Here is a 112,690-nt window from a genome sequence, read left to right on the forward strand (position 1 = left end):
ATTTTTAGGAATGTATTTATTAATTAATCATAACCAACCTTTTCTGCAATTATTCAAAAGGGAATATTGATATGAATGTAGTTTAATTGCATTATTATCTTTTTGTCTGGCACTTGCTAAAAGAAATGAAGATGTCGTTATTAGACATCTATAAGTATTGCACAGAGTGGTAAGCTAAAGCTATGCAAAATGCATGCAAAAAAAAAAAGAATGGCGGGTAGAACTGGGTAGTAATACAGCTGGATCCATGCATGTTCGCATTATATTCTAGCATTTGGTTTAAAATATCTGATGTAACATCAAACTTCTATAGTTCTTTGGTGAACGGAAACAAAATAGGCCAAATGATGGTATCTGCAAGATGTTGCAAATCTTTGGATTGATCATTGTAAATGAGATCCTATCTTTACTAGAGCATGGCATTTTTGCATCTTTGTAGTTACAAAATGTCTCTATCACTACATCAAGATGTGGCACATAAACAGCATGGGAAATAGATGAGTAAATTTGTTTTGCAATGACTGCATGCTTTGAGGAGGGTTTTGAAAGTTAGGTTGCTGTAACTGTCTTAAATTCACCTCCCATCCATGTGCATATATGCACACTGTTTGTTTTATCTAGGTATCTTTTACAAAGTAGAAGCTCAAAGTGTGTGCTCAAAGAGCTAAAATCATCCTTATTGTTCAATGTTCTCAGTACAGGCAAACATGGTAAATAAAAGAAAGAAAAACACGTATTTGAATGATTGTAGGACCTGTGAAAGGGGTTATCCATATGTAGCTTTTTTGGGACTTTTTGGGACTTGGATTTCAGTCATCATTCCCATCTGACACCATCAAACTGACGCCAAAGGGTTCTAGCAAAGTAGCTGCATGTGACAACATGGAAACAAGCTGTAAAGGCTACTGAATGTACGTTACTGTTTTATGTATTGATCAAATCAGAGCTTTGGGAATGAGTCAAATGAAAAGAGAGAGTGAAGAAAAGCCCAATTATTCGATTACTCTGTTGTACCAGCTGAACAGAAATCCTCTATCCATCCATCAATTAATCCAATAACTTCTGCTTATCCGGGTTTAGGCCACAGGGACAGCAGGCTAAGCAGAGAGTGCCAGACCTGGGGCCTCATCTATAAAACTTGCTTGCGCACAAAAAGGGCTTGAAAGATGCGGAAGCCACCTTCTGCGCAAAGGCTAGGATCTAAAAAGAAAAAACTAACCGAAAAATCTGCTTATCTTTACGGCAACCCTGACCCTCCCGTAAGAATTTACCGTACTTAAGACACGGGGAACTGGCGACGCAGGCTGTGAGGTGGTGAAATGAAGCCAGATTCATGTCATACTCTTAATCGTCTTCAGGGTGTGTCAATGAGTTGCAATTAATGGCTGATCCTACCGTTAGTTTTTAAACTGTAAAAAGTGGGGGGGACAAAAACATGATTTTGAAAAGACGGGGGGACATGCCCCCCCCTGTTGCGCCGGGGCACTCACGGCGTTCCGCGCAGCAACGGCGTGCTGCCACTCACTCGCTTTATTTTATAGCCTACTATTTATTTTTCTACTTTTACTGTGACCACAAAATAATGTAGTTTTACTGTCCTCCACCTCATCCTCAACATCTCGATCTCAGATCTCAGTGAAATTCAGTACGGTGGCTGGATACTTCTCATTCATCCTGAAGCCAAACAGGCTGCAGGAAGCCACTGCGCATGCTCAGCAGGCTCATTCATATGCAAAAACATACCATTTTTGGTATGAAGTGGTCGTGTAGAGGGCGGGATATGAGGCGGATTCAGCTGCGCAACCTTCCAGCTGGACTGAGATTTATGAAGCAAACATTGCGCGCAAGATTGCGTGCACATGGTTTTATTGATCCGTATTTTTTTTTGCTCCCGGCATTTTCGGCTTTTGGGTGTACGTGCACTTTTAGTATGAATCCTACGCAGTCCATTTTAAATGAGGCCCCTGGCCTGGGTCTGATTTGGGACCGTCTCCCAGTTGGACATGCCCAAAACCCCTCCGTAGAAACCAGGAGGTATCCTAACCAGAAGCCCAGACCGTCTAAATTGGCTCTTCTCTATGTGGAGGAGCAGCAGCTCTATTTTGAGCCCCATTCAGCTGACCGAACTTCTCACCTATCTGAGAGAGAGTCCAGCAACGCTGAGGAAACTAATTTATGCTACTTGCATTTGCAATCTTAATATATTTATCACTACACACACCACAGGTGAGGGTAGGGACATAGGCTGCACTGTAATGTTTATACCACCACCGACTGTTGATTGCATTATTTGTTAAATAATTGCATTATTACAGATACCTGTTCAGAAGGTTTCCTGCTTGGACAGGCACCCATTTACAGACAGATCCCTCTGCTATGGCTTCCATGTACTCCAATAATCCATGAAACATCTAAAGAGTAATTCATCAAGTATTGTGACGGGGGTCGGAGCTGGGGGACAACCCTAGTCTCAACTTTGGTTTCATTGTCTATCAAACGGCCCTTTGTAGAGGTGAGCTTTGCTCTGAAAAATCCCAGCATGCATTGTAAATAGATTATAATCACAAAGATTGATCGGCTCTCCAGTTCACTGTTATTTTAGTAATGTTTTAGATATCCTTCAGTCATTAAACAATCCTCCTTGATGGAAATTAGGGGGAAAAGTCAAATCTACTGAGACTAAAATGTAATTGAGGCTCAGATGTGTGTAAAAGGAGTCAGTTGATCTCTTGCAACTTTGAAAGCAATTAATCTCTCACAAGCTGACAGCTTGGATTTGCTTTTACTTTTTTCACCTGTATGGACTGTTTTACAATACCTCTGTCATAACAAAGTTTTTGTTTACATTGTCAAAAAGCCACTGGTCTCCATTATCTTACCTTTTCAGACTGTAATATTCCCTCATATAATGTCTCAGTTATTTTGAAGGGCCAGGTAACGCAGCAGGTCCATATAAGATTGCTGTTATGAGGCACATGCAGGTCAGTGAGGCTTGAAGTATCCTAGAGGAAAACTAAGTCTTCGTTTGGGCTGTGACTGACTGCATCAGCAGCCCCAGTGTAAGATGTCTCCATGGGCCACTTTGAAATTCAAAGTTTCAACAATGGTGTCTCTCTTTTCTTCTCTTCTCTGAAGCCTCTCTCAAGATTTCTCCATCTGTTCTTGTGTTTTTGACATAGCTGAATCCTACAGTTGGGTTCTTTTTCAGTGAATATACTTGACTTGACTGGGTTCATATCCTCTGAACTCAACGGCAAGAGCAGATCAAACTGATAAACAGCCATGTGGCTTATCAGCCGTGACAAATTACAAGTTGTTAGCTTTAATGGAGCAAACGCTAAATGTGCCTGCTCCTGTGTGCCCCGTAGCTGTTTATCAGTAATAAGCTGATGTGAGAAGGGCTGATGTAGTTCAGAGGGCCTGGAGAAAGTGGTGTAAACATCTGTATACTGAAAAGAGGGTCAGGAGACTAGAGGTCCACGAGGGGAACACCGTGTGCTGTAGAGTGTCTGCTTACTGTGGTGAGTCAGGTTTTTATTTTTAAGTGTCATACCCGTATTTTATAACTTTGTCAAACATCAGCGTGTGTGCGGCTGGTTTTTCACTATTGTCTGTTTCTATGGAGGTGTGAGATGATCTATGGGCACATGCATGTCTCACTGCAAGCTTCTGTACACTCATTGCATCGGTTTCCTGTACATTTGGCTTTGTAAGTCATATTACCTGGTTTCTCAGCCATGCTAAAAGCAATTGATGGTACATTATCTAGAGTATTATTGTTTAGTTTTGTTTTGTTTGGCTTTTTCATCTGCAGGATAAGACAATGAAAATAACATGTTGGGTAAATGTTGGGTAATTTTATGTTTTTGTTTCTTTAGTAGTCTAGACAGCACAGGGGATGGTCGGGAGTCCTCTCCCACATCTGGACCCAATATACGACCGTCGTGTCCAAGGGTCGCATAGCCACATACCCCACCCACCCAGGACGCAAACTGTTTGTGCCTCTTCCCTCTGGAAAGAGGTACAGGAACATCAAAACCCACACAAACAGACTGAGACACAGCTTCTTCCCCAGAACTGTAAAATCCATCACATCATACCGCCAAACATCTACCACCCCCACCCATAGACTGATCTGAACTTCATTTACTTTTACTATTTTTTATTCTTATATTTATTTAGATGTAGATATGTGTACTGTGTACCTATGTGTCTTTTTGTGCATACCAAGCCAAGAGATCCTGAACAAAATTTAATTATGCCTGCAGAGTGACAATAAAAATTCTTCATTCTTGATTTTTTTATTATGATTATGGGTGGTGCAGAGGTCTCAGGAATATACATACATATATGCATATAATATACATATATGTATGTATATATGTATAATATACATACATAAATATACATACATCTGCAATTATAAGGTTAAACAGCAGTCTAAACACCAAATTCTTAGCTCGGACCTCGAAGGTAAAAGTGTTAAAGTATTTTATATTGTACAGTTATTTTAAAGAGGAAGTACCCTCTTCAACTATATGTGTTTAGGACTAAATTTATAAACAAAAATAGATCATTTGGGCCTCATGATGTCTTAATATGAAGTAGCTCATATGAACAACTCCTGACACATGACACCATCAATATTAAACATCAATATTAAAGGGGACCTATTATGGCATCTAATACCTATTTTAAACAGTTCTTAAAAACAAGCTTTTAATTGTTTTTGCTAAATAAATTAGAAGTTCAGCCTCTGAGCCATGTCTTTATCTTCCCATTCTCTAACCTCATTATCTATGCGGGATTCTGAGTGGGCGGGGCTATGATAATGAGGCCCTGTGCTGATTGGCTGCCTGACGCGATGAATGCGATGACGCGAATGACGCGATACACCGCTATGAAAAAATGGCGGCAGCTCCGCCGGCGGAGTTGTTGTTGTTATTCCAGCCAGAGTTAGTTGTGGACGTGGTTTCACGCATCGCTCCCGTCGTTACGTAACGACGGGAGCAGAATCTGAACGGCTCGTATAAGCCACATCACACTGGATGGCTCATCCGGGCGGCTGTACAGACCATGGATGTATTATATTAACCTGGATACCAGACCGGAAAATGGCCGCCATTCATTTCAATGGAAGTTGCTTGCCTGTCGCATACGCCGAAAAAGTTCCTGACTTCCGGGTTTACTTCCGCGTTATGGGGCCCATAGAGCATGCGCAGTTGAGTCACCTCCCATGATGCTCTGGGGCCTCCCATCATGCCCCGGGGCAATGACGCGAATATTAATATAATATGTATTAATATAATATATTAATTAATGTATATTATTACATATATTATTAATGTATTAATATAATATAATTATATAATATGTATTAATATAATACATCCATGGAGTGCACGGACACGGCTGTGACGTCACGCCCAGAAAGCGACTTTTCTTTGACTTTTCTGGCCGTTAGAAAACATTTTTGATGGATGTAAAGTCCATGACTTAAAAATATAGAATACAAAGATTAGTAATTGTCGGTGATTACAGCTGGAGGTGTCCTGTGAACAGTTTTAGAGGCTTCTCTTTTACTATTGCGGTCTATGGGAAAAAAGCTTTTTGGGCCCCATGGGATTTTTTGTTGCAGTACCGCGGCTGGCCACTGGGAAAAATCGGCGTGCCTGCTGAGTGCGAGACCGGGGGCCTGGTACAGACACTGCAGAATTTGGTTGCTTTCCTCCTTCTCTGTGTTGGCAGGCTGAGGGGAGACCACTTTATATATGTTAAAGCAAGAAAAAACGTGCTTTTCATAATGGGTCCCCTTTAATTAAGCAAAAATGTAGCCAAAGTGGAGAACCATGTGCTTATAGAGCTGCTTGAAGCAGCTCATAACTTAAAGTAATAATTTTCTGTAGGACATTAACAGTATCATATCACATTGTGGTAGAATTCCGGCCAATTTTTCGTTACAACTTCAGTTAGTTGACGATTGTGCACATTTGTTTAGGTACAGTTCCCTCTTGCGGAGGGCTGGAGGCCAGCTGTCTTGAGGTGGAAGCCGGCTGTACACCCCGAACAGGTCCCCTGAGCTTTGCAGGACCACACATAGATGAACAATCATACACACATACTCACGCAACCCTCGGCAAGTTACAGTTTGGAGTCACAAATTAGTCTAACACACATGTTTTGGGATTGTGGGAGGAAATTGGAGTACACGGAGAAAACCCACATAGGCACAAGGAGAACATGCAAGTTCCACACAAAACATCTGCAGCTAAGATTTTAACAAATTTTCTAGCTGTGACTACCAATACCCATATAGGGCAATTTATTTTAAATTGTTTTACAAATATTTGGTTCCAGGGATGGAAGAGGGCCCCATCTTATATATCCTATAAACCTCCATGGGATTGACATTTGTTTAGTTTATTAAATTATATTGTTAAACTGCATTGCATGTTTTCTACTGTTTTGTATCCCACTTCATGATTTGTTCTTTTGTTTTCTCTGTTCTTGCATCATCATAGATCGCTACAACCACCCTTACCCCTTTTACACCAAGCTGGTTCCAGGGCTGGTTCTGGGCTAGAGCCAGAGTTAGCACCAGTTCTTTGGTTTTACACAGCCCAAGCACCGGCTCCTGGCTCTCAAAACGGGTGCTACGCCAGCCCCTTTGAGCTGCTGGTCCAGCTCAAAGAACCAGTTACGCTGGGGGCTGGGGGCGGGGCTGGGGACGGTGTTACTGAACAACCAGAGCAGAGTAAACCCGGAAGAGCGCCGTTTTTAAACAACGTAGCGTTGAAGACGGTGGTTAAGTTAGTAGACTCTTTTATTATTACATCCATTTATTTAATAATGGATGTAAAACAGAAGCAGCAGTGGTCTACGGTACAATCCACCAACTCGGGCTCCGTGCCGCCGATGCAGCGGCGCAGCCTCGCGTCCAAGCCCGCGGGGGAGCGTTCCAGCCCCGGGACGCTTGGACGCGAGGCTGCGGAGCCCGCCGATGCAGCGCAGCTCCATCCATTTATTTCATAAAAAATCCCGGCCCGCGGGGACGCCTCCCACCCCGCCGCTGGTTCCGCCGCGTTACACCAACGCAGAGCCTACGGCGGAGCTCCTGAGGAGAGGAGAGGCTGTCCCCCGGGGCTGCTGGCTTTCGAGTCAAATTTGTTAACAGGCCTTATTTGGATAAACTGAGCCCAGGTTGGGGATCTTAAAGGGTTACTTTACCTGAAAAAATATTAAAACTTAATAAAGTGCCATATTAACAGTGCTACAGCTGAAATTAAAACAGCTTTTGGCTCTCAGCTTCCTGATCAGGGTGGGGATGAAAACGAGGGGGCGTGGTTACGTGATGACGTGGCTCTCTGGCCAGCTGCAGGCTAGCACCAGCTGTGTAAAAGCCAACGGTTCTTACTTAGAACCAACCGCGAACCGGCTCTAGCACCAGCACTAGCACCAGCCCTGGAACCAGCTTGGTGTAAAAGGGGTACCTGAGACCTGACTTGGTTCTCTGGTCCCCTTCACTAAAAAAGGTGTACATCATTGAACTAACTGTACCCTGGGAGGTCGCAGTGGATGAGGCTTATGAGCGAGAACACTTACGCTATGCTGATCTCGCTGCTGAAGCACAACATCGTGGCTGGAACACTGAAGTCCGCCCAGTGGAGGTGGGGTGCAGAGGGTTTGTGGCAAAATTTACCACCAGACTGTTTGCAGACATGGGAATAAGAGGTCAAAACCTGCGTTCAGCCATCAAAGCTGCATCGGAAGCAGCCGAAAGAAGCAGCCAGTGGCTCTTTATGAGGAGGAAAGATCCCAGCTGGGCCCCAAAGTAGCCAACCAGAAGGTATGCGGTCAGCCTAGGCCTGACTCAGGGAAAAGGACGCCCCTAGCATGCAGAGTCCCTTGAGAGGTCAGTCACTCTCATGACGAATTAGGATTGACGCAAGTTTAGGGCTGATCACCCTGAGCTGGCCACCTCTGGAGAGGGTGTATAGTGTGGCCGAAACACCCCATGACCTGGAGGAACACTACTGATGATGCGTCCTAAATTAAAACCTCACCCCAACCCCCACCCCTTGCAACAATCACTCACCATCAACACGACACACACACTCTCACGTATGTGCCTGCACAAAGGAAATTAACATCTTATCCTGTGTTTCATAAAACCAAACATCTAAGGTACCGGTATTAGACATCCATTGTCTCATTCAATACATCCTTCGGTGCTGCAACATACTGTATTAGACAAAAAAGCACCAACCAAGATGTTGCCCAGCGACATTTTAGTGGTACATCAGTGACCAACATATATGTGAAATTATTTTTAGTATGAGGGTTTTAAACTCTGATAACACCACATAACTGTACTTTTTTTTGTTCACACCTAAAACAACTTGTGGGTTCAAAGAAACATGCCAATAAGAAATTGAGTAACAATAAAACACTGGAAGTCTGGAGGATACACTTCTAGTAGTCCATAGCGTTTATTTTTAACCTTAACTTTATGAATTATCTTAATATCTGTGGTGCTGGCGGATAAATGGTAATAACTCCTGATGAATGATTTCCGTTTTGGCATGTTGAATCCTAAGAGGAACCAAGAACTGCTGCAACTCTTGAAGGGTGTTAAGAAAAAACTACTCAGTATTAAAGGGGTTTTTTGAGGGGTACAGTACAACAGTACATTGCATTTTTTTCAATCAACATAATATATCAAGACACACCAAAATGGACCATGTTGTGCACCGTAAATAGTCATCATAGCAGCTTGTCATGACAACTACATGTCAACATTTTTAGATGGTGAGCTCCTGCCTTTTTACTTTCAGACATTACCTCCCCAAGAAGTCCATCTGCTAAGCTGGGAACCTTGAAGAACAAGATGTATTATGTCTGGATATAATCAGGGCTGAGGACAACATGGAAAGAATTTAGCAGTCCGATCTTTCCTGCAGATATTTGTGCCATGGAGGTGAAGGTGAGTTGGGGTGTCGACTCTACAGACAGTGACTCAGCAACTTGATGTCACACACTTGCTGTCTCACGAGTCTCTTTAATTGTATACTTCCCCTAAAAACTGCTTGTCAAAGAACGTTCCTGAATTTAAGATGTTTTTAAGTCAAACTACTATTCCATTTGGATGTGGGTCAGAACATTTCCATGTCATACTGTCTGCCTGTTTCTTAGCAGTAAACTCAGAAAATACAACACATTAGCTTCCAAGATTAGATCATATTTATCCTGTGAGATTACTTCTTTGCAAGAACAGCATGCTCCTCGGTCATCTATTCAAGAAAAATAGTAGGTTTGCCGAGAGCTGAATAGTGAAAAGATCAACATTTATAACGTTTTTTACTTTATTTCTATTTAATTTTCAACCACAGAAGTATTTTAATACCAACTTGCAGCAAGAGGTCTGCTTTTTTCCCTGTTTTGTTCAAGTTTCCATAATTTAGACAAAACGTTCATGAGATGAGTAATCGTGCCTTTCACCCTTTGTTTCACTCAGGCAACATTATGTCTGGAAAAATCCAAAGGATACCTTCAGTCCTAATTGGCTCCTGCAAGGGGTTACATATTTTTTTAAGGTGCGAGCAGCCGTCTTGTGACATTAGATCTGATTATTGCTCCTCATGGTCATATAACAGCCAAGGAATTAAACTATTTTGCAGATGTAGATGGTACAAACATTGTTTCCGAACCATGGTTCTGTATTCCAGGACCCTGATGCACCTATAAACACAAATCAAAGACTTGTCTCATGAACATTATTAAGAACAAGAGTTTGGCCTCCACACTAACCAGATTTAAACATCATCAAATCTTTATGAGTTCTGCAGCAGAGACAGTGGAGTCAGAGGAGTTGATAAATGATCCAATATCCTAGCTGTAGTTATTTCAGGTTTTTTGTGGTTTGTTTTATATAAAAACAAAAAAGGAAAGTCTGTTTCTGTGTTATTTTTACCCCCTTTGCTTGACTCCCAGCAGGAGACTTCCGGTGTGGAGTTTCCAAGTTCTCTCTGTGCTTGCTAAGGTTTTTTCTCTGGGTTCTTCATCTTCCTTCCACAGGCCTACAAGATGTATGTCAACGTATTGGTGATTCTAAATTGCCCATGGGATTGAGTGTGTTGTTGTTTGTTTACAGCTGGCTCTGCGATGGACTGATGGCCTATCTATGGTGTAACTGTGCCTTTTCCCAAAAGAGAGCTAGGACAGACTCCAGCAGACCCCAATTCCCTGAATAAGCAGGTACATATAGCTCATGAATGGATACACCAGTTAGACTTAAGACTTGCTAAGAATAGTTTTAACAAGTACATATTTTGTCTCTTGGGAATTGTTTGTGGGGAATGGTATTCCTGCATCCAGGTTTTTGGAGTCAAACTCACTGCAGAAGCTATCTCAATTGATGCAATAAATTGTTCAAATTCACATCGTAACAAAGGCAGTATTCATAGCTTTATTTCACCTCAATGATAGCTGTACTGGGGTTGATTTTTTATATACATTATCTGGTAAAAATTATATAAGTGCATAATAAGAGACATGGTTCTTTGACTGACCCACGTCAATTTAGCTGTTTAGCAATGTGAGTCAAGACCTGATATAGCATGACAATTCTTATTCTAAAGATAGTATGGCTTTTTTGTGCAGTCCACTGTACTAAAATACAACTGTGACCAATTTTTGCATGAACTGGAAGACTTTGTGGATAAACTTTGCAAATGGATGTTTAGAAATTAATCGTGTTTGAATCACACGAACAATCATCTTTATTGGAGGGGTTGTGGTGGAACCACATGAATAAAGAGCAAACCAACTATTGTATTACTTGTGTGTATTGTCAATAGTATGTGCATTTTTAGAAAATGGGACAAGGTGGTTGTGAAGCTCTGTTGGTTAAGGAGCATTTGAGATAAGCAAACACAGCAGTACTACATTAAGCCCCATAGAGGGCGCAAAGCACAGACCGCCGCCGGCGATCCCATTCATTGCGTATGTGCTACCGTGGCCCAAGAGTGGTCCGCTCTGCCGCCGAGCTCGGCGACGCATGCGATGGCGCCTGCCGCAGTGTTTACGCCTGCCTTCGCCCGAATTGAACATTTTTTTAATTTCACCGTGCCGCCCTGTGACGACATCTCGGCGCGTCCAATAGGAGAGAAGGTGGTGGAGGGTGAAAACAAACTTGCGGGTTGTAGATCAGAGACGATCAAAATGGAGGAAAAAATAATTTTGGCTGTGAGTATGTGCTCTCTGTTCAGCCTGAAGTAGACTTGGAAGCAGCCATCATGGAACTGTAGCTCCCCAACGAGCCTGTATTCCCCCAAATCCTGTCTTGCCATGAGGTTATCATGGACCCATACCCTCCTTGCTGCTGTTGCTCGTCTCCTCCTCCTCAGAAGAAGAACTAAAGCCAGGGCTTTTCTTTGAAGCAGGGAAAGATGCATTTTGCAAACCGAGCTGTAGCTACTGTATGTCCAAACGAGTGGGAAAAGGCGCCAGACCGGAAAGACATTTTTCGGTCACCTAGCAACTTGCAACAAATATGTATGCGATGCGCGTGTGTGCACCTTGATCTGCGCCCACCCAGCGAACCGCGCTCTAGGTGAAAGCAGCTTAACCGTTCAATGGGTAGTGCTTCTGAGGTAACTTTGTCATACAGACGAACTGGAGAAAACAATGGAGGAAGCATTAGATCATGTGACCCGTTGGCCGACTCAAAGACCCACTTTGAAGTCCATTTTTCTTTGTATGGGTCGCAGCCATGTTACTGTCGTAAGACGTTTAGCAGAATATACCTTTTAACATGTTGACTCAACAGCGAAATCAAAAGTGACCATCGCACTTAGCTGACAAATGGGTGGTTGCTTTGCTAAGCGCAGTAGAATAATGATCACGAATGAGTAAGTGATAAAGGCTAGCCATTGGCTGAGCTAACTGTCAATCAATCATCAAACTAAATTCCTTGCTTTATAGAAACGTTCCTAATCTGGTACAAAAAATTCATCCTCCTCAGAGTTGTCATGGGTGTGAAATCAAACTACAGAGACCAACACCGTTTTATGAACCAGGTTGTAAATACGTCTATTTCTGCTCTAAAGTTGGCCATTTTAACATGAGATTCAATGGAGATTGATTTGCTTTTGGAGCCAGCCTCCATCAGTCAGTGTAGGAACTGCAATGAATCTTAGTTCCGCATGAGTGTCAATCCGGAAGTTGGCACTTTGCAGTGACTTCAGCAACCAAACAAATGTTTCCTTTTCGCTCTACAATTGAGCCACATAATTTGAAAATGTCCCACCCCTAGGTACAATTTCATTGGCCAGCACTTGTTAAGCATCCAGTTTGTTTGGCTGATGTATTGAAGCGTTGAAAGTTGAACATTTCTCAACTTTTAATAGAGGCAACGCTCCTGCTGCAATGGACGGAACCGACACTCGGCGTGGCTACACAATGACATCGCTCCTTTCAAAGTAAATTTAAATTGATACGCAGGACGCTTCCAACAGTGCTTTGTGAACGTTACATAAAATTCTATGTATCTGCAAAGTTTGCAGAGAATACGCTATATACCCCAGCAAAATCATCATCCAACAGAATTGATTTTGTGATCCAGCCAGACTAGTTCACGTTGCAGTTTTTGTGCTATACCAAGCTTACTCTATGATTGTAGCTTCATGGTTAGCATACAGTTGCAAGAATTGTATTGGATTTTTTAGAGAGAAAGCAAAGAAGATGCATGGGCTCACAATACTGTATCTCAGGATATAAGGGTGAATAAATTCCAAGAAAGGCAGAATTGTTAGTATCTGAAGACAGAAACTCGTAATGCATCAAGACTGGATTTGTTTTTTTTTGTGGTGACAAAGTATCACTGACTTGTCATGTTCTACGATTATCAAGTGCCAAAACAACAATTAACTGCACTGTTGTAATACAAGCCCCTTCTGGGTACTACAAATCACATTGTCCTTCGCTCTGTACATGACAAGAAGAAGCAGTTCAATGGATGACAAGGATTAATAAAACAAGGACCAAAGCAAGCAGGGACTGGTGGTTTGAGTTTGGCCTGAACATTTGCTTAGCTAATGAAAACCACATTGGCTGGAGAACTGCTCTTCCAGATGAGTAAGGAGACTTTTGAGAGTGGTTGTGGACAACATGAAGCTAATGATGGATGGGGTTTGGCTCCAGTCTTGGTCTAAAACCTCATCTGTGCCGGATTTTCTCCACACCAAATTTTGTCCCATGCAAACAGTTACACTGTCCAGTGGTCGGACCTCTGGAATGAGAAGTCAAAAAAATTTATAGAGAGTACAATTCTCCAGTCATCATTTTGGCATCTTTTTTCACTGTCTTCAGTTTTGTTTCACTCCAGCATTTCCAAACTTTCCAAAATGCATCATTGTAGCTTTGGTAATTATTATATTTTTCTTTCCAAAAGCACAAATCACTTAAAGCTCATTAATTGGATCCCTGCACACTATGTTTTGTTGCCTTGCAGTTTACAGAAGTAGATGGGTTGGCATGCTTGCTGTATGTGAGGAGGGATGCTGCATGAATTAGGTCTACCTGTAATCATTGTGGCAAAATATTCCCAGCTGTGTTTCAGTTTTTTTCAGGTATTACTCTGCCCAGGGCATTTCCATCTATCACCACTGTCTGGCGAACAATGCCTGGCACCTTTTCAAAAATGTACTAGATGTTGTTTCTCAGAATATGTGACGCAGACTACAACAAAAAGAAATCCTAAAAGATCATCTCAGGACGACTAATGCTTCACAAGTTCCCATGCAAACTAAGAATTTTGCCCTTTAACGCGAATTTTAGTACATTGGCATTGGATTGTTGTTTTTCTTCAATAATTATTATTCTTATTTGCTTTTTCCGAGATCCAACTTCTGACATGACACAGAAGTGTTCTTTCTTCCTGCCTGTGTTACATTCTTACAGCCGTGTTGCTTTCCTTTGCACACATGCTGCCCTCTTACATGACTCAGTTTCTCGAAGTCACGGATTAGAACAGGCAGCGTCTGTTATGGCTCACTCCAGTCTAGACATGAATTTGCATCACTTACAGGCTAAACTTCCAGCTGCATTATTTCTGGCTCAATAAAGCAATGTAGACAATAAGAAAAAAGTAGCTGAAGAAACACAGACCATCATTTTAGACTTTGTCATTTTTACAATTTGCCTAGTAGGCGTCATAAAAACAAAACTTTAATGATGCTGAAAGTTTTATTCTTTGGAGATAATTATGAGCCATCAATCTTCATTTTAGACAAAGGGTGGATTTCCACAGAAACATGAATTCAGGTCAAACTAGATGAAAAAATGATTTTATCTGTTGACTTCAATCTGTACTTTATTTGATAGGCTACTGCTGAGTAAAATAGAGTTTGGTTGCTCTGAAGGGTAATACTAAACAGGCAACAGATGTTTACATGAAACACATGCAGGAACACAAGCTTATTAAACTATTTGTAAGAGAGCTAAGGAACTGGGGAGAAAAAGAGAAGAAGAAAAAAACTCAGTCTGGGAAAATAAGCCAAATACCTGTCTGCAACTCGGAACAGTTTGGAGTCTCGCTGCCCTGAAAGAACAATAACAGGCTTTGTAACTAATAATTGAGAATATTTAGAACTATTTATACTCTGCATAAAAAAGTTATGTTCCACATTCACATTTTTTTGGAATAAGGCCAATAAATGTTTCTCCATTAAGTAGACAGGCCACCAAGGAAGCAGGCCAGCAGACTGCTGCAGGTTTGCCTTGTTTGACACAAAACTAAGAATTCAGGAGACGACCCTAATCAGAACATGAGAGGTCTGTCTGGGTCCATTCATGGTGCACATGTATTTAAAGTGTAGCTACTATAGAAATGTGTAACTGCTGTTGTTAGTCCATTCACTCGTCAGTACCACTCAAGGTGACAAAACTTGCTTATGATTTTTTTAAATATCTACTGTATGTCTGTAGATGATATTTTGGTATGATAACCCTTCCTGAGTGGCAGCTGTATCATAGTTTGAGTGACATTGTGTGATGATTCTGTACTTGGTTAACCTTCTTAACACTATCTTAAGTACACACAGAACTTGATAACCCAACTATAATCAGATCTTGACATATTCCCATTAATAACGTTGTTAATTTTGTTTAAAATATTGTTATGTATGTTGTTTATAAAACTAAGCTGGTTCCTTATCTCATTGTGGTGTCCTTTATGTCCTGTATTTGCATGATAGAGACCAGTTTGTGACATTAGCCTAGTGGCTGTTATAGTTTCATAGGAGCCTTATGATGCTCTTCTAGTTTAAGGCTCACAATGACCTGCAACAATGATATATTAGGGGTATATTATACATTTACTGAATCCTTATGGTCCTGTGAGTATTCCAGTTTTTGTATTTTGTGTCTCCGTTGTTCTTATATGGCACAGGGCTAAAAGATAGTATATCATTTAGGTGAAAAGTGTGTAAAAATGTGTGTTGTTTAGAGTTTAAAGAGCTGCAGTGACCTCTATGTTGGTCAGAAAGATTCACATCTTAGCTTGAATGAATGCTTAAAATGATACCAAAAGACAATATTGTGAAACAGATATCCTGTACTTGAGTCTAAACCATATGCACCAGCATCTAAAATGTAATTTTCTGAAGGGGCTTGGTAACTTCATGAGCTGATAACTATGATATACAGCTGCCACTCAGGAAGGGGTTATACCAAAATATCATCTACAGACTAGGAATGGGCGATATTTTACCGTTCACGATATACCGTCAAAAAAATTCCTCACGATAAGAATTTGTCATCTCGCGGTAAAAACGATAAATTCCCATTGATGCCGTTTTTGTGTAAAGCTGATTTATGGTTCTGTGTTAAATCCACGCACAACGTACAGGAAGGAAGGAAGGAAGGAAGGAAGGAAGGAAGGAAGGAAGGAAGGAAGGAAGGAAGGAAGGAAGGAAGGAAGGAAGGAAGGAAGGAAGGAAGGAAGGAAGGAAGGAAGGAAGGAAGGAAGGAAAAAAAGAAGGAAGGAAGGAAGGAAGGAAGGAAGGAAGGAAGGAAGGAAGGAAGGAAGGAAGGAAGGAAGGAAGGAAGGAAGGAAGGAAGGAAGGAAGGAAGGAAAGAGCAGGAGGAAAGAAAGAAGGAAGGAAAGAAGGAAGGAAGGGAAAAAAGAAGGAAGGAAGGAAGGAGAGAGCAGGAGGAAAGAAGGAAGGAAGGGAAAAAAGAAGGAAGGAAGGAAGGAGAGAGCAGGAGGAAAGAAGGAAGGAAGGGAAAAAAGAAGGAAGGAAGGAAGGAGAGAGCAGGAGGAAAGAAGGAAGGAAGGGAAAAAAGAAGGAAGGAAGGAAGGAGAGAGCAGGAGGAAAGAAGGAAGGAAGGGAAAAAGAACGATAAATTCCCATTGATGACGTTTAGTAGTATTTAGTATCTTTTAGAGCAGTGTTTTGGGGGCTCCAAAGACTGAATGTGGTGATAGATTTATAGTTAAAAAGATGGAGTTGAATTGGTATTTTTTTTATCGTCATTTTTATTGTTATCGGGATAAATACCAGAAATTATCGTGATACATTTTTTAGTCCATACCGCCCATCCCTACTACAGACATAGATATGTTCAAAAATGATAAGCACGTTTTGTCACCTTGAGTGGTACTGATATCTGGTCTGGCCCATGGACTATTGTTTGTTGGGTTGTTTTTAGATGAGATTTACCGCGTTCATTTGCAGCATTTTCAAACTTCTAATACTCTTTCGCCCGCGTGGGTCTGTGCCTAATACTGTATGTGCGCTGCGGGTTCATGATGATGGTTAAGGGGAGATGCGGGGCTGCGGGGAGGACGAGCGGTGCTGCAGCCTGCAGCTCAGCGGCTCAGCGGTGTCGCTGCTCGGCCTGGGGATTACGTTTGCGCACAGCGAACAGCACAATCCGACTGAATTTAAAAAGAGAAAAAAAAAAACAAGGGGGGCCCTGGAACTGCGCAAATTAGAAAAAAAAAACATCATCCCGACGGAGTTTATGGCTTCTGTGTCCGGAGAGGAAGAGGCGTCGTGGAGACTCATCGGTCCGGCCTCGGAGCTCTCCAAGCAGCGCTGCCGCCTCATACACTCCTCCCTCGGCCGGGAGGGTGATGTCTGCCTCTTCTTTGTGAAGGGGGACTTTTATGCCATGGATGCCCGCTGTGCACACTCCGGTAAAACCAAATCTCACTCTCTCCTTTGTTAACCATTAAAAAAAAAAAAAACAAGTGAAAGTCGGCCACATTTCTATAGCTAAAAGTAAACGATAAAGCCTGGATTATGGTTCCGCGTTAAATCGACGCAGAGCCTACGGCGTAGGGTACGCGGGGACGCGCACCGTTGCGTACCCTACGCCGTAGAGTCTGCGTTTGTGTAACGCGGAACCATAAATCAGCCTTAAGCGTATCCTCCTGTAAACATCTGCGTGAATTGAATTACCACGTTTACTGCCACTGGAGCCGTGATAGGCTTTCATTAGAAAAAACAACAGCAACCTGCCCCCTGCTGTCTCGATTTCAATAACCGCGGTTGAATTGGTTTGATATTGGATATTATGAATTCAACACCCATAAAACTTGTGATACATACCACTGATTTTGGTCAATCCACTTGTGATGTGTTCATGGTCATCTAGACTATATATCACAAAACAGTAATTATTAAAAAATCATATATATGGGCTGATTTAATGTGGTTTAATGAATTCAACACCCATAAAACTTGTGATACATACCACTGATTTTGGTCATATTGCTTGTGATGTGTTCATGGTCATCTAGACTATATATCACAAGAGAGTAATTATTATAAAATCATATTATGGGCTGATTTAATGAGGTTTAATGAAAACAATCGGTGTTATGTATCACAAGTTGTATGGGTGTTGAATTCATTAAACCTCATTAAATCAGCCCATAATATGATTTTATAATAATTACTGTCTTGTGATATATAGTCTAGATGACCATGAACACATCACAAGTGGTTTGACCAAAATCAGTGTTATGTATCACAAGTTTTATGGGTGTTGAATTCATAATATCCAATATCCAATATCAAACCAATTCAACCGCGGTATTTCAATAATGTTTAAAAAAATAAATAAATAAACAGCACCATTAAGTTTTTGCCAGCAGAGCTGTTGTGTTCTGATAAGAGGGTGTGATTAACAGGGGGTCCTCTGTGTGAGGGGGACATCGAGGAGGCTGACGGAGTGCTGCGGGTCTTCTGCCCCTGGCACGACTATGACTTTGATCTCAGAACTGGGCAATCTGGGACATCACTACAGGCAAGTATGCAGAACTAAGTCCTCGTTTGTTCACAATGCCCTTTTAGCCTCTCTATAATGAGGGCTGCAACAGAAATTAAATAATGAGAGTAAAGGTGATCTGTCAAAAGCGATTCAATTTAATCAGCAGCAATATGATAAAAACAGAGCCATGTTTTATCATTTCCCCCTGGCTTTTAATCATCAGTCCTCACAGCGCAGCGTTGCCATGTTTCATTTCAAGATACAGGCCTCAAGGGTGAAAGTAATAAAAACATTCTTGAAAAAAACATGGAAGTGATGGAAATACTTGTGAATTGAAATCTAGAATATTAAATTGTCAATTGATTTTATGAACCTCACTGACATTTTATCCTAAATTGTGTACACTTTATATTATTGTTTTCAACAATCCAACAATATAATTTTATGTTATTAACATGTCATTTTTTAAAACTTTACACAAAGAAACACACTCAGTAGAACTTGGGCACTGGAGTTTATGGTAGCTGCCAGTGGCGTCAATTCAGTGGAAGCTAAGGTATGGCAAGGTTACGAGTCACAGAACTTAACTAGAGTATCAATCAACACGTCCAGCAAATACTCATCACAGAAGTCTGCTATGTAGCTTATCTGTGTGGTCAAGAAAACTGGAACTTTTTCAAATGCAGTCTCGATCACTGCAAAAACTCAAAATCTTACCAGGAATATTTGTCTTATTTCTAGTTAAAATGTCTCATTTTTAGTCAAAAAATCTCATTACACTTAAAACAAGAGTCATTACCAGAAAAATAACTTGTTATTTGACCATTTTCACCTGTTTCAAGTAAATTTTCACTTGAAATAAGTACAAAAATCTGCCAGTGGAACAAGATTTATCTTCTCATTACAAGCAAAACAATCTTGTTCCACTGGCAGATTTTTCCACTTATTTTAAGTGAAAATCTACTTGAAACAGGTGAAAATGGTTGTTTTTGAGTCTTGTCTTAAATGTAATGAGATTTTTTTTGACTAAAAATTAGACATTTTAACTAGAAATAAGACAAATATTCTTGTTAAGATTTTGAGTTTTTGCAGTGTATAATAACTAGTGAAATCGATCATGTTGTTCTGATTTGCATTTGTACTTACGGTATTCTATATGTATTAAGTAATAGAATAATCAATACAAAGAGACACAGAGTAATTCCATAAATGTATTTGAAAAAACAAACATTTACATTTAACCCTTGAAGCCAAGGTGTGGCGGCTGCCGTACCTTGCCATACTGAATTGACGCCCCTGGTAGCGGCTGTGTCCACTTTGCAGCTGAGCACAACTGGGAGGCAATAATGGTCCACTATAGATAAAAAACAAAACAGCAAGGTTTTTCAGTGTGCACTGTTCCACCTTGAGAGATAGTAACAAAGAGGGAAAGAAGTTCTTTGTGCGAGGGGAAGCTGGAATCACCAATCTTAGCAATGATGCTCCTGTAACTCAGATGATTGTACAACACTGACCTTATGTGTAATCAAGCACTAATGGGACACCTCTTTCTGATGTTTTATGTAAAGCACTTTGTGTTGCATTTTATATATGCAGGAAAAGCGCTATATAAATAAAGATTGATTTGATTTGGTCTGTGTGACTTTCCAAAGGAGAGGACTTTTTTTCCCTAACATTGTGTATCCTGTTTATGAAAAGGGTTAAATAAGTTCAATTCAAATTCAGAAATACTTTATTAATCCTCAAAGGGAAATCAATTTAAAAAATAATGAAATAAAGTAGTAGTAAAGTCAAGAATCAAGCTTCGTTTAGTGGATGTGATTTTCTGCTCTGCTCTTCAGGCCATAAGTAACAAAAAAAACATGTTGTAAATGATAAAATAACAAGCAGTAAGTGTAGTTATGTAGTAAATGCTGTTATGAACTGAGTGGTGATTATCAGATTCACTCTTAATGTCAGAATGTCAAATAGTTATCTTTCTAGTTTAATGTTCTCTTCCATTTTTGAATTAGCATGCTTTTTATCAATTCTATATTTAATCATGTCATTTATTTTGCTTCCATCCCTCATGACCAGCCAATTTGTATGTGGTACCATTTGAGAAATATAGGATTTAAAAATGAGTCTCATGTGGAATTGGTTCCATATTGACATAATTTGCGTTTCCCACTTGGGTTTGCTTGTGTGGCTAGCTCAAGGGTTACCCAGATAAGACTCCCACTGTAGCTCCATTCCCATTCATCCACCTCTGTACCTGAGCGTAATTCTTGTAAGCAGGTCACAAGGGTTAAGCTCACATGGAAACCTGGAAAATCCCATACTGGGCCCCATTTTTCAGGCCATTTTCCTGTATATCTCAGATGGGCCCCACATGCAACATGTGGCTGGGTCTCTATGTAAACACATGACACAATGTATACAAGACTAAAATGAAACATCAGACTGTATAAAGTCACTTTCTGAATCGGTCAAACTCTCTCATGTGGCTATTGGGAATGTAAATATGTGTAAAATCCTCCAAATGTATATTTGGAGATGGAAGTATATTTGGAAACTCCATCTGGAAGATGATGTGAATGCTAACACTGTTTTGTTGTCAAATAATTTATTTCTGCCAGATGCAGGAGTTTTCCCAGATTGACCTTCTGTGAGAAAATCATAAATTTAAAGTTAATGTTCTCATTTGTCTCTGCCAGGCATCTGTTATTACCCTAACTTTATGTTTGGACGAAAAAAAACATCTATAAAGACTAATAGCAGTCTGTAATTTTAGTCAGAGTTTTTCACAGAAAGATTTGGCACCTTTTTAACCAAGAGCAAACAACTGCATGACCCTTAAGCTATTATGTAACTAAGATATTAAGCTGTAGCTGCTTTCTTCCAGTACTAACTTCCAATTTGTGTGTTGACTTTTACAGCAAAAAGTACATAAAGTCAAGCTGGAGGATGGCAACGTGTACGTGAAACATGAAAGTTGTCTCTCCTTGAATCCTTTTCCAGGGAATAGAAAACACTGAAGAACCTCAGTGCAGCTGCCTCGTCCTATTTTTAAAGACTTTCCACAAACACAAGCCATCCGAAAACATTCCTGAGCCTTATCTATCGTGTTCTCAGAACTGCTTCTGCTTTGACTGCAGTGAACTTAAGACTGTATGGAAAAGATCCTGTGAAGAGGACATGACATCATGAAACTGTTTTTCTTAGTGGCGTTCCAGGTGGAGCATCGGCTCAAGCACGGAGCATGGAGGCTCGTTGGCTTACTTCTGATCTTGATCAAACTCTTAGACGGTAAAGTAAGAGGAATGTAGAAGAGGAAAATTTGATGTTACAAAACAAAACTTTTCTAATGACTATCTCTTACAATTTTTCATGTCTTTATTGATATAAATGATGTGTAATGTTTTCAATTCAGAGAATCTGGTCATTATTTATCTGCTCTCATGAATTTTGGCTGTTCGTTTTTGTCCATATTTGAACGCACCACCAAGCAGTTATTTATTTTGGATGTTTGTTAAAGTGCTGCTCCCTAAAATATCAAATGAAAATTTGAAAAACTTAGTTAAGAAATGTTATTGAAGCAGCCATGCAGAGTTGAAGTAGTAACAGCAGATTGTAACGGGAGTCCTTTCAGTATTATACTACATGGAGCAGTGGTGATCAACATATAATTATTACCGTATTTTCGCGACCATAAGGCGCAACTTTTTTTTTTTTTTTTTTTTTTTTAAATGTGCCGGGCGCCTTAAGAAACGGTGCGCCGTGTCTATTACCTGAATTACGGTAATGTAAGGCCGGCCACCATGTGAATGGTAAAAAGAGAAGGGGGCGGGTGAAGCCATCGGCGTCGCCAGACAGATTTTACTGGGGCACTTGCCCCAGTATTGATCTGCAGTGCCCCAGTAAAAATTTCACCAGTAAAAAATAAATTTCGGAGTTTTAACTTCACATAGCATACACCAGTGTTGTGCATGAACGCGTTCAATAATCCTTCTTATTTCACCAGCGGGCGGCGCACATATTTAAAATGCTCGACGAGCCCGGTGCAGTCTTTACGAATGAAGGCTGATTTATGGTTCCGCGTCACACCAACGCGGAAGCTACGGCGTAAGTTACGCGGCGTGCGGACCGTATGGTTCGCGTCGGCACATACCTTACGCCGTAGTCGTCGCCGTCGATTTAACGCGGAACCATAAATCAGCCTTGACAGGTGAAGAGAGACGTTGCAGACGCAGCGTCAGCGAGCCGTCAGATGATGATCAGTTTATCATTATCTGCGGGAATTTTACACATCGTCTCCCAAAAAGTCTGACGGTAGGAAACCTTTCTGTGAAGATTATGTCCACCTGCGCCGAAAAAACAAGTCCTAACGTCTGCCTCGTCAACTTCAAATTGTAAACGTCATGTGGAGTTAAAGCATCCGTCCAGTGTGAGAAAATATCTGCGAGTCCTTAACAATCAAAAAAGTTCCCAGAAAGACCAAGAGGTCTGATTTCCCAGTAACAGGTAGACAAATTAATAATGCACCACAATGTTGGAGATTTACAGCCTCTGAATAAAGTTGAAACGCCACTCGGACAATACATGATTGTATTCAGCAGGGATCTCCAACCCTGTCCTGCATGTTCTACATGTTTCCTTGCATCATCACACCTGATTCTAATTAATGGTCCTATTTAGCTTGTCATCAAGGTCTTGACACTTCTGTTGATGACACAGCCACTTGTATCACGGTGTGCTGAAGCAGGGAAACATCTAAAACATGCAGGACAGGGGTGCCTCTAGGACCAGGGTTGGGAAACACTGATTTAAAGCACCATTTCAGCTTTTTTATTATGAATAAGTGCTAAAAAATTTTTTGCTTGTGCGCTTCGCGCACTCGCATGAATTCTCTGTGCCCCAGCTGTGCCCCAGTACAGTCTTAAGTCTAGTGACGCCCCTGGGTGAAGCCCCCGTGAGTTGCGACGTGAATGAGACTCCACTGAGCTGATTAATGCGAAACAGATGATGAAAACGTTTAAGGATTTGCTTGATGTGTAAAGTGAAATAAAATACAATCAAACTAAGTTTTGCTTCCGCTCTATTTAAATAAGCACACTTGTTCTGCAGCGCGCGTGTGTTTTGCATGTCGGGAACCGAGGAAGCACCTGCCGTGGGTTTGCGGGTCCGATCGCCGGTTCCCCGGGGCAGATCCGGCTGAAATTCCGGTGCTCTTTCCCCGGGAGCCCTTACAACAGTGCAGGCGGGCTCCTCCGGTCCCGGCTGGTCGGAACCGTCCACGTTCCCCGGTTAAAGCAGCGGCTGGAGCAGCGCGGTGATGGGCGCTGCTGCAGCCGACTTCCTGGTTCCCCAAGCGGGGTCCGATGACCTGGTTCCCGGCCGCTTTGCGAGCAGAGATTTCAGGGGTCTGTCCCAGGTCGGATCAACTTCACCCTGCGAGATTTTCAGGCAAATCTGTCGGTTTGATCTCCGGTAACCAAGATGCAGAGGATGCGCTCAGGAGCCGCCAGGCTCCCGCCGCGGGTTTGCCGGGCCAGGGCGCACCATCCCCGGGGCAGATCCGGCCGAAATGCCGCTGGTCTTTCCCCGGGAGCCCCTGCTCCCATACAGGTGGGTGGCTTCGGTGTCGGCCGGTCCGAACAGGTCACATTCCCGGTTAAAGCCGCTGTGACGCGCGCTGCTGCAACCCGACTTCCAGGTTCCCGAAGCTGGATCAGATCAAATTCTCCTGGTTCCCACCCGCTTTAGGAGCAGGGATTTCAGGGGTCTGTCCCAGGTCGGATCAACTTCACCCTGCGAGATTTTCAGGCAAATCTGTCGGTTTGATCTCCGGTAACCAAGATGCAGAGGATGCGCTCAGGAGCCGCCAGGCTCCCGCCGCGGGTTTGCCGGGCCAGGGCGCACCATCCCCGGGGCAGATCCGGCCGAAATACCGCTGGTCTTTCCCCGGGAGCCCCTGCTCCCATACAGGTGGGTGGCTTCGGTCCCAGCCGGTCCGAACAGGTCACATTCCCGGTTAAAGCCGCTGTGACGCGCGCTGCTCCACCCCGCTGGGGAGAGACGGGCTCTGCGCGGTGGAGGATCCGCACAACGGGGTATGAAAAGTTTATTTACTGTTGTGCAGAAAGTGACTGACACCGAGGAAATTCGGACTGGCGCAGCTGAATTAGCGGAGCTCTTTAATGCAGAAACAGAGGTTTTGCTCCCGCTCTATTTTTTAAATAAGCGCTTGTGTGCTTGTGTGTGCGTTCTGCATGTGTGTGCGTTCTGCAGCGGGTGTGTGTGTTTTCCGGCCGGCGTGTTTTGCGGCACGCGTGTGTGCAGCTCTGCTCTGTAGACTGCGCCTTTTGGGTCGGTGCGCCATATGTATGTTTTAAATCTAAAAATGACACACAAAAATGAGGGTGCGCCTTTCCACACGGTGCGCCGAATGGTCGCGAAAATACGGTATTTAAATGAAATTAAACTGACCGACGAACAATAAATATGAGTTTGAAAAAACTGATGTAGCATCACAGTCTGAAAGACAATGGAGAAGTGCCTTATTAAAGCTGCATGCTATCTAACATTCAGCAGGGGGCGGGAGTGACTGCTGGGATGGCATTGATGTCCACTCAGCTATTGAGAGAAATATACCAAAACAAAAACAGGCTATGTTGTGGGATAGTGCATTGGTTAGCACTATTAGCACCATAAGGTCCCCAATTCAAATCTGAACTGGAGTGTTTCTATGAGAAGTTTGCATGTTCTCCCTGGGGATTTTGCTGGTCCCTTACAGGATCCTCCGCCCTCTAAAAACACGCATACTGGCCATTCTGAATTGACCGCAGGACTAAGTGTGTATTGTTGTTTATATTTGTGTGGCCTGTGAGGGTGACTGGTCCAGGGTAGGAAAGCTGGGATAGGCTCCGACACCCTCGAACATTAATAATTGAAGTAGGTATGGGGAAATGAATAAATGTGATGAGGATACTTTGTCTACTTTCTGAGCTTTTCCATCACATCAGACACATGTCTGAACGCCGTTATCTTCATGTAAAACGAAGATGATTACCATTGTTCTTTTCAAGAGCAATCACTTTTATGTAATAATGAGTTAGACCTTTTTTTGTTTCAACTGCTTGCATATAACTAAACTTAACTGGCGAACCATCATAAATTGATCTCATTGCACCCATGATGGCATACATGTCATCACCAATACGCTTTAGTTTGAGACTGTCAAACACACCTAATGAGTTGTTTGGCTGTGTCTAAACACATATTCCAGTGATGTCACATAGTGCAGACTCCCTTACAGATTTTTTTTCATTAGAGTTGCAAAGTGAACACAAAAAAGGCACTGCTGTTTCCATTGGTGCCAGCTCCAGTGCTGAGGCACCTTTTCTCTCCATTTCTGACTTTGGCATAGACTGGTTTGTCTGCTACTGACGCAGTGGGGTTTGAGGGAAATGGTCAACGAGGCGCCAGAGGAAGGTTCACGGCCTGAACTGCACCACTGACTCAAGAAAAAATTGTAGCCGTATGCATGTTCACACTGATGCCAGTGTGTTTTCTTTATTCCTGAGCTGTGAGACCTGTCACGCACTATATTTTCTCCTCGCCTCTGCACGGAGCCCTGTGTTGAAGGTGTCAATGACGGGGTACCTCAACTAGTTTTCGTGCTTACTGTGCTCCCTTTTGTGCAACTTTATTGCACTAGCTAAAAACAAAAAGGTCTTACTGTTCAGTGTTGTAACTCATCACCTGGAGGGTAATGAGCACCTCTGATGAAGATGTAGCTATTGGGTGTCATTTAGTCACTGTTCAGCAGTTTTTCCATATTGGCTTAGCATACCACGAGTGTTTGACATAATTTATTGTGCAGCTTATATTATTTGTTTCTTTAAATACATTATTTTGTACTGTTGTTTTTGATTTATCAATTTTCAGTTTCTGAAGTATATATGTATCTGGACTATTTGTGACACATATTTTTACCATTTTATAAATATTTTTCATAAAGAAATGGTTCTGTGTTGGTTTCCTGGCAACTAGGAAACATTTTGATTGTGTGCATCGTATTGTAAAGAGTTACCTGATGTAATATATTTAATAATGATTTGTTAATCCATCCATTATCTATACACATGTATTTTCAAATTAGGCTGGCAGGGGTCTGCTGGAGTGCTAATTGCAGGCCATTAACAAAATAATCATGTTAAAATATACTTTCATTAAGTCTTCTTACCATTTACCAGATCATACAGGCACTTTTAACTTCAACAGTGCTGCACACTTGTATTGTTTTATTTATTGTAAGTTATGCCTATTGTAGCATCTGCAAAGTTAGCCATGTTATTTTATAGAGGAATTGAATAATGTTGTTTGCATAGATGGAAAACTCATTATCAAACACTTTTCTTTGTTTTCTGTCATCTGCACAAAACCTTTATGATTTGCTTTTAGAGCTGATCGCCTCGAGTCATTTCAATTGAAGGGTTTACACAAAGTCATTTTATTTACAGTTTCTTGATCATACATTTATAGCAGATTTAATATAATACACCATTTACACATAAAAACTCAATTCTTAAAGAAGCAAAGCTGTCAGCGTTACCATGCAATAACTAGAATAACAGAGTATTGTCAAGCATTCCTTTGTGCGATTCTTTAACTCACTGTTTACACTCTTCACCTGGGTATTTTATGGGACATAGTGAGGGAGAAAAAAGTGGTTGACAAAGTACTGGGTGATTTTTTTTTAACATAATCTTATTAGAGCATTTAGATTATACAGAAAAGAGAAAAAGAAATAAATCTGCTCATACTTAAAACATTTTTTTTTAAAGAAAATCATTAAAGTTTTTGGTGCATTCATGAATTGTTGCCTTGCTGCTTTGAACTCAAACAAGACCACTACTGTAACAAAGGCAAAATCATCTGAATCATTATAAAATTAAATCATTTTCACTCGCACCTTTTCCAGGTTTTAAGTCATCAGAAAGGAGCTTGTTGACAGCTATTTGGTCCTGCATATGCAAACATTTGCTGTTAAAACAGAAGTTACCGGGAGACAGTGTCTCCCTGACAAGCCCACTCCCTTCTGCCTGACCGATGGCCCCAGTAATCACCTGCTACACACAAAGTCTTCCACTGAATGCTAAGTTAGTGTACATCCTTGTCGTCAAAGTGGGTGATTACCTTTTTATAAATTGTTTCCAGAAAATTTCAGTTTCTGAAAAAGTGTGAATGCCTAGATAATTACTCTTTTTGTCTTTTTAGGGTCAGACAATTGGACTGATCGCTTCAATACCATCATCAGTTTCAACCAAAAACTTCAGTACAGATGTACAGCAGTACAGTGCACGTTTTAGAGAATATACACACTTGGGTTTTTTGTAAAAGGCCATCTGTCCTCACAGAAATGAAACAGAATGACCGTCATCACTTAACAAAGCATAAAATAATGATGTCAGACGTTAAAATAAGGTGCTTGCATTAAGCTTTCCTCCGCTGTGTTGGTTCCAGGATGATGAGTTCAATCAGCTTGTTATTCCAACGGTACCACCTTATAAATAGTGGGTAATGTCACCTTAAAATCTATACAGTTGTTTTTTTTGTTGTTTTTTTAACAAAGTAGTTTTGTTTACTAAACCACTCTTACCACATGGTTGTGGTCGCGGTCTTAACCTAAACTTTTTCTTTTTCATAGATGTAGTTTAGTTACCTCAACCTCAGTAAAAACAGACTGAAACCAAAATCTATATTGGCTTAAATATACAATCATGTCTACAAATGTTGCAAATACTAACGTCCTGCATTAGATTTGTGACAGTTTGGATCCATCACTTTAACTTTGCCTGCGGTTTTGAACGTGACTGCGTACTTCACCTGAATTCATGTCTTGCTGTTATTGATGCTGATAGTATTTGAACACATTATGTGTCACCACATAAAATGATCTTGCATCTATAAAGTAAATATGAAGCTAAAAATGGTGGAAGTAAATTTAGGAAAGCTAAGAATACCGAACTTAAGTCTTTCCAAATGTAGCTAAGGTTTTACTTTCAAACCATTTCTATTTTTCTGTGAAAACACAAAGTTGTGAAGAAAGTTTGCAACCTTATAGTCTTATTTCAACAGCAAAAAAATGACATTTTCTGCACCAACTCAGTTAATGGTAAGAAATGATTTAAGTCTCTTTTCCAAAATGTCAAAAGGTTCATTTAAAAAGTGTGGAAGAAAATACACTAAGCTCCAAGAAGCCATATTTATGTGATTAAACACTAGTACCCCTTGTAAAAAGAAAGTGTGGCTACTACAACTATCGCCCTCCTCATGGAAATTTAATGAGATAGACATTTCCATTTTAAATTAACTGCTGCAATGCTTTATCTGTTGACTACAGGCTTAATCACCCTTCATTTGATTTTAAAGACTTTGGAAACTTTCTCAAGCTATTAAACCAAACATTACAGAGGTTCTTTAATCTCCTTTGAAGTTCCCCAAAGACAAAGAAATCATTTGAGGAGCACAGCTTAGTTTCTTAAGCAAAGCCTTACATAATGGTTGACTCAAGCTGTTATTGTTGCTTTGTCATTCAAGCTCCCTTGATAACTTCTTCACATGAATAAGCCAATTCTACCATCAAAAGCATTCTCAATAGAAAATCTGCATTCTTCCATGTGCAACCACTTTCTAAGCGCAAGATTTTGTAGATGACGGACTGTGAGGCCAAGATCACTAATATTTTCCCTTTTTTTTGTTTCCCCCACCCAAAAATACTCCGAAATGATTAAACCCGTCAAAAGATAATCTTTGTTCTCTTTGTCCTGAACTCTTTGGTTTAACATTTCATTTATTTCGTCTGTTCAGTCGCCTCAGCTGACCTCACACACCACTGAATTTTTTTAACGACTTATCGCCTCCTACACCTGGATTCAATCATCATCATCACGGATGCTGCATCTGCAGCAGCACAATGTCGCTTTTTATACATATCAAAAATCTCAAAGCCCAAGAACATATGGTTATGAGGAAACATTGTCACGACTTTTAGTTCCTCTAGATAGTCAAGTTTGACCGGCATATCACAGTGATGGAAAAGGCGCAGTAGATAATTGGTCTGTGGTAAGATCTTTTCTGAGTCTCTGAGTGGTGCCAAGAATTACCATGCGGTTAATTTGTTTCATTTTTATTGAGTTTACTTCAGTATACTTCAAAAATATGTTAATTAATCGATTGTACATTAAAGTAAGAATGTATAGTAAATAAATTAACCAACCTGAGAACATCTGCTGAAAGAGACTGTGCAGTGTGCTTGGTGGAACTGTTGGTGGTGAACATATCTGATTGCAATCATCTTGGGCACAGTATATCACTGATTACCAAGATGAATGTTAAAGCAGCACAATGTAACTTTTCCACCTTAATATAATATTTCCAGAGTCATTGTGATGGTACATCAACTTCCAACAGGTTTAATGAACCTCTGTCATGGTCTGAGGGGTCTGTATCGCCTTCACTGGCACTATGTAACTTTGAGGTGTATGGTAGGAACCCTTCCACACTACTGGTAAAGCACTACCGCTTTTGTCCAAAGGAGCCGCCAAACTCAACAAAAGCTGAAAGTTACATTGTGCTGCTTTAAGTGCCTGGAAATTACCATGTTTGTGCTCTCTGTGAAAGTTGTGGTCCTGAAAAAATGGGTTTTCTAATTAGCAGCAGGCTTATATTTCCTGGTCGTCACTCCTGGTTTCTCTAAGGACCACTGTGCTCCCTTTGAATCGGATTTGGATTAGTTCAGGTTGAGCTGCTTCTCCCAGGAGTCTGCAAGAGCCCATGTAGCAGAAAAACAAGTTCTGAGCTTTTGCTGCTGAGTGAACTTCATGCTTATTACCAGCATAAGGTATTACACATTTGAAATAGCATAAAAGTCAAATAAATCCAGCAATTTCTAGCAATGTAACGATGTATGGTATATGTTTAGGTACATACATTATAAATGATCTGTCATATGAGCATGATTTTCAGAAACCTGACTAGTAAAAGCAGAAGTGCGACTCAGTTTAAACTCTGAATCATGTGTTGTGTTTTACAAAACGAAGGAAAGGGTCTACTGGGAATTTAAAGCCCAACTAACAAAATTGCACTCAGATGCTAAAAAAAATCATTTGAGCCGTACAAATTGTCAAATCAGCTAAGTTATGCAGCAAAGTATGAAAACATGAATTAATTAAAACAGTCAAAGATATACAAAGCAGAGATATTTGATGAAAATTCCATGAAAAAAAGTCCTTGCAAGATATCCTATAGCATAGCCTTACTACTGGCTACTTGAAAGTTTGTGAACCATTAGAAAAAATGAAAAAAGAAACTGAAACTTCATACAGTTTTCACAGATATTCCTCTAATATGGTGCAGGACTGATTGGTTGTTGCTGAACTGTTTATTAAGATATTGGATGTGAGCGTCACATACTCAAAAATGTGTATTATTGGATCATAAATAAATATAATGGATTTTCTTTCTTAAGTTTTGTCTAAATGGTTCACAGACTTCCAAGTACAACTGTATACAGAAGGATTTTTTGATTCCCCAGTAGCGTTTTACATGCACTGTAATCATTTGCCATATGCTGAGTTTTACTAATTCTCAAGTTTAATTAGAATTATTGCACTTCAACATACAAAGGAAGCTCACAAACACATTTCCCGACAACAAAGTTAGTTTAGACCCTGAATGAGTCCTCTTGACGTGAAAAGGAAATACTCTGGAATATATTGTTTGGACAACATTTTGTTTGATTATAAGGAATGTGCAGAGGGAAAGGGAAATTTGTCAAGTCTCACAATCAATTTTCTTCATTTTAGACCTCTTGTAAGTGAGATCCAGGTTTGTCTTGGAAACAGTTGTGGTCATGCACATTTTAAGTAGGTGTGAAAGGATGTTTGGCTAAGTCACAGTTGGCAATATGGCAGTCTAAAGAAAAACATTAAGAAACTTGAAGGTATCCTCTAATTCCTGGTTGGTATGGCTCACTATGCTGTATGTTTTGAGTTTTACTCCCTTTTGGGGAAAAGAGTTTCCCCGTTAGTAGAAAAAAGGGCTCAGTGTCTGCTGCAGACAACAGGGAGTTCATGTTGGTTTCTTTCTGATCATGAAAGCATGAGTTCATTGGAAAGCAATGGCCAATTATAAAGTGTTTGAGGTTTACCATAGTATCTACAGCATTTGAAGGTTTGGGTTCAAAAATAAGCATTGACAGATGTTTGCTAAGGTGGAATGCCACAAATAAGCTAATAAAAGATCCATAGTCAGAGCCAATTTTGTGTACTCATTCATAAAATTAGAACAAAGCCAATCAAATAAATACCAGTCACTGTGTACATGAGCATGTTTGGAGGGAAGGAGGAAATGTTTGTACCAAATCCTTCAAGTCATTATCAGAATAATTAATATCATCAATCATACTTGATGACTTTGTTGATTTGCTCTCCGTGTCAATTTCGTGATGTTCAAAGTCAAGAGAGAAATTGAACTTCTCATCAGATAGAAAACATTTACCCTCTGGACCCAGTGCCCTAATGAGATTCTCCGCTGATTCTCCACTGGCCTAAAAATAAAGAAAGGAAAATAGTTTGATTGTTCCAAAAAGTTTCCAACGTAACATATCTTGTAAACATAAACAAACCTATTTCTCTGGGGCTGCTTCTACTGACGCTGCTGCACTCTCATTGATGATCTCCTCCTGGTTGAAGAACTCACTCTGCGACCCTGGGTCCCATCCTGCTGCTCTGAGGGATAAGCCACCACCTGGGTGGCTGATCTCGGCACCTGCAGGCGGTTTAACTCCCTCATATCCCTTGCCATCTGTGACAATGTCTGGCTGGGGTTGGTCTGAAGACGTTGGAAGAGGCTTTCCCTGTTAATTTTCCTCTCTGGACAGCTGAACGTCATAGCCACTCCAGAATCTGACTTCATCTCTCTGGAGAAACCATCTGAGGTGCCATCAAAGCAGCGCCCAATAGCGATCTCTTTGGCCACTCTGGGGTTCTGGTCTGTGACAGTGTAGATTCCATAGTTGTGTCCCAGAGGATCCACAGGTGCCAACATGGTGAAAGCATGTGAATCATTGCTTTGAGCGACTGGTGGATGTTTAATGAGATACTCATGTAGGAGATTGTTGACACCAACCCTGCGACAATTACCCTGTGGAAGCAATGATATGAGTGATCTATCCACCTCTGCTTGATCATATAACATGCCACTACATTTGAATTCGACACAGGCAGCCGAGGTGTTGGCCTCTCGCATGTCACGGGTACTGCGAATGTCTCTAATACCATAAAGTTTTTCTTTTGTCTGTGGGTGTGTTCCTCCCATATTCCTCGACCTGATCATCACTTCCTTCGTTCCATGAATCTTCACTTTGATGAAGCATGCTCTGAACTCCTGAGGGTTTGGCCACCAGGAGAGGTAGTCTCCTGTCCAGGTTGTCAAATCATTCTCCTCAAAGGGAACAACATTGTACTCATACTTGTCCTTTTCCACTCTAAAAAACCTGAAGTGGTTTGCATCCACAGGGGCATTTTCACAAGCTATTAAATTCTGGTATGGATATATTGGTCCATTGGTCTCATCAAGATTGTTTTGGTTAGGCTTTGCCAAGTTGATTCTGAAGGCTGTTTTCTTCAGAGCTGGATCATCATGGTCTGAACGCTGGTAGTCTATTTTATCTAGATAGGGCTGAGACACTCCAATGATGTTTGGATTCATCTTTGGGGAAGAAGGAGCTGCCTCCAATTCTTCTCCACTTAGCATTGCAGTAACATAAGCTGTGTAAGCGTCAGGCCTCATGGCATCACAGAAAGCTGGCAAGCAGGCTCCACTGGGCCCAGTTATGACGCTGTCAAAGCGACCCCATGCCCTGGGGTTAGACGAATAACCAGGTTTTGGCTCCAGGTTTATCAAACTGATTACAACACCCTCCAGTTGTTCAGTAGGAAGGAATTTGTCACTCATGTATGCACGGACTTTAACATAACAGCGTCTGTTTTCAGGGACATCCAAGTTGAAGAGTCTGCGTTCTCTGATCTCCATGTTGCCTATGAGGAATGTACGCTCCTCACGCTTGCTCCGCCCATGACCTCCAGAAGTTGTTGTGCTGTAGGAGAAGTCACTCTCTTCCTCCCACACACCTGTGTCTGGGTTTAAAGACCACAACTTCATTTTGGGAATGTGTTCCTGCATTTTAACATGCTGTGTGTCGAGGAGGACTTGGACAGCTCCAGCTCCAAGCATTTCCTTATTGGTCTCATCTCTGAAGTCCACAGAGAACATGCCATATGTCCTCAATGGGAGCATGTCACCTTCGTCATCGACAAAGTTGAGGTCTCCAGGTGCTGCAGCTGCTGTTGTGATGTTTCTAGGATCAATGAATGTGACGCTGGCTTTCACAGTCCCCTCATAGACTTCTCCATTGTCCTTATGGAAGGAATTGGGAGGAATGACCAATTGCCCTATTGGGTCCTCCCCTTTAATTTCTCCTAAATCAATAAAATTGGTTTCTGCAGCATTGATGTCAATTGGTATCTGCTTCCTCATCACTTTCACGTCATGATAGATGGAGCCACCTTTCTTGTCAAAGATGAATACTTTTGGAGTGTCAAGAAACTTCTCAGTGGGGTCAACAAAATTCACCACTAATCGTTGGGTATCTGGAGCAATTTGCAAAGTGAAGCCTCCTTGGTATCCTGTGGTGCCTACTCTTTCTTTACCAATATAGATGTGTCCAAAACGCAGAGGCTCGCCATTGTCAGCAGTCGCCACTCTGCCACGTACCAGAACAGTTGGCTGCACACACTTCTGACAGCCGCAGTTTGCCACGGCCTTGATAGGAAGACTGTAGCTACCACAGTCAATGACTCGGCTCTCCATTGTCTGGACCCCACAACAGAATCCAGTTCCATCTCTGCAGCGCATATCAAAGTCTAGGGAGCCAGCACATTTGTTGAAAGGGCATCTACCAGCATTGTAGTACTTGGAGTTGGTTCCAGGTTGAACACAGTCCATTGGTAGTCTGACGAGGTGGGATTCAGGGGTAGAACTGCATGCTGGTGTTCCTTTTGCTGTGAATTAGACAGATCATATCAGTAAGTGGCACCTGAAACCTTGACTAGTCACACATCCTTAACGCAGTGTCATTTCAACCCTCATCTGCTTCTAGAAATGAACCAACTTACTGATTTGAAACAATGCATGTTTTAAGTCTAGCGTGTTGTAGTGTATACTGAAACAGGTATGTACTGGTTGTCAGTGCAGCTGTGGGATAGTTTGGAGATTTATGAAACAATGCCTGTTAGATCATAAATGTGTAATTGTTGGGTACACAATGCTTAAATATATATTTATTTTGTGGAATACAAGACGTGTGTGAGAAAAATTAGTGAACATATCTATTTTTTTCTTTTAAAATGAGCTTAAAAATGTTACAATAATCATATATAATGTGCAAACACTTGTGAAATGGATTGAAATGTTCACACACACACAACACAGTGTCATGTAACTAACCAAGATGAGCAGAGAAGTGTGTATGAAATGGTAATTAGATGTGAGGCCGAAGAGAACATTTATTTACCAACAATTCAACTGGGAGCTGAAAAGAAATAAGAATTGTTCTCCAATGGTAATTAATTATTATCATAGAAGATTAATTATCCCTTATGATAATGAATGTGAATAATATCATGGTTGCTGTGCAGAACACAATCCTACTATATGTTGTTGTCACCTCTGCGGTCTGTCTTTAACATAATGTATTCATCTAAAATAACATAAAATATAAAAAAAACTATTCGAGTGAATGAGAAAACATATTTGTCATGTTTTTCATACAAGTGTCTTCTCTGTAAATGGCTTTTGGATTGCTGGGAATTGTCTGCAGCCTGCCTGCGGTAAATTGTTTTCGAGCTGTTCCATGAAATTTGTTAATTTGTGCCTTAAGTAACAAGTACCTGGAGGATATGAGCTCTTTGCAGCTCTCCACCACAGATGTGGAAGCATATATACCCAACTTAGACAGGGAAAAATCTGTTCATAATTTTAGGTTTTACCTAAGAAGTGGTTTTTACAGTGTCCAGAACCATCTCAGTCTCGATAGAAATGCTGTTTAAGAAGCTGTAGTTTAAACCAATGTAAACACAATAAAATCTTAGTTTCCTAGACACTACAAAATTGTCTTGATATTTTTATTTGATTTTTTTCCCAGTCAGTTGGTGAACTGACTTCTCTCTCGCTCTGTGGTTTTCTTTGATGGTTTTGCATGGACATGGCTCATGGATGACTTGGTTGGTGTTCAGCACTGACATCCTTCTTAAAGAGAGCATTCACTCTCCAGCAGCTGCTCCTTGTACAATATAATGATTTGTGGTTGTTTGCCTTTTTTTCTATTTTCATTGGTTTTACTTGAACCTGTGGATCATATAAATCATCGTCAAAGGCTCCGGGACAGGAGCCACTATAAGCTATAATCCCTGTGAGTGCTTCCTATCAGCAAAGCAAATGATTTTCACTCATGACTGCCGAAGAAAAATTGCAGCTTACTTGAACTTGACTTTTTGACCCTGAAAACAATCTTTCACAAAAAATAAAGCTAGTTTACAGATGTAGTATAAAGAGCATATGCAACTCTGCATGAGATGCCACGCTGTACATACCGATGACGGTAAGGATGGCTGGGGATGACTTTATGCTGCCTGCAGGGCCGCTGGTTTTGCAATAATACTGTCCTGACTGCTCTGGCTTTAGATCACGCAGTACGAGGTCCTCTTCATACTTGTAGAATTTTCTGTCCAGCAGAGTCCCATTGTGGTACCTTGATTAATATTTCAGAAAAAACAAATAAATGAATAAATGAATATATATACTATATATATATATATATATATATATATATATATATATATATATATATATATATATATATATATATATATATATATATATATATATATATATTATATATATATATATATATATATATATATATATGCACACGGAACAATAAAAAAAAATCACTCTAATTACAGCTGTTCCTGGCTATTTATAGTTCTACCATACTTCATATTGTATCCCCACCGGTGTTGATCTCACCAGTAGTATTTGTCAGGTGCCGGTGATCCTGTTGCCGTGCAGCACAACAGCACCCGTCCTCCTTCATAACGTACTTTGTCCTCTGGGTGCTTCACGATGTATGGTTTTTCTGTGGAAAGCAGAAAAGCACGACTCCTAAGGGGCAGACTCTGGTTGTTGTGAATGGTGAGGCAGAGTGCAGACAGCTCATAAAACTCAGTCAGATGTTGTACTTAATTTTCACATTGGTCTCTGAGCTGGAAATAAAAAATGATTGTTGAGGGAATTACCCTCTCAGAAGTAGCGCAGATTGAGCTTTATTTGGTTTCCATGCAACCAATAAGTGGTCAAGAGATGATGCATAGTGTTACAGACTGTTTATGTGCAGCAATGTCAGTTTCCTTTCTTAATCTGAGAACATGATTGGTGGGGTAACAATGATGACAACCATGAAACATGTATTATATTATCCAATTATTTGTTACTTTCCCTTGTATTGACACTTACCTGCGGATCTAAGGACAGCCCGTAACCAGGACAACCCTGTTGTATTGCTGGAGGTCGAGACAGTTATCGGGGCAAACTTCTCCTTCTTGATAGTGACTGAAGTTGAACTGGAGGAGCAGACTCCTGTGAGCCTGAACTGCCCTTTGACATCCGTACGAGCTTGAATGACTTTGGGATGGCTGGCTAGAGCCACACTTGCTCCTGCCACTGGGACTCCAGTCACCGTGTAGATTTCTCCATGCAGGGAATGACCCTTACACACGCAACGGCTGCAGTCCTCACTAGGACGACCTACTGCGCAGACGAGCTGACATTTGACTGTCACGAAAGAGCCGGGGACACAAACGGAAACTGATAAGCACATGGAAATGAAGAAGGTTGCAGTGCTTGTCCTCAAATTGGGAGTTTGCATACCTGGGCATGGATTCTTTCCACACTTTTGTACTTCAACAGGTCGGCCTGAACACTGCACTGTCACTGAGGTCCTCAGACAGGTCCGTCGCCTTGTCCTCCGACCCCCTCCACAGGTCACCGAGCACACCCCCCAACGACCCCATGGACTCCACTTGGCTAATCACATCACACATTACACATAAAAGGCGTATTTCAGTTAGTATTTGTTCAAAAGCAACCATCTTTGCAATTCTACCACTCCAACTTTACAAAGTGCTCCAGCTGCTGATTGCAAACTGGTGCATAGGAGCAATGTGTGGACCAAAAATTGCTTAAGAGATGCAATTATGCTGTATTATGCTGTGCATTAAAATTGAAATATTTCAATCAAAACACTGCTGATTACAAGTGGCTTCGTGGGAAACACTTGAACTAATTGTAGTAAATTATGATTTTTTTTTGTAAATTTGTATGCTCCAGGCTTTCAAGATTCATTACTTCTTCACGGCTGAATATGGTTTTCCACATTCAGCTCTAAGTGGGAGCAGAGAGGGAGCAAAGAAAACTTTCAGGCAATTTCAGGGATTGTTAAACTGAAGCTAAAATTGAAACTCATATTTAACTTTAAATCACTATTTTTTTGTGAGTGTGCTACATCTAAATCACAAAGATAGCTCATTATTAGCCTATTGTGTCCATAAAAATAGTGTTGTATGGAGAGCTTACATTGCTCTTTAATCGGTGAATTACTGTTTGGTTTGAGATCTATAGTACTGAACAAAGTAACAGCACTCTCATGACTTAGCTGCTGACGTTACTTGCAATAATCACCTGTACATGGGGGGGTGGAGCACTCCATCCTCTCTGAGTGGTGCCCCTGACATGCTGGAACAAACAGCAGGGGCATGGGCTGAGCACTCACACACTTCCTTTGACGAACCTGGATTCCCACATCGTTGCAAACCGTGGTTGAACAAGAGCCCCATTCAGTCCAGTCAGTCCAATAGCTCTGCACTACACACACAAATCAGAGAGAAGAGGATGACGTGCCAATGTGTGAACTAAAATAACTAAGTTAGCAGTTAATGTGACAGCATACAGCTAGTATTTATCAAGTGACAGCTTGTGCAGCCCTGTGCTGCTGCCATTGAGACTACCTGGGGGACACTGAAATCGAACATGGTAGTTGGAACAGACACGGCCAAGTGGCTGCTCTTTGTTGATGCACCAGAAGCCCTTCTCTAAACTCGAGTGGACCACTTCGCCGGTATCTACAGCTGCCACCCAGTCTGTTGTGCGAGCCTCCATAGCCGTAGGCCGAGCACAGATTCTCTCCCTGTAGTAGAAACGGATGGCCTCCAGGCGTTCGTAGTCTCCATTTCCCCCGGGATGGTCGATATTGAACCAAGAGGTCCACTCAGTCACGCCTGAAGGAACAGGCAGAGAAGACTTGGATGAAAACCAAAGGTTAGGAAGTTAGAAGACAATTCATGTTCAAGAAATGTGTGGGTAGGACGGTTAGAGCTGGTCTTACAAAGAGGAGAGACAAGGTTCACGACTAAGCATGAAACAGCTGCAGTTGGCCACAGACTTGAAGAGGAAGTCTGCATCTGCCATTTTAGAGTTCTTGCTCTCTAGGGAGCTTTACTCTGTCCATTTTCTTTCCAAGCCGCCTGGCTTGGCTGAGTAGGCATAAAATGTATTTATTTATTCATTTATTTACTTATTTATTTATTATTTTCTTTTTTTATATATATATCCCACAGCCCCATGCTACACCTGAAGAATTAGGTTATGGGAAATAATCCCAAATTCAATTAAAAGGAATTAAGCTGATGATCAACTTCACTCTAAAATATTCTTAGTTAGATCCAACAAGCATCGCGGTAGAATGAAACGGATACAGAAAGGACCCTGGCTAGACAGCTGGCATATCTACAGTTGGAGTGTGGCTGTTTAATCCTAAAGCTTTTCAAATCCAAGACTACAAGGATTTCTTTTCATCAGATCTTTTCATAAGTATGATTTTAACCATCATGAAATGTTAAGCACATGACTGTAAACTCCCCGAGAATGCAACTAAATGGTAAATGGCTTACACTTATATAGCGCTTTACAGCTGTAGTCCTACAGCCCCAAAGCGCTTTACACTGCAAACATTCACCCACACACGCACACATTCACACACCGGTTGTCGGCGGATAAATGATGATGAAGCCAACAGAAAAGTAGCACAACTTTACCAAATTTGAATTTCAAACATTCATAAGTGAAGTAGACACGATACATCTGTTTGAATTGACGGTGTAAGTTCTAGATGCACAAACAGACATTGAATTACTGAATTTAAAAACCTAACCAAGGTAAATTGAGATAAAAATATGAGTTATTTAGTTGGACAAACTTTCATGAATAAGAACAGAAAGCAAATTAACACATGAGTATGTTGGCTGGATTTTTAACAGTCTTTTAAAGCCTTTAGAGGGAGAGTAGCCAACAGTTATTTAGTGCCATTAAGGGAGACCGCGCTTTAGTAACTCATTGTCTTCTTAAAGTTGCATTATCGAGCACTTCCCAAACCACCAGAGCAGTTATTCTTTCCCATGGCCACAATCACAGCTGTGATTGTTTATGGTACCCACATTTGAATAATAGTGTATTACTGAAACAAATGATGCGAAAGAAGAAAAAACAAAACCCCATCATACATTTCTAAGAGACTCTGAGACTGTCACTTTCATTTTATGTTAAATTCTGTAGCCTTATTTCCATTTCCACTCCACCATATCAGGTTGAATTTGGTCTAAAAACTTGTGCATCCATGGTCAAAAAAACACGTGGCAGTGCACATTCTCACACATTCTTCCTTTATAAATGAGCAGTTTGTGAGCAGGGAAAGACATACGTGTGGTTTTCGTGTGTAAGCATCCTTCATGCATCTGCCTTCAGCAGTCATTATGAGGTTTTAAAGAGAGGCTGGATTTGGAAAGGATTTCAGATAAAGACAAGACGCACTGAAGATAAAATTACATATATTGTTTTGCACAGCTGCTGACAGATCTTAAGTGTGTCTTAATGTGTAAAAAAGGGCTCAAATAAAAGTCTAGGTTTCAGTGCAAATTGCTGATCTCGTGCAGAGTTTTTAGCTTTACTGTCATAGCCAACGATGCCACTGCTGCTGCTGTTCATTCTGATGATAAACCCACTAACTCAGCAAATCACTTTTAACAGCTTCCAGCATGCATTTGTCCCTTTCATCTGATGCTGATTGTTTTAAAGACTGCTGTCATCCTGCTGGATTGAGTACCTGTTGTCTGTGAGTCAGTGAATGTGTTGACAGCCAGTCTCCTGTTCCTGTTGTACATGTCTCTGGTCATCCCCGATCCTACATACAGAGAAAAAACAACAAAAACACCTTGGTTTAAAGAGACATCTGTATACTTTGTCATTAAACTTAAAAATATGTGCAGCAGTAAAAATGTATTTTCAGTTGCCACCACCCTTACAGACAGACACACACACAGACACAGCCATTTCATGTATTTTCCTTTCCTTTTAGTTCTAACGATTTATGAATAAACAGATATGAATGCACATGTTTTCCACAAATAATGGATGCTTGTATCACTGAGTCATCCTGACATCACCGTCCTATGCTTCATTATCTGCTGGAAGCAAATGCTGCCCAATAAGAAAGAAAAATATATTAAATGTGACATTCATTGTATTTTTTGCACTTTGATTATTTTTTTTTTAAACAAGCACCATGATATTTTCCCTATTGCTTTGAAGTTCAAGGGTTCATTTTTCTCCTGTACTAATGTTTTATGGTTAAAAAAAAATATGAAGAAAATGCCTGTTGTTTCCTTGATGCTTCATTTCTGAGTTTGAAAATAAATGAGATCATCTTTGACACGAACAAAAAAGTAGATCGTGCTGCCTCTGCGTGTGTACGCGTGTGTACGTGTGGCTGTGCATGTATGCGGCTGCTGTTTATGAGCACAGAATCCCAGAACAGAAACCAGTATTGATCCCAGTTTTCTGCTGGATTTACGGCTCGCCTGAAGTCTTTATTGTTAAGCCAACTTTTTTCACTGGATCTCTTAAAGTTTTTATTTACATTTCTTGATAGATTTACCAAAGAAAGCTAGTAACTCACAAGAAACAAAGTCTAGCCATCCAAAAACCTTTCGGGGTGGCTAAGACGGCCAGTTGACCGTTCGTATTGATTTGTATGCTCCAGGCTTTCAAAGCTTTGTCTCTCTGACACACCGAGACGACTCAGAGAAGCACAATCGAAGCTTTCACTCTGATCTGTTTTGCAGATGTAGCTCGGTCTATGGATTCAGTTCGGTGAACCAATTCAATTAGGCTTCCCATCATCCTCCTTTTTGTAAAATAATCAATCAGTCAATATTCAATTCTAAAAATAGCTACACCTTTTAACATCTGTTCAACTAGTTTTGTGTTTATTTATTAACATTGAAGTCTAAACTTGCAGCCAATTAATGATCATTTCAACATATTCTAAAGCAATTTCTTGCTGCTATTACATCACAATATTTCCCCCGTTCAAACCAAAACAAACTCTTGGCTCCTGATTATCATTTCAAAATTTTTCACAATGAAACCCGAATAGCAAATAAGTCTCAGAGTTTTTTACGAGGTGTTTAACCGTTACAGGAAAGGAAATCCAGATTAGCTACAGCAAAAGACAAATGCTGGAGAAGTGATCTCAGTTATGGCAGGTATGTACTGGCGCAGCTCACGGAGCTTATTATGCCTTTGACTGGCATATTAACACTTAATGAATTTTAAAGGCTGAGGAATTTTATTGTGGCACTGCCTCATGCAGCTGGTATGTGAGTAAATTAACCTCAGCAAGAAGCAAATAGATGTGTTCAAGGCCAAAGGGGCCAGGTTAGAGCTTATGATTTCCTCTTTCGCAGACCCAGGTTCCACCAAAGTGGAATCTGGGTCTGCTAGATCTTGTTTGTCCTGGTTAATGTGTGCTTTGTGGGTTTAGTTCTGAACTCTGTGTACAGACTCTTTCACAGCTAAGGTGTTTTGTCCATACTAACAGTTTACTGGGATTTTATATCTTCTAATCCTACAGCCACGGTAGGACAACGGTACCCTTTTGACTCTTCCAAAATAATAACATGAAATCACTCCTAAAATGTGAGAGCGCTGTATTCTAAGGTTTATTTAGTATTTATTTAGCAGACATGGTTGGGTTTGGGGTTAGGGTTTGGGTTGAAATTAGAGCCTCCTGTCCCAAGAAAAACAGCATTTTGTCATTTCCAACCAGCTTTTGGTTACATTAACTTGACTTCAAGTCCTCACCTGACCTCATTCATGACTTAAGTAAAACATTAAAATGGGTTACAAGATGCATTAAAGGAGCTTGAGGCTCCTTTTAAGAAATGAGACTCTCTAGCGCCACCCTTCACCACGACGGCCGTTGGGGGTACTGCAGCCAACAGTGAAGCCGGCACGGGAGAACGGGGAGAACGCACATGCAGCGTCATGTGACGTCACATCCGCAGGACAGCGCGGGAAATTCGGGACCGAATTGCAGCACATTTTGCAGCACACAGCCTGTTCAAGGCAACGGAGAGATACACTAGAGGGCTCATTCTTTTGGGTTTGGAACGCTTCATCTGACATTATTACTAGAAAACTTAAAACGTATACGAATTTTTTTCATAAATCTTGCCACAATCCGGCCTCAAGCTCCTTTAAAGCAGGACTGATAGAAGAAAGTGACACCCAGTTGGAAAAGGGTGGAGGATCTCATCGTTTTGTTCAGTTGAGCCAAAAGGCAAGGACCTCTATCCCCAGCTGATCTGCATTGCTACTCTCACCATAAGGAATAAGAAGTGGCTGGACTGTCCCTCATGGGTGAGAGCTTCAGCCATTTGGGAGGGACTCACACATTGAGAGGATCCAGTTGATATGGTTCAAGCATTTGCTTAGGATGCTTCCTGGATGCTCCTCTAGGGAGGTGTTTTGGGCACGTCCAGCTGGGCAGAGGCTTCAGTGCAGATCCAGGTAACGCCAGACAAATGACATTTCTTGAATGGCTTTTGAGCACCATGCTACTCCCTCCGCAGGGCTCGGGGTGTGTCTAGGCCTCTTTGCTCAGGCTGCTGACTCCCAAAGACCCAAACTCAGATACCTGCTTCCACAGCCACACTAACGCATGGAAAGTTTGACAGCCACCTCATCCCACAGGAGTCTGTGGACGACTGCATGTCTTATTTAGGTTTGGATTTAATGATCTACATCTTAGTATTTCAATCCAGAGCGCAGACATTTTTTTAACAGCCTGTGCTGCGCAAAAAGGCAGAGCTTCTATTACTAATCGTCACTGCCATTGTAAAGGACAACCTTGCACTCATTCACTCTCTGTGTGGTGGTTTTCTTGTCTTTGCCAGATTCTAATAAAAAAGGCTGCTGCAGAGGGGAATGAGGGGAAAATGACAGACTTTGTGAAATTGCACCCAGAATGGTTTCCTTCATATTCGCGAGGTATGGTTGTGCCAGATGTATGTTGGCAGTCGGACAAGGCTTAAATAGAAGGTCTGGATCCTGTTTATAATATTCCAAAACCTTACATGAAGGAGAAGAGGTGAAAACAGTTCCCCCTTACCACTTTTACGTAACGCACTGGAGAAAGCAATTGCTGCTGTGTAAATTGGGCGACCCAGTAAAGCTGTGGTGTGTCGAAGGATCGAAGGAGTGCGTACCTGAATTTTGCTAAATCAAAGATAATTTGTGGTCGAATTGAAGGATGTGTCTGCCTGGGTCTGTGTATGTGATGATCCATTTGCCATGTCATATGGAGGCTGTTAAATATTTGGCCAGCTCCTCAGCTTAGGTGTATGTGGTTTCCGAGGACTCTCTCGCTCCGTCTCTCACTGTGTATCGCTCTCTTCATCCCAACATTCCTCCATCTCAAAAATCGGTCTGAGCTCTAAAACATCTGTCGCTACTTAAAATTAGCTTAAGATGCAAGTCAAACACATGATTTTGGGATTTAGGCAGGTATAACAAAGGATTTGTAGTCCTTAAATAAGACATTTCAAGAGCACAGTATTGTCTCCCAGACTCTATTAAAAACAGACGGGGCAGTGTTGAATTTGCACTTTTTAATATCTGGAAGCTCTCACTTGAACTTCAGCACCTGCACACATGCACTGAGCCAACAGCTGGATATAGCTCAATTGAAAGTAGCTCATTCTACAACAAGAAAAAAAACTTTTTGGCAAATGTATACGAGCATAAATACACAAAGAGAAGGGAAGATTAGAAAAGTGAGATGTCATGTGGCTTGGAGATTGTCATTAATGAGACTCTATGTCTTCTCCTTTGATCCGTTTAGTTCTTGTCTCAGTGAGCTGGCCAGACAGCCCTGTGTTTGGAGCAGACAGTGGTCAGCATCTGGAGAACTAGCCCCACCGTCGGACCCAAATTATGCACAGAGAACAGAGAGGAAGGCTGGAAGATGCATGAGAAGGAGCAGTTATACCACAGTGCTCCTGTCTGAGTTATTATGGGCATTCGGTAACAGCTGCCACCTTTAAATAGGGAAATAGCTCATAAATCTGTGAGCTTTTGAGGTGTATGGCGAGGGGGACAGAGAACAAAGCCAGCATAGTCTTTGACTGAGTAGGACAGAGGAAAAAAAAAGAATAGGGGGTGAAGGACAAGAGTTTGATGATGGGAGAGAGCGGAAGGAAAACAGTGGGGGAAGATACATTATTTGTGAGAAATACCTGAGGGATACAGATTAGACACAAAAGGGAAGCGGATGAAGACTAATGAACAGATGGAGACTTGCAACCATTACTTATACTGGAGGATTGATTTCCTTGAGGGGTCTGAGATGGTCATCAAAAAAAGGAAGAGGAAAGAGTGACATGCTGGTCTGTTTGATGGGGGGAAAATGTAACGGTAAAGTCATTTTACCTGTGTGTTGCTTTTTATCCCTCCCTTTATTCCATTTTCTCATTTAAGCAAGCGGGTGGAAAAGTGGGCCAATCATTTTGTGGTTATTGCACCTTGTTTCCAAGGAGACCGGGTTTATATCTTTGGGGGCTGTTCCCACAGCGTTGGACAGTGAGGTAAGTCCAAAAAATGCAGCACTTTCCAGCAAGATGTGGACATATGGCTCAAGAACCATGGCATGAAACCTTACATTTTACAATCCATTTAAGTTCAATGTTCTGCTCACTCTGGTTTTGGTATGAATCACCATTTATAAATCTATTTTCATTGTCTTCTAATCCTGTGATTTATTCATCATTAAATGGCATGAAGCCCCTGCTGGACATTTATGAGTCTGAGGCCTCGCAGCCCAACAAGATGCAGCTATTAAGGTGTCTTCACACACCATTGCCTGCATGAAGTGCCAGTTCTCGTACTTTAAGAAAGTAGCAATAATGTGAAGCAGATGTGAGGTTGACACAAAGTGACAGCCTTAGAAAAAAAAAACTATCAGCATCACTCAGGAAGAATTTCAAAGGATTATGACAACAAAATTAAGGTCTATTGATAGCAGCTGAAGTTATGTCTGCATTTTTCACCTGAACCAGGCCTAAAAATCAACATGTAGGATTGAGAATTTAACAGCTGAACGGTCTCTTTGCCAAATCACAGATACCATGAAAATCATTTGTAAAATATTGCCATGCAATACTTCCAGAAACCATAAAAATGTACAAGCTCAGTGTCTTTCAGTATCCTGCAACTGTGCATGTCTTATAGCAAATAAACCCACATTATGCATTAGAGATGAAAACTTCCTAAATGAAGATGTAAAGCAAAATGACAAAAATCTTACGCCTGATTATAGGGTAACATGGTGGTTACTGTACTGCAGTTTGTGATAATAAGAGGAACAAATGTGTCACCAGAACTTTTTATCACTAACCGCTCTTTTATTGTCCACAGCAGAGCTTTTCCTGTGGTTAAACTACATGACAGGGAGAGCGTTCACCATCTCCCCATCTATTCCCACATGTTGATAATGATCATGGTGACACGCACAGTGAACATCTGGGAGTAATACTGTAGCGAATGGACTGTACTATCAACACCTCTTAGTTCATTTTTTTTATAGATTTGTCAAAACCAGTAACTTACTTTAGCTTGAACGAAAGTCCTCATCCTAAACTGCATATTTGCATTATGGGTACTCGGTTTTTTTCTCTGCAATGTGATTCTGTAAAGAGATTTTTTTGCCCCAAACAAAGTAATTCAAGCGCATAAATACACATGATCGCCAGACATTTATCTCAAACAATCCTTAAGTAACATCCTCAGGGAACCGTTCAAAAAAACTCTGCGGTTACTACTGTCAGTTGTGCTGCACGCGCCTCTTATGTAATTACAAGAACAAGGTACATTAAGAGGTATTTCACCTCAATATATGACTCATTTCCAGATGTAGAGTCTTTCCAGAAGCAGTTTTAAGTGGAGACAGTGGCTTCCAGCAACTATTTCATCCTGGCATCCAGATTTAAAAGTAACAATGATAACGCCTGAATGGTTGGTCTTTACTTACCTTGCCCCAGAGGCAACCAGGCCAGACAAGACAGCAGAAATGCCAGTTTATTTAATTCCAACATTTTGCTGACGTTCGCAGCGACAGATGATTTTTTTTCTTTTCTTTTTTTTCCTGATCTTCTACAGAACTGATGCAAAAGTTAAAAACAAACAGCTGGTTTCCTCAGCTTTGGGACGCAGCTGAGCGCAGCTGCTTGAGTTCCTCAGGTGTGAGTGATGCTGCTGGTGGAGCAGAGCCTCCTCGCCGGTCCTCTTCATGGGAGTTGAGTTGCTGAGTTGGAGACAGGAGCTTTTTAAAAGAAAGGGCACCCGGAGCACACACCGATCCAGCCCCTCTCTCTTCTCCATTGGCCAGTGAAATGTAACATCTGGGTCCCCAATATCAGTGTCCAAAAAAAAAAAAGGTGAGGATCTGGTGGGGGCAGAGTTAGATGGACACACACACCCGTGGAGAACGAGGGGGGGTGGGGGGGGGGTGTCTGTGGTAAATTAAAATAAGAGGGTGTTGTTCCATTCTTCCAAGCAATATCTCATTGTTTTTTACTTAGTACCGGCACTATTTAAGTTTTTATGCCTGTGGGTCACTGTAATTCCCCTTTGCAACAGCAGTTATTCTCGTCCAAAGAACAGGTGTGTGTGTGTGTCATGAATGTCTTTCCTTCTTTAATTTTCTATTTTGGTTTCTGTGTGCATCTTTTCAAACACAGACCCGTTGAAAATTTGGACATTTTCCTGTTGCTTTATAAACATCTGAAATGCACTAGAAGTAGTTCCAAATTTTAGATTCTTATCACATCCATGATAACTTGATGTTTTTACTAACAGTTTATTCTGAGTAAATAAATATATTTCCCTTAAAATGATGATTCACTATCCCCCATCTGCCTTTCTGCTCCAGATTCACTCAGGACAGGACCAGATGCTGTTCCACTTCTGGTTCAACTTGTGGTTTAGTTTTGTTGCTTTTTTAACATTTGCTGATTGCAGGATGATGTATGGCCAAAGAGTGGAAGTGGCGTCATACGGCATGCCATTCATGGAAAAGTCCTCAGAGCACGGACGTGGGCCGTGTTTACAAAGCAAAATGTGTTTGGGCTCGTGGACAGATTCTGTATTGCTTGTGACAGCCACGGAAATTAAAAATTATAAAGCTTCTTTATAATTCCCACTCAGTTCAAAATATATATATATATATAAAAAAGCTTCACCGTGAACTTGAACATCTATATTTGATAGTGCCATCACAACAAGAACATTTGAGACTTGATTTTCTTTCCGTCCATCATCCATCCATCCATCCATTATCCATCCTCCATCCATCATTGTCATCATCTATCCATCCTAAATTTGGAAAACCATAATAAGGCAGCTGGTCTATAAAGCCCTGAATGGTCCAGGACCAGAATACATCAGTGCCCTCCTCACCCAGTATGAACCTTCCAGACCCCTCAGGTCATCTGCATCCGGTTTTTTATCAGTTCCCAGAGTTAGAACCAGACATGGAGAAGCTGCATTCAGCTTCTATCCTCCACATTTCTGAAACAAACTCCCAGAAAGCCTCAGATCAGCTGAAACACTCACTGTATTTAAATCCAGGTTGAAGACTCAATTGTTCTCCGCTGCATTTGAGTAAAGCTCTAAACCTGCACTGATACTTTTAAACTTGAGTTTAGATCATATTTTAACTACTGATTTTATCTATTGCTCTTATATCTTTCTTTTTTGTTTACATTTTAAATCATGCTTTTTATTTCTACTATGTGATGTTTTAAGGTCTCTGGAAAGCACTTTGAATCACCATGTTGAAATAAACTTACCTTGCTTTGTCTTGCCTTTTCTTCATACCCAGGGGACATGATCTTTTTTGGGGGGATATCAACATATCTGCATCCACTTCCAGCCAAAATTACACATTTTCAGGTCATTTTGGCTGGATGTCAGGAAGAATATTATAAAGTCTTAACTACTTTGAATTTTTAAATCTCGTGTAATTTGTATTTCATGGTCATTTTATTCTTTAATATTATAAAGTTCAGTTGGTTTCTTTTTCTATAGTTTTTATCTGACATATCTATTTACTTGTAACTTTTAAGATTACCAAAAGTTGATTATCTAAGGATCCGTGTTGGGCTTGTCCATCATCACTGAGGTTTGCTGAGGTATTTAAAGCTCCATGGCAGCAGGTTTGCCCTAGTTCCTGAAGGCTCTGAATGTTGTAGGACTTTCTTGTTCAGCACACCATTACAAAGCTGAATGGAAATGGGAGACACTGTCTCTAGTTGAAGGCTTGGGTTGTTGTCCCCCCCCCTTTTTTTTTTTTATAAAAAAGCCGGAGGTTTTTTTTTCCAATTACAAAGAAATGAAAGTCTCCCTGATAAAGTCTGTGTAGAGCTGCTGGAGAAGAGTCTGGTTGAAAAATGATATACCTTTGTGATATTATTAACAATTAGAAGAGGAACAAATATTCAATTTAACATTAACACTTAACATGATAGAATATAAACTCTGAATATATTTTATAAATCTAAATCTTGCTATCATTTTCTCCTTTTGAATTTGTGTGACAGAATTGATACCGCTAAGTAAAAAATCAGAACAACATTCCTGTTCAGTGACTTGCAACACCCACTCACACATGCGCTCACACATTGGGCATTTGTGCACAAGTATTCTGAAGAAGCTCCTGTGCTTTTGTATAAATACACATGAGCTCATCCATAAACAGCTCAGCGGCCGCAGATCTAATCATTCTCACTGAAAGTCAAAGCACTGTGCTCTCTAATGAAAGACCTTTTGTCTTGGAGCTCATTATAGGCCGATAACACCTGTTTATGGCTTTCATTACTAAATCAAGTCCAGGTGGGAACCAGTAAACAGATGCAACGGCTGGGCTCGTCTAAGGAGCCCGACCCTAATTGGTTGTGAAATGCTTATTAACCAGCTTGGTGTGTAATGACCACTACTTAAGCCAGGAGAAAGTCTGTTGTGACAAAAAACAATCGTGGAGTTCAAGGACAGTGATGACTCTTGCTACAGTTTTGGAAAAAAAGAAACAAGTAATGGACACAATTTAAAAAGTATGTGAATGAAGGTTGAGACTTACCTGCCAGGTTGTTTTTAGTGATGGATCAGTTTCTTCAACCTACAAGCTGCTGTGGGCAGGCACGTTTATTCAAATGTGTTACTTCAAAATAAAACTACACTCTCCCAGCTTTTAAAATTAGGCTTTAAAATGTCCCTTTTTAATAACGTTTAATAACCCCCTAATAACCCTAACCCTGGCTTGAGTTCTCTGAGCTTTCCCTTTAGTTATGCTGCTACAGACTTCGACTGCTGGGAGACCTCCCATGATGAACTGGCCTCCGTCCTCACTCTCCTTAGTCTGTTTGCAAATGTATCTTATTATTTTTTGCAGTAAACATTGTTCTCATTGGCAGATATCTGTGGACAAATCTGTGTGTGTTTGTTTTCTCTTTCCTGGGGCAGATGGCTGCCCTTCCTGGGTCTGATTCTGCTGGAGGATTTTTCTCCCTGTTAATCTTTCTTCCTCTCTGTGGTCACCTTGTGCTCTGGATTCTGTTTAAATGATCTGAAGTGTCATACTTGGACTGAACACTACTTAACTGGACTCTCCTGAACCTGTTTGTTTTCTGTCTGTAGTGTTTTTCGGATGCAATGACGCTTTGAAAATAAGTAGCAACCAGGTATGTCTTTTTTACACTTCACATTGGAGATTCTTTAGTCCATTTGTTTCACCTAGACATTTTATGTAAGAGACGGTAGATGTCCACAGCATGCCAGTTCTACACTCAAACTGCTTTTGCACCGTGAACTAAAAGAAAAAAACACAGACCATATTTATTTATGGAAGTGATGTAGTGTTAGCTGTAGTTAAAAGTTGTGCTATGCTGGAAACAAAAACTAATTGAATAAAAAGGTAGGTGTGACAATATACTAGTGTACGACGAGAAGACTGAGTGCCACCAGTGTGTTTCAGAATCAAATAAAAGAAACATCTTTATTGTTAATGAGAGGAATAAAAACTGACACTGTAAGTAATTAAAGACCACAAGTCATCCAAGTTCCATATTGAAGTTAAATATATAGTCCAGGGAAAGTGAGCACCCGAGGAAACAGCTGCTACGCCTGAAGAGAGCCCAGTTGGATGGCCATCCTGTTTAAAAGTATTCAGTCATGAAAAGGGACACCTTTATTTTGAGAGTAGAAATTACAATGGAAGTAATTTGTCCTTTTTTGTCATTGTTTTATAAAAGAACATAAGAATAAAACATCTCATTTGGCTTAAGAATTTTGCTTAAGCATAGAAACCTTTATTACATTTTTTAAAAATCGTATAACATACTTTTAAAAAAAGTCATTTTCATTATGTCAGTAAACGTGTGTGGTAAATTGAAATTGAGTGGTTAGAAAATGTTACTATGCACTAAAGTTTGTTTCCAACCCTGAATGCTATATGAATGTATAGCAGTATCAGCCAAATAGATCCATCCATCCATGACTACACCCATAGGGCCAGTGTATCACTTGTGCAGAGCTGAAGTGGGGTCGCTACTGTAATTGAGTTCTGCTGCCACATGGGGGCAGTGCAGCAAACCTAACCTGGTCCTTTTACATTTTAAGACGAACAAAATTCCACGTGATGTATTTTAGAATTGTGTTTCCATTATCCCACCAAGCACCAACAAACTAACTTCAAGGTTGAAGCTCATGCAGAACTAAGATTTATTGCACTTCCTCGACTCACCACCGGATGCTGGCTCCAAAAGCGAGTGGATTTCCATTGATGCACATGTCAAAATGTCTAACTTTAGAGCAAGAATAAACATATTTACAGCCTGGTTAAAAAAATAATTTTGTACTCCATCATTTGATTTCACACCCATGACAACTCTGAGGGGCGTGCATTTTTATTCGTTTTTTTAAGTTTTTTATATGACCCATTTGACAGTCGGCTTTGCCATCATCACTTCCTCATCCGTAATCGTCATGCTGCTGCCCTTAGTGACGCAACCAGACAATGGTACGAACCCAGCGTCAGCTGAACAAAACAGTCATTTTTAATTTCACAGCCAAGAACATGTTAGATGGGATATTCTGCTGTAAATGTCTGCTGGCAGCTCTTCAAATATTCTAGTGGGGATACGCTGAAGGAGCTGATAGCCAAAGCTAACTTTGATTGACATAAATTCAAGTTGGATTTCCTGCGCAACGTGTCTGCGCCCTGTATGAAGAAAAACAGGCTTCAAAACCAGTTCACATAAACCGAGTCACGTGACCGAATGCTTCATCTATTGAAAGTTATCACACATGTTTCATGAGTGGACCTTCAAGCCATCTGCATTTTTAAACTTAAAGTGAAGAAAAGTCAGACCTTACACTTCCTAAAACTGGACTTCATTTTATTGGACAACAAGAATTTTCTTTGCCTTTTTTTTTTTTTTTAAGCAAATGAGGTAACCAAAACAAAGGTAATGTAGAGGTACAGGCCAACCAAACAATTCACATTAACACAAAATTTTAAATCACCAGCATACACCATGTCATCTCAGCAGCCCACTCAAGTAGTAATATAAATGCAAGGTAACCATGAAAACTTGCTGGAACATTGAAATTAGTTTTTTGGGGGCCCCGATAGCAAAATAGGAGTGAATCAACGTTGAAATATGGTTAGGTAGAAACATTGATTCCATGTTGAAGCCATGTTGAAGCCAGGTCCGTAAATTACAGAATACGTGGATTCAACATTGATTACACGTTGGCATTAGAATTGGATGATTGATTGATGTTTGATCCAGCATCAATCGAGGACTTCAACCAAAAATCAACCTTTTTGACCATAATTCAACATTGATTTAACATATCTTGCTATGTGGGGGAATGGCATCATAAAAAATGACTCTCTTTGCTGACTCTGGAGATCAGAAAACAGTGCAATGCTACAGCTTTTTACAAATCAACTGATACTAGACTCCTTATAACGTTCCCTAAAAGACATTATTCAAGACATGGTTTCTTAATATCCCCCTCTCTAGCTCAACAGCACATTTGGCTAATATGTCCAGATCTAAACAACTGAGATGTTAACAATAAATCACATGAACAATCTATAAAATCCAAACATGGGAGCGGCGGCCACACTGGCTCTTGTGTTTCCATTTGTTACAATTCTATGAGACAGTCTGAACCAGGAAAGTCTGGGAGATTAAGCTCGTATTTTTTCTGAATGTCATAAGGCAGGAAGCGTCCGGCTAAAAAATGCTTCCCAGAGAAATTCATAGCGCACTTCTTCGGTGCCGTGAGTGAGATGAGGACTTCTGGGTTTATCCCATCCTGTTTTGCTTCTTCTACATCCCAACCTGTGAAAGCAAAAAAAAAAAGGAATATTTTTCATAATTTTTCTTAACTTTCTGTTTCACAACATCATGTATTTAGGCTTCAGGATTCTCAGACTCAGCTGGCATAAAAACATGATTTAATTTTCCATCCATCCTCGTTAGGATGAATCCTCTCAGGATGCAAAGGAGTTGCCTCTTTGCTCATTTATCTTGCCTAGTCTTGGCTCTGAAATCTACACTCTTACCGGTACTTCAATTTACCTGAGGGCACATCCACGCTGGCTATGGGAGTCTTGACTTGCTTCAGCGTGACCAGAATACCAGAATATGGTTCCTTGATGTTGGAACAGTCGGCCTCAGTGCCCAGCATGGCATCAATCACAAGGTTGTAGGCATCATTTATGAGCTGCACCTGAACAGAGCACATCTCAGCATCAATATCACAAAACGTTTACTTGCTGTTTATTTATTATTCATTGTTCCCTTTGTTTCTTCCTCAGGTACTTAAAAAATCATTCATGTCACTGAAGTGTTTGCAGGAAAATGAGAAAGCTAACGGGAATTAGAGAGATATAAGAGACAGCCATTGATTCCCAAATGGGAGGTGGGTACTTCCAATAATACCGAAACTTTTGAAAGTGTGTTTCTATAAAGCTCTCAGGCAGAGCCGCTTGGGAGATTTGCGAGGCCCTGTGCGAAATGGCCGGGGGGGCCCTCCAAATTTTTTGGGGTTTTCGGGTCAGATCGGGTGTCTATATACGCAATTTTAACTCTCCAATTAGCAAAATACTGGATACCTTCCCCTGCCTCATCATCATTTGGCTTGCCTCGACGGGGGGCCCCACGGCTGCTTGAGACCCGGTCGGATCAGTGATTTTTGTAACAAATTTATCAAACAAGCCTTTCAGAGAGGCATTAAACTCTTCCATTTTCTTTAGTTTTTTTTCTTTTTTCCCCTGATGGAAACTTCCTGATTCTATCTCGTTCTCTCGACATTGTGTGACAGTTTGTTCCAACTCCACCCGTCTGGATCAGAGCACCTTGTGTCTGCGCTTGGCCTGATCAGTTGTATTGAACAACAGACACGCGCATCATTGCACATACATTTATTGATATGCACAGACTAGTACACATTTAGGTCTGTAATGGAATGTGACTGTTGATATTTATAAGGGAAAGAAGGTAAAAAAAAAAATAAAAAAAATTTGAAAAAAAAAAAAAACGGCCCATAGCGCGAGGCCCCTTGGGGCGCGAGGCCCCGTGCGGCCGCACGGTTCGCACACCCCTTGCGGCGGCCCTGCTCTCAGGTCTCATTTGCTGTACAGCATTATCCCACAGCACTCTGGAGCAGTTGCCAGGCAACCAACAGATGTACTAGAGGGTTAAAAATCTCAACAATGGAACAGACCAACACAATCCAGAAATGTCTGCTCAAACACTCGTACTGATGTTATTTAAAACTAAAAGAGGTGTTGATAGACAGATTATGTCTCCTTAAGGCAGAGCAACACCTCGTCATTACTGGCCCCGCGTTCAAATGTCAAATGTGAAAGTGATAAAACTCCAAAACAGAAGCAATTCCAGTCTAACTTTATAGCCTACAACGGAGGCGCTTCAAAAATGCATGACTCAGTAGAATCCTGCTGACCTCTGTCGGGAGATAGGAAAGGAAGGGGATGTCCATCTTCTCACACTGAACTGTGAAATCCTGGTGCAGACTGTGAGACGAGCGTTTGGGGTGGTAGATGGTGGGCTCATAGTTCTGCATCAAATCAGCAACACAGAAGAAATGACACAAAAGAAGAGAAGACAAACCGCAGAGGAAAATGTTAGCTTGACAGAAAAAGGGTGTAACTAGACTCTAAGCCAGCGGTTTCACCGAACACTTCATTGCGGACAATGCTTCAATGCACATTCGGATTGCAGTTTGGGACGACTGAAAACTTTGTTGACTGGGGATCAAAGGTTGTGGTTTCTATAGGTCCTCAATGAATAATTCCCTCATGTGCTGGAGCAGCAAAAATCCAGACCTCTGCAGTCTGAGAAGTCTGTGACGCTCAGCAGGAAGCACCTGTGATCAATGACCGTTACACAGTCACAAACGTCATTCTTAAAACTCGCCGTGTGGATCAGCAGTCTGGGTGTCTGCATCTATGTTATATCACATGCATCTTTTTTTTCCTTTTTAGCAGTACATAATTTGAAAAAAAAAAAAAAAAAAGTTCTATATCGACTACCGAAAGTATGCAGAATAATTGGGTCATTATTTTGGCATAAAAACACTCGGCGCTCTGCTGCTGAATTCCCCAGTAGTGAAAAGCAAGTTGTGCATTTTTGCATCAGTTTTTAAACACTCTTACTCTCAGGGACAACAAACCTGCTCAATACATTTAAGAAAATGTTTCAATCCGGGCTCTGTTACAGTTATTTATGAAGGAGAGTGTCTGCGTCATTAAGGGGCTAAACCCAGAATTACATGGAGGTGGCAGAGGGACTTGGGGTGGATGTCAATGAGTCCCTTTGCCGCCTTCATGTAGTTCTGGGATTTTGATGAAATTAAAAAAAAAAGAGTTTTACTATAAAGGTGTCATATTAAATGTGAAAAAAGGTCTGTTTAAACGCCAACTGGTTCTGGTGCTTTGCAGACTTAGTCGTTTAACTCCATTAGGCGTTCCATTCGTACATTCTGCACGCAGTTTGATTCGTGCACGCACATAACCAACTGGCAAGTCAGGTAGTCTGGAATGATTCTGTGAGGAACCATTCAGTCAGACTGTATAACAAAAATGGATTATAGGGAAATGGTTTCAGCACTGGAGCCAACTGAGTGGATTTATACGTATCATCTATTTGTACTTTACCACTTAATTACAACTCTGTCTAATGACTGGAATTCCCCTGAATACATCTTCTTTCACCGTGCTGAACCTTCTAGCATGAAAAAAATGCTGCTTTCTGTGTTCTCCGGAGCTTTTAGCTTTAATTTACAATTAATTTCCTACTCAGGTGGCAACGGGAACGTTTCCCAGCAAAAATAAAATAAACAGAGCACGCGACTTTAGATGTGGCTCAGCTGCAGCTGCCCAACAAATGAAGTGATTTGTCAACCCAGTTGGCTCCTTGGTGATCCCAAAACAATCATATCGCCACCAACATCATCGCCATCATGATCTGCACAGACCACTGAGCTGAGTCTCTCCTGGATCGTGCCCCGGCATGCCCTCCACCACATGAGAAGTACCGCCATCGACGTGTGCGAGGCCGGGTATAGGAACTCGAAATAAATGGCTGTCAGTACAGTTGCTGAGCCATGAGACATAAATAAGCAAAGGGTTCAGCGAGTCTTTTTCCAGTAATCGCTATCATCTAGCACAGTCACACTTCCACTCCCTGAGGGAAAATGCTGTCTTGTAGTTTTCTGGTTTTAAACACAGCCCATTAAGAATCAGAGAAGGAGGTCTGGAGCCCATGTTTAAGGCATTTCTTTTTTTTTTTCCCAGAGAAAAAAAATGTTACATTTCTAAATTCAATACTTTATCATTCATGTAAAACATGTTGCAGATGGTGTGGTAAAACAACGTCTTGAGGGCAAGTTTTAATTCCAACAAACATATTTTTTCCCTTATTTTAACATGAAAAAGACATAACTTGTTAGACATGACTTGTTTTTCTAGTCTTTGCGAGCATTAAGTCTGAAGGAGGAATATTTCTGTCATCCAGTATGCCACATTCTGTTCACTTCCATTTCTGGCAGTGGTAAAGATCAAAGATGCACAAGGGACTCTCTGTGAACACGGACATCTCGTCATGACGTGAGAAGGAAGCTGGAACCGCTCACCTGCGGGTGATCATTCATTTCTATGCTCCGTCTGGTCACATTTTCATCTCTGCGTTGGGACTTCAGGCTGAACGTGGGTGTGTGTGTGCGTGTGTGTGCGTGTGTGCGTGTGTGCGTTTGTTCGTGTGCGTGGGTGCACGCGCGCTGTCAAGCTGACAGGGTTCACATCATGCTGTGAAAAACTTAAGCAGAGAAGGTGATCCACTGTCCAAACAAGTACTCCGGTTTCTCAAGGTTGGGGCAAAGTCAGACAAGTGTACTCCCAGATGGCCCTTCAAGAAGGTCAAATTAGAAAAGAAAAACAAAAAGAAGACAAACCGCAGGTGCAGAAGGTAAAAATATCAGAAATGGAAGACACAAGAAAACAGGAAGAGAAAATCCAACTGTTTTGTGAAGTGAAGTTACAGAGAAGCTCCTCGTTCATCTCTGGGATTCCAGGGCAAAAATGTTTCCCTGGAAGACGAACTCTGACCTTGTTCTTGGCCTTGCAAAGGAATCAAGTGGGAGGAGATGGAAGAAAGGGAGACTCCACAGAGACATCAGAGTGCTTAAATAAAGTCTACCTTACATGAGTTTAATCTTAACTATCAATGCACTGCAGATCAAGCAAGTCAGACACATATGGTAAAGTGTGCAGATGGATTCCTTTCTCAGCCAAACATCCCCAGAAACACATATCCAATATTTCCGCTCCAATAAAGTCCTGAACTAAAACGAGACCACAACACCATCTCGTCAAATAAAATGGCGCTAAAATCACAAGTCTGTTTGGGGAGAATGGATTACCTCTCCTAAAACACATTCTCCTGACATGTCAGTCGGTATGCGGCTGAGCTTCCGGCATGGCGGTTATAATATCGCCTTGCGGCTGCTGAGACGAGGCAGGTTTAAGACAGCTTTAACGAGAGTAACAATAGCATGATATCATGACTGTCTGGGTGCCCTTGCAGAGAGGGTAATAAGATAAGTGCTCTGAGCCATTTACAGGAGCAGAAGTGAAATTCTGCAAAGCACAGAGGAATTCTATATGGGATCCCTGTTGAGACACTAGTTAGGAGTTTGCTGACTTTTTATTTCCTTGTGTTTTCTGAACGAGTCAGTCTGTTTGATTGAACTTAGCATTTTTCATGTTGTTGCACATTTTCATCTTCCTCAGACTTGTGGATAGTTTTTTACTTACAAATATGCGCAGGTGTCGTGCACAGACGAGGCCGATGGAGCCGTGTTGATCTGGACCACAGATCACCAGCACCGTCGGTTGCTTCTTTGTTAATGAGCCGAGAGGGTAAGCCTGGTATGCAGACACAAAAAAAAGTGTGGGAGGCAAAGAGTTAAAAGCATAACGTCAGCTGAGGCCTGAAACATAAGACAAGAGGATAAAAGAGATGCACGAACTAGAAAATATCAGGGATTATTGATGGTGGAACAAAAAGAAGATAGATTTCTGGCAATATTTCCCATTATCCCTCCAACTTATCCTTCTTATTCCGCCCAGGTTATTTGATCTGTATTCAAACTCTCCATCATACTCTAAATACCTGACAGAAGCATGCCAAGGATGCCAGAAGAGGTTGGATATGGCATCAGCTTCGCCGTCTCTTGACTGTTTGAGAGAGGGCTCAATCTCATTAAAATAACCCCAGACAGCAGTGGAAAAAATACCAGTGTCGTCTTCATGGGATGCCTCTGTATATATAACACACTTTCCGTGTCCGTCCTGACTCCAGTGAGCTGCTGGCATTTCCCTTGTTTGTTGGCCCCACACTCCCTTGTAAACCAGCCTACACCTTCCTAAAACAGACAGGTATTCGCCTGCAGAGCTGTCATCCTGACTCGCCAACCTTCCACCTCCCTCACCTACACAGAGGTGCCGTGTGAGTGTGTTACTGTGCGTGGGTGGGTGGCTGTGCAAACACATTCAGCTACAGTGTTACAGTTACAATATTACTGAAAAAACATTCATTCATTTTCCACAGAATTTCCACAGATGCTTCACAGCAACAAATTCACTGCTACAGTTTGGGGTGGATGATGATGCTCTAGGGCCAATTAGAGGGATTTTACCTTCTGTCATGATTGTATAGGTGACAGTCAAATAATAATGAACAGAAGAAGACTAAGTTCATGCAAAAGTCCTGTCCAATCAGAGAGCAACACACATGTGTGAAGGAAAACAAAGCTGTGGGACCAATTAGTCCAGTTTCAGCACTTCAAATCCCAGACAATGACTATATGAGTCACATGGACACTTTATTGCACAACTCAAAATGTTTGCAATAAGTTGAAATAAACAGAAGAAGATGATGTAATAACAAAGCAGACAGATTAATTAAAGGGTGATGATTCTCAAACATGCACGCTGCGTACAGTTTCCAAGCACCTCCACTTAAACACACTTCTCCAACAGCGGCAAAGCAAACAAATGAGCTCATTCTGAGCAGTTTATGATTTGCAGGCTGTTGCCACTTTATTAAGATCCTTTTGGTGTTCTGTAACTGTTTTATAGTGCCAATGCTTATTTTCATTTATTACATACCTGTACGTGCACTAAGTTTAGACAGATAATAAGTCTTTAAATTGCGAGCTGAAGGCAAATAGAAATGCCCTTTCAAATGCTGGGCATCAGCTTGAAAGAAGAAAAAGTTCTTAATCTGTGTGTGAAAACAGTACGGTCCAAATTTCAGCACTTGTTTTTAGTGCAGCACAAAGTTCAGATGAAGAAACAGGCCATTCCCCGTAGCAGATAATTGGATAGATAACAAGGTTGTGAGCACATTAACTAGAGTGATGATTGTGGAACAAGAGACAGCGGCTGTTATCTCCATCATAACCGCTCAACTGAGAAATCATCACACAAACTCGATGAGATGGAAGAGGGGCTGTTATGGCTGCTGTGGGCCACGTAGCTTATGATAACATTAAGAAGGGAGGAAGGCAGTGATTTAGAGGAAAATATGAAGATTAGAAGACAGGGAAACAAGACAGCATTTTTCATTTTGAGAGAAGAGGGAAGTGATCATTATCGAACGCTTGTCCGTCTGCCTATCAAGGTGAAGTATGAGCAGCCAATAGAGATTTAATTAAACTTTCTGGATATGTGGAGTTTGGGCAAAATAATTAAACTCGGGTGATTCAGATCAGAGCGGCCTGAAGTCGTTCGATAAGTAACTTCACGTGTAATATAAAATAACCTAGTTCAAAGGTTTAAAGCGTGCCCTGCAGGCCTTCCCAGATGTATTTTATTTCATTTCTGATCATTATTTCAGACCCACATCTCTGCAGTTCATCACATATGAGGTTAACAACCAGCAAGCTTGTTATAAACAAATCAGAGTAATGATTATAAGTGGGAAATACTCAAGACAGAGTTCAAGAGTGTCACTGAAAAATGAACAATAATAACAGAACATGACTCAGCTTCATCGACTGCTGTGCCGCGAGGGCAACCAAGTTAGAAAGTGTGAATGTGGTGTTACTAATATACTGCAGAGAATCATCACTATGTTTTCATTTCAACATGCACTCAGAGTGGGTTTGTTGTTGTAACAGCCAGCAGATCTGAACCTCTCCCAGGAGAAGAAGGGTTCCCTCGCAGGTTGTCAGATACAAATTAACACTTTTTATCAAAGTTTTTAACTTTTAAGCTGATAAGACTTTTTTTTTTTAATAAGATATGCCTTTAAAGCTTAGTGATGATGTTGGGAAGGAACAGAGCAGAAGCACTTTTTGATGTTGCAGAAAATTGCTCCTTGTTGAACGCTTGGATAAGTTACTTATTAATAATTAAATCATTATAAATAATTTAACTGAGAAGGGAAGCCTAATACTATGTCACAATTCTATCCAATTTGTTTTAATGTTGGCCTTTCACGGATTAAATGAGAGCAATTAACTGAGAACATTTCAAATGTTGTCTTTTTTATGCTTTTATGTTGTCCTTTAAAAAATGGGGACTTTGAGACCAATCTCCCCATGAATATTGGAGTTCATAGCTTTTATTTTTTAGTACAACTTGCAAGCATGCCCCAGTTTCTCAGAATTTCAGCTTCTTATGTCGAGTGAAACATTTTGGTGCACCAAATCATTTAACTTTTTTTTTAAACAACTCAAACTTACTCTACTCTTACTCTCACTCTTACAAGAAATCATCTCTCTATGTTGTGGTTTTTTAAGTGAGTGTGCTTACAGTAGACATTATTTTATTTTGTAAACCAGCAGTATCTTTTATTACAGTAATAGGAAAAGGAAGGGCTATGAGACTTTTGGGAAACACACACATACACATATCGTAGAAAATATGCCAGTCTTGATTATAATAACATCTCTAAGGGATTACTACTTTAAAATAAATGTCGAAGGCACATGAGCCTTCCTCCGTGATCATCCTGAAACACAAACTGGGCCTGTGAAAACACTTCAAGGGGCCTAAAAACACAAATATACTCACAGAAAAGTAGAGCGTCTAATATTTGTAATAGAAGACCAAAGTGAAGACCAGGCGCTCTTGTAAACTATCAACTAATTCATTGCTGTGTGGTAGCAAAAAACGTATCCTGTCTCCATTCAGGTGTTGAAAGGCCTCAGACTGATTCAGAATCACACACGGCCCGGAGCTGGTGGTTCGCGGCTCTTGGAACGCAAAAGCGATAAGTTACAGAAAACCTATAATCTGTCTGGCAACGAGAGGTGTGAGTGTGTGTGAGGGGGACAGCACACAGGCTTGTTTGTGCGGTAGCCAACAGCAGCAGGCCACAGATGAAATCAGTGAAATCAGACTGTCTGCATCTCCTACTACTGTAATTTTCTTTAAATAGCCGTGATGTCATGTAAGTGGTCGTGCTCTGCTGGCGGCTGTGGGCGGCCGCGGCCAGCCATGATCTACAGCATCCAGGCCATGTTTGTCTAGTAAGACTATGATGTTGGGTCTGGTGATGGAGGGCCAAGCATGAGGCCAGCAGCAGCGACGATAATAGAGGGGAAGTGGATGTGGTGGGTTTAATCACACACTGAGGGGAGAATATAAAGTCTCTTTGACAGATGCAGCCACACAGACTGTTTTTACTCACATCTTGTGTCTCTACTTTGCTTTTTCCAAAAGAAAAAGGCCCGTTAAGCCCGATGTTACAAGCCCGTCCCATTTGTGTTGCTTTTAAACTACTAATTAGTGTCTCTGCTTGTCTTTCTTTGTCTTTATTCTCTCTTTTCCTCATCCCTCCTCCGAACAGGAAAGTAAGGGGTTTCGAGTATCTCGTGCCTCAGACTCTTATTCATCACAGTCGGGCTGAAGAGCCCACTGAGGAAACCAGAATGGCGTTAAAGCAAGCCAGCGGTCTGGGCGAAGGCAACAACATGTGTTCCTCACAGCTCTCCGCTGACACACACATCTCAGCTTGACACACTCCAGATCCCGGCGCAAAGAAACGGCAGCCGCACCAGAGAGAAGAGCTGTGGTTCCGAGCTGATGCGGTTTGCTAAAAGAGGGCTACCATGGCGCGATCTCAGGTGATCGGCCCCGCAGTGAGCCGCTCAAATGTTATGGAAGTAAATGCCACAGACGCTTCAAACATCCTCTCCACACAATAATCAGACATTTTGTGTGGAAGCTGATGCAAATTAAGAAAGTGAAAGCAGCAGCAGCTGTGACTTTTTAACCTCCTGTACAATCAAACATTCCCACCAGGGACTGGTTGGGTTTGTGTGGCGATGAGAGGAGCTCCAAGTGACAGAATGCGGAGGGAGCAGGGTGAAACTGGTGACCTTTAGAAATGCTTTGCTGAGAAATACACAGTTTTGCATTAGCTGGAACTTTTAATGTGGCTCTGGATTGGATTTATACTTTTGATAATCTTTCATGAAAGTTCTGCAATTACAAAAAAAAAGTAATTAGTGTTTGATTTGAACAGTTTAATAGAAAGAGTTCTGCAGAGAATTATGATCGGCTTTATGTCAGTTGCTGCAAGACTGGAAAGGAAATCAAAAGACACTTTGACTTCAAATGGTCTGTTGCTTTGAACTCAACTGTTTTACACAAACTCAAATGCGTAAGCAGTTATAAGTCTGCATCATGAAAGCTCTGATAAAAGACCAAACTTTCAGACCCAACACACACATACCACATTAAAATGTAACTACTGTTGAGTGCCTCTGGTTTAATGATCCAAGGAAACAGGCTTTCGAAAACAAACAATACAAGCAAAAGCACATTTAAAAAAAAATCCCAATATACTGAAATGATATGAATCATCTATGCTGTCATTTGTGGCCCTGCATGGCCTATTGATATGGTCACAGATATTCAGGTGGATGGAGGTGCATGCATCGATGGATGAGGGGTTGGCTCCATGCTCTGGTTTACTTCAAAGTTGCAGTAAAGTGGGAGGAAACAAAGTAAGGCAGGAAAGGGCAGGGAGAAACAAAACACAGCTACTGAGGAAGAGCGTGAGGAGACCTTTGTGATGGCGATGGCGCATGCCTGTCCCCAAATCTCTATCAGCTGCTGTTGTCCGAACCTGTAGTCCTTCAGTAGCTCTGACTCGATCGCAGTTGCCTCCCCTTTGCTGAAAGACACAGAATGAGAGGTATACTTAATATTCATCAGCATTAATGAAAAACAACAGCAACAACTTCCGGGATCATTATTATTAGTGGTACTAATTATAGTAAGAACACCATATTTACACAGTTTTAAATATAGCTACAATTATTGATCAAATACAGCTCAGCTGTATCTTTATTTCTAAACAATATTCTACATATTCTCCACATTACAGTTAAAAGTATAATTAAAGCTGCAAGCAGCGATGAACGGGCCCTCGCACTCACAGCCACCGCCCCCCATAAGCATATCAGAAATGACACCACCCACGACTTCCTATGTCAAACCATTCAAAAGTTATAGCAGAAAAAAGGGACAACCAATCAGAAGAAGGGGCGGGGCGAATTTTCACCAATTATGGTCAAGGACTCGATACCAAGTCCGATGACACCACCCACGACTCTTTATGTCAAACCTTTCCAAAGTTATGGCAGAGAAAAGTATTCTAGGGGGCGCTGTTGAGCCGTTAGGCCACGCCCATTAATGCAAACCATGAAATATCAAATTTATTGCCAGGCCTGGCTTGCATGCAAAATTTGGTGACTTTTGGAGAACTATCAAACATGGACCAATCAGATGAAGGGGAGGCGCGCTTTTTGGCATCTAGCGACGTCACGGTAACACTTTTGAAAGAGAAAAGTAATGCGCATAGTCGCAAGATGGAGACGCACATTTTGATTTATAACACACCTGGGTGCACATTACGGTTCGGGCCGTATTAATTGCCGAAGGAATGGCATAAATTGCGCCAAATTTACACAATTATTTCAAAATGGCTGACTTCCTGTTCGGTTTCGGCCATGGCGCCAAGAGACTTTTCTTTAAGTTGCGACATGATACAGTTGTGTACCGATTTTTGTGCATGTACGTCAAACCGTATTGTAGGGCTTGAGTCACAAAGTTTTCCGGGGGGCGCTGTTGAGCCATTTTGCCACGCCCATTAATGCAAACCATGAAATATCAAATGTATCGCCAGGCCTGCCTTGCATGCAAAATTTGGTGACTTTTGGGGAACTATCAAATATGGACCAATCAGATGAAGGGTGGCGCGCTTTTTGGCGTCTAGCGTCGCCACGGTAGCACTTTTGAAAGAGAAAAGTAATGCGTGTAGTCGCAGGATAGAGACGCACATTTTGATGTATAACACATCTGGGTTCATGTTACGGTTCGGGCCGTATTAATTCTCGAAGGAATGGCATATATTGCTCCAAAATTATGTGATTCATTCAGAATGTTCAAAATGGCCGACTTCCTGTTCGGTTTCGACCATGGTGCCAAGAGACTTTTCTGTAAGTTGCAACATGATACAGGTGTGTACCGACTTTCGTTCATGTACGTCAAACCGTATTATGGGGCTTGAGGCGCAAAGTTTTTTCTGTCTGAACCAATCAGATGAAGGGTGGGCGCGCTTTTTGGCGTCTAGCGTCGCCACGGTAACGCTTTTGAGAGAGAAAAGTAATGCGTGGTGTCGGAGGATGGAGACGCACATTTTGATGTATAACACACCTGGGTGCACGTTACGGTTCGGGCCGTATTAACTGCCGAAGGAATGGCATAAATTTCGCCAAAATGACACAATCAATTCAAAATGGCCGACATCCTGTTCGGTTTCGGGCATGACGCCAAGAGACTTTTCTTTAAGTTACGTCATGATACAGGCGTGTACCGATTTTCGTGCATGTACGTCAAACCGTATCGTGGGGCTTGAGGCACAAAGTTTTCAAGGGGGCGCTGTTGAGCCATTTTGCCACGCCCATTAATGCAAACCATTAAATATCAAATTTTTCGCCAGGCCTGGCTTGGGTGCAAAATTTGGTGACTTTTTGGGCACGTTTAGGGGGGCAAAAAGGCCCTCCTTTCGTCAGAAAAATAATAAGAATAATAAAAAAAATACAAATTAAAGCTGCAAGCAGCGATGAACGGGCCCTCGCACTCACGGCCACCGCCCCCATAAGCATATCAGAAATGACACCACCCACGACCTCCTATGTCAAACCATTCAAAAGATATAGCAGAAAAAAGGGACAACCAATCAGAAGAAGGGGCGGGGCTAATTCATGCCAATGAAGGTCAAGGACTCCATACAGAATCTGATGACACCACCCACGACTCTCTATGTCAAACCATTCAAAAGTTATAGCAGAAAATCGGGACGACCAATCAGAAGAAGGGGCGGGGCAAATTTTCACCAATTATGGTCAAGGACTCAATACCGAGTCCCATGACACCACCCACGACTCTTTATGTCAAACCTTTCAAAAGTTATGGCAGAGAAAAGTATTCTAGGGGGCGCTGTTGAGCCGTTAGGCAACGCCCATTAATGCAAACCATGAAATATCAAATTTATCACCAGGCCTGGCCTGCATGCAAAATTTGGTGACTTTTGGAGAACTATCAAATATGGACCGATCAGATGAAGGGGAGGCGCGCTTTTTCGCGTCTAGCGTCGCCACGGTAACACTTTTGAAAGAGAAAAGTAATGTGCGTCGTCGCAGGACAGAGACGCACATGTTGATGTAAAAAAAAAGAAAAAAAAATTGCTGACAAAAATTTCGGCATTTAGCCAGGCTCGAACTCCCGACCTCTGGCACCAAAGATGGATATGCTCTGGGTGAGCTATGTCTCAGCCATTCCTTTCGCTTTGACTTACTGGCTTAGGAGAGACCAACATAGCAATAATATGTCTGGAACTTTTTTTCCTAATTTTTTGAAAATTTGTAAGGTATAAATATTAGTAAAACGCTACTATTTTATTTATTACTCTTTCTGTAACCATTCCACCGAGGTTCTAACCGGGCTGAGCACGGGACTATTTCTGACGTCACCACATAACAGCTGATCGGTCGGGGGGCGGGGCCGTCATCACCCTACTCGCCACTGATTGGTCGGGGGGCGGGGCCGTCATCACCCTACTCGCCACTGATTGGTCGGGGGGCGGGGCCGGCAGACGTTTGAATCAGGAAGCGGGAGTCAAACCATTAAAAAGTTATAGCAGAAAAAAGGGACAACCAATCAGAAGAAGGGGCGGGGCTAATTAAGGCCAACGAAGCTTAAGGACTCATTACAGAGTCCCATGACACCACCCACAACTTCCTATGTCAAACCATTCAAAAGTTATGGCAGATAAAAGTATTCTAGGGGGCGCTGTTGAGCCGTTAGGCCACGCCCATTAATGCAAACCATGAAATATCAAATTTATCGCCAAGTCTGGCTTGCATGCAAAATTTGGTGACTTTTGGAGAACTATCAAATATGGACCAATCACATGAAGGGGGGGCGCGCCTTTTGGCGTCTAGCGTCGCCACGGTAACACTTTTGAAAGAGAAAAGTAATGCGTGGTGTCGCAGGATGTAGACGCACATTTTGATGTATAACACACCTGGGTGCATGTTACGGTTCGGGCTGAATTAACTGCCGAAGGAATGGCATAAATTTCGCCAAAATGACACAATTTATTCGAAATGGCCGACATCCTGTTCGGTTTCGGCCATGGCTCCAAGAGACTTTTCTTTAAGTTGTGCCATGATACAGGTGTGTAGCGATTTTCGTGCATGTACGTCAAACCGTATTGTGGGGCTTGAGGCACAAAGTTTTCAGGGGGGCGCTGTTGAGCCATTTTGCCACGCCCATTAATGCAAACCATGAAATATCAAATTTATCGCCAAGTCTGGCTTGCATGCAAAATTTGGTGCCTTTTGGGGAACTATCAAATATGGACCAATCAGATGAAGGGGGGGTGCGCTTGTTGGCGTCTAGCGTCGCCACGGTAACACTTTTGAAAGAGAAAAGTAATGCGTGTAGTCGCAGGATGGAGACGCACATTTTGATGTATAACACATCTGGGTTCACGATACGGTTCGGGCCGTATTAATTCTCGAAGGAATGGCATATATTGCTCCAAAATTATGCGATCAATTCAGAATGTTCAAATGGCCGACTTCCTGTTCGGTTTCGGCCATGGCGCCAAGAGACTTTTCTTTAAGTTGCGACATGATGCAGGTGTGTACTGATTTTCGTTCATGTACGTCAAACCGTATTATGGGGCTTGAGGCGCAAAGTTTTTTCTGTCTGAACCAATCAGATGAAGGGTGGGCGCGCTTTTTGGCGTCTAGCGTCGCCACGGTAACGCTTTTGAAAGAGAAAAGTAATGCGTGGAGTCGGAAGATGGAGACGCACATTTTGATGTATAACACACCTGGGTGCACGTTACGGTTCGGGCCGTATTAACTTTCGAAGGAATGGCATAAATTTCGCCAAAATGACACAACTAATTCAAAATGGCCGACATCCTGTTCGGTTTCGGGCATGATGCCAAGAGACTTTTCTTTAAGTTGGGCCATGATACAGGTGTGTACCGATTTTCGTGCATGTACGTCAAACCGTATCGTGGGGCTTGAGGCACAAAGTTTTCAAGGGGGCGCTGTTGAGCCATTTTGCCACGCCCATTAATGCAAACCATTAAATATCAAATTTTTCGCCAGGCCTGGCTTGGGTGCAAAATTTGGTGACTTTTTGGGCACGTTTAGGGGGGCAAAAAGGCCCTCCTTTCGTCAGAAAAATAATAAGAACTAGAAAATTTCTGGAAATTTTGATATGGGCATGCCCTACTGCCCATTCGTACCTTCTCGCTGCTTTGGTTTAGGGCTGTAGTGGTTGTGTTCGGGGCGGTTCTATGTCAGTTTGAGGTGTTTACGGTTGTATTGCATTAATTCCTGTGCTCCCAATAGTTAAAAATGGGGCGCGCTTTTTGGCGTCTAGCGCCCCCCACGGTGACACTTTTGACTGAAAAAAGTAATGCTCATCGAGGCAACATGGAGACGCATCTAACGATGTATGCCATGCATGGGTGTACGTTGCGGTTCAGGCTACATGATAGACAATGACAATGGATAGGTTTTTTTTTCACCGTGATAAAAAATCCCATCCGAATGAATGGGGCCATTTGGCATGGATTTTGACATAAAATTTCCTTAAATCCCAGCTTCATGAAATTTGAGTATGTTGAAGTCCACAGCGTGCCGAGTTGGGAAACATTTGTACGATGTCTCTAGGATAACCTGTTACCTAGCAACAAGCGTCCAAAGTCAAACGGAAATAAAAAAAAAAAAAGAAAGGTCAATATCGCAAAAACTTTAAAGATTGGCATAATGAGGTTCTAGGGTCCGTTAGTGCCAATCTGGCCGAGTGTTTGAAAGTTTGAACGATGTCTCTACGATAAAGTCCGGCCGAGCAATAAGCGTCTGAATTTTCGCCTTTTTTTTTGCTTTTTGGCATCTAGCGTTGCCACGGTAACACTTTTGACTGAAAAAAGTCATGCACATTAAGGCACGATGGAGACGCATCCAACGATATATGCCATGCATGGGTGCACGTTCCGGTTCGGGCAGCATTAACAGATGTTTTATTCATATGGTCCCCCATACAAATGCATTGGTTTTTGTTGCCATGGTAACAAGCCCCATAGGATAGAATGGGACAATTTGGCTTTAATATCTCAAAAGCTGTAAACGACAGCGTAATGAGACCTCAGTATGTTTTAGTCCACATCAACCTGAGTCTTTTAACGTTGGAACCAAGTCTCTACGATACTGCGTTGCCGCACAACAAGCATCCGAAGTTCCGTTAGCATCAAAATGAACAATGTGGAATATCTCAAACACCGTAATAGCAAGCATGACGAGACTAAAATATGTTGCAGTACAAAGCGTCCCGGGTTGGTCAATGTTGTAATGATGTCTGTACGATAAACCGTTGCCTAGCAACAAGCGTCCAAAATAAAAGTGATTTTTTTTTTAAATTGAAAGTTAAATATCGCAAAAACCGTAATAACTAGCATGATGAAGTTGTATGGTCCTTTAAAGACTATCGGGCCGAGTGTTTCAAAGTTTGAACGATGTCTCTACGATAAAGTTCGGCCGAGCAATAAGCGCGGGAATTTTTGCCTTTTTTTTTGCTTTTTACCAACTAGCGTTGCCATGGTAACCCCTATTACTGAGAAAAGTAATACCCATCGAATCACGATGGAGACGCATCCAACGATGTATGCCATGCATGGGTGCACGTTGCGGTTCGGGCCGTATTAACGGACGAAAAAAAGTGCGGAATAATAAGAATAATAACTAGAAAATTTCTGGAAATTTTGATATGGGCATGCCCTACGGCCCATTCGACCCCTCTTGCTGCTTTGGTTTGGGGCTGTAGTGGTTGTGTTCGGGGTGGTTCTATGTCAGTTTGAGGTGTTTACAGTTGTATTGCATTCATTCCTGTGCTCCCAATAGTTATTAAAGGCGTGCGCTTTTTGGCGTCTAGCGCCCCCCACGGTGACACTTTTGACTGAAAAAAGTAATGCCCATCGAGGCAACATGGAGACGCATCTAACGATGTATGCCATGCATGGGTGCACGTTGCGGTTCAGGCTACATTAATGGATAGGTTTTTGTTTCACCGTGGTAAAAAAAACCATCCGAATGAATGGGGCCATTTGGCATGGATTTTGACATAAAATTTCCTTAAATAACAGCTTCATGAAATTTGAATATGTTGAAGTCCACAGCGTGCCGAGTCGGGGAACATTTGTAGGATGTCTCTATGATAATCTGTTGCCTAGCAACAAGCGTCCAAAGTCAAACGGAAATAAAGAAAAAAAAGAAAGGTCATTATTGCAGAAAGTGTAATAATTGGCATAATGAGCTTGTACGGTCCGTTAGTGCCAATCGGGCCGAGTGTTTGAAAGTTTGAACGATGTCTCTACGATAAAGTCTGGCCGAGCAATAAACGTTCGAATTTTTGCCTTTTTTTTTTGCTTTTTGGCATCTAGCGTTGCCACGGTAATACTTTCGACTGAGAAAAGTAATGCCCATCGAGGCACGATCGAGACGCATCCAATGATGTATGCCATGCATGGGTGCACGTTCCGGTCTGGGCAGCATTAACAGATGTTTTATTCACATGCTCCCCCATACAAATGCATAGGTTTTTGTTGCCATGGTAACAAGCTCCATAGGATAGAATGGGACAATTAGGCTTCAATATCTCAAAAGCTGTAAACGACAGCGTAATGAGACCTTAGTATGTCGTAGTCCATAGCAACCCGAGTCTTTTAACGTTAAATTAAAGTCTCTACGATATTGTGTTGCCGCGCAACAAGCGTCCGAAATTCCGTTAGCATCAAAATGAACAAAGTGGAATACCTCAAAAACCGTAATAGCAAGCTTGACGAGACTAAAATATGTTGCAGTACAAAGCGTCCCGGGTTTGTCAATGTTGTAATGATGTCTGTACGATAAACCGTTGCCTAGCAACAAACGTCCAAAATAAAAGGGATTTTTTTTTTAAATTGAAAGTTAAATATCGCAAAAACCGTAATAACTAGAATGATGAAGTTGTATGGTCCTTTAAAGACTATCGGGCCGAGTGTTTCAAAGTTTGAACGATGTCTCTACGATAAAGTTCGGCCGAGCAATAAGCGCGGGAATTTTTGCCTTTTTTTTTGCTTTTTGGCAACTAGCGTTGCCACGGTAACCCCTATTACTGAGAAAAGTAATACCCATCGAATCACGATGGAGACGCATCCAACGATGTATGCCATGCATGGGTGCACGTTGCGGTTCGGGCCGTATTAACGGACGAAAAAAAGTGCGGAATAATAATAATAATAAAAAAAGGGAAACCTTTCTGTATACTAATATATCGCCTTCATTTTTCAGGTTTTTCGGGCCGTGTTTTACTTTTGGGGGATTTTTCTTTTCCACATCAGAGCGGGGTCATGCTTTACACCCGCTGGTGCGCAGTGGGACCTTTGCGACTTTAGCATGTTAGCGAAACGCTAGCAACATTGCCTTTTGGGCCATTCTGGACGATTGCAATATGGTCATGCCACTACTTGGCATGCCCATAATAATAAGAAAAGGGAAACCTTTTCTAGATACTAATATATCGCCTTCATTTTCATGTTTTTCCTCATTTTTTCGGCCGTGTTTTACTTTTTGGGGATTTTTTTTTTCCACATCAGTGCGGGGTCATGCTGTACACCCGCTGGTGTGCAGTGGGACTTTTGCGACTTTAGCATGCTAGCAGCATTGCCCTTTGGGCCATTCTGGACGATTGCAATATGGTCATGCCACTACTTGGCATGCCCATAATAATAATAATTAAAGCTGCAAGCAGCAATGAACGGGCCCTCGCACTCACGGCCACCGCCCCCCATAAGTATCAGAAATGACACCACCCACGACTTCCTATGTCAAACCATTGAAAAGTTATAGCAGAAAAAAGGGACAACCAATCAGAAGAAGGGGCAGGGCTAATTCAGGCCAATGAAGGTCAAGGACTCCATACAGAATCTGATGACACCACCCACGACTTCCTATGTCAAACCATTCCAAAGTTATAGCAGAAAATCGGGACAACCAATCAGAAGAAGGGGCGGGGCTAATTAAGGCCAATGAAGCTTAAGGACTCATTACAGAGTCCCATGACACCACCCACGACTTCCTATGTAAAACCATTCAAAAGTTATAGCAGAAAAAAGGGACAACCAATCAGAAGAAGGGGCGGGGCTAATTTAAGCCAATGAAGGTCAAGGGCTCCATACAGAATCGTATGACACCACCCAGGACTCTCTATGTCAAACCATTCCAAAGTTATAGCAGAAAATCGGGACAACCAATCAGAAGAAGGGGCGGGGCTAATTAAGGCCAACGAAGCTTAAGGACTCATTACAGAGTCCCATGACACCACCCACGACTTCCTATGTCAAACCATTCAAAAGTTATAGCAGAAAAAAGGGACAACCAATCAGAAGAAGGGGCGGGGCTAATTTAAGCCAATGAAGGTCAAGGGCTCCATACAGAATCTTATGACACCACCCAGGACTCTCTATGTCAAACCATTCCAAAGTTATAGCAGAAAATCGGGACAACCAATCAGAAGAATGGGCGGGGCTAATTAAGGCCAACGAAGCTTAAGAACTCATTACAGAGTCCCATGATACCACCCATGACTTCCTATGTCAAACCATTCAAAAGTTATAGCAGAAAAAAGGGACAACCAATCAGAAGAAGGGGCGGGGCTAATTAAGGCCAACGAAGCTTAAGGACTCATTACAGAGTCCCATGACACCACCCACAACTCTCTATGTCAAACCATTTAAATGTTATGGCAGAGAAAAGTATTCTAGGGGGCGCTGTTGAGCCGTTAGGCCACGCCCATTAATGCAAACCATGAAATATCAAATGTATCGCCAAGTCTGGCTTGCATGCAAAATTTGGTGACTTTTGGAGAACTATCAAATATGGACCAATCACATGAAGGGGGGGCACGCCTTTTGGCGTCTAGCGTCGCCACGGTAACACTTTTGAAAGAGAAAAGTAATGCGTGGTGTCGCAGGATGTAGACGCACATTTTGATGTATAACACACCTGGGGGCACGTTACGGTTCGGGCTGAATTAACTGCCGAAGGAATGGCATAAATTTCGCCAAAATGACCCAATGTATTCAAAATGGCCGACATCCTGTTCGGTTTCGGCCATGGCTCCAAGAGACTTTTCTTTAAGTTGTGCCATGATACAGGTGTGTAGCGATTTTCGTGCATTTACGTCAAACCGTATTGTGGGGCTTGAGGCACAAAGTTTTCCGGGGGGCGCTGTTGAGCCATTTTGCCACGCCCATTAATGCAAACCATGAAATATCAAATTTATCGCCAGGCCTGGCTTGCATGCCAAATTTGGTGCCTTTTGGGGAACTATCACATATGGACCAATCAGATGAAGGGGGGGTGCGCTTGTTGGCATCTAGTGTCGCCACGGTAACACTTTTGAAAGAGAAAAGTAATGCGTGTAGTCGCAGGATGGAGACGCACATTTTGATGTATAACACATCTGGGTTCACGATACGATTCAGGCTGAATTAATTCTCGAAGGAATGGCATATATTGCTCCAAAATTACGCAATTAATTCAGAATGTTCAAAATGGCCGACTTCCTGTTCGGTTTCGGCCATGGCGCCAAGAGACTTTTCTTTTAGTTGCGACATGATACAGGTGTGTACCGATTTTCGTTCATGTAGGTCAAACCGTATTATGGGGCTTGAGGCACAAAGTTTTTTCTGTCGAACCAATCAGATGAAGGGTGGGCGCGCTTTTTGGCGTCTAGCGTCGCCATGGTAACGCTTTTGAAAGAGAAAAGTAATGCGTGTTGTCGCAGGATGGAGACGCACATTTTGATGTATAACACACTTGGGGGCACGTTACGGTTCGGGCTGAATTAACTTTCGAAGGAATGGCATAAATTTCGCCAAAATGACACGACTAATTCAAAATGGCCGACATCCTGTTCGGTTTCGGGCATGACCCCAAGAGACTTTTGTTTAAGTTGTCCCATGATACAGGTGTGTACCGATTTTCGTGCATGTACGTCAAACCGTATCGTGGGGCTTGAGGCACAAAGTTTTCAAGGGGGCGCTGTTGAGCCATTTTGCCACACCCATTAATGCAAACCTTTAAATATCAAATTTTTCGCCAGGCCTGACTAGGGTGCAAAATTTGGTGACTTTTTGGGCATGTTAAGGGGGGCAAAAAGGCCTTCACTTTGTCAGGAAAATAATAATAATTAAAGCTGCAAGCAGCGATGAACGGGCCCTCGCACTCACGGCCACCTCCCCCCATAAGCATATCAGAAATGACACCACCCACGACTTCCTATGTCAAACCATTCAAAAGTTATAGCAGAAAAAAGGGACAACCAATCAGAAGAAGGGGCGGGGCTAATTCAGGCCAATGAAGGTCAAGGACTCCATACAGAATCTGATGACACCACCCACGACTCTCTATGTCAAACCATTCAAAAGTTATAGCAGAAAATCGGGACAACCAATCAAAAGAAGAGGCGGGGCTAATTAAGGCTAACGAAGCTTAAGAACTCATTACAGAGTCCCATGACACCACCCACGACTTCCTATGTCAAACCATTAAAATGTTATAGCAGAAAAAAGGGACAACCAATCAGAAGAAGGGGCGGGGCTAATTCAGGCCAATGGAGGTCAAGGACTCCATAAAGAATCTGATGGCACCACCCACGACTCTCTATTTCAAACCATTCCAAAGTTATAGCAGAAAATCGGGACAACCAATCAGAAAAAGGGGCGGGGCTAATTAAGGCCAACGAAGCTTAAGGACTCATTACAGAGTCCCATGACACCACCCACAACTTCCTATGTCAAACAATTAAAAAGTTATAGCAGAGAAAAGTATTCTAGGGGGCGTTGTTGAGCCGTTAGGCCACGCCCATCGATGCAAACCATGAAATATCAAATTTATCGCCAAGTCTGGCTTGCATGCAAAATTTGGTGACTTTTGGAGAACTATCAAATATGGACCAATCAGATGAAGGGGGGGTGCACTTGTTGGCGTCTAGCGTCGCCACGGTAACGCTTTTGAAAGAGAAAAGTAATGCGTGGTGTTGCAGGATGGAGACGCACATTTTGATGTACAACACACCTGGGTGCACGTTACGGTTCGGGCTGAATTAACTGCTGAAGGAATGGCATAAATTTCGCCAAAATGACACAATTTATTCAAAATGGCCGACATCCTGTTCAGTTTCGGCCATGGCTCCAAGAGACTTTTCTTTAAGTTGTTCCATAATACAGGTGTGTAGCGATTTTCGTGCATGTACGTCAAACCGTATTGTGGGGCTTGAGGCACAAAGTTTTCCGGGGAGCGCTGTTGAGCCATTTTGCCACGCCCATTAATGCAAACCATGAAATATCAAATTTATCGCCAGGCCTGGCTTGCATGCCAAATTTGGTGCCTTTTGGGGAACTATCAAATATGGACCAATCAGATGAAGGAGGGGTGCGCTTGTTGGCGTCTAGCGTCGCCACGGTAACACTTTTGAAAGAGAAAAGTAATGCGTGTAGTCGCAGGATGGAGACGCACATTTTGATGTATAACACATCTGGGTTCACAATACGGTTCGGGCTGAATTAACTCTCGAAGGAATGGCATAAATTGCGCCAAAGTGACACGATTAATTCAAAATGGCCGACTTCCTGTTCGGTTTCGGGCATGATGCCAAGAGACTTTTCTTTAAGTTGTCCCATGATACAGGTGTGTACCGATTTTCGTGCATGTACGTCAAACCGTATCGTGGGGCTTGAGGCACAAAGTTTTCAAGGGGGCGCTGTTGAGCCATTTTGCCACGCCCATTAATGCAAACCATTAAATATAAAATTTTTCGCCAGGCCTGACTTGGGTGCAAAATTTGGTGACTTTTTGGGCATGTTAAGGGGGGCAAAAAGGCCATCACTTTGTCAGGAAAATAATAATAATAATAATAATAATAATAATAATAAAAATTCCTGCAAATACAATAGGGCCTTCGCACTGCAAGTGCTCGGGCCCTAATAATAAAAATTCCTACAGATACAATAGGGCCTTCGCACTGAAGGTGCTCGGGCCCTAATAAAAAAAATACAAATAATTCCTACAGATACAATAGGGCCTTCGCACTGCAAGTGCTCGGGCCCTAATAAAAATTCCTGCAAATACAATAGGGCCTTCGCACTGCAAGTGCTCGGGCCCTAATAATAATAATAAAAATTCCTGCAAATACAATAGGGCCTTCGCACTGAAGGTGCTCGGGCCCTAATAATTCCTACAGATACAATAGGGCCTTCGCACTGAAGGTGCTCGGGCCCTAATAATTAAAGCTGCAAGCAGCGATGAACGGGCCCTCGCACTCACAGCCACCGCCCCCCATAAGCATATCAGAAATGACACCACCCACGACTTCCTATGTCAAACCATTCAAAAGTTATAGCAGAAAAAAGGGACAACCAATCAGAAGAAGGGGCGGGGCGAATTTTCACCAATTATGGTCAAGGACTCGATACCAAGTCCGATGACACCACCCACGACTCTTTATGTCAAACCTTTCCAAAGTTATGGCAGAGAAAAGTATTCTAGGGGGCGCTGTTGAGCCGTTAGGCCACGCCCATTAATGCAAACCATGAAATATCAAATTTATTGCCAGGCCTGGCTTGCATGCAAAATTTGGTGACTTTTGGAGAACTATCAAACATGGACCAATCAGATGAAGGGGAGGCGCGCTTTTTGGCATCTAGCGACGTCACGGTAACACTTTTGAAAGAGAAAAGTAATGCGCATAGTCGCAAGATGGAGACGCACATTTTGATTTATAACACACCTGGGTGCACATTACGGTTCGGGCCGTATTAATTGCCGAAGGAATGGCATAAATTGCGCCAAATTTACACAATTATTTCAAAATGGCTGACTTCCTGTTCGGTTTCGGCCATGGCGCCAAGAGACTTTTCTTTAAGTTGCGACATGATACAGTTGTGTACCGATTTTTGTGCATGTACGTCAAACCGTATTGTAGGGCTTGAGTCACAAAGTTTTCCGGGGGGCGCTGTTGAGCCATTTTGCCACGCCCATTAATGCAAACCATGAAATATCAAATGTATCGCCAGGCCTGCCTTGCATGCAAAATTTGGTGACTTTTGGGGAACTATCAAATATGGACCAATCAGATGAAGGGTGGCGCGCTTTTTGGCGTCTAGCGTCGCCACGGTAGCACTTTTGAAAGAGAAAAGTAATGCGTGTAGTCGCAGGATAGAGACGCACATTTTGATGTATAACACATCTGGGTTCATGTTACGGTTCGGGCCGTATTAATTCTCGAAGGAATGGCATATATTGCTCCAAAATTATGTGATTCATTCAGAATGTTCAAAATGGCCGACTTCCTGTTCGGTTTCGACCATGGTGCCAAGAGACTTTTCTGTAAGTTGCAACATGATACAGGTGTGTACCGACTTTCGTTCATGTACGTCAAACCGTATTATGGGGCTTGAGGCGCAAAGTTTTTTCTGTCTGAACCAATCAGATGAAGGGTGGGCGCGCTTTTTGGCGTCTAGCGTCGCCACGGTAACGCTTTTGAGAGAGAAAAGTAATGCGTGGTGTCGGAGGATGGAGACGCACATTTTGATGTATAACACACCTGGGTGCACGTTACGGTTCGGGCCGTATTAACTGCCGAAGGAATGGCATAAATTTCGCCAAAATGACACAATCAATTCAAAATGGCCGACATCCTGTTCGGTTTCGGGCATGACGCCAAGAGACTTTTCTTTAAGTTACGTCATGATACAGGCGTGTACCGATTTTCGTGCATGTACGTCAAACCGTATCGTGGGGCTTGAGGCACAAAGTTTTCAAGGGGGCGCTGTTGAGCCATTTTGCCACGCCCATTAATGCAAACCATTAAATATCAAATTTTTCGCCAGGCCTGGCTTGGGTGCAAAATTTGGTGACTTTTTGGGCACGTTTAGGGGGGCAAAAAGGCCCTCCTTTCGTCAGAAAAATAATAAGAATAATAAAAAAAATACAAATAATTCCTACAGATACAATAGGGCCTTCGCACTGAAGGTGCTCGGGCCCTAATAATGTACTTGACAGGCTGTTAATGCTGTTACGTAAGTAATTTATTGAATTAGAAACTATGCTAATGGAGCCCACAGCTGAGATGAACAATTTTTTACATGTGCTTTTCTGAGATCAGAAAATAAAATTAAAGCTGCAAGCAGCGATGAACGGGCCCTCGCACTCACGGCCACCGCCCCCCATAAGCATATCAGAAATGACACCACCCACGACTTCCTATGTCAAACCATTCAAAAGTGATAGCAGAAAAAAGGGACAACCAATCAGAAGAAGGGGCGGGGCTAATTCAGGCCAATGAAGGTCAAGGACTCATTACAGAGTCCCATGACACCACCCACAACTTCCTATGTCAAACCATTCAAAAGTTATGGCAGAGAAAAGTATTCTAGGGGGCGCTGTTGAGCCGTTAGGCCACGCCCATTAATGCAAACCATGAAATATCAAATTTATCGCCAAGTCTGTCTTGCATGTAAAATTTGGTGACTTTTGGAGAACTATCAAATATGGACCAATCAGATTTCAAAATGGCCGACTTCCTGTTCGGTTTCGGCCATGGCTCCAAGAGACTTTTCTTTAAGTTGTGCCATGATACAGGTGTGTAGCGATTTTCGTGCATGTACATCAAACCATATTGTGGGGCTTGAGGCACAAAGTTTTCCGGGGGGCGCTGTTGAGCCATTTTGCCACGCCCATTAATGCAAACCATGAAATATTAAATTTATCGCCAGGCCTGGCTTGCGTGCCAAATTTGGTGCCTTTTGGGGAACTATCAAATATGGACCAATCAGATGAAGGGGGGGTGCGCTTGTTGGCGTCTAGCGTTGCCACGGTAACACTTTTGAAAGAGAAAAGTAATGCGCGTAGTCGCAGGATAGAGACGCACATTTTGATGTATAACACATCTGGGTTCACGATACGGTTCGGGCCGTATTAATTCTCGAAGGAATGGCATATATTGCTCCAAAATTACGTGATTAATTCAGAATGTTCAAAATGGCCGACTTCCTGTTCGGTTTCTGCCATGGCGCCAAGAGACTTTTCTTGAAGTTGCGACATGATACAGGTGTGTACCGATTTTCGTTCATGTACGTCACACCGTATTCTGGGGCTTGAGGCGCAAATTTTTTTCGGTCTGAACCAACCAGATGAAGGGTGGGCGCGCTTTTTGGTGTCTAGCGTCGCCACGGTAACGCTTTTGAAAGAGAAAAGTAATGCGTGTTGTCGCAGGATGGAGACGCACATTTTGATGTATAACACACCTGGGTGCACGTTACGGTTCGGGCCGTATTAACTGCCGAAGGAATGGCATAAATTGCGCTAAAGTGACACGATTAATTCAAAATGGCTGACTTCCTGTTCGGTTTCGGCCATGTCCCCAAGAGACTTTTCTTTAAGTTGTGTACTGATACAGGTGTGTAGCGATTTTCGTGCATGTACAACAAACCGTATTGTGGGGCTTGAGGCACAAAGTTTTCCGGGGGGCGCTGTTGAGCCATTTTGCCACGCCCATTAATGTAAACCATTAAATATCAAATTTTTCGCCAGGCCTGACTTGCATGCAAAATTGGGTGACTTTTTGGGCACGTTTAGGGGGGCAAAAAGGCCCTCCTTTCGTCAGAAGAAAAAGAAAAAGAAAAAGAAAAAGAAAAAGAAAAAAAAAAATTCCTACAGATACAATAGGGCCTTCGCACTGCAAGTGCTCGGGCCCTAAAAATCATGTTGCTCAAGTTTATTTGGTTGAACTCATATAGGGATAATTCAACCTGCAGTCTTTATTGCTGCTCTGGCTAATTCACCAAATAAATGTTACTATTTTAGATCGAGATGCAAATATCCCAATGACAGGTGGTCTAATATGCTAGAAAGCCAATCCATTTGCAACACATTTTCATCCATGCATGCTTAAGTGGTCATCATTATTAGCATGCGAGAGATATTGTGTGTGTGTGTGTGTGTGTGTGTGGGGTTTTTTTTTTTTTCAAAAAGGATGAATTCAAACAGGTCCATAAATCAAGCTTATAGATCCTCATCTCAAGCTATATTTATCAACGTGTTTGTCGTCTAGTATTGAAGCTCTCTGCTCGCTGCATGGTGGCAGTGCGACTGATGCTGCTGTAGTCCAGCCAGTTCGAGCTGCTTTTAGTATGGACGTGTGCGTGTGGGTGTTCTCATAATTCTCAAATGCAGATACGATTACACAGCAGCGCTAAGCTGAAATAATAATGGTGAGAGTATGTAGAAAAGGAACCAAAAAGTGCCTACAATCCACATTTGAGGGCCCATAAATACACGCATCCCTATTACTCTACAGACCCCTGCTGGTCTTCCTCAGTATTGCAGCTCAAAAATAATGGCATTTTACAATTGGTATTGCTGGAAGCATAAATACAATTAGAAGTCTTATTCGTTTTCCACTTTTAATCCTCCTTTGAGGAATAGAAGGGGATTAAAGTGTCAGCCAACGTCTTTCATCATGTTATAACTAATGCAAACCAATAAAACACAATGAGATAAGAATCAATGCACAAAATCAATAATGTGCATCTAATCAATGCTTTCTCAGCAAGGCTGCACAACACTACTTCTTTTTCACTCTCATTTTCATCTTACATCTTGTTACATCATAAAAGAAACACAAAAATCCTACAAAAAGCAATTAGAGTACATAAGACAGAATCATTTTAAACATGACAAAGCATACATTTTTATCATTAGAGGACAAGAGAGATATGCATGTTTAAATATTTGAATATTCAACGATAAATGTCATTGTTATGTAACATTTCCGTCCTTTATGCAGCAATAATTTTGTAGCGGTCTTATAATGTCTTAATTGGCATTTCCCATTTTCCAGGAAAAACACTGAGGACAAGCATATTATTGTTTTGTTTGTGCAGAGCAATTACAATGGTAATGACTGTATCTGCATCTCTCGTTTAGAATTGTTCTGGGTACCTGTGGATGTGTTTTTTTACGCACATCTGGATTAACAGGGTGCACAAACGCATATATACTGTGCGTTTCGTTTGCCTTCTGCAGGGTGACTGTGGCAAATTGTAAAACCTCCTCCTGCTCCTTCTGGGTTCTTATAAGACACATCGGCATGTATGTGTGTATTTCAGCAAGCCAGCGTATCCAACTGGGGCTTCTGGCATTTACCTGTGCCAGTTGAGCGGCAGCAGCTGTCACCCACGGCTCACCTCAGGGATGTTTCCTGAGTCGATGTGACAAGCTGATCTTTGGAAAGTTCACCTGAGTCCACGGGGTTTGTTCTGTTTAGTCGCATCCAACAGCATCAGCACTTCTTGGGGGTATATCGCTTTAGAACCAACAGGATCGAAAGCCTGCTCTCAATTCAAAATAATGGAAAATAATGACCTTCGTTATGCAGACAGATTTAATTCTTGTTAAAATATTGGCTTTTAAAAAAAAAAAAAAAAAAAAAAGGATGGCTTGCAAAATCTGAGACCAGGACTGATGTGTGTCACATTGTTAAAGAGTTAAACACTATTGATCGCATAAGTTAGTCACAGAACAAAGCTCTGCAGGTGTCAGTTTTAGCAGGCTCTGGCCCTGGGGAGCAGCTCACCGTGTTTGAGACAGAGCGGGGACAGATGGCTGCTTCAACCCACATACCGCATGTCTTATCAATTACCTGTCTGGCCCATGCTTATTATAATGCCAAACACTTCCTCGGTGAGGTATGTGAGCAGACTGTAGCTGTGGAAACAAACACTCTTTTGAGAAGTAGCTTCTGTTGCACCTGTGGCTATCAGCCTCTCCCTGGAGGGAGAGTTGATTTCCCCATGCTGCGCATCATGTGTCCCTGCAGTGTGTCACCTTCAGCGTAGTGGTGCTCAACTATGATCACTACCTGCTAAATGAGTCCTTTAACCTTACTCATGAGGTGCAGCAACATGAAAGTTTAATGACTCCCTGAGAAATTTGGGTCTGCACAGCAATACACGGCAGAAGCATACGCAGCAGAGAGTTTTAGTTATTCTATTTATTTATCGAAGTAGAGTTGATTTATAGCAATACTGACTAGGGCTGGGCGATTTTGGGCAAAAATAAAATCCAGATTTTTTTCTCTGAAAACCTGATTTTCGATTTCGATTTCGATTTTTTTGGTAAAACTACAAAAGACAATGGAATAAATTGTTTCAAATATTTTATCTTTATTTTTAAAGAAAAATAGCAAACAAATTTCCCTATTGGGAATGAAGTGCAATTGAAAGATACTGTAAATCCTCCTTGAGTTTAGTAAAGTGACAACATTTACAATTTTCTTGACCAAACAAAGATGACTAGACGAGCTCTGTCTGTAATGCAGCCAGCTGCAAAAAAGGAAAATCGATTTTCCGATTTTCCTATTTTTAACATTGTCTTGAAAAATAAATCCGATTTAGATTTAAAATCGATTAATTGCACAGCCCTAATACTGACCATATAAAACATGAAAAAACGTATAATATGTGGAGGGAAATGTCTTAATAACAAAAAATAAAAGCAATATACAGCCATTGGTTGCAAGGTTGCTGCAAACAGCCAAACACACCACAATGTCAAATGTGTTGTTGCTGCAACACACTAGTACCAACAAAATAGTGCACATGATTTATACAGTCATCCTGCAGTTGAAACCAATGACTTCACACAAAAAAACATATATTTGTGTGAAAGGTCTCCTCAGTCACCTGCTGTGAAGCAGCCTTGTATCATGAGAGTTTATAGCCTCCTGACTACCAGGAGCGGAGGGAATAAGATGGAGGACTACCCTGGAAAACAGAAATATAGCTCACCTTCACCAACCCTTCTCTCAGTTTGACTGATTTCCACCTCAAAATACACCATTGTTTTCAAGGACCACAATCTTTGTTGCTCCTCTTATAAAGCCATAAGTCATGAATCAAAACAAATGAGATATACATAGTGTGTAATTTATTAAGAATTGCCCATTTATCAAGATCGTGGAAATAGTAGGTATTTCTGATATAAAGCTAAATCCTTATTGGTAGTCACTTTCAACTGCTGCTTATGAGTGGGGAGTAAAATTACCTTTATTTGTTTTCTTTTTCCCCCGCTTGAACTGAAATAAAATTACATGAGTAATGTATTCATTTTGTAATTGTTAGGAGTCCTCCTCCTCTGGCTGGCAGAGCCAGCAGCTCTGCCATCTACCTCAGCTGCCACTAATCGCCAGCCCAGGCTTAAAAGAAGACCTGGACCTTCACTCAGTGCTTGATTGTACTGAACCCATGTGGTAACTAAATCAGGCCCTTCGGGAAACTTTCTCTAGCTTTTTTCAGTCCTTGAGTTTGTACCTTTGTGTTGTGCTTACCGGTACATTAATCCCTCTTTGTTTTTTGTCCCAAGGCCTTTTTTTGTTCCTGTGTCTACGTTGCCTCCCTGTTCCCCTCGCAGCCATTCTCGTGGATCTCCGTGACCCCCCCCCGCTGCCAACTCACGACGGACCCTTGTCTCCTGGACCCCCAACCATCGCTCCCCTGTTTCCTCTGCCTTCCCCTCCGGATCAACCCCTGAGTCCATTTTTTTCCCCTTAATAAACAGCCATCTGGCTCTTTATTTTAATCGTCTGGTCTCCTGCCTGTTTGTGGTTGGCTACTCGGATTCACCTCAGGCTTTGGGGTTGGACCCTACAGTAATACCTTTATTATCCCCAAGGGGGCATATTGTTTTATTGCTACCATTATTAAAAGAAAAAAGTCAGTGTTCACAACAATCGATAAAGCAATACAGTAAAAAAGAATAAAAATAACTTTGAGATTAAGGAAGTTTGACAGCAAGAGGGAGAAACTGGTTTTTACATCTGTTAGTCCAGCAGCTTAGCGTGCTATTCCTGCAGTTGCAGTAGGAAGCAGCAGAAACGTTCAAAAAGGAGATGGCATGGCTTATTTCTTCAAAAATCACAGAACTTGTAATAAAAATACAAATGCTAAAAGACTGTTTGTGCACCCAGCATACGCTTGTGGCTCAAAGGTCCCTCAAATGCCCGAATAAGTGTACGTAATGACAACTTCAACTGATGACAGAACAGCCAAATGGCAGGGGAGGTAGCTACATGATTCTTCCCAAAGTCTTCAATAATCTCCTCGTTTCGGCCTTGTTTAGAAAAGAAAACATTCACCACTTTAAATAGTTCGTCACCACAGGACCATGGTCCTAGCTCGTGGAGCTGCTTCATTTGGGACAGGACAGCAGTTCCAATAGACATTTGATTATGTGATGCCCTGCATGTTGCCTCTCTGGTATGGTTTACATTTGTATGTAAACGAATTCAAGTGGTGATAAAATGCATCCCTGGGGGGATCCCAGGCCTTTTCTGTGATTAAAATCACAGGTATTGTGACATAAAATCACTGTCCCAGGTGTTTCCCTGTATGTCTGGATCTATTATAATGTATAGCATTTCAAGCATGTGAATAGAAGAAAGAGCAATGGTTTGATTTCCAAATACAGGAAGGGACATAAAAAAATAATACAAATAAGAAGAAGCAGAAGAAGAAAAGAATTATAATAATTAGATTTAATAATGTAAAAACAAAATTAAGAAAGGAATGCAGGCCCCATGAACTAAATGTGTTAAAAAAAACTGTTTGGGACTCTCACTATTTGGCCCTTTACCCCATGCCCATTTAACATTTGTTTCCCTTATGGGCTCCATATATTTGGCCCACGTATGCTTCCCAAAATACTAAAACCACAAAGGACCCATCTCATTTGCCACTTTTGACCCAAGTAGCCCAGTTTTATTCATGTTCTTTTTTTTTTTTGACAACTGAAGCCTGCATGCTTTCGTCAAAATACAACAGAGACAGTCAAACCGCTCCCTTTAAACTAGAGCATGAGTTCATGTCTCCTTTTGAAGAAAAATGGTTTCAAGAGGTTGGAGTGGACCACTTGACTCCACGATGCTGAGCCTCTCCATGGGGAGCGCCTCATTAGAGTTCCATCCTACAGCTTCAAGCTGCTCAGCAAGTGTAAATTTGGGCACAAATTACACTTAATATCTTTCGAATCACATTATTACTGTATAACAGAGTGTACATAACACAGACTAAGTGCTCATAGAAGTGCACACTGAAGTGAAAAGTGACATTTTTAGTCTCAATCACTTACATTTCCCTCATCTGCAATTTGACCACTTAAAGTTGGCACCTGTTCCAAATTTAGGAACAATCTTTTCATGACTCAAGCAGTAATACGTTATGAAAGTGACATTTTGTGACCTTGATGATTTGCTATAATGATAACACAACAGAAAACATAACAAAAACGGAGCTATCATGCTCTTGTGGACATCATCTGGGGTAAAAGTGCTTTTCTGGTACAGAATGGATTTACATTTGAAATGGGCAATGGGCATGGTGTCAGCATGGTTTCATTACTGAGAGCCCCAAATAAGAACTCTACGAGGACCAAACATGTTGTGCCCATTAGGGATATAAATAGGCTAAATAGCCTTTAATTTTAGTAACATAGGCCGAGACTGGAAAACTCGATAGGTAAATACTGCTCAGAGTCCATATGGGCAAACACACGTGGGACTACCATGGAACAAACAGACAAACTCACTTGGGAGCCATGTTTGTAACCTACTTTTACCTCATCTGAGGTCCACACATGAGTGCTGGCTGGGCATTCCATCATTCTTCCATTGCAAATAGCCATTATAAAGTGTGTCCTTCATTTCTTATCCATTCCACTTTGAAAATGTAGGGCGTAAGAGGCTATTGTTAAAAAGGATTCTTACATGGGCTACATTTCACCAGTGGAACTGCTGTTGCTGCATTCCTCATAAATGCAACCACTGGGAGAAAATGAATGAGCTGCACCTAGAAGTCAACATTTTCAATTCAAAACATTAAGCTAAATATGCCATTATTGCCTAATTTCCTCCCTGAGTTTGGAAAATTGTTTAACTGCTGATGACAACTTTCTGTTACAATGGAAGAAGGAAAAGGAAAAGGGCTTCAACTACTGAAGTTTTGGTGTTTCATAATGGGAGATGAAGATGGGGAGGAAGGATAGGAGTTGGTTGTTTTTCAGCCACCCAAAAATGTGCTCTCAAACACTGAAAAGTAATTTTCTTTAAAAAGTATCCACTTTAAATGGCTGGTAAGTTAAATAATAGACACCTCTGATTAATAGTAGTCTTAATGATTATATTCACAAAATTCCAATGGCAATGGCTGAATTCAATATGCCATAATTTTTTATTTTTTTTTAAATGTTGTTTTTGTCTTATCTGCTTCATATTTTAATGTATCCAGTAGAGAGGATGAATTCAAGCATGTGTGTATTCAGAATGCATGAGTAATTTGGATGATTTAGTTTATGAGGCACCTGGTTCAACACGGATTTCAACATTAAAGGAGCATGAGGCAAGAATAAGAAACGAGACTCATTAGCGCCACGACGACCGTCGGGGTTCCTGCAGCCAACAGCGAAGCCGGCACGGGAGCACCGTTCAAATCAAGCTCTAAATATGACTTACAATGTTATCTTACCTGGTCAGTAGGAAATGAGCCATGTCAGCATCTGTTTTCAGTCCCAATTCAAGTTGAAGCTGCCTCCATGACTCAAACGTGTATCCAATGTTTACTCATGCGCCGTGTTTTTTTCCAATGGAGTGAGGCATCTCACTTCACTTCACCTCATACAATCTCTGCCGAGAGCCGCGCAGCACGACAGCGTCTCAGCGCAGCTGCGGGTAACAAAACTTAAAAAGTTCGGGAGCGTTTTAGCCTGGATACGGCGAATAAAAGAGGTTTGCAAGGTTTGCAAAGCAGACCTTGCTTATCACGGGAGCACGTTGGTAATGCACGAGCATTTGAAGAGAAAGCACCTCCGACAGTTGAACGAAACAGACTCGCCTTGTGAAGATAATACGCGTATTTTGGCTTTAAAAGAGAGCTTTAACGTTATGCCTGACTGTGCCTGACAAAAGTATTTTAAATTAAATGCATGCAGTCCGAAGAAGAGAGCCACCATGGACCCCTTTCTGCAAAAGAAGCAGACGTGTAGCAACAGGTGACTGCCCTCACTGAGTCAGTAGGGCTGATCTGTGATATGAGGCTCTCCATGGTTGAATGTGACGGGTTTCAACAAATGATGCACCAGTTCAACCCAGATACGTCCTGCCATCCAGAACCCATTTCACCCACTTAATGGAGAAAAAATGAAAGACGTTTTATTTTATTTTATAATTTATTTTTTATATAACACAATTGCCTGTCCTTGAAAAATAAAAAATAATGGACAGAGGTTTATTTATTTATGGATTTATGTCTATACTGACTGATCACTGAGCCTGTCCTTGGTTTTTTTATTTACTTTTTGTATGAACAGCAGCAAAGTTGAATAAAATATCTATTTTTCATTGAAGTACCCATCTTTCTCGTGTTTATTATCATTTGCCACATAATTAAAGCAACCTCATACTAAATTTAAGAAAAAAATACTAATTATCCGATTAGTCGACTAATCGTTTAAAAAATCGGTGACTAGTTGACTATTAAAATAGTCGTCAGTTGCAGCCCTATTTAAAATGCATTGTTTACTTCTAAAATGTTTATTAAAATTGACGTAAATTGTCAACCGGTCCATGAGCTTTTTGTTTATACTTCTGCTGGTCCTTGGCACAAAACAGGTTGGGAACCCCTGCACTAGAGGGCTCATTCTTTTTGGTTTGGAACGCTTCATCTGACATTATTACTAGAAAACTTAAAACGTATACACATTTTTTTCATAAGTCCTGCCTCAATCCTGCCTCATGCTCCTTTAAAGCTTTACATCAAGTTGCTAAAATCTTTTACTAATCCTAAATCACATCGCAGCCACCCGAAAGCATATCAGTGAGCAAGAGTCATTCCAAGCAGGGTATGACTCCATTCAAACTCACCTTGCTGGAAGCATAAAGTTACGTAGACTGTTCCTTCTGCATAATTGGATAGACGGGAGGATCAGGTGCCAGAGCAGTAGAAACGACTCATAAACAGCCTCAGCTGGCAGATAGGAGCTGACCCTGCGCCTCCATATGGTCCCATTCTAGCTGCCCAGCATGGCCCTTCATGCTGCTCAATTCTTATCAAATCAGGACGGCATGATTCACTTTCCTCTAAGTCTCCTAGGGCAATCATTTATGACTGGCGCTTATGTGGTGTGTGTGTGTGTGTGTGTGTGTGTGTGTGTGTGTGTGTGTGTGTGTGTGTGTGTGTGTGTGTGTGTGTGTGTGTGTGTGTGTGTGTGTGTGTGTGTGTGTGTGTGTGTGTGTGTTGGGAAGAAAATAAAAAAGGAGGCAAACAATCCCATCCATTCAACTGTCTCCAGGAGCATTGTTCTTTTAAATCAGACTTAATCAGTTTAGCTGCCTGTCCTGTGTTTTTCATATCCGGGGACAAGAAGACAAACATTCTTTGGATAATCCCCATCAGTTGCTTCAACAGTTGAGGCCCATAACTCACCACATCCTTCACCGACTCCGCCTCTGCTGACACATGACAGGCAAACAGGGCTCGAGTAAAGCAACAGGTGAGAGCAGGCTCATTTCGGTTTTAAACTGTGTGTCCTGTGTGTGAGCGAGTTGGTTCTCATGAGCTAAAAATGTCCATGACAGACTACTTATCCCCCATTTCTAGATAAATAAGAGCTCTTACCTACATGGATGAGCAGCCTCCCACCCACACACACACACGCACACACACGCAAACAGGTCATGCAGATGAAATCAAGCACACAACTTGACATTAATTACAAGGGACGTAGATAAAGTGCGGCACACCCACATCCCCAGAGGTTACATCATTCGGTATTGCATCCAAGGTTTTTGATTCTCTTTCTTTTTTATCCAGAATAATCCTATCACATCCTCTGTCTCTGCTTTAAAGCTTGTTGCCTCAGTTAAAGCTGGGGTCCATCAGCATCATACTGTAAATTACACGTGGCTCTGCATCCTATTCATTTCAACTGGGGAAAGGTTCTTCGGCCTCGAGTGGAATTGCTAACATAATTCAAAAGCCCCCTGTGCAGGACACAACAGATTGACGACGCGTCTGCGATACTAAGGGACTTGAAGTTTAATAACAGCAATGTATCAGAGCCCTGCACGTTAGGAGCAGCTTCTCTTTGGATTCAGCCTGGTTGTTGTCACGTCCCATATTTCTGACTCTATTCCTTCACTTCAAAATTCAAATGTGCATAGATTGCACTCATCGAATAAATGTCTACATGTGAACTCATACATTTTAAGCCATGCAAATGACATTTCAGTATTTAGAAGAAAAAGGTGAGCTTGTTTTTTTTTCCTCTCTTACTCTCTCTCACTCAAGTGCCTCTCATGCAAAGCCCCGGTGCCATAGCAACAGAGCTGCTAGAAGCATGTGACTGAATATAACAAGCACAGTGATAAGAATAAATAGTTATTGTATTTCCCTTTAGGGCATAGTTGCATGTATTATGTTTGACTTCTGAACCAGGCACATGCTGCAAGAACGAGCATGCAGAGGAGCAGACTTGATAGAAAACTGTCTTTTGAAAAAAAAAAAGTTCCGTCCCCATGAGCACACAAAACAATATTTGTGAGAAGAAGAAAAAAAGCCCATGAGAATGTAAAACTGTGACAAGCGCATGCTTACCCTCATTATGTGCTTTTTTTCTCTAATAACAAGTTCATTCATGCTACTTTCTGCTTGTACATCAAACAAAAGGAGCTCAAGATTCTTGTTCAAAACAGTTTACAAGGACTGACCAATAAAAAAAGAAGACATTAGACCCTGAACCCACTACCAGGGTCACAGAAGTCTGCAACTGCAATTCTAACCACTGAACTGTATCTGTGCACAACTGTTTATGGATATATGAGAACAGCATAGTTTGTTAGATAGAAACAAATCTTAACAAAAAGTATGACATTGCCAAACATCATCTCATCAATGATGACACAAGGTTTTTCCAACGGAAGGCTCTAATGAAATGAAATAAATGCATGTCAAATGAAACAAAATAAGTAAGAATAGAGAGGGAAGAAAAGAGATCAAACTAAGGAGGAGAAACTAAAGACATGCATGATCCAAGCACTCGCCACTGGCAGTACTGAGAAAGAAGTCAGAGTAATAAAATCATGCCATGAAGGGGGAAATCTTCTTGGAGCCTCCTCTGCTGTGTGTGAACAAATAAACACTTTTCAACCAAGCTGACATTGTGAGTCTGGGGATTGCTGTGATCAGCGACACCTTTTAGCTATGTTCTAGGTTGATGGGCTTTTTCTCTGGAGATTTAACACCTATTTGGCAGCAGATGTCGTGGTTAGTTAGCTGCAAAACAGAATGTAACAGGAAGTATGGGTGAAAGGGTTCATCTGATTGTAAATGTGGAAGAAAACCTTTTTTTTTTAAAGTGAAGACGAATGTAGAGACCACAAGCACCATACTCATACTGGTTATGACAGGTCCAAAACAAACAGTAGGTTAGTTTTAAAATGTGTTGCATCCCTTACCCTGGCACAGAGTAAACCCGAACCTTACATGCAAACCTATGCAGGACTGTCTCAGAAAATTAGAATATTGTGATAAAGTTCTTTATTTTCTGTAATGCAATTAAAAAAACAAAAATGTCATACATTCTGGATTCATTACAAATCAACTGAAATATTGCAAACCTTTTATTATTTTAATATTGCTGATTATGGCTTACAGTTTAAGATTAAGATTCCCAGAATATTCTAATTTTTTGAGATAGGATATTTGAGTTTTCTTAAGCTGTAAGCCATGATCAGCAATATTAAAATAATAAAAGGCTTGCAATATTTCAGCTGATTTGTTATGAATCCAGAATGTATGACATTTTTTTTTGTAATTGCATTACAGAAAATCACAATATTGTAATTTTCTGAGACAGTCCTGTATAAGCCGTATAAAGCCTGTATAAACAGTGTACTAAATCAAAAAATTGAATTCTAATGTTCAGAATTGTGCTGATGAAGCACAAGTCCTGCCTTCTTGAACAATGTGGAAAGAATTGTATAATCTTTTTATTCCCCTGAGCTGGAAGCAGTTTAAATGTATTTATGTAGCAAATGTGCTTTTTGGTTGTTTTTTTCCCTTTTAATTGCTGTGTAGGTAGGAATTGAGGATGTTTGTTAATATCCATGGAAGATTTCTCCACTGCAGTTTAAACTCTTCAGCATTCAAGGATACACAAACATGTTGGGTTTTTTGGAGCATTGTTGTCTATCATAATTATATTCAAATAAAAATATATTATTTGAAGTCTGAAAATTAGACAAATAAAATGGAGGTTGAATGGAAGACATGTAAAGGCAGGGTAAGCAATCTCTTAATGGCATTGAGCTTGTTTATATGTGAAACCAAACATCGACAAAACACTGAGTGAGTGTGTCCCTCCCCACCCCTCCAGGGTTCCCGGAGTAAACCTTTAAACCATTAAAGGAGAGTACCAGTGTATGACAATGTAGGTGCATTTTGGGAAACTCTACATTTCAGAACAACTTACTTCAGGTAATTAGCACTTGACAATCCATCCACTTCTTCATCTGCAAGCCAAAACTTGAACCATTTATTGTGAGAAGTGTACCGTGTTCATCACTCATTCAACTATGTGAAGGTAATAATAGTGTACTGCAAAAGCTATACTTATACACTCAAAATAGCAAGTAAGCTGGATGTGTAAATGAGGTTTTGAGAGGTTTCAACATCTCAATGCGCATAAGAGCACCGAGATATCTCAATGTCACTTGTCAGTAATTAAGGGCTAATTATGGTCTTACTTACGGTACGATTTAAACGCTGATGCTCTGAACCAAACTTCTAGACATCTAATTAGCCATTATCACCACCTTTGTTGCTTCTACTAAGTATGAGGTTTCTACTTTTCCTCTGCACTATTTGTCTGTGTGAGTCCAGAAGAAAGCATCGCAAGAGGCACCTAGAGACAAAAATGAATGGTTTGGCTGTCAGGGTTGTTGCGTGGGTTAGAGAGGATTAAAACTTTTGTTCTCTGTTGCTCTCTTATTTTGTTTTGTTTTGCTTATTCTTTTTCTGTAAGTGTTCTCATTGCACACTTTCAAAGGCCCTGCAGCAACAATGGGGGCCTCATCTTCGCCCAGCTGATTTAGATACAACACACTAATCTCTCTCCTGCTCACAGTTTTTTGTAGCTCCAGCAATAAAAATGCACCAGGAGAAAATCTCAGAAGAGGAGGACATAAAAGAGGGGAATGCTTCTGTCGCTCCTGCAAACTCTGTAAGTCTTTCACACACTGCCCACCTAATCACCCTGTATCAGTGTGCATTCACCATATGTCTATGAAAGTGTGATTAAATCCTTTCACTTGCATCGCTCTCTTCCACAGTAAACTGAGAAGGTTGTTTCTTAAGGAAAAGGTGGCCGGGACAACTGAGGGTAATTAGATATAGAAGACATGCAGCACATAAACAACAGAGAGCAGTCCCCCACCCATTTGATCAGAATCCTTCACACACTAACGTGATCTGTTTCTGACACGACTGCTTCTCCACACAATTGCACCTGTGAGCCTACATGTGCTCTCTGTACACAGGCTGTTTATAATTTATGAGCACAGCAGCAGGGGGAACGATGAGAGGAACCAGAGGGCCATCGCACTGAAGCTGGCATTCATCCGACCTTTCGCAGCTTTGCTGGTGGATCTCCGTGAATGCATGTGTGTGTGGGTGGGTGGGTGAGTGGGTGGGTGCATGCGCGGATTTGTTTGCAATGTTTGGGTGGCAGGTGGTGGGGAGAAATGTGTGAGAGGCTTGAGGAGACAATGGCTTGTGGTATAGATGATGAAGAGTGTATTCCACTGAGATGTTTTGATTAAAAACAACAGCAGTTGTGATGCACGGCTTGAAAACAAAGAAACAGGATTCTGACAAGTTTTCTTTAATGTGAACAGGCATGACTATTACAGTACCTTGGGTAAAGCAGGGCAGACTTATACTTGCTCTAGAAGATGACACTGATAAAAGTTAACTGCACAAACATGACACTAACATAAGCACTGTTTATACCACAATTTAGTCCCTGTGGTATAGCGTTGGGTTTATTGCCTTCTGCAACTTTGAAAGCACTGTAATGGTCTTTACCAGATGCTGCTACGCACTCATCTTTGCGCCACCTCTTACTGACAAATGAGTTGCTCTGTCAAAGGCCTCTGTGTGCAGCTGTAACCTCAGGCTACCAATAGCTTTTGCGTTGATTGTCCTGGCTGCGTGATGCATTCACATGTGGTATTTCCCATACATCGGGAGGAGAGCACATGCTGTGAAGCCTGAGGAGCCTGGCAGGGTGCCGGCTGATTGCTACATGCACACTGTGCTTGTGCGACTGCGTGCACAGAGTCTGTATTCTTTATTTGGTGGTGAAAAAAGCAGGAGGGACAGTTGTGCGAGCGGCTGAAGCGACGTGGGGTGCGGAGGAGGAGGAGCTGTCACAAAGAGCCTGCTTCGGTCACTGCTGCCTACACAAACAGACTCATCAACTCTGTTTCATTTCACTCATTTACAACGGTGGCACCAGCTGAGGTTATCAAGGGGGAAAACTGCCATTGCCCCTAACTTTCATTAGAAAGGTGTCCCTAATGTCCCTGCACAATCAAACTTTCAGTTTTTAACAAGCAATTTGGATAAGAGCTCATGTGAGACATATATCCGTCATTTCATCTCTTAATTAAAAGACAAGTTTATATGCATGATTAAAATACTAATCTGCATTCCAGTGGTTACCCATGTCAAATTAATTACACATAGTCTCCACTTATTGAACCTTGAAGCAAATGTTTTAATATTCATCTGCATAACCCAATAGATGAATGTTTCCTCAAAGCGGATTAATCTCATCACCTTGGCCCAGCCTAAGAGGAAAGTTAACTTGACATAACTATTCCAGCTTTGGAAAGGACCTTTATTTTCCCTCTTGTCCCGCTACAGTCCTCCATTTTCAATTTGCTTCATAATGTGGATTATGCCTGTCTACACGTGGTTCCTCTTTGTATGTCATCTGTATTGAGCCAAAGCAGAAATGTTCCCTTCATAATCTTGATGATTATTCCCTTCTGTGGTTGTTTTGAGCCACATGATGAAGGTAAAAGCTACCAGGGTAGAAAGAAAATATGGCCACAAAGAAAAAAAATCCTTATTAAACCATGGAGACAGTTCTCATCTGTCACTGAATTAGAGCATGAAAAACACAGCTGGATTATTACAGTTTCTAAATATTCATACTATGCCTATTTTAAGCCTGAAATTATTAACAAATGAACATACGTAATGATGCAGGATTCCCAAAGAGACTACAAACCCACCCGAAAGCAATCAGTTCCTGAGCCTGTGTTCGTTATGATGCAGAAAATATCTGCAGACTTATAAATGTGTGAAGGTAGAAAATCCACACATTAATGAGTGGGTGTGTAATGTTAGGATATGTGTTGGGATACTATAAGATCCTCAGAAAGCACCATGGATCCTGTAAAAATTCAATTCAATTTTATTTATATATAGCATCTATTACAACAGAGGAACACTTTAGTCTTGCGCTTTCCAGAGACCCTCTCTCCTGCAACAAGCAACAATACGTTGCAAAACATTATCAATGGAGAATGCACATACATCATATACATCATGATGGAGGCTCACAAATGATTAAACCACTAAACCGCATAAGTTGCATACTTGCAGAAGAAGAAAGTGTGACTCTAGCCTCGGCGATTCCCAGGTGAGGCTGTCACAAACAGCCAGTACCGTGTGGCGGGCTGACGATGGTGTGAGCTAGAAGGGCTTTCCCAACTCATTTTTCCAAAACAAAACTAATACAGGCCCACATTTGGTCAAACCTTTTTATCTTCTTTCTTCTTAAATTAATCTTCTTAGATTCTCCCTCCAATTCTTACATTTTCTGGGAGGCTAAACATTACTTGTATACAGGCATGGTTACAATAGAAGCCTCATAACCGTGGCAGATCATCGGTCTTATATGTACTTAACACTGAGAGCTGACAGAAATCACAAATCATATAAGCCTGCGTCCCTGCAGCTATCATAAAAATCATGGTACACTGGAGAAACTAAATTTATGTCTGCGAGAGCAGGAGAAAATACAATATAGACAGATGTGAGCTCAAAATGAAATACACAGAGGAAATTCTGAAATAAGAAGTAAGAGCTAACGCACAGGTCCCATTAGCTCATTCCATTTTCATCTACAGAGAGTTTAAATCCCTTTTCTGTGCACAACATTTAGTTGACTGTGTTGATTTTCCCATCTGACTCTCCCTTTTTCTTTTGTTCTTACCATAGAACCTTCATTATCATGTTAACCCACTGGCTTGCAGGGCAGCTGTTGCCCTTAGCAACTGTCCATCAAATTCCCTTACACTGTTTCTCTGTTTCTTCTTTTAAAATGGATCTCTGTCTGGTCAGAGATGTGTTGCTAGGCAAAGAGAAAATCAGATCCCCCATTCAGTGCATCTAAATATATTTACAGCTAACTCCTAAAAGTGAAGGAATAAGATATGGAAAAATGTATCAGCTCCTCTGCAGATATTGATGCACTCAATAGTGGTTTATTAGCTTCACTTTCAAATGTCAGTTTAACTTTTATTTATTCATCCTTCAATGACTGAGGGTTGCTTGGTAAACAAAAACTGAGAGTAATATAAAAGACAAGACGAGACATTTACATAATCAGAATTCAGTGACAGCATTCCTCCGATGGGAAACAGAAACAGATTCTTAATTAGGATTTAACAGAGCGAGACAATGAACCCAATTACTGGGGGTTGGAAGAGTCTTCCTGGCCGCAAACTGTGGCAGGAGCTCTTAGATGTTCACAAACAAATCAATCTATGGGCAATGCTAACCACAATACCCGAAGACAACGACAGAACGTTATCCTCTTAAACTTCCAACAATACAAAAGCATTTACAGAAGGAAGCCTGCGTCGACAACTGAGCATGAATGTAAGACCATTGAGTCATTTCGCTGTATTTTCCTTCTCTTCTTTTTCTTCCTGCCAATTCCATTTCACTTTTAAACTAATCTTGTTGGAATTGCTTCCAAAAAACAATTGTGAGAGTACAATTTTATCACCGGCACATAAGCAGCTTTGGAAAGGATGTACAAATGTAATGTGGACACTGCATTCCTGTAAAGGTCTTCAACAAACTGAGCTGTTCATGACAGTGAAACAGCCAACCTTTCTCCCCAGGGTGTAGCGGCTGCTGGTTCCTATGGCAACTGGCACAAAGCTAATGTGAGCGACAAGTGATAATAGCTGACAGAAAAAGTGAGTGCAAAGGCATTGCTCCCCTCTGGATCTTATTATCAGCTTAGTGGTCCTCACCCACTCTCTCCTAGATGTCTAAATTCCTCCCCTTCTTGCATTTCTTCTCTTCAAACTGTATTTTTATTTTTTCTCTCCACACTAATCTCCCAGCGGAGAAAATATACAGACTCATTGATTGGTATCTCTCCCATTCGGTCACAACGAGAGTACTTTTCTTTTCTAGTCACATTGCCCAGAACTGGTTTGGGCCCGATCCGGAAGTTTTCTGTATCATTCAGAGAAATCAAGATGCTTTCACCCAAAATAACAAGGACAGAAATTGAAGAGAATTCCAGGCATGTCCAACTGAGAAGAGACTCTGCAGCAGTACCAGCACACATGAGAGAGATTTACGAGTGTTATGAATGTTATCAATTGATTTTGGACACCATATTATATGAAAACTGCCATATATGAAGACTGAAGAGTGTGAATCTCCAACTGTCAGAGCATGAAGCGAGATAACTGGGTTAGTGAGTTCCACCGAGTCTAAAGCCAGGCTTTCCAGTGTCACGAAGGTGACTAAATCCCCAGGGTAACAATGAACTCAGATTTTTGGATTAAATTGTCTCTAAAATCCGTCTCTAATCCTTTTCATGATCACATATCAGATCAAATAACGGTGACACAGGATTCAAATATCATCAAGCAGAAGAACTGAATGTTGATGTCACATTTTAACCAACCGATGTTGATTTAAAAAGTCAGGCTTTTAAATAACTGCCAGACAAAATAATAATTCACCTTAAAAATCTGCCAAAGTGCATTTTAACTGTCAAATTTATTCATAATATAATCATATTTCACTATTTTCCGATCTGATTCTATTGGATGGCTGATCCCGCGGGTAATTTAACCTCTTACTGTCTGAAATTGAGTTGAATTGACAACTTGTGATTATTGTTAACATTATGTTTGTTTTTGCTTTCTGTATTTTATAACTTTCACTGTTAGTTTAGATACATGCATTAAAAAAAAGTATGTGGTTAGAATCATGCAGTTTCTAGGTTAAGTTTGGAAAACACTAAGGCCTGCCCTAAAAAGGAACAGCTCAAAAAATCAACCACATGAGTACCACCAGGTTTTTGTTGTAATTTCCTATTTACATTTGCTGTCATTGTTTGTTGAGTTTATGCATAATAGACTTTTGGCCAAATTCCCAGAATGCATCAGGGCTGCGGAAACTCTCATTTGCTTTAAGTCAAGGTTGAAAACCTATTTATTTACTGCTGCACTTCAGTATGTGGGTTAACAGCTGCACTCTAAGCTCAACATGACTGTCACAAAAAGTCAGAGTCAGCATAGCTTAGGTGAAATCATCAGTTTTAATGTGCAAGACTGCTTTTGTATCAACCAAACAATAACATTTCTCTACTGTAATGAATAAAGGACAACTGATGGATGTTATCCCCATTAAAATGTTTTAAAGGGTGATATTATGACAATTTTATCTCTAACATCTAATTAAGAACTTCACTGGTTTGTACTGCAATTAAATCTATTGACACATAACAAGACTTGCAGGGCCACTTTAGGTCAAACACACTGACAATCGTTTCCCAAAGCCACAAATTCCTGTTGAAAACCTTAACGCAGAACTTGGCACTTTTGCACTAGGACTTACTGAGCCCGACTCGGCCCGACTCGGCTCGTCACGCTTTTACCCGTTTGTTTTTCCACAGCCAGGTGAGAATTGGGGGGGTTGGGGTGAAGCTGCTGTGACGTACTCGATTGCGCAACCGCTTTGTTCGTGTCGGCGCAGATGAAAAATCAGCTGGAGCCGCGAGCGGCTGAGAGTAAAACAGCCCGTCTACATCCCTTTTTTAATTCTCTCGACAGCCACCAGGTTTATGAACATCTGCACCTCAGAGTTGGATCACCAAACAGACGTTTTGCGCTTTATAATAAAATCGCCGCGAGCCGCGGGTCGCTCTCCCGCTTACTCCCGCTTCCTGATTCAAACGTCTGCCGGCCCCGCCCCCGACCAATCAGTGGCGTGGAGGGTGGTGATGTCAGAAATAGTCCCGGCTCAGCCCGCAAATAACCTCGCCAGAATGGTTACAGAAAAAGTATCGGCTTGGAGCGGCTTTACCCGTCTCAGCCCCTAGTGCAAACGTGCAAGACGGGGCTGTACCGAGCCGGGCCGGGCGGAGGCGGGACTAGTGCAAAAGCGCCACAACTGGTGGTGCTGACAGAGATCTGCATTGTCGCAAAGCCATCATTTCCAGTCATTTCTTGTTTGGATCACATATGTGTGTGTGTGTGTGTGTGTGTGTGTGTGTGTGTGTGTGTGTGTGTGTGTGTGTGTGTGTGTGTGTGTGTGTGTGTGCGTGTGCGTGCGTGTGCGTGTGTGTGTGTGTGTGTGTGTGTGTGTTTGTGTGTGTGTGTGTTTCTGCATCGTATAATGATCTTGGTGAGTAAATCCTCTACTTTTATTTTAGAGGCAGCTAAATTGGTGTGTAGGTTCAAATATATATGTATCCTTGTGTTAAAAAAGTAACTTAGACTCTCATTCAAACCTGCCTGTATCAATATTCAGTAACGGACAGGAAAACAGACATCTCGGGTTGATATATTTTTTGAGGAGACGGCAGCTGAGATCCCTTTACTCTTCAGCTTCAGGTTAAACTACAGACTTCCTCTCCTACTGGAAAATATTCCTTTGAAATTCCCACAGGGTGAAATTGAAAATCAAAGATGCATAATATTTTTTATCAGCACATATAATGATGATCATCTGGAGCCTGTTTCCGATTCTACAATGAGCAGGCATCATGCAGAAGGACAATAACACAGACATGCCTGAAGCTGCTTGTGTTGAGTCTGCTGCCTTTTGCTGGGGAGAAAAGTCTGTCCTTTAAAGTTGAATATGATCTCCCCAGAGCTACAGTCTATTATGTACTTCTGATAAGTATGAGCACATTTTCAAAGCAATAATAATAGAAACACACCCAAACAGACAATTACCATCAACAAAAGCTGTGTTTGAATGCTTTAGTCTATTTAACTTTGTTACTTTCTAATTGCACTAACAACATATGCAAGAAACATTCAGTCACAAAGTAACAGTATCATCATATAAATAAACAGAAAAGCTAATTTTTCACATTCAAAAGATGTTGTTAGAATTAAACATGTTCTGACTTGATCTTGATCAAATAGTCTATCTGAAGCCATTTAATAATAATGTTGCGATGGGGGATGAAACATATCTGTTCAAAATTCTCTTTTAAATACATTTCAAATTAAAATCCCACAGCCAGCAGAGCTCCTTCAAAGAAAACCTACTTTTAACTCGGATTCTTCTCATACAGCTACGACTCCAATCTTAGCCCTTCCTAACATGTCCTTTACTAAAAATCTTGAGAATAAGCAACATTAAGGACAGGAAAAACAAACTAACAGCCACATCATCGAAACATGTCACCAAAAACAGATGCAAATGGCCAGAGATTATCACAAATAGTGAGGAGAGGGAAAAGAATAAGTAGAGCAGAGGAATATCAATAAAACCAAAAGAGATAAAATATCAAATGAAAAGCTAGGCAGTGCAAAACTTTAAATTAATTTCACAGCATATAACCAAGAAAAACTGTGGAACTGCCAAAGCAAATACTACTCTGCCTCTATCAATAGTGTGGTGCTTTTATTTTATTTGGGTTAAATGAAAGTTTTTGTCACTGAAGGAATTTCCTTTGAAGAATCAAATGAAGAGAAATCCTAAACTGGAGAACCATCAGTCACATGAAGTGTAATGTGACATCTGATTTGAAAAACCAAACTAATTGTAGAGGATTGTCAGCAGTGTACTTCTTTCTTCTTTTTTATCATTTCAATGTTTTTATGGATTACTCATTTGCACATACTAAAGGAAAAAAATCTGTGCTGACTTTTCTTTCATCATTCAGTGCGTAGGTGTGAATATCTGACAGGAGTTTGGCATTGAGATTCTTGGAAGCATCTACAGTACCTGAGGTCCTCTCGACAGAAGCTGCACTGTACATTTGTATACCACCAAAGAGCAAATAGATCCCTTTCAAACCTGATAATTAAACTCATAGACCAGTGTACGCACTCACGTATTTTCATCGTGTCTTCCTGTGGCTTTTGTGCTCCACCTTGTTGTTTAGTGTTTTACAGACAGATGAATAGAGAAGAGATAGAAGCAGTGAAAAAAGCAGGCCCATCTCGAAGAATATCTTGATACAGAGCAGCCTCTAAATTAATGTTGACTGTGAGAGAGGCTAACCCTCAATATTTGCTCCAGGACTTACACTCAGACGTTTCCTCTCAAGCATAATTATCCGGGTCAGTGCAAACTGGAGTTATTACAAGTAAGCTAATGAGGAGAAAGGATGAAACTCTTCAGCTGCACATTTAAATGTCTGCTTGAATGTCCATAAGGATATGTATGCATGTCCAAACATCCAAAACAACACATAATACTGTGCCTTTTTTTTCTCAATCAAAATGCAAGGAATCGTTTAAGGACACATTAATACGAAGTGGAATATTCAAAAAACATTTGGCTATCTTTCAAAGGGTGGGAATCCAAGTTTAACTACAGGTCAGGCTGTGCAATGCTCAAGATCTACAACCCTGGGGTAGCATGTTAAATATCAAAGTTCATGACCAGAAACCATACAGAAATGCTGAACAAACATGTCTTTTGTGAAAGAAATACCAAAAGAGAGCCTCTTGTATCTAAAAAGAACATGGCAGCTCAGCTTTGGTTTGAACAGCTGCATCTAAATTAACTATCGTATTTAACAAACCATTAAGTCTGTTCATTATAAGGTACAACATCAATGAACCGGTCTGTTTTCATATATAAGGCGCACCTGGTTATAGAGAAAAATTAAGGATTTTAAGTGTGCCTTATGGTGTGGAAAATACGGTACATACGTTTTGGAACAAAGTCTTTGGACAGACGAGACTAAAATCAAGTACAACATGTCATCCAAAACTCTTCATATTAAGTATCAAAGATGGTGGTGTAGTAGTGATCACAGGAGCTGAGCACCTTACAGTCACTGACCAGTTACAACCGTGAACTACTGTATTTCTTCGACTTTCTTTTAAGCAAGTTCTGCAGTGGTGTAGGAACATATAAATCAGTAGGTTTTTTTTGTTTTGTTTTGTTTTTTATATCCTCTTTCCAACCTTTCAATTTAAAACCCAGATGCTTCGTCCTGATTAACAAGGTCCTCATTACAGTTTTTTCTGAAAGCTTAGGCGCTAATTATGTTCTTGTAGCACAATTTCTAAAACTATTAACACACATAGCAAAACCACTCACTGAGTTAGCCAAACTACAGTAAAAGCACAAATACTGCTTTGCACTCAGTTTGTAATTTTGTAACACACACTTTTCAAAACTGTAGGCACAATTCACTGCTTACACTCAATTGCCAAATTTCCAAAACACTCCTAGCAAAATTATACACATGTATGGCTATTATTTACACTATTTTGCCAACTGCCTGGCACACTTTCACATGTGAAAACAATTTTAGAGAATTAGTTCACTTTGCAATCAGCCTAAGCACTATGAATAAGCCACAGGTAAGCTGTCTGTGTGGAGTACAATGGAAGGAGCAAGAAGAGTAAGAATCAGAGGAGGCCGAGGAAGAGGACGTGTAGGTGAAGGAATTGGAGGAAGAGGACGTGGAGGTGAAGGAGTTGGAGGAAGAGGACGTGGAGGTGAAGAAGCAAGAGGTTTAGAGGAAGTTAGAGGAAGAGGACAAGGAGGAGCAAGAGGAGGACGAGGAGGGGGAAGAGGAAGGGCCAGAGCAGACCTGATATATCATCATATGGGACAATGTTAGTTTCCATAGGGCTGCTTTGGTCCGCAACTGGTTTACCGATCACCCACTCTTCATGGCACTCAACCTCCCCCCATACTCTCCATTCTTAGTGTAAATCCAATTGAAGAGTTCTTTTCTGTCCAGCGCTGGAAAGTCCACGACCGCCTTCCCCATCAACACGCAGCCCTTTTACAAGCAATGGAGGAGGCATGTGGAGATATTGAGCAGGCATCATGTCAGGCCTGGATACGGCATGCAAGGAGGTATTTTCCCCAGTGCCTTGGACTGGAGGACATCGCATGCCATGTGGATGAGATTTAGTGGCCGGACCCAGAGAGACGGCATGATGTAGGCTGATTGTCTTTTTTTTGTGAATTTATTATTTTGTGTTCTGTGCTGTGTCTTTGTTTTGACGAGTGTGAATAAACACCAATACTTGAAGTTTGGATCCCTGTGTGTTTACAGAACTATGACAAAAGTATGACCTCAAACTGACCTAGCCACCTTGTGCACAGAGAAAGAAAAAAGCCAGATGTGTTTTGTATTCATACCATCAGTGTGTAGTTGGAACATTATGTGCTTAGTAAATGATGGCATGTGTTTACTGTCTGATATGAAAACACCATTTTTACTAAGGTGTGTAGAGTTAATCAAGCTGTGTTTGCTTTTGCAAGAGAACTATAAAGTTTTGATAATTTGGTGAAAGGTTTTCTCATTTGTGTGTAGAGTTTAGCAAAAATAGCCAATGTTGCAAAAAATGTGCTTAAGGATTCAGAAAAAACTGTAACAAAGCCATGCAGAGCAAAAGTCCGTTAGTGCCAGTAGTCAGAATGCAATGCAAGGAACCAACAAAAAAACATAACTAAGTTAATTTTACTCGCATGTGATATTTCATTTCAGTTAGTTTTGGATCATTATTTGAATTTCCCTCAGGATTAATAAAGTATCTATATATCTATCTATCTATCTATCTATCTATCTATCTATCTATCTATCTATCTATCTATCTATCTATCTATCTATCTATCTATCTATCTATCTATCTATCTATCTATCTATCTATCTATCTATCTATCTATCTATCTATCTATCTATCTATCTATCTATCTATCTATCTATTAATTATAGTTTTTATTTAATTTTCATTTTATAAAAAAGACTAGTTTTTTTTTATTTAAATTAAGAGGATTATCTTTCAGTTCAGTCTTAGTTTTCGTTAATTATAATAACTGACACACACACTTGTGTTCTTCATCAACACAGTCTGCTAGCTTAATGCCTGGAGACCAATCCCAACCTGAATCTGCACGGTTCTGAGCTATGGGGTGGTGAGCAAATGAAGACAAAAGCCTTAAAACCTCGACACTCAGGAGAGAAGCGGCGCATTGTGTAAACTCATCACGACCACCTCTCTGTATTTCCTTTTGTATTATCATTTCCCATTAACTTATAAGTGGATATTCTCCCAGACATATGGTCCTAAAGTTAATTTGCTGGCACATGATTGCGGTTCATCAGCAGAATGCAGCAGGTATCAGGTACATGGCGATTAAGTGAATGTTGTTGACTGGCGTCACGTCGAAAGATTAGACAGCTAAAGTCAAAATTCAATTATATCATGACAATTATATTTGAGACAATATTGCCTATCTAGAGGTGTCACTGCGATAAAAACAAGTTGTGATTATCTTGTCTCATTGCAAATTGAGAATAATATTATAAGTGTATATATAAATATATATGTATATATATATATATATATATATATATATATATATATATATATATATATATATATATATATATATATATATATATATATATATATATATATATATATATATATATATATATATATATATATATATATATATATATGGACTATAGAAGTTAAAAACACAAAAACCCCACACAAGTACAGGAAGAATGCACAGAGTGGCATCCTGTCAACATTATTTATCCCACTCCTGCCCACATGATTTGAAAGTGAAATATGGAACTCTTAGAGCTAATCAGACTTTAATGGAAGTGGCAAATAATGGCCAAACACTGCACTGGTAACAAATCATATGTCCTCCATTCTTCTCTCCTCCTACATCCATCTCTGCAGCCGTCGTTATATTTTGGCCTATAAATAAATGGCAAAGCTGTAACTCAAGCAAATAGAGCTGCCATCCGGGGAATGGCTGGCAGGGAGCTGTGGGGAGGTACGCAGGCCAACGGAATAACAATTAGCCCAATTTTCATTTGTACAAATGGCGTAAATTCAGATTGCTTGATGCTTACAGACTAGCTACGATAGACAGGTATGTAAGAGCAAGGAAAGGAAAGACATTTTTAAACGATCAGTTGAGAAAAGTGATTAAAAGCTCTCCATAGTGCATTATGATCAAATGATGACAACATTTTAAATTCTTTAGGAAAATATGACCATTTGCTGAACAGACTTTTGTTCTAAGGTTTTCAGTCTCCTGTGTACTTGTCAGAGGTAAATATTTCCTCGAATAATACCCACACAGTTTGCACTTTTCACTCATGAATTTTCTGAAACTGCCCGTGCAGCAAGAATAAACCAGATCCAGTACCAGAGTCAAGGCCAACGCTTGACCCGTTTAGAAAACTGTTCACAAGTTGCACCAGCTCCAGCTGAACTGCCGAGCAACACTTGCATTGTAAGACTGCTTTTTAAAAGACTGTAGTATTCCAAGTATCAATTTGATTTTCATTTAATATTACTGGTGCATGAAGCTTTATGTATGTGCAGTTTCTATATTATTATTCCATAAAAACAGCAGTGGGCGAAATGAGTTGAGCACTGGGTGAATTTTGATCACTCTGCACAGCTGCTATCAGTCTAAAACAGCTAACTCACATATTGAGAATTAACATAACATGTTTTTCCTTGCCTCTGGAAAAACGTATTACTTACAATTTCTATATAATTATATCAGAGCACTGAACAGTTTCATGACAAGACTTTCTGTGGAGTATACGACTCATGCAGCTGGAAGTGCCAGACAGCATTCATCTCCATCTAACCATTACTTTTCACATAATCCTCACTCTGCTTGTACATATGAGCACATGCACTTTGTCCCTTAAGATGTTAAAAGCTGATAATTTAGTAACCTCTGAGAGAAAATGGACCTGGATGTGTGGCTATGTTGACTCCCATTAGAGACCTGAGAGGCTGAACACCAGAACAAACACTCTTAAGTGATTTCTTATCTTCCAGTCTCAGCGACTGAGATGTTACAGTAACTTATGTGATAAAGAATGCAAATGAAGGGAGCGCAATTAAATTGCTCACACATGAACTGATAATATAACTTGAAATTGGATACACTACTACTTGGCTTTATTTTTCCTTCTCTTTAACAGCTATGTTCACCTTTGTGTAATATATGCATTCATAGACTATAGAAGTGTAAATCTTCCTGACACTGATTTAAAAAAATAAATAAATAAGAAAGAAAGAAAGAAAGAAAGAAAAAGAAAAAAGAAATTGTACTTTAATGAACAGTACTCCACAGCAGTCTGGTTTACATCCACAATGAAGTAACTCATTTTTTAAACTGTATACTAGTACAGAAGTCTTGATTGGTACGCAGTGTGCAACTATTAAGCCATTTTGGTAGAGCATTACAGCGATCCGGGGAAGTGAGCTCTGTCGCAGGCTTTTGCTGCAGTGGTCATTACTTTATGGGGTGTAGTCTGTTGCACCCTGACATTCCCCCAAAAGTAGCAAACCAACTTCCCACATACAACTTAATTGTTCATTGTGTGATCATTAATAGTCAAAATGACCCTGACTTTTTCCCTGTTACTGGATTGTCATTGTCTGTGCAGACTTCTTGATTTGCTGGTGAACATTTGGTTTTAATTCCTGCTCTCTGTTTGACTACAATGACTCAATGTTTTTTAATCATAATGTTTATAGATCAATTTTAACTGAGGTGGATTCAAACAGACAAATGCATATACGGTACACCTTTAGTACGGATATGTGTGAATTTGAAAAGTGGGAGAAACCAGCAGCATGTTTGCATGTCCTCCCCCAGACTGATGACAGAGAATATCAGATAGACAAACCGATGTGTTGCGTTCCCAAACAGCTCTACGTTGTATTCTTCTGTTCATGGGACATCATTTTAGAAATAATGTTTTGCAAATGTTAACCTCCTTCTTGTTTTTTCTTTCTTTTTTTTCAGGGAAATTGTTTGTCTTGGTATTTGTTCATGGAGCCCTGCTCTGATCAACGTGTGGCCTGCATCATTGCCTCCCACCAGGATCTTCCAGGTACTCCCAAAGATTTTCAGATGCCTTCAGTTGACTAGTTGATGTCTTTTTATCTCTCCCTCTTCTTTTTCTTTCTTTTCACATATTTAAATTACAAACACTTTTCACATTTCCATCTTCACTTTCTGATATGCTAAATATGTCTCTTATTTTGTAATGACATAATTATAATCAAACTTGTGAATCATGTCCAAAGTACACATTATTTCTATTTGCTGTGGACATTTCATATAAAATACATTCTCCAAACACAAATTTTGTTAGCATCAGAAAAAAATTAAAATGTATGGACTTATTTCAGGATATACCAATAATAAAATAAAAATGTTAAAGACCAAGACATGGGTGCAGAAATCACGAGCATCATCATCAACACCAGTGTTCAGGACTTAAATAATTTATCAATTGATCTGTTTATCTGTTATAGGCTACACCACCCCCCCTCCCCCCCAGAAATTGTAACACAGATAAAAGCTACAAGGTTTGTGTGGAGGCAGCTCTTAGGTCCCACGGGAGCATGTGTTTGTATTACTCTGTCTCTCATTCCTAATTCTGCCCGTCAGCATCAGTTCCTCACACTTTTCACCAATTTAGAGCAGAAATGTGAATTTGCAACTGTGTTACAGTGTAGAAGATGGAACAGTTAAGATTCAGGAGAGCAGAGCATAGAATAGAATAGAATAGAATAGAATAGAATAGAATAGAATAGAATAGAAGAGAAGAGAAGAGAAGAGAAGAGAAGAGAAGAGAAGAGAAGAGAAGAGAAGAGAAGAGAAGAGAAGAGAAGAGAGGGTGTGACCAGTACTCGAGTTGTAAAAAAAAATCAGGGGGGGTGGTGGATTTTATCATATGGGGACAGATAATTTATGCTGATTACAAATAATATAATATATTACAAATAATAACACTGACCAAAACACCTGCAGAAATACTGCAGGAATGACATAGCAGCAGTTAAATGCAGCCTTCTGTAAGCTTTAAATATCCACTGGGCTTACATCAAATACATCAAAACACAACAATAAAAAACAGTTTTCTGAACTTATCAATATGACTCTGTCCTTCACAGGATAAGTAAAATAGATCACTGCAGAAACTCAAAATCTTAACAAGAATATTTGTCTTATTTCTAGTTAAAATGTCTCATTTTAGTAAAAAAAAATCTCATTACACTTAAAACAAGACTCATCACTGGAAAAAACAACAATTTTCACCTGTTTCGAGTAGATTTTCACTTGAAATAAGTAGAAAAATCTGCTAGTGGAACAAGATTTTTTTGCTTGTAATGAGAAGATAAATCTTGTCCCACTGACAGATTTTTCTACTTATTTCAAGTGAAAATTTACTTGAAACAGGTGAAAATTGTCAAATAAGTTATTTTTCTGGTGATGACTCTAAATGTTGAAATAGCAGTAAAACCACATTCATTGATGAAAAGACATAAGGGATGGAAAGGGGGGATGGCAGTTTTACAGGGGGGGATGATTTTCACAGTTTTTATTTCAACTCGAGTACTGGGTGTGCCAGATGTGCAGGTGCCTACCTGAGGTAACGCAGCGGCTCTACGGCTTCAGCCTCCGCCTCAGCTGAGCTGTGGTTCATCTTCTCCATCTGCTTTCACCCACAACAACTCGGCAAACACAAGAAAGGATGAGCTGTCTCTCCCAAAGAAACCACTTCCGTTCCTTCTCCCTGACACACTGATTCAATAAACACGCTGTCCTCTTTGCCTGAGGATAGACTGAAAATCTATATGGGCTCCTGTTCGCTGGCTCTCGTCTCCGCTGCTCTTGATTGGCTCGGATGCTGGAAGGTAATAATTACTGGCTCTGAATCTTCCCTCTATCTACCTCTCTCTCCTCGCCGTCGCTCGTTCCCGGCTCAAGCCGAAATTATGGTTGCGCGTTAAATCAACGCAGAGCCTACGCCGTAAGGTTACGGCGTAGGGTACGCGGCGACGCGCACCGTACGGTGTGCGTCGCCGCGTACCCTACGCCGTAGGCTCTGCGCGGAACCATAAATCAGCCTTCACTCTCTGATAAAACCGGCTGGATCGGTGCATCAGCTGCTCTCACCAGAAAATCCAGCCAATTAAGGACCAGGAGGCACGCTGCTCTGCACCTGATTGGCTCGCGATGCCACAAGCATCGCAGTTCAGTCATCTCGGGTGAAATGCCCTAAATCAGCCCCCGCAATTACCGCATGTAAAAACACAAACACATACTTGTGCATATGTGCTGCTTGGTGCAGGGGCGAAAATCCCGTTTCATAGTTGGGGGGGACAATAAACAGTAACATTTTAGAGAATAAATCCAGGGGGGGACAAGGAATAAAAGTTTTAGCCTTCCTTTAATACAGCATTTTGACATTTTCATCTCTATCTCGCAAACAGGCAGAAGACCTTTCTTAGAGTAATACAGAACAATGGTATTAGGTGGAAGGTGGCAATAATACAGCACATCTGACATAATACACTGCAAAAACCCACAATCTTAACAAGAATATTTGTCTTATTTCTAGTTAAAATGAAAAAAAAAATCTCATTACACTTAAAACAAGACTAATCACTGGAATAAAACAACAATTTTCACTTGTTTCAAGTAGATTTTCACTTAAAATAAGTAGAAAAATCTGCCAGTGGAACAAGATTGTTTTGCTTATAAGATAAATCTTGTCGCACTGGCAGATTTTTCTAATTATTTCAAGTGAAAATTTACTTGAAACAGGTGAAAATGGTCAAATAACAAGTTTTTTTTCTGGTGATGACTCTTGTTTTAAGTGTAATGAGATTTTACTGTTTATTATTATTCGGCCACAAATTTTCATTTTGGTGCATCACAACTAAATACTACTGCATTGTTCCAAAATGATTAATTCTGTCTCAAATTATTCTAGGGGGGGACAGCTTTACTAATGGGGGGGACTTGTCCCCCCTGTCCCCCCCGGGGTTTCGCCCCTGGCTTGGTGGCAAAAGCGTTCCTTGATGTAGAATCTGGAGGAAGCACCAGAGTAAGGAAGCATGACCCCAAAAGGATGAAACAAACTTGATTTATTGATACAAATACCTTTTTTTTTTTTTTTTTTAAATAGGAAAGAGATACCACTTTATCATGAAGAGAACCTGCAGCTGCCCAGTGGGCTTCTAAGTGGGTCGTGGCAAAACCCAACATGCATTCATTCTCTCTTTTGTTTTTAACAGGTCCTTCCTTCCTTCTAAAGTTTGCTCTGTAATTTCACTGCTTGCAGCTCAACTAACACTATTAAGTCTGTAAACCAGTATTCAAGCAGGTAATTAACTCCCAGTCTGAGCAAGTGCGCACATCAGATTAAGCTCCTGCAAGAACAGGGCTTTTCTGCACCAAGAATGCTGCTGGGCTGTCCTGCACATTTGTCCCACCGGTACATTTTCACAGAAAAAGGGAGGGTGAAAAGCAGTCAAGTTAACTAGTAGTGCTTGAAATGTTAAAAACCCTCTAGTATTATACCATTTCTGTATGAAAATAATCAAGCAATTTAAAATATTGTTGGCACAAACCATAATTTGATTATAACAAATGACATAAGAATAATATAATGGTCATTAATTCCTCGGTGATGATAAACTAATACTTAAAACATAAGTGGCAAAAAGAAACTCAACAAAATTGTTTGAGCCCTGGGATGTTGGTGACCTGCAAGGATTTAAATCAGGATTTTGATCTTAACATTTCAAACAAGTATTGTTGTTTTTTTTAATCCTCTTTTGTAGATTAATTTGCACGTGTCAGTTGTTCTCTTGCAATGTAATCCCCTGACTGTCAAGATTCAGTTCACGGACAGAGGATCAGATGTTTTCTCTTGAATTCATTGATTCATTAAGCCTCTCAGGTCTAGATGCATGTACACAGACCATAATACTTCCACCTTCCTCCAAATGTAAAACTTTACAGTTTTCTCCATATGTTTAGTCGCTCTTACTGTTGCTGGAATCCAGACTCTAGAGATAGTTTTTGTAACCTAAATGTCAATGATGAGTATTTCTTTCTATGAGGTACATAGGAATCTGTTTCATGAACGTTATTTAAATAAAACCCACTCATATGTAATTATAATCTTACTAACTGAAAACATCCATCTCTAACTTCAGTACTAAATTAATAGTAGGTTAACATGATGACATATTTAAGACAGGACTTTGTTCTGCAAGGGTTGTACAAATACTGCTTTGTTTTCTTTGTGTACTGTGAGAGCATGTAAGAGTGATGTCACTCATAGGTTTCTGAATGATACTTAAACCACTTTTATTACCCGACCTTGGTTGATCCAACCAAACAAGTCTGGCAATCATATTGAATATGCCTAACTGACTTGAGTTCCCTATGCCATTTATTTTTTAAGCTTTGGTAAGCTCATGTTCACCTGTTATGTTAATGTTACCTTACTTACAGTCTGAGTGAATCTATGTCATATATCAGCTGCCGTTTCAGCAGCAACATTTGAAATGAAGATTCGCAGAGGCCAAATGAGGACAGCTGGAGCGCCGGCCGAGCTCAACCAGAGCTACTGAGGCCATCTGTGGCCTGGTCTCTGCCTGGTTAGGTAGCTGAAGCAGAGCAGTAGCTGGACTGAAACCACGGCCGGACCGTTCCAGGCTGGCTATGAAGGAGAAGGTGATGAAGGGGGCATGCTCAGAGCAGAATATCAAAGCAGCTCATCCCTCATCTACAGACCAGCCCATCACCAGCAGCTACACCCAGTACAGCTGCTGGCTACAGTTTATTTTTATTACATTAAAACTTCATTTCTCAGATGTCAGCTTCACTAAAAATGTAAAAAACCAAGTAGCTAAAGTGATGATGGCTAATCATTCAACCATTGACAACAATGCAACTGTCACTCCAAAACACCCCTATGCATAAATCTGTGCCTTTACATCATTTTAGGAGATGTGGTAAATAAAACTTCACCCTCTTACAGTTGTCAAAAAAGCTTTTAGTTTCTCTGCACCCTCTGCGTGGAATACCCTCCAACATGAACTGAAAATGCTTGAACTTGTTTCTTTTGAAGCCTTTCGCTCACTTCTTAAAAACCGACGAGAATCCTTTCGGCAGTGCCTGTGTTTTTAAACTACATGTGACTGTGTTCTTAAATTTTAAATTATTTCTGAAGTTGTTTTTTACATATTATTGAAGTCACCACTATTGCATTTTATTCGCTAACAGTTTCCACTTTCATTTTTAATGTTTATTACGTGATTGCTGTTATTTGTGTGTGGACGTGTGCTGCTGCCTTCCTTGGCCAGGTCACCCTTGGAAAAGAGGTCTTGACCTCAATGGGTTTTATCTGGTTAAATAAAGGTGAAATAAAAAAAATAAAAGTAATTGATGTGAATCTGGCGTAGGACACCAAACCTGTACCAGGCTGCAAATATATTTATTTCAGCTGCAAAGCCAAACATTTTATTATGGTCACTAGGAACTGACTTGGTTTTGGGGCCAGCCCCCAGGGGTCAGTTGAGATAGTGCATATTTCTGTATGACAAGTTTAGCCAGCTGGGTCTGTGAATGACCCTGATACTGAACAATGGGGCATTTTCTCACCTCTGTTCCACTTTGGGAGATATTAGCAAAAGGTGAGACAAAGAAGCGGCGTTACTCCCATCACTTAGATGATGCTGAGATGCAGCCATGCAGTGTGCAATCGCACACTCATGCAACCCCATTTTCACCGTTTGGTCAGTACGATTTTTTTTGGGGGGGGCAAAGTGGTTGCTTAACAGGGACAGGTTTTTTTGCAATGATATATCACCTCTGTATGAAATGAGCTTACAACAGGTTTTATAGATCATTTTCTTCTGTTAAAGAAAAGAAAAATTATTCCAGTTCTATTAAACTTCTTTAAGACTTCAAAAGAAATGCTGATGTTTTTGGGCAGATTTACCAGTTAAATTTTATTGTTCAAATACATTTAGCCACAGCTAAAATTATATGAAGAAAAAGCTTGCGGACAGCAGCAGATACATTCCAAGTCTAAGCAAATACTGAGAAAAGTTGATCCATAATGTAAAAAGGACAAAAGTGTTCCAATTTCAAAAGCCAAAAAG

The 112,690-nt window shown here is 41.0% G+C and overlaps 3 protein-coding genes across 6 annotated transcripts; 1 reads left to right on the forward strand and 2 right to left on the reverse strand.

The window, feature by feature from the left end:
- The first annotated feature begins 16,667 nt into the window (after positions 1-16,667).
- si:ch211-212d10.2 (uncharacterized protein LOC557710 homolog) lies at positions 16,668-21,926 on the forward strand. The gene is made up of 3 exons (XM_061737038.1): positions 16,668-17,200; positions 18,200-18,315; positions 21,198-21,926. The coding sequence occupies exons 1-3, from the start codon at positions 16,828-16,830 to the stop codon at positions 21,294-21,296; spliced, it is 588 nt and encodes a 195-aa protein (XP_061593022.1). The 5' UTR covers positions 16,668-16,827; the 3' UTR covers positions 21,297-21,926.
- Positions 21,927-26,749: 4,823 nt separating this feature from the next.
- cilp2 (cartilage intermediate layer protein 2) lies at positions 26,750-47,117 on the reverse strand. The gene is made up of 10 exons (XM_061737732.1): positions 46,865-47,117; positions 40,601-40,678; positions 38,451-38,720; positions 38,125-38,307; positions 37,315-37,470; positions 36,901-37,218; positions 36,415-36,523; positions 35,979-36,136; positions 31,952-34,388; positions 26,750-31,873 (listed from the first exon to the last, which is right to left on the reverse strand). The coding sequence occupies exons 1-9, from the start codon at positions 46,926-46,928 to the stop codon at positions 31,972-31,974; spliced, it is 3,753 nt and encodes a 1,250-aa protein (XP_061593716.1). The 5' UTR covers positions 46,929-47,117; the 3' UTR covers positions 26,750-31,873; positions 31,952-31,971.
- Positions 47,118-52,304: 5,187 nt separating this feature from the next.
- On the reverse strand, positions 52,305-108,433 carry yjefn3 (YjeF N-terminal domain containing 3). Of its 4 annotated transcripts, none has more exons than XM_061737733.1 (6): positions 108,152-108,429; positions 63,509-63,617; positions 58,241-58,351; positions 54,871-54,984; positions 53,484-53,634; positions 52,305-53,243 (listed from the first exon to the last, which is right to left on the reverse strand). In XM_061737733.1, the coding sequence occupies exons 1-6, from the start codon at positions 108,217-108,219 to the stop codon at positions 53,047-53,049; spliced, it is 750 nt and encodes a 249-aa protein (XP_061593717.1). In that variant the 5' UTR covers positions 108,220-108,429; the 3' UTR covers positions 52,305-53,046. The 4 variants fall into 4 exon arrangements, with proteins under 4 accessions (XP_061593717.1, XP_061593720.1, XP_061593719.1 ...); XM_061737736.1 differs by lacking the exon at positions 108,152-108,429 and adding an exon at positions 88,046-88,244; XM_061737735.1 differs by lacking the exon at positions 108,152-108,429 and adding an exon at positions 86,652-86,756.
- Between the last annotated feature and the right edge of the window lie 4,257 nt (positions 108,434-112,690).

The sequence above is a fragment of the Cololabis saira genome, chromosome 13, assembly GCF_033807715.1.
Source record: "Cololabis saira isolate AMF1-May2022 chromosome 13, fColSai1.1, whole genome shotgun sequence".
Taxonomy (NCBI): Eukaryota; Metazoa; Chordata; class Actinopteri; order Beloniformes; family Belonidae; genus Cololabis; species Cololabis saira.

Bases quoted from the DNA above. Each gene is read 5' to 3' on its own strand.
- si:ch211-212d10.2 (XM_061737038.1), top strand. From the start codon at position 16,828: ATGCGGGGCTGCGGGGAGGACGAGCGGTGCTGCAGCCTGCAGCTCAGC. The intron at 17,201-18,199 runs GTAAAACCAAAT...TGTGATTAACAG, and splicing joins TGCCCGCTGTGCACACTCCG to GGGGTCCTCTGTGTGAGGGG. The intron at 18,316-21,197 runs GCAAGTATGCAG...TGACTTTTACAG, and splicing joins AATCTGGGACATCACTACAG to CAAAAAGTACATAAAGTCAA.
- cilp2 (XM_061737732.1), bottom strand. From the start codon at position 46,928: ATGTTGGAATTAAATAAACTGGCATTTCTGCTGTCTTGTCTGGCCTGG. The intron at 40,679-46,864 runs GTAAGTAAAGAC...CTCTGTATGTAG, and splicing joins CTGGTTGCCTCTGGGGCAAG to GATCGGGGATGACCAGAGAC. The intron at 37,471-38,124 runs GTGATTATTGCA...TGATGTGATTAG, and splicing joins CTCCACCCCCCCATGTACAG to CCAAGTGGAGTCCATGGGGT.
- yjefn3 (XM_061737733.1), bottom strand. From the start codon at position 108,219: ATGGAGAAGATGAACCACAGCTCAGCTGAGGCGGAGGCTGAAGCCGTA. The intron at 53,635-54,870 runs GTCAGCAGGATT...TGCTCTGTTCAG, and splicing joins TTTCCTATCTCCCGACAGAG to GTGCAGCTCATAAATGATGC. The intron at 53,244-53,483 runs GTAAATTGAAGT...TTGCTTTCACAG, and splicing joins CAGCGTGGATGTGCCCTCAG to GTTGGGATGTAGAAGAAGCA.